The sequence below is a fragment of the Chrysemys picta genome, chromosome 1 (genome assembly GCF_011386835.1).
Source record: "Chrysemys picta bellii isolate R12L10 chromosome 1, ASM1138683v2, whole genome shotgun sequence".
Lineage (NCBI taxonomy): Eukaryota > Metazoa > Chordata > Testudines > Emydidae > Chrysemys > Chrysemys picta.
Window position 1 is genome coordinate 59,598,136 of NC_088791.1, and position 144,179 is coordinate 59,742,314.

Consider the following 144,179-nt stretch of genomic DNA (forward strand, 5'->3'; position numbering starts at 1 on the left):
TTTCCTAGTTGGTACAGTGAGTGAATGCTCTAAAATTTCACCTCAGATCCTACACTGTATAAACAGGGACAGAGGAACTGTGTGTGAGTGGGGGAATAGTGTAGGGGTATACAGCTGTGGGATGGAGCACAGTATGAATCTATTTCAGAGTGGTAGCCGTGTTACTCTGTATCAGCAAAAACAATGAGGAGTCCTTGTGGCACCTTAGGGACTAACAAATTTATTTGGGCATAAGCTTTCGTGGGCTATAACCCGATGAAGTGGGTTATAGCCCACGAAAGCTTATGCCTAAATAAATTTGTTAGTCTCTAAGCTGTCACAAGGACTCCTCGTTGTTTTTAGTATGAATCTACTGGCGCAATCCACACATTAGGATGGAGCACTGGGTCACATCTATTATTTATCCCCATAGCTTGCAGTAGCAACCATGTAACAGCTCTGTGCCACCCACTGCTGAGGTTTGCATTTCTCGGTGCCACATGCATTCCCCTGGGTGCACAATGCATTTATTCAGGCTGTCATATTAAATTTCTGTATAGAAGTCTGACTGAGAGTTATATTACCTGCCCCAATTCTGCTCTATGACTGTATGCTTTGCTCCAGAAACTGGCCAAAGCTGTGGTGATCTAAAGGTGAGCGGTTTCCCCCTTGTTGATATGCCTGAATAATTCCAGGTCAAAATATTATTAGACCTACATGAAAGTCAGGAGAAAGGCTCTCCCACTCACCACATTCATTTAAAATAAAAAGAAGACTAAACTAAGGGGTGATAGCTGGACCTAGTTGGGAAAACTGATTGGGATATAGACATAATGTAGACTTTCAGAAATAAGTGCTTGATCCTGCCACTGGTGCAAGGGTTACAGCTACCACCTGGATGGAATCTTCAACAGTTCTGAGCACAGCCTGTAATGCAGATCCCCAGTTGCTCCCGGCTGCCTCATAGTCCAGCACTGCAGGAGCCTGCAGAGGACAAAAAGGACATATCCATTGACTAAGTCAGGGCATAGGGTCACAAGCCCTGTGCACACATGACATAGGGAGCAGTGGACGATACCCAAACCCTTCAATATTCCCCTATACCTACTGGTTGCAAGAGCAGAAGCCACCCAGGTATATCGGGACCAGATAGGGACCTGCAGAGACCTGATACCAGCATGATCACCATGTTCTTGAACACAGGCAGCCCTGCTGGAGAAAGGGATGTGTGAGGACTGTCTGGCCTCTCTTGTCCTCACTTGAGCCAGCTGGAGAGGTGACTCCAAATAGAGTCCCCCTCCCTGCACTGTTGTGGAGCCATGTGTTCCCCTGCTGCAAGGATGGGCTTTGGATCATGCTCTACTCCAAAGGTTGCTCAGCACACTGCTGCCTGGCTCAACACACTCAGCAGCACCCTGAGATCCATGCAGTGGTAGGATCTCCCAGCACAGCTGACCCATTTTGCTATCTAGTGTGAAGGCAGACAGCAGGTCCTTGACCTTTCCTCCTCCCCATCCGTCACTGGATGCATAGGGAGAGCATTTTGTGTGCTCCCTCCAATCCAGAGGTGGGGATTCTCCCAGCCCTTGTGCAGGGTAGCCGGAATGAGGGGGGGGCAGGCCCACCCACTTCTTAACATGAGCATAGTTTGCGAAGCAGGGGGCCCTGTGGCCCCCCCAAACTGCAAGCCTCGGGTAGGCACAGAGCAGCACAGGGAAGGGCTGTGCTTCACAGCCCCTGCCTCTGGAGCCAGACTCTTCCTGGTGCTGGCCCCTCTCAGTGGCCCCACGTCTGCTCCTCCTCTTCCCCCCGAGGCCCCGTCACCTGGCCAAGGCAGAAGCCAGAGCCAGCTGCCACCCAGGGAGCCCAGTTCACTGTGGGGAGCCCCAGATCCTCTACATGCCCTAGGTGGCACACCCTGGGGGGGTGGGGACATGGACCAGGGGCTGCTCTTGGGCCCCTCAGTCCCCAGCCCAGGGCAGGTGGAGGGTCTGGGGCTCCCCACAGCAGCCCGGGCTCTCTGGGTGGCTCTTACCACTGCCCGGCTCTGGCTTCCAGTCTGGCCAGTGGTCAGGGTCTCGGGGGAAAGAGGAGGAGTGGGGTGAGGCCAAGGAGGAGGAGGGGCCACAGGGGCAGGGCTTCATATCCCCACCCCAATTCTACTGAGGTTCCGGCGCTCCTGGTGCAGTAGAGTTGGGATAGCTCCTTGCACCCTACCCTCCATTCCCAGTGCACCTATTTTGCCCTTAAATAGTACTTTAGGGCAATGATATCTTCATAATGAGAATAACTAGACAGTGAATCTGAACAAAATAATCTAAGCAGAGCACGGTCGAAACACAGATTTGCAGTAGAGCACAAATTTCACTCTGACATTGAATTGTTCTGTTTAAGATAAGCCTAACACACCGCAAGCAACAGAAGGGCAGAATACAAAGTATTTAAGCATCCTCTTGTGAATCTCTAATTGATGGCTAATGATGGGATATATCCTATGCAGCATGATAGTACTTTCTAAGGGCTACAGTGGAAGCAGATACCTGGTAATGTACATGTATTAGTGGTATGGAGTCATAAAGCTCTGTTTTTTATGGATGCCTGTTCCAGTATATGATTGCATTTTAATTTAATTTGATTAACAAAATCAGTCAAGCTTACACTACTTCTGTGAAAATATGATATATACGGGTAGATTCTCATATCCACTAACACTGCTTCATGTTAGCATTGTAAATGGGCTTTAAAGTAAACTGCATTTGCACCCAATTTAGCGCCCCTTTACATTGCCAGATTGGTATAAGGGGGCCTTCGTCTACCTGAAAATCTAGCACATAAAATGTATGAACATTAATTTGACAGCTCAAACCAGCAGATTTAAGTCTTTCATCAGTTTATCAAAAGCAGCTATTAAAGGGCTACATGTAATCTTAGCTGAGTTACAGGGTGGCAATTTAAATTAATTTTTAGGGAGCTAATGTAGAGGTGACTTGATACCCTAGCTCTGCAGTAATACCCACAAGAACTACACTCATAAGGTTATTACAGTATGTATTTCGGTTAATTGGGGGGGGGTTACTTTTCTATTAAATCAGGCTAACTGTTTAAGTGGAAATGGAGTTAAGATAAGTAGGACTGAAAAACTGTGAAGAAAATTCAATTGGCAACTTCCAAGTTAACTTCGTATTCACTTCGATTTTCATAAAATATAAAGCCCAGAATTTAAGAACTCACCTTTGTTTCTTCTACATTCCCCAGCTCTAATCTTCTTGAATTAAAGGAATAGCAAACACACCTGAAACATAAATCAGAACAGAGGTGGCCTGGAATCAAAACATTACCTCACTGGTTGCCAAGAATGACACTCCAAACACCCATGGAAGTGAGTTTGCTGCACTTCACGTATTGTGTCATTTTTTGAATGACAGCCTCCAAAATTCAGAATTTATAAGACTGACATTGTATCATGTATCGGGTTTTAGATGCTGCAAAGATATGGCCAAATAATTAGGGACAGTACTCCTACATGTATGGCTGCAGGCATTTCACCTATGCGTGAGCTCATCAGATCTCACAATGAAAGAGTTTCTAGTGACTCGAGACAGAATTATTTCCTTTGAATAGAACTAGTTGCAAAGTGAACATTTATTATGAAAACTTTAAAAAAAGATGCATTTTCCCAGGGAAAATTTTCTTTAAAAAGAATACATTGACTAAAATGTTTTCATTTTTTTGAAGACTAAAAACTTTTTGGTTTTCACGTGAGGTTTTTGAAAAGCAAAAAAAAAAAAATGTTTTTTGTTGTAAGAAACTGGCACATTTTAAATTAAACAATCTTTTTTTGAAAATTTTTATCTTCAAAAAAGGACATTTTTGTTTAAAAAAATCTGAAACTTTTCAACCAGCTGAGATGTAAAACTGAAATCCCAGCTATTTGTGGTAATTAAAAAATTTATAATTAGTTCTGCAGGAGCAGGGATATGTCCTGGCCAAATTCCAGCTTTGATAATTACATCCTGCCTACCTAAAATGTTCCTCAGCTTTCAAATGGACATGACATTCTTCAGTTTCTCTCCTAAACTGGTGTGTGGTGTTTCTGTTCACTATTAAACAGCTGCTGTTGTACATCCCACCGCATTTCAGCAAAGTATGAAGTGATTGCTCCTTAGTACATATTGAAAGGATTGCAAAATAACTTTCAAATATTTACAATTTGCTGTAAGTGTAGGTTAATAATATTTGTTATACAAATATGGAAGCACTCTTTAGCATTAACAGATTGTGGAACAAAAATTTCCCTGTTAGAGTCATTTAAATCTACCTGTACCACCTGTACAGCTAACAATACTGTTTTTGAAGTATCTGCATTTTTTAAACCTCTTCAACTTATTTCCAGTGGAACTTCCCATTATTTTGTGGTCAATCCTATGCAATGATAACAAAAAGCCTGATTCTGAAGTACTAAACCCCTTCATTTCCAAGTCATGTTTGGTCATGCCATAAGGTTAAGTGAAACATGACAGAAAACGTATTTTAATGTACCACACTGGCTAGTTTAAATTAGCAGAGGTGAGTTTGTTTGTTTGCGATGTATGTATGTTATAATGATTTGATCTTGAAATATCCCTGTTACTTATGGGGGTAATCCTTGTGAAGTGTTGAGCACCACCTATAATGGGAGTTCAAATAAATCAATTGGAATTGAGAGCACATTGTAGAACATGGTCCATAAATACTAAGGAGAGTTCAAGTTCAACTCTTATTTTTTAATAAAACACACAAAAGAATAAAGATATTTAACATATTTTTTCTTATGCTAAAATTAGTGAAAGTAGCTAAACCGAGGATCAGATGAAAAGAAATGTCTCCTCTTGTGTTTCTGTATACTACTGACATGACCCAACATGTTGAAAGATAATAAATGCAGTTACCTTCTGTAAATCATTTTGCAAGAGCACAAATCTGGATTTTCAGATGCTCACTGTGTGTTTTACTTGGCTCAGCCAGCAGTACTTTAAAGTCCTGTATCATGATGGAATGATAATTGGGTGTTGATGAAAAACATCAGTCATCATTGCATTGTGATTTGAGTTATAGTTTCTTTAACTTTAAGCTGTGAGATGTTGTGAAATAAACCATTTGAGTATGGTGATTGCATTTTAAGCATCATCCCTTCATTTATAGGCCAAGTGTGAGTCATTCCCTAAATCAATAGAGCTTATTAAAAACTCCAGGATTACCTGAAAAGGGTTTGAAGGGTTTGGCGGTAAAAGAAAAAAAAACTGACTCCCTTCTAATATATATGTTCTTCTGTTTCATGTCCTGCCTAATGCTACTGAATCCCTACAATAATCATTCCTTCACCATACCTGCTGGGACAGGCCAACCTGATTTTGAAGTATGTTGTAGCAAAATAGATCAATGCATGTGTTCTGTTATCAGCAATTTAAATGTTTCATCTATGATGAATAAAAGGCAAGATAAACATGCCCAAAGCAGTGATCTCTTTGATGGAAAGAGATTAATCTTTACCAATAGCTGAAACTAGTATTCAGTTACATAAAAATAGCAATGTAAAACTGAAGCTACTATTGTTGTTTTGAAGATTACAGTAGTAATAATCAGAGGTAGCTGGTCATTTGAGAATAATGGGGCTAAGGCTCATTAATGTCAGTAATGTGTGGGGTGGTTTGTATACTGTAGGTTGCAGAACCACATTCGGGACTCCTGGTCTGGTGAAGCTGCTCTGGTCCTGGAAGATGGAGTACAAAGGGCTGTCACTAGGGAACTTCTGACCCTGCAGTAGCAGAACCACAGGCATTACAGAGCAGGGAGTGCAGGCTTCTGTGAGCTTATTTCAATTCAACTCCACAGAGATAGAATATAGGACTAACCGCTCATGCTCCCTCTGTTCCTGCTTTTCCAGTTCCAATAAGAAGTAGGTGAAGTCATGGGACAGAGTGCATAACCGAAGGGCTGGTTCTCCTAAACTGTGGAGAAGTTAAATCTGAAGAGGAAGGATCCTCAGACTAGGGGACAGATTTTTGGGGGAGCTTGGGGGAAGGGGTGTTTTTAAGCTGGTGGGGGCTGAGTTGGAAACCTGAAGGAAGTCAACAGGGTTTGGAGCTGGGACATGCCCCCTGCATGTTGGACTGGCAGGATTGAGTGCAGGGGAAATGGAGTCAATTGATGAACCAAGCTGTAGGTATAGCTTTATGAATAATGGATTTTTCAGTTCTCTGGTTATTCTGAAAAAAATTAAAAAGAACCCCACTTTGGGTCAAACCAAACTTTTTGGCAAATAAAGTGGAAAAAATTATTTCAGGTCAAACAAAACATTTAATATGATCCAAAATATTTCAGTTTGATTTTCAGCATTTTTAAATGCTTTTGATTTAAAAAATAAATTAACAGAAAATTTGAAATGAAAAGTTGCTTTGAACCAAAAATCAGTTCATAAAAGTCAAAACAAAATGTTTGGCAAAGCCCTTAGTGGAGACACCATGTATACTGGAAAAACTTATCTTATTGGTGTGGTTAAATCACTTCCCTGAATGACAAAAGTTGCACCAGTTAAAAGACCCTTGACAGTTTGAGCAGCATGTACACAGGGGACCCTCCTAACTGATGCAGCTATGCCAGAAAAACTTTGTAGTGCAGACTGGGCCCTAGATTTTAGGGCAAGAGGAGAGCACAGTAAAGGGGGATAGAAGGATAAATACTGTTTCCTCTCAATTTGTCCTTTTACTGTCAAGTGTCCCAGTTCTTCTTTTTATAAGAGGTATGGGACAGGAGAGAGAAGGCTCCCCATTTTCTTTCCACGTCTCTTCCAATTTCCTTATCCTCATAAAATGCTTCTCTGTGACACCTCTGACTATGGTGTCCCTCTTTTTCCCTTTGAAAATATGATCAAGCTGTAGTGTGGCCAGCAGGTAGACTGCTGGCTGCAGCTCCATCAGTTATTATGGGCACAAGTTGCCACTGATTATAATTTCTTGCATTTCTTTGTTATCTTTCATCTGAGGACCTAAAAGCATTTAATTAAATTAATTAATAGAGCCTCACAAAACTCCTACCAATTGTGCACTGTTGCAGCAGGAGCTGATTTCAGTTTGGGCAGGACTGAGGAAGCGTGAGGCTGCCTGTAAATCAATACACAGACAAGCCTATTCAACCTCTTTTGTTTGCTACCGTTGGCCAACAGCCATAACACATTCCCACTCCACTGACTTTCAGTGGGTCCAGGATTTTACCTCTGCTGTTTGTTTCTTTGTTGGTTTTGTGATGTGTAGGCAAAGGTTAGGGGTTTTGTTGGTGTTATAATAGCTAATACATAACACTGAGAAATGTAAACCAGTTTTTATTGTGATCAGTGTCATTCAATTACCACACATTTTGTCTGAACATATTTTGAGACTATTCATTAAGCCAAATTCCCCTCCTCCCTTTTAACAGGAAAGCATACACTATTGTCAATCCAGTCTTTAAAAAAAAATCATGAGTCAGGCACCAAAACATCATGAGATTGGCTTAAAAACATGAAATTTCATGATAAAAGTTGGGTTCTTTTGTCTTCTTTTTTTTTTTAATGTTTAGGGTTCAGATTTTACAGATTTTCTCCCAACCCTCAGAGCTACAAATGTACTTGGGGGTGGGGGGAGAGATCTCAAATTCATGATTCTAGGAGCTGGGGCTTTAAGAAATATATCATGAGATTTGCCATACAGTCATGAGCATTGGTCACATTGTGCCTATAATACCATCACAAATGCATAGGGATACGAGATTCAGTTCTTATTCATATTGAGCCAGATTTTCAGAAGTGCCCATTGAGACACCCTTGGCCAATTTGCAAAAAAGAGCTCTGAAATCAATATGTTGGGAACTTTTAAAAATCAGTCCACTTATTTGGGTACCTAAATCTGGCCACAACTGTAGGTGCTGTATTCTTTTTTGAAAAATTGGTCCCTAGTCTTGCTCATGCATGAATAGGAAACTAGTTTGTAAAAACAACTCCTGCCTTCAGACCTCAGACCTCTGCCAGTTCCACAGAATGAAACTGAAACTTTAACTTCATAATCTCTTGGGAAGTAAAGATATAAATGGATGGCTTCTACGCCTAGACATGCTACATCTTTGCAATTTCTGGGTTGTTTTTTTAAATGTATTTGTACTGAAATTCACTGTTTTAAATTAGATTGCATTATCCTGCCAAATAGATTGTACCTAGATTTTTTTGTATACAATACATACTTTGTTTTGTCAAGTGGTACAGTAAGCCAGGCTACCATAGAAATGCTTACTATTATCTCTTTCATATCAAAGAAAAACATATGTAGACCTAACCAAACTCTCCCCAGTGGTAGTTTATTGCAGTGATATTACAGAGCATAATGACCTCAAGGAGACCTTATTGTAGATTCTCAAAAGTTCATTATATACTTAGTACTTATAGCATAAAAATAGGTAAGCATAATAAGTGGCTTAGTCATCCTTACTAGCTATAAAGGCTAACTATAAAAGGATTTCAGAACAAATTCAGTCAAGGAGCTGCTTCTAAAAATATGATTAAGGTGTTCAGAAAATGTACTACATTTAGCTGATATTAACTAACAAATTTGCAAAAGACCTACAATACAATACAACATAATAGCATATGCATAAATTTCTTGCCATTATCTTTTTAGACAAATTTTGCTTTCACCCTGGGATTCTATTTTCTACAACTTCCAAAGCTGAGCCAAACCAGACAAGAGCAAAAAATGTGTTATGTCAAAGAAACATTCCTTCTGAGTATTCAGAGAGGGCATTGAATGAAGTGCCTCACCTGTCTGGCTATCTGTAAGCACAGCCAAAATACCCCTGGGTATTAAAATCCAACTTGTCAGCAAATAGCAGGAGACAGGTGTTTAGTGCTCTAGGTGTGTGGACACCTGTGGTTTTTCCAGACACCACTGAACAGCTTGTATCCAAGAACAATTTATAATGTGACAAAATATACTGAAAAAGGACACAGATGGAAATAACAGACCAAACAGGCTTTCTCACAGTTGGGCTTTGACCCTGATGCAATTCCTATTGCCTACGGCATCAAGCTGAGTTCAAAGGGTAGGTTGTCACTTAAAAAAAGTGAGTTTTTCACTGAGGTTAGCTAACTTGAGTTACTATAGTAGTGACGATGTGACAACTCTGCTTTTAACTTGGGTTAGCAATTTGAGGTCAACCCCAGGATCCCCTATAGGCTTTAACTTGAGCTGCTAACCCAAGAAGTTGACATGTTGTCAGTGCTTCTTTAACCCAAGCTATCTAACCCAGGAACACATTTTTATTTTTTTGCAGTGAAGACATACCTAAAGATGTGCCTCTCGCCTATGATTCAGAGAGAGAATTAAAATACAACATGGTTTGACAAAAGGTAGATCGTGCCAGACCAACTTGATTTTCTTTGAGAAGATAACTGACTTTCTATACAAAGAAAATGCAATAGATCTTAGATACTTGGATTTCAGTGAAACATTTAATACCATTTCACAAGGGACATTATTAGTTAAATTGGAGACAATGGGGATTAATATAAGAATCAAAAGGTGGATAAAGAACTGGTTAAAAGGGGGTCATATTGAAAGGTGAACTGTCAGGCTGAAGGGAGGTTATTAGTGGAGTTCCTCAAGGATTGGCCTTGCGATCAATCTTATTTCATATTTTCATCAATGACTATAGCACAAAAAGTGGAAGTGTGCTAATAAAATTTGCTGATGACACAAAGTTGGGAGGTATTGCCAATACAAAAGAGGACCAGAGTACTATACAAGAAGATTTGGATGACCTTGATAACTGGAGTAATAGAAATGGGATAAAATATAATAGTGCAAAGTGCAAGGTCATGCACTTAAGGACTAACAACAGAAGTTTTTTCTATAAGCTGGGAACTTATCAGTTGGAAATGACAGAGGAGGAGAAAATCCTGGATGTATTGGTCGATCGCAGGATGGAATATGAGCCACCAATGTGATGTGGCCAGGAAAAAAGCTAATGCAATCCTAGGTTGCATTAGGTGAGGTATTTCCAGTAGAGATATGGAAATGTTAGTATCATTATACAAGGCATTGGTGAGACCTCATCTGGAATACTGTGTGCAATTCTGGTCTCCCATGTTTAAGAAAGATGAATTCAAACTGGAACAGGTGCAAAAAAGGGCTACCAGAATGATCAGAGGAATGGAGAGCCTGTCTTATGAGAGGAGGCATAAGGAGCTTGGCTTGTGTAACCTATCAAAATGAAGGCCCAGGGGGGATATGATTGTACTCTTTCTATAAATACATCAGATGAGGGAGAGGAGTTAAATTAAGGTCCCGTGTTGGCACAAGAACAAATGGATATAAACTGGCCATCAACAAGTTTAGGCTTGAAATTAGACAAAGATTTGTAATCATCAGAGGAGTAAAGTTCTGGAGCAGCCTTCCAAAGGGAGACATGTGGGCATAAAAACCTAACTTGTTTCAAAATTGAGCTTGATAAATTTATGGAGGCGATGGTATGATGAGGTTGTCTACAATGGTATATGGCCCATCCATTTTCTGCTGTTTAGTAAATATCTCCAATGGCCAGAGATGGGACATGACATGGGGAGGGCTCTGAGTAACTGCAGAGAATTCTTCCCGAGGTGTCTGGGTAGTGAGTCGCACCCACATCTAACTGATTGCCATATTTGGGGTCAGGAAGGAATTCCCCCCTCCCCCAGGTCAGATTGGCAGAGACCCTGGGGGGTTTTCACCTTCCTTTGCAGAATGGGGTATGGGTCACTTGCGGGTTTGAACTAGAGGGAATGGTAGATTCTCTGTAACTTGAAGTCTATAAATCAAGATCTGAGGACTTCAGTAACTCAGCCAGAGATTATGGGCCTTTGGCAGGAGTGGATTGGTAATGTTTTGTGGCCTGCATTGTGGAGGAGATCAGACCAGATGATCATGATGGTCCCTTCTGGCCTTAAAGTCTGAGTCTATTTGTTTTGTGCCAAATTCTGATATCATATACTTCTCACTGAAGTCAATGGAATTACTCCAGATTTATACTAGTGTAACTGAGAACAGATTGTAACCAGGGCTGGCGCTTCCACTAGGCGACCCTAGGCGGTCGCCTAAGGCGGCAGGATGTGGGGGGTGGAATTTCGCCGCCTTCGGCGGAATTTCGGCGGCAATTCCTCTGGGTGGGAAGAAAAGCGGCCCCGGAAACGTCACTGAGAACCAGGGCCACCCAGAAGGGCTTCTTCCGCTCCGGGTCTTCAGCGGAAATTTGGCGGTGGGTCCTTCACTCGCTCCGGGACCCGCCACCGAAGTGCCCCGAAGACCCAGAGCAGAAGGACCCCCGCCGCCGAGAACGCAGCTTCAGAGGACGAGCTGCCACCGATTACTGCGGAGGAGCACTGCCTCCTAAAGTGTGAGAGATATTTTCTTTTGAGGATTTGAACTGGGAATTTTAAAGGTAGAATCATTTGCAGAATTCTGATCAGACTCTAAATTTTGTTAATCACAGAATAAGGAATTATTTAAATCCAGGCTTTGGCGTGGGCCTCTGGCCTTGATTCAACAAAGTACTTAAGCACATGCCTAACATTTAAAAATGTTGGTAGCTCGATTGAATTTAAACAGACTACTCACATGCTTAAAGTTAGACGCATCCTTAATTACCTTGATAACTCTCTTAGGAATTTCTTTATCTTGTGATTTTCTTGGTGATGGCTCTTTAAACTTTTGGTACAAGGAAGGACAAATGTTTAATATATTGCACCTGGTAATAAAGATAGTTACTATTATAAAAAGTTTCTGAGGACTTGTTTTGATGATTGTCTAGGACCAGGCATAAAATTATCAGCAGTTTAACAGACATTTTGTTTTCTCATTATAACATTCTGTACAACACATGCATAACATGATTTCTGTTATATAGTACTAGAATGTAATATTTATACAATTTATTATCCTCATTGAATATTTAGTTTTATAGTCTCCTGTTATTTATCAATTGCTTGTTCCTGAATTTCCAAATACTGCTTCATTACTAGAATGGACCAACAATAATACATCATTTAGAAATTAAGACAGAGATACAGAAAAGAAGAGAGGTTTACATTGAAGATTCACAGCCTTTCTGAAAGTTAGTACTCTTCCAAAATAAGAGCACTTAAAGATATATTTGTATACATGTGATTGTGTTTGCCCTTATTTTATTACATATTTTCCTCCGGTACAATAAATTTTTGTATAAATAAAGCCAGAAAGCATAAAAATTCCATAGCTGCTATATAATTTAAAATGCTTGGGTAAAGTTGTATGCCAATGAAAGCAAAAATGAAAGTGGCTGTTTAGGTACCCACAGTATGTACATTGTTCCTATATGCATTACAGCACATATTGCCTGGTTCTCAGCTAGAGGACACACAGAACACTGGTCAAAAGTACATCACCTGAATGGGCCTTTCCAAATAAAATGCCAAATGGTGCAGACTTTTAGTTCATACTCAGGCAAAACTTCCATTTTACTTCAATGGGAGATTTGGCTGCAAAAGGTGTGAGTTGCTATATTTTATCCATAGTCAGTATTTCATGCACAGAATATTCCTACCTATTCACATATATAATCCATATTTATAAATGTTTTCCTAAAGGGTTTACAACTTCTTCCAGTGCTGTAGGAGCCTCTCACAGAGAACCAAATATGCTGTATCTGCCCATGGGCACAAAGAATCATAGTTAAAATGCCTCGTAGACTAATTATTTCAATTTAAACCTTTTCTTAAGCAAGAACTTGGCAAAGAGAAAACATGCAAACAAATCCAGATTATTTTTGTGCCACTTTTTAACTCAATGACAGTAGCTCATAATTTATTTAAATCATTTTCTTTTTTCTAGGAAAAAAATCCATTGCATAATAGTATAAAACTATGTCTATTCTCAGTTACAGCCTGATGCATGTTGATAGGCCAATATATTAAACTCTAAATATCTTGGTTTACAATGGATGTGGCACCCCTATTTAGCATTACTAGCTGGGCTAAAACAACAAGTACAGTAGTTTTAACATTCATCTTTATTTTAAACTCTGCCCAGTCCAGCAAGAAGTAGGAAGAATCAGCATGAGATGCTTGCATGGCATTTAATACTGGCAATATTTTGCTGACTCAAATCTTTGAAGCTACTGTATCTGCTGCCAATGTTATTTTTAGGAACTTTGTTAAACCTACATTGTTTCTTCCCTGCTAGAAAATAAAACTGCCCCATTAATGAAGGAATTTTATTTTATTTTTTGAAGCAACAGTGCAGGTCTGTAATAACATTACCCTTTCTCTTTGCACTGATTTGGGTGTAAGTATAATTTACACTTTACACTGCCAGAGCACTGCAAAGGAGTCTTGGTGTAAGTTTGAATAAGTAGGGTGACCAGACAGTAAGTGTGAAAAATCGGGACAGGTGGTGGAGGGCAATAGGCACCTATATAAGACACAGCCCCAAATATCGGGACTGCCCCTATAAAATCGGGACATCTGGTCACCCTACTCCCCCAGAAGGTCACTGTCCCGCTAGCCAGGGACCAGGCTGTTCCTGAGACCCCTTCTCCCTCCCACCTTGTCTCACAGCTGGGGCTGGGCCTAGCGGGTGATGGTTTTGCATTAGCCAGACGTGTTACAAGTAGCTCCAAAGTCTCCCACACCCTCCACAAAGTCAATTGCAGCTACCGACCCCTCTCCCCAAAAGTCAATGAGTGTCCCCTACATCTGTGCATCCTGGTGCTGCCGCCACTGTGTCTGCTGCTCTCCTGGGGGCAAGGTTGGGTGACCAGACAGCAAGTATGAAAAATCGGGACAGGGGGTTGGGGATAATAGGTGCCTATCTAAGATAAAGTCCCAAATATCAGGACTGTCCCTATAAAATCGGGACATCTGGTCACCCTAGTGAATAAGATCTGTTTTGCTAAACACAGAGGTAATGTGTAAGAATCAGTGGTGCTGGAATGGGGGGGCCAGGGACCCTCCCACCTGCCCAGCTCTCCACAGTTGCCTGAGCAGCTCTCCCTGACCTAGCTCCGGCTGGGGGAGGGCCTCAGAACTGCAGCCCAGCCATGGTAAGAGCCGTGTGGACAACTGCAGGGAGCCACGGTGCAGACCTGCCACCTGCCCTGGGCGGGGTGGGGGGGACATGAGCAGAGGGCTGCTTTTGGCCCACCGCCACCCCGGGCAGGAAAAGGGGCGGGCTCCCCGGCCCTGTTCCGGCTTCCAGCCTGGCCGGGGAGGGGGGGGGGGCCTTCGGAGGAGGAGGGGAAGAGGCTCCCCCTCCCACACACACACTTTTGGGAAGGCTCCAACACCCTTGTTAAGAATGTGGTAAAATATGCAACCACGTACATTCACTTATTTTACATGTACCTTATACATGGTGTAAATGAGCCTAAGAGAATCTAACCCGATGTGAGTTACAAGCTGGGGTAGTAGAAGAATGTGAAGGAGGTGAAAATTAATGTTAATTTACACCTTTCTACCCCTCCTGTTAGTTGTTTTTCCAGTTCCTATATTCTCTTCCAACCCCTTGACATATAAATTACACTCAGTTACACGGGGCTGACATAAATTTTACATTGTATTATACATTTGCCTCTAACTTTAGACCACTCTGTCTCTTAAGATAAGCCTTTGAGCCAGACTACACTACAAGTACCACTGTGCCACAGGACTTGTCCACCACACAAAGTCCTCCCCAACAAAATAAAAGCCCAAAGACTACAAAATGGAACTGTGCTTTAACTGTGTTGGGGACAATTCTGTTCTGGCAGGGTCCCCTGACACAGTTGTGCAGGACATGACATTTGTTTTTGCTTTCTGAAGAATTGAGAAGCACTAAATACTTTTAGTGGGACTATGGCAAGGATACATGAGGGGGAGGTGAGGGGTGGATTCTAAATGTACTTTTTAGCTTGTATTTGACTGAAGCTCTGAATAGTCACACACAGAATTCTTCTGAATTAGCTTGCTCTTTGAAATTTACAAATTATAAAAGTGACAGGGAACTCTAAAGAGAAAATAAAATGGTGTCTAACTGTAATAATGTAGTGCACATAGCACAAAACTGCTATATTATTGATTGCATGATGTATTACGCCTTTCATTGTGAACCACAGAACAGGTAGAGGCATAGTAGACTAATTTGGTTTATATATTCAGCTGTAAGGCTAGACACTGCATCATTCTTTTCAGAAAGCAGTGACTCCAGGCATGTGGAACTCGTAGTCATGACAACAATACCCCACTCTGAATCTGAGCTTTAACTAAGAAACTCTGCCTTGTCTCCATCACTTCCTGCTCATGACCTGACTTTACTTGCTCTCTGGGGGTGGGAGTTGTGTTTTCATGAATGATCTATTGAACAGAGTTACAGTACACAGGGCCTTGTCCACACTGAGCTTTTTCTTAAAATTTCCCACCAGTGCACTAATGTTTGTGTAGCTCCAATGGTGGCAGTAATGATGTGAGTGCTAGTGTAAAAATCCTGCTGTCATCTGCAGCACTTTTATCACTTGTCTAGATTTTCTCTGAGTGGGGTTAGGTGACACAGTGGTAAAAACACCAACATCTTGTCTATGTTAGGACTACCATTGTTGCTACCACTAGTGCAGCTGCAACACTGTTAGAGCAGTGGTGGAAATTTTAAGGTTAAAAAATCAATAGAGATCTGAATTTTAGAGGTGATGAGCCCCTATGACTGCAACTGAAGTTAATGGAATTGCAAGTACTCAGCACCTCTGAAAATCAAACCCACAATTACTAGGTTGAAAACTTTATCATCAAACATGATAAAAAGCAAAGGCTGCAATATTTGTAAATCTTACACGATATGGCCCCAAGTAATAAGAGACAATCAATTTCAGCTCATGTGGCTAGTCTCAAACTGTGGCCTGTGGACTCGGGTGAGCTGCAGAACACCTGTTGGTGGCCCACATGGCTGATCACACGGTGTTAACACTCCGTCCTATTTCCACTTGCTAAATCACATTAAAAGACCGCTAAATACCTTACACTTGTTGCCACAGAGATGGTATGTGATAATAAATGAGAGGGGACATGAGCTCCATCTAGTATAATCAACAATGTACAGTGTTCCATGGTTGTGTAAGCCAGGCCATGATTTACACAGACCCTGTGTGGTATCACTGTAGCACATCCTGTGTTCTTCAGTTTGTGAGATAGAGAAACAGGGACAGATCTGTGTCAAGAATCTCCAACGTGTATATTAAACCTGATTTCTGTCTTCTCCATCACAAAGGACATTAAAGCTTGCAGGAGAAATAATTTTATAGGATCTTATTTGTTTGTGTTGTGTGTGTGTCGCTTATTAAGGGGTACCTAAGTCGAAGAAATGAAGTTGTGTTTAGTGAAGAATGTAGTGATGCATGTGGTTAATTCTAATTATTGCAGGATTGAGTTCCAGAGATTAGGTGCAGCCCGTGAGGGAATATCTACATGGGGATAAAAAAATCTGCCGCTAGCCCAGGTCAGTTGACAGGCTCACAGGGTTTGGGCTGCGGGGCTGAAAAATTACTGTGTAGATGTTCTGGCTTGGGCTGGAGCCTGAGCTCTGAGACTCTCCACCCTCTCAGCATCCCAGAGCAAGGGTTCCAGGCTGAGCCCAAACATCTACACAGCAATCTTTAGTCCCACAGCCTGAGCCCCATGAGCCCAACTCAGACAGCCATGGCTGTGCTGTGGGGTTGTCATCTCTGTATAGATGTACCCTGATTGTTCTCTCTCCCACACTCATGAACTTCCCGTGTACAGTTCACTGACTGTTTCAAAAATATCTAAAAGTCATGGGAAGTAAGGGAAAAGCAGTCCTGCAGATATCTAGGGCCAAATCCATGCAGGGCTTTAAAATTCAGGACAGAGACCTTGAACTGGATTCTATATCCTGTGAGGAGAACTGCAAGGAGTGGAGTATCAGGGTGGTGCATTCACCGTAACTAAAGTTTCTAAGCAAGCGAGAAATAATGCATGTTGCATTTTGTACCGGTGGTAGCTTCTTCAGGGCATGACGCTTGTATACCGAGACACAATGAGTTACACAAATCAACTCTGGAGTTAATAAAGGCTTGATTCACTGTGGTCACTTTGGTATTCAGTAAGGCATGCTCTTCTGACCAGTTGCAGGTGGACCTGGGTCATTATCTGATCATCCACTAGATTGGAGTCCAATGAAGCTGTGGCCTGCCTCCTCACTAGAACTCAGATGACCTCACTAATAAGGAATATAATAGAGGAGGCACATTCCCCTAAATAAATGTAGGGTTACCATCTTTAAAAATTAAAAAAAGAGGACACTCCACGGGGCCATGGCCCCGCCCCTGGCCCTACCCCTTCCCTGCCCCAACTCCACCCCCTCCCCTGAGCGCCTCACATTCCCCCTCCTCCCTCCCAGCCACGCGAAACAGCTGCCCGAGCACTACTGGCTTCATGGTTTGCCGGGCAGCCCCCAGACCTCCATACCCTGTGCCCCCAGCCGGGCGCTTCCCCAGCACAGCCGGAGCCCAGGAGGGGAAGCGCCCGGCCGGGGGCGCAGGGTCTGGAGGTCTGGGGGCTGCCCGGCAAACCGTGAAGCCGGTAGCGCTCGGGCAGCTCGGCTCTTCAGCTACACAAAGCTGAGGTGTCTGCAGGGAGCAGCAGCCGCCGCTGCCGCGGGGGAATCCACCTGCAGCTTGCAGCCTGATGGAGCCGCTCTAAGGTAAGCAGGGGACGAGTATTTTCCCGGACATGTTCGGCTTTTTCGCAATTCCTCCCGGACGGGGATTTGAGGACCAAAAAGCCGGATGTGTCCGGGAAAATCCGGACATATGGAAACCCTAATAAATGACAAAGCTGCATGCCATTATAAAGTGTCATTTAATTATTGCTGTGTTATTATTACTGTGATATTTTGGATCAACGGGGGTTTTCAACAGGTACTGAAATGAGCTTTGTTGGGTTCGATCCTGCCCCTATTGCAGTCAATGGAAGTTTTACCGTTGACTGTAATGGAAGCAGGACCAGGCCTCAAGTCCTCTTCTTTATTCATTGCTTTTCTAGTTGGTCCTAGTTTGTGCTTCTCTCATCATTTCCACAAGAATGTCAAGATCGCAGCTATATCAAATTTCATACAGTTGGTCAAAGCATGAAAATAAATGGAATAAGTGTCTTTCATTTTCTCATGCTAATTGCATGCAGTGTAAGCTTAGTAAATACACACTTAAACCTGTAAGATGCTAGGCTGGCTAACTATTCTAATATACAACCCACTTCTCTGTATACATAAGTTTCACTAAAAGGTCAAAAAATAAAAAATGCATAATTTTCTTTGGAACAATGCACTTGTTTCTGAGGACAAACAGCTCTGCAATCCCTATCATCATTTTATTATTGTTACCCAGCAATACCATTTTGATTAGCTAATATACTCTTTCTGATGTTTAATGGTCCTTATACCCTGGTAAGAAACAAATGTATTGTTTTTATAATTGAAACAGAGAACGAGGTTGTGTTTGGCTTCCAAACCAGCAGTTACTTTGGAAATATTGAAGCTGTAAACAGAAATGTATACAGTACCAAGTTTGTACTTGCTCAACAACAAATGTTGATTTCCAATTTCTAAAAATCTACCTATACAGCTCAGTGTCAGCAGATCCCATCACAAATACTTAATCCTTCACAAAATAAGCAAAGGATAAAGATTGCATAAGGTACTGAGTAATTTCGGATATAACAGCACTTCTGGAAGGTGATCTTTCTGCAAGCGAGAGTAAAAGTGTTCTGAGCTGCTTTAAGAACTATAACTAGGTCTCTTTTATAGCTTGCTTTTATAGCCTGGAAGAGGTACAGTTTTGGGCAATCTGACATTTTTATCTTTCTGCCCAGGTCAGCAGACTGGCACAGAGGTGGGCAAACTATGGCCCGCGGGACCGTCCTGCCTGGCCCCCGAGCTCCTGGCTCAGGAAGCTAGCCCCCGGCCTCTCCCCTGTCCCCCCGCCCCTGCAGCCTCAGCTTGCTCGTTCCGCCGCCGGCACAATGCTCTGGGCGGCGGGGCTGTGAACTCCTGGGGCAGCACAGCTGCAGAGCCCAGCCTGATCCGATTTCTGTGCTGCGTGGTGGCGGCGGTGAGGGGGCGGGGCCCGGCTCCAGCCAGGCAGCGCAGCTGTACCGCTGCCAGCCACCGGTGCTCCAGGCAGCATGATAAGGGGGCAGGGAGCAGGGGGGGTTGGATAGAGGGCAGGGGAGTTTGGGGTGGTGGTCAGGGGACAGGGGTGTGGATAGGGGTCGGGGCGGTCAAGGGGGGAACAGGGGGTTGAATGGGGGCAGGGGTCCCGGGGGAGGCAGTCAGGAAGGAGGGGGGGTTGGATGGGGCAGCAGGGGGAAGTCAGGGGCAGGGGTTCTGGGGGCAGTCAGGGGACAGGGAGAAGGGGTGTGTGGATGGGGCAGAGGTCCTGGGGGGGAGGCAGATAGGAGATGGGGGCCAGGCCATGACCCCCTCCCATAACCGGCCCTTCATACAATTCATGAAACCCGATGCGGCCCTCAGGCCAAGAAGTTTGCCCGCCCCTGGACTTGCATATGGCAGCTAGTGGGGATAGCCAGATGTAGTATGTGTTTAACATCTGTCATGTTGTTGCCTTACTTGACAAAATGTGCACACGTCATTTTCTTCTTGGGGTTTAAGTATTCACTGGGGTAGATTTTCAAAGCTACAAATGGCAGTTATACATCAAACTCCCATTGAAAGTCAATAGGAATTAATCACCTAACTACCAAAAGTGCCTTTGAAAATCTGACTGAGTTTCTTAACTGTCATTGCAAATCATGTATGTAGTGTTGTAGCCATGTTGGTCCAAGGATATTAGAGAGACAAAGTGGGTGAGGTAATATCTTTTATTGGACCAACTTCTATTGATGAGAGAGACAAGCTTTTGTGCTATACAGACCTGAGGACGAGCTCTGTGTAGCTTGAAAGCTTGTCTCTCTCATCAGCTGAAGTTGGTCCAATAAAGATATTATCTCACCCATCTTGTCTTTCTAATTGCATAATCATTTAGTTTTAAGTAGTGCATCAAATGTGACATTTCTGGTGCCTTCCTGAGTGCAGTAGCATGGCTAGCTGTCTGAGAAACTTCCTTAATATCTGATGCTATAAAAGTTTTTCCAAATGCTTAATCTATTTTTTCCATCTGGATCTGAGCATTGCAGGTTTAGCATCTATGTTAAAGCTGGGGAAAGACAGGAGACCTGCTGCTGCCATAATTGCTTTTTTGTGTCTTTTTTATGTATTTTATTTTTTATGTTGTTACAGTTATTTGTTATTCAAATCATACCACTTATTTTATTTATTCAGGTTTTATCTACTACAATATTCACTGTTAGAGGTACGGACCCTCTAATGTAGGATTATCTTTAAATATTTTTAAAGCCACACTCAGCGCGACCATAGTGTCCTTCCTAGCTTGTTTGCAATGTTTTGTGCCTGTATTCACAAAGATGGCTGACTTTCCACGCAGTTTCAGAATCCTATGCCCCTCACAATGATGAAGTCTGAGCAGACACTGAGCCTGCTTTTAGTTGCAAATGGGTGAAACTGTGGCAATTATGCCTTCATGGGGCTCAGAGTGCTCTCTGTGTAAGGTGATCAAACTGCCAGAGACACTTCTGCACTAAGATATTTTCCCAACAGTTTCTGTTTTGAACCAAACTTTTCCTTGGGTGGATTTAAGTCTTCTTATTCCCTTTCAGTTTACTGATGTTTATTAAGCCTTTGTAAAGCTTGATTTTATATATCCCTGTTGATCCCCCCAACTGTTTTTCCCCCTTTGCGCTGCTTTAAGCACTGTAAGTGGGCCCCACCTTCCTAAGGCCCTGCCCCTGTCCCTCCTCTTCCCCCGAAGGCCCTGCCCCCAGCAAGGCCGAAAGCCTGAGTGGGGCCAAGGACCCCACCCTCCCACCAGGGGGGCCAAAAGCAGTTCCCCGTCTGTGTCTCTGCCTCCCTGGGCCTCCTGCCCAGAGCAGGTGGAGGGACCAGGCTCCTCACAGCTGTCCAGGCTGCTCTTACCCAGACCCACCTCTGGCTTGGGGGTGGGGCCTCAGAGCCACAGCCCGGCCATGGTAAGAGCTGCGCAGGTAGCTGAGGGGAGCCGCAGCTGACCCTGCTCACAGTGCAGCAGGCTCGAACAGCCCCCCAGCCTGTGTCCCTGCCCCCTAGGCCCTGTGCCCAGGGCAAGTGGAGGGTCTGCGCCATGGCTCCCCACAGCTGCCTGTGCAGCTCTTACTAGGGCCAGGCTGTGGCTCTGAGGTCCCCTCCCTGGCTGGAGCAAGATTGGGGTAAGAGCCACGCAGGCAGCTGTGGAGAGCTGGCGCAGACCCTCCACCTCCATCTGCCCTGGGCGGGGAGCCCAGGGGGTGGGGACATGGGGAGAATAGGAGGGGAAGGGGGCAGGGTCCGCCATGGCAAAAAGTCCGGTATCACTGCTTGTATTCTCATCACCAATATAAAGCAACAGATAGTCCTGTGGCACCTTTAAGACTAACAGATGTATTGGAGCATAAGCTTTCGTGGGTGAATACCCACTTCGTCAGACATGGCCATTACATGCGCCTGACAAAGTGGGTATTCACCCATGAAAGCTTATGCTCCAATACATCTGTTAGTCTTAAAGGTGCCACAGGACTCTCTGTTGCTTTTTACAGATCCAGACTAACACGGCTACCCCTCTGATACTTATCACCAATATAGTGTTCCTTGTAGTAGTCAACAGACAGGATTTAGCTGGAATGAATATGAAGGAGATTCTTTATTGATGCCACTGGGCACAGGTGGACCCTGTCATTCTGACTAGCTCCCAGAATAACTTTTAACACAACTTTTTCTGCCTTAGTGACATGACATAGGGGCTCCTTAAATCCAGGCAGTCGTGGGAGAGATGACTCACTACACTACAGAAGTACTCCCTATGATCTCCCATTAGGTGTTGGAATTTCTGGGGGCCATTACCAATTTGGGAGTTCAGAATCTCTGATGGCCAGTGGAATGATCTGCGTTGGATCTCCTCTGGCCTTAGTAGAGATAGGGCTATGTCTGCACAAATGAACAATGGCACTTCAGTGGCCTGTCTGCAAGATTAATGGGATCAGGTGAGAGTGGGAAGCTGTCTAACTGACTGCAGAAGGGCAGGAAGAAGAATCTTGCATGGGATGAGGTTATCAAGTGGTCTCCTCTTCTTGAAAGAGATCACAAGCTGCTGCCCCTCTCTTTCCTTACACTGTACCTCCTTTCTTCAAAGATCCACTGAAGACCAAGACTCCATTGTGGATGAAGAAGAGCAGACTTGCAATACTTGGACTTACAGGGCCTGAGCATCTCCGGAAAAGCCATGCTGCACTATGGGAATGAAGACCATAGGTTGTTGAGGCTTCATGTGGCAGATGTAAACCAGTGGGTGGCGAAAAATCCTCCTGGGCCTCAGTGGCCTATTCCTTGCCTTCCCTCACAAAGGCATCCCACCTTCTAAAGTCCAAAGCAATTAAGTCTCCAAGTCAGAAAGCTGTACATGTTGCATGAGGAGGGGGGAGAAAAGGGGATGTTAAGTAATCAAAAGTCTTAGTGTGTCTGCAATACAGGAGCTATAGCTAAGCATCTGCGCTGGTGCAGAGCAATGAAAAGAAAAATATATTTAAATCAATAACAATTAAAAGAACAGGGCTCTTAAATGAATCAATGTTTTCTATGTAAAAAACAGTAGAAAATAAAATATAATTATTTGGTTTGGAAAAGGAATGAGATTATTAAATGAATAACTTTTGTACACCAACTCTTTTTATTGAAAAATATATTAAAACTCAAACTTCTAAAAGAACAACATGATAGAAACAATATATTGTTTCTATACCTCAATGGCATCCATTGTCAGTTTCCCACTATATTTAATTAAATTCAGATTAAAGTGTTAGTAAGACTAGGAAAGGAGGATGGTGGATTTTATATCACTTTATAAAAGCAGGACCTCATAGTTTAATAAATATTGATCCTAATGTTTATAGATTTCATTAGAAAATGTTATAAGTGCAGGTCACTTTTTACCAAGCTAAAATATTTTTTTTTTCAGTACCATTTCCCTTCTGAAGGTTTAAAAAAGAAAAGTCTTTAAACATAACCCATGAGGAAACAATTTTTTCTGTAGAACTGTGTGCCTAGAATGTTACAATTTTTGTAAAATATTTGTGTATTTTTGGTATTGTTCAAAACTGTTGCTGATAAAGGCAACTCAAACAAGATAAATCAAACACTGGAATAATAAATGCAATTCTTAAGGAGTAAAATAGGTCTGCATTTTTCATCAGCTGTTGCACAACATTAATATTTAACATAAGCTTTTTGCAATTCAGCACAAACATATTTTAAATACAATAATAATGAATACTTTGCACTTCTATAGTACCGTCCACCCAAGGGTCTCAACGTGCTTTATAAACAGTAATTAAGTCTCCTGGTAACTTTGAGGTAGGCATTTATGTATAAACTGAGGATCAAAGTGGTTAAGTGACATGGTGGTTAAGTGGTCAAACCTTGTGGATAGGGAGGAAGTGGTAGATGTGGTATATCTTGACTTTAGTTAGGCTTTTGATACTATCTCACATGACCTTCTCATAAACAAACTAGGGAAATTCAACCTAGATGAAGCTACTATAAGATGGATGAATAATTGGTTGGAAAACTGTTCCCAGAGAGTACTGGTAGTTTTCAGAGGTTCACAGTCGAGCTGGAAGGGCATAATGAGTGAGATTCCACAGGGATCAATTCTGGGTCTGATTCTGTCCAATATCTTTATCAATGATTTCGATAATGGCATAGAGAGTACATTTATAAATTTTGCAGATGATACCAAGCTGGGAGGGGCTGCAAGTGCTTTGGAGGATAGGATTAAAATTCAAAATGATCTGGACAATCCGGAGAAATGGTCTGAAGTAAATAGGATGCAATTCAATAAGTACAAATGCAAAGTACTCCATGTAGGAAGGAACAATCAGTTTCACAAATACAAAATGGGAAATGACTGCTTAGGAAAGAGTACCGCAGAAAGGGATCTGGGGGTCTTAGTGGATCACAAGCTAAATATGAGTGAACAGTATAACACTGTTGCAAAAAAAGCAAACATTCTGGAATGTATTAGCAGGAGTGTTGTAAGCAAGACACAAGAAGTAATCCTTTCACTTTATTCCATGCTGATACGGCCTCAACTGGAGTATTGTGACCAGTTCTGGGTGCCACATTTCAGGAACAATCGTGGACAAATTGGAGAAAGTCCAGAGAAGAGCAACAAAAACATGACCTATGAGGGAAGATTGAAAAAAATTGCGTTTGTTTAATCCGGAGAAGAGAAGACGAGAGGGGACATGATAACAATTTCCAAGTACATAAAAGGTTGTTACAAGGAGGAGGGAGAAAAGTTGTTCTCTTTTTAAGCTCTGAGGGTAGGACAAGAAGCAATGGGCTTAAATTGCAGCAAGGGCAGTTTAGGTTGGACATTAAGAAAAACTTTCTGTCAGGTTGGTTAAGCACGGGAATAAATTGCTTAGGGAGGTTTTGAAATCTCCATTACTGAACAGGTTGGACAAACACCTGTCAGGAATGGCCTCATAATACTTAGTCCTGCCATGAGTGCAGGGGACTGGACTAGAAGACCTCTTGAGATCCCTTCCAGTCATATGATTCTATGTCAGAGGTCACAGAGCCCAATCTTGCACATCTTAGGGTATATCTTCAATTACAAAATAAAGATGTGGTCTTACCATGGGATAAGTAACCAGTATTAGCTATCCCACTGGAAAAGCCATAGTGGAGACAAGGCATTGTAATTTTACAGTAAAGGAAACTAGGAGAGGTCAACCACAGCAGGGCCGGCTCCAGGCACCAGCTTCTCAAGCAGGTGCTTGGGGTGGCCGCTTGGGAGAGGGGCGGCAGGTCCAGGTATTCGGCGGCAATTCGGCGGACGGTCCTTCACTCCGGCTTGGAGTGAAGGACCTCCCGCCGAATTGCCGCCGCAGATCGCGATCGCGGCCGCGGCTTTTTTTTTTTTTTTTTTTGGTTTTGGCTGCTTGGGGCGGCCAAAACCCTGGAGCCGGCCCTGAACCACAGTCAGAGATATAGTGCTAACCTTACCTTGAAACCTTGTGATAGAAATTGCAAGTGCCTTGTCTCCATGTTTGACTGCAAGATAACTATCATTAGAAAATGATTAGTTATCTCAATGTAAAAGGTACCTGTTAGGTGAAGACAAAGCCTTAGACAAACTTCCTACTTAAGTCTATGAGAGCTAGTCCCTGAATAAAATCCGTGGCAGAACAAGGAGTAGAATTCAGCAGTCTCCACTCATAGTGCATTGCTCTAAGCCCCGGGCCACATTATTTCCTTTTATATGTGAATATAGAAGTTAATGATCTTTTGTACAAATATAGGTCAATTTGTTCTCAGGGCCTAAAATTGTGCAGAGCTACACAATGAATTTTTTAAAATGTGCAATGACCTTTCTGGAATATATCCACTTAAAAGAAATCAATAGACCTATTGTATATTAAACAACTAAATTTCATGGTGATGCTGGTTACAGCCAGAACTCCATTGTCTGTCATGTGCAGTGACTTTTTTTTAAAGACCTGCTTGCAAAAAACTAATCATAATGCAGTACAGATTGCATTCTGTAATTCACACCATCCTATACAGATATGTACACAAGATATGTGATTTGCTTGTGAATATTTATTCTCAGTTACTTTTAAAATGCTCTACAATGTATTAATTGCTTTCCTTTATGTACACTTACAGGTTTCATTTTACCTGCCATCTCTCCAGTTCCCTTTTATTTCTCTTCTGTGTTCCTATTATTACAGATGTTGTAGAGTACTGTGGCTTTTTCCATAGACTTTATCTTTATGCACATTCTTATTTAGTCTTGATCTAGTAGCTGAGGGATAGATGCAAAAGTGATGAGAGTTTGGTTTAGCCTTGGCCTTTATTATCGGATACCCACAAGGAAATAAAGCTTTGATCTACTTCCTCAGAAAGCTAATCCCAGTGATTATGTGGAGATGTGTGCAGTGGTAGCTCCAGGGATATACATCTATAATCTCTTGGTGTTGAATACTTAATCCAGTAAAGATTCTTGGCAAGGAGATTTAAGGAAGAACAAAATAATTAAACTGTTCACCGGCATTGTTTTCAGGAATGCAGACTTGGTAGCTATACAGTTGCTGGATCTCACATTTATTGCATTTGTAAAGGGATACTTTTTAAAAATAATAAACGTCTATCTTTCCAAAGTGAGGTAATGCAAAAAGGATTATTTTCACTGATGCTAATTCTTCAACATATACCATGTCCAGCTTCCATAGTGTGGAAGTCTACAGGATTTTTTTTTTCTTTTGGTAAGACTAGTATGAGCTTCTGTAGTGCAGAAGTCAGGCAGAGCTTTCATTGAATCCAACGTTAGACCAAAATTTCTCTTCTCAGAGTCATGCTGGGGAAAATATTGGGGAAAACTCGCACTGGAGTAAATATCAGCAACTTCATTAAAGTTAATGCCACTGGGCCCCCTTATCACAGACCTAAATCTGTCCCAATAACCCTGAGCCTTCTCTCCCTATATGGGCAGTTCTGTTAACATCTGTGAGAGATGAGAGTATATTGGGAAAACAGAAGAAGACTTTGAAGAATTTTGCTTTTTCACTATCTGAACCTTGTCTCACATGCCGCGTGGTATGTTTCATAGTATACAGACAAACAAATTAGATACAAACATAAAATACTCTTGCTGGAAGGTTGCAACATAACACTATAATTCTTAGGATTAAGAACACACAAGAACCCCAAACAGAAAGAGGACACATGCTGTTCCCTAAAACAGAGAGGCACAACACCTGACCTTTCTTTAGCTAGTTGTCTGTAAAACTGATTCCTGATCACATGCTTCCCTACAGAGTCCTACTCTTAAAGAGCTAGCTTGCAATTCCAAAATAGTCCTCAATACACAACACCTTTCGCACAGAAAGCTTCCATCAATTTAACTAGCATTTTTAGGCGCACAAGGAATGGATGATTAGGCCCACTCAGTAAATACAGACGCTCCCTGACTTATGCAAGCATTCCATTCTGGAACGCCTTGCGTAACTCGAATTTTGCGTAAGTCGGAAACATATATCCGACCATTGTGCAAAAACCCCCCAACTATTCCTAGCTTACAGAACTTTTTCCGTAAGTGCAGATTTGCGTATGTCGGGTTTGCATAACCCGGGGGACATCTGTATCAGTTGTTGTGCACACTTTACTTTCTCTTTGAGGATGAAATTCTCCTGTGGACAGAGGGTCAGGGCAAGGAGGTCCCCACTTACGGTGAACAGATGTTCCGATTTTATAGGGACAGTCCCGATATTTGAGGCTTTTTCTTATATAGAAGCCTATTACCCTCCCACCCCCGTCCCGATTTTTCACACTTGCTGTCTTGTCACCCTAGCCCCACTTCAGCTTTGATTTGAGTGGAAATTTTTTTAAGTGATTCTTAGACCTAGTTCTGATGAGTAGCACAAATTCTTCTCTCAATTACACCAGTCACTGGAGCTCCTTCAGATTCACTCTGCTGTGAGATCAGAAGCAGACCTATACTTCCAAGTTATTCTTCTCTAGTGCTTTTATTAGAATAATTTTTACAACTATAAATAAATATACATAAAATGATTGATATTTTGATGCTAAAAAGCCTTATTATGGAAGGAAGGATATTTACATGAACCACTGACATGAACCACTGAAAGTTAAATATATATTCCCCAAGAAAATCTTAATAGCTTTCAGTGTATCTACTAAGATTCAGTAAGTTTAATATTTCAATGGGTTAAAATTAATCACAAATGGTAACTGGTTTGATGAAGTATTTATCTGTTCATGTTGGCATTAGAGGAATGTTCTTCCTTCTCTAAAAGCAGAATTGGTTTCCTGCATAATTAAGCTTCATTACTGTACTTCAGTGATGCAAAGAATTACTCAGGACAGATATTCTGAGATGTTTAGGAAAACCTGATTTAACTTTAAGCAATGAGACAAGGCTCTGAACTTACCCATACTCTGGTCTTCACCATCCAGGCAGTCAACAGCTCAGGTCCCACTGAGGGAGACTCAGCCCTCCGTCTGTGTCTGCAGAAGTCCATCCTCCTCTGGGGTTGTCAAAGTTCTAAAGGACAATTAAACACAAAAGAACTCACACAAGGTTGTGGTAAGATTCAGGAAGTCTCTAATGGGCTGTAGCCTCATTTGGTATGCACAGATAAGTCTCTATCACTAGTCTCTAAGCATTGGTTCGGTCTCTGGCTCTCCTTTCCCTCAGGAGAGGGGCTGACAAACAGTGGTCACCCATGTAGTTCCTGCCTTCCACCAGGCCCTCCCCCAGTGCCAAGGACTGAAAATCTGCCCTTTCCCCAGTCTACCACCAACTAAGCTGGGCTTTTCCCTTTTACATCCTCCCTTCAGGCCTGACATGCCTTGCAGGGGCAGGGCTGCTCTAACCCAGAGCAGTTCTTTAACCCATGCCTGACTGATGTAGGGTTTTTACACCTCATGATACATAGACACAGAATTTTTATTTTTTATTTAAAAAAAACTAATTTAGGGATTATTTTGATCCAAACAAATTTTCAGACAGAAGAATTGTAACACTGCATTCATTATTTAGACCACAATCCTGCAAGGAGAGCCATGTGAAAAGGCCTTGTGCCCATACAGTGCCCCAAGACATTGCAGGACTGGAGGTTCGTGTGAAATACACATAGCATTCTCTTTCTGAAAGTTTGAAAGAAGCTATTACAGAAAGTTTAGTGCTGCACCACTGGCAGATTTCAGTCACTAGGCAATGACCTGGGACTGGAGTTTAAATGCTGTTAAATTCTATAATATAGTAACATAAAATAGAACATAAAACCATCACAGAAAATGCACAAATATTTATGCTGATTTAAGTCAGTAAGTTTTTCTTCTGCATGTTCTCTTTCCCCACTGTCCTCAGCAGTTAACACCAGGGATTCAGGGGGCTCTAAAACTATTTCACTCCTTTAACCACTGTACCATTCCTCCAACCTAACACAAATCCATTACATGTTTCTCCAAATGTTTTAACTTTCCCCATGCCTTACTGTCAGAAACATTCCTCAAAATCATCATAGTGGTATTAGTAAATAAAAGACTAATTGTTTTAGATGATAGACTACATTAATTATTTTATTTATTATCATTACATTCATTAGTATCTGTGTTCAAGGGAATGGGAGGTGCAGGTTCACCACGCCTCTGAAAAATAGGCTATAGGTGTCTACATTTAGGCAGGAGATTAAAGACCCCAAATTTGTAGCCCCTCTTAAATATGTTGGCCTTACAGTCTTACAGAGGTAGAATGACATTTATGAGACCAAAATTGACAGAAGGAGCTGCAAGTCAAGAGCCTGAAGTCAATGGAAAAGCTCCTTTGACTTCAGCGGGTTTTCAGTTGGGCCCTTAAAAAAGAAAAAGAAAAAAACATGCTGTTGAGTGCTATTATTATTTATTATGAGCACCAGTCACAGACCAGGACCCCATTGTGCTTGGTGCTGTACAAACCCAGAACAAAAAGATGGTCCCTGCCCTATAATTGCTTACACTCTAAATACAAGGGTTCATCTACACAGAGAAATTGACTGACACAGATGTAGCTGAATGAGGCTATGTCTACAGTATGGACCTCACAGCGACCACTCCCAAAGAGCAGCGGTAGCTATGTCAGCGGGAGGTGCTTTCATGCTGACATAGCACTGTTCACACCAGCAGTTTTGTCCGTGAAATTTATGTCAGTTGGGGTGTGGTTTTTTTCACACCCCGAGAGACAAAAGTGTTAGTGTTAGTGTAGACATAGCCTAAGCTATTCTGGTCAATTTCTCCACGTAGACAAGCCCTGACATCAGACAGAACAAGTGGCGACAGACTGATAGGGAACAATAAGTCAATATTGTCAACATGATAGGTGGTAGTCTGAACTCACCAGCTGCCTAACAGGTAAGATTTTTGTAGGCATCATGACAAAGGAAAGTTTTAAGGAGAGTTCTGAAGAAGGAGAAGGAGATTACTTTGTGGATGTTTATGAAGACCACCTTCTAAGCATGAGGGGCAGCATGGGAGCAAGTTTAAAGGTGCTTGTTTGAAAGTTTAACAAATGAGTGTGGAAGGCTAGCATCCTTGGCAGATTGGAGACAGGGATCAACATCTCAACAGTGCATGAAAGGTGATAGGTAGTATGGGGATAGACCAAGAAGAGCCTTAAAAATGAAGACAAGCAGCTTATGTTTGATCAATGGAGAAAGAGGGGCTAGTGTAGCAATGTATTAGCTGAGATATTTCTGTAATAAATATGCTATAGATACTACTTGTAGTCTTCAATCGGTGTAGATGGCTAGGTAGAACTTGGAATGCTTCTTTTGTGCCTGCCCATCTCCTTTTTTGGTCTAAGTACCTTGCAGTTTTGCAGGTTTCTGTGGATGCTGTGATTCAATGTAAAATCTACTATCTATATCTTAAATTTAGAAATGAGTCAGATTTAAGTGCCTGTTTCTGTAAACAATATGCACACACAGCCCCTGAAGTGAATGTGCTTTCTGTGTGCAAAGCACACAGGACTGGGCCTACAAAAAGCAAGTTTCTTATTTTTCACTAGGAAGGAAGTATGTGAGTATGTTGTAATTCAGGACTAATCTATTATTTACCAATGTATTTTATCATACTTTCTGCAATATATAAAGAAGTCACACTTGAAACTTTCACATTCTGTGCAAATGATTTACAAATAAAACCCTTGAAATAGTTCTGATATGCCACTTTAAAAAAACATGGGCAGAATGTACAGCCTTTGGTATGCCCCAACAAAAGCAGTGCTGGATGGTATTTTCAGACGTGCCTAACTGATTAGGAGTACAGGTCCCATTGACTTCCCACGGGACTTGTGCTCCTAAGTAGGGCTGGCTGGAAAACAAATTCCATTTTGCAAAAAAAAAAACCAAAAAACTTTTGAGGATTTGATATTTGATTACTGAGCCCTTTCCATGTTTTTTGTGAAAAAAAAAAATCCAGAATAATTCAGGCCCCGCTTTCTCTCTTTCTCATTCAAAATTCCATCCTGGACCCGAGAAACCTTCTCAATGAAAAACTCATTGAAACAGATATATTTCCACAAAAAGGTTTTGTTTTGCAAGCATTTCAGTTTGTCTAATCAACATTTTCTGGGGAGGAAAAAAAAAAGTGTTGTTGAAAAATTCTTGACCAGCTCTACTCCTAAGTCACCTAGGCACTTTTGAAAATCCCATCCACTGTCTATTGCTAACCAAACCCATTGACTTCACGACTAAAACATTTTTCCCCCTAAAGGTCCAGAAATATTTGAGAATATATATTCTTAGCAAAAACACTTAAGAAATGGACTTATGCTGTGTTATGTGAACATTTAATGTGAAGTTAGAGTAGCATGTAGTGATTCAAAATAGATTCAAATAAATATGAATGGTTTTAACACAACAAGATTACCCTCAAATACTTCTTAAGTGCAAATATATTGTAAGAAATCTGTGGCTATCTAGGAATTTCATAGTTGTAATTATGAGGTGCATCATAGCCACTCAAATTTACAGCTACTGCAGTGATAAAACTATTATCCTTCTGGTCTAAGAACAAACTCCTACCACTAGACCTAAATGATAGTCTTTTCTATGCATTAGCAGAATACCATCTGACACAGAGCTCAGCAGTTCTCAATTCCATCTACTATAGGTTATGGTTACAGAGTAGACAGTTTGTTAAAATATTCACAATTTAGGAAAGAAAGGTAGAGTTATATTCCTGTTTCCTACTAAACTGGCATATAGCAAAAAAGTTTTGTACGATTCTGAATCAAAACCATTGAGTTTCACCCAGCCCTAGTTATGGTTCATTGAACTTTCATGTCTAAGAATACAGTGGCTAACAGTGAGAAAAGTCCTCTATTATTTTGATTTGTAAATCATATAGAAAATAATTTGGAGCAATAAAAGGACAGGTACGTAGAAAATTCAAAACTCAGATCAAGACATGCTTTTTCACACAATGCAAAGTTATCCTGTGGAACTCATAGCCACGACGTGTCATTGAGGCCAAGGGAATTTAAAAAGGGATTAGATGTTTATTTGGATAACAATAATATGGAGAGTTGATATGCTAAAAAAAAAGCTTTGGAAAGGCTACAAACCCTCATGCCTCAGGGTGTAAACCAATCTCTAACTACTGGGGACTAAGAAAACTTCTCTGCAGGGCAGGTTATCCCATAACTGCCTACTGCAGTATTTCTTACATCTTCATTTGAAACATCTATTAGTCTCTACTGTTGGTGACAGGATTCTGGATTAGAAGGACCACTGGTCTGATCCACTATGACAATGCCTATGTTAGGATAGAGTTAATCTTAGCTGATTGAGTTATGTGAACCCAAAAGTGACTAGTGACCTTCCTGTTTCTCTCAGCTCTATGAAATCCTCTGGGAGGAAGCTGTCTGCAGGATGCTGACTGTATTCTGTCTACAAGTTCCTCAAGAAAGTTCAGACACTGTTCCTTTTAACACTGGTCTCTACAGCTTATAAATCATAAATCAGCTCAAATTCATGCGACGCTGGGACCCATGTTCACAAACTTTTTGATGATTCTGGACTGAATTTCACCTGAGTTTTGTATCTGATGTGATTACAGCTTGCAAAATATTCAAACAGAGAGTCAGGCTTGCTCTCCAAAACATGCCTCACCATTGGTCTTGAAATATTAGCTACAAGTCTTGGTTATATGATTGCTAACTTTTCCAAGCTATGGATCACTGCACACTGCTTACTGGAACAGATCATATTTTAATTCTGTGTTCTGGAATCAGTACTTTCCAGCAGCCATTTGAATATTGCCAGGGGAACATTCTCTCAGTGACTGAAATTAACTCTTGTGCATGGGGCGGATATAGGCCTACTTTCAGGGTTTAAGATTATAAGAATATAACAGGCCTCAGGACATACAGAATTAAGTTCACATTCTATGACTTGGCTTTTCCTTAATTAAGTACCAAAACACATGTAGTCACTCTCACATTCACACATCCATTCTTACACACACACAAACTGATAAAGTTATTTCTTCTACAGGCTGGGAAGGAAATGAGAAGATGTTCAAATATCATTGTGATAGGAATCATATAAGCACAGAGACAGCAAGACAGAACCTTAGAAAAGGTGAACAATTTTCATCCTTTAGTTCTCCTACATTAACTAGATATCTTTTAAAGATCATTTAAGGAATCAGCAGGACTCTTAAATTATTGTAGTTGTGTTTTTCCACTATGATGTCACATTATCTTTAATTGGAGCGTGAGTTAACACTGAAATTGAGAAGGTTTCCATGATATCTTATCACAGGAGTTGATTTTATTAAATGGAAATTGTATGCAATCCATCTGACCAGAAAGGGCAGCAAACATCCTTAACCTGGCCTGATAAAGGTGATAAGGAAACACCTTTCTCTGTTCAGGCTTGATCCTGCACCATTCAAATCAGTTGTAGTTGTTCTATTGACTCGAATGGGAGCAGGATCAAAGCCTTAGATAAACAGGAAAGACCCCACAAATTTTTATGAGAACAAGGGCTGGTCTATACTACAAAGTTAGGTTGGTTTAACTATATTGCTCAGGGCTATGAAAAATTTCATGCTTGAAGAATTCTTCTTGCTACCATCTCTCGGAGAGGTAGATTTACTATAGCAATGGAAGAACTCCTTCCGTCGTTATAGTAAGTATCTACACTACAGTGCTAGAGCAGCACAGCTGCAGTGTTTCTAGTGTAGACATACCTGAAGTGCCAGCAGCCCCACAAATTTAACTGCTGAAGCCCAAAAAGAAGCACTGGAGACTTCTGCTGGTAGGGTGGATTGGAGCATATGTGGTACGAAAGCTGACTTCTGGAGAAGACAGAGAAGCTCCTCCCTGCCTCTCCACATTCAACAAAAGGATTCACATAGCACCAAAGAAGGGGAAGGTAAGTCAAATATAGAGCAGGTTGGGAAACAGTAATTATTTTCCATGATTATTTTTCCCCAAAGAACCATCAGCTACAGGATATGCAATAGGACAGATGAGTCAGAGTCCTTTGTTATCAAGTGTATTGCAGTAGTGCTGGGGGCACATCGTAAATGAGGCCCCATTGTGCTAGGCACTGTACATAAACACAAAGTAGCAGTATGAAGAAGAGCTTCTGTAAGACCTACTGTTCCTGTGTACTATATTCTATGACATTTTAAGGCTTGATCTACTTGTAAGAAGGGTCTGAATGAGCTCTTCCCTGACATCTGGTGATGGGCTGGGGTAAAAGACTTCAGGAGCAGACCGTGTTTGCACAGACACGCCTGCTCTGCCTAGGTGTGCTGCAGATGGAGCTGCTTTGCCAAAATGATCAATTTTGTCTGGCTTTGGGTTACAAATCACTTTCGTATTTGAATGCATAATGAAATATTATCTTTATTGTACGAGTAAAGGGCAGCAGAACTGTGCTTAGCATGCCCTGGTTGGGGGATCATCCTAAACTGAACCTCACTCGCTAAGCAGGGGGTGGATATGCCAAATGCTAGAGGAGAGTGGGTGGGGACAAGGGTTTAATGTCAGGGCTGATTGGACTCAATTGAGAGTCTTTGTTTCTGGTTGGCAATACCTAGACCTGACATCGCTACTGAGCAGGTCTAGGCGCTGAGCCTTAGACCTTGTATAGGGTCAGTGAAAGACAACACCGAGACTGCACTGGCTGTGAGATTCCCCTCTACCTGATGGAATCACTGAGAGCTGGGTTAAGTGGTGGAACCTCAGAACATGATGTCATGGGAGCAGCAAGCAGCAGTGGCGCCAGTGGTGGTGGCAGAGTGGTGGCAGCTGTGAGCCAGTTGCAGAGGCAGTGAACCCTGTGAACACATTTATGAACTCTGGCGCTTCGCTAACCAAGGACAGCCAACTGTGAGTGGGGTGCAGCAGAGGGAGAGAGGAATGATGTAATAAAGGAACATTTGTTGGTCACACTTTCACACCACAAGGTGCACTGTGGGGTCGGGTTTGCTTATGGTCACATGCTTTTGAATGTGGTTGTGGTGTTTTCCCAAATTAATGCTGGATTCCCTTTCCCTTCTAATAAAAGTTCTCTTTTCGTCATACATAGACTCAGTGTTTGCGAGCTGTCATAACTATAAAGGGAAGGGTAACAGCTGTCCTGTGTACAGTACTATAAAATCCCTCCTGGCCAGAGACTCCAAAATCCTTTTACCTATAAAGGGTTAAGAAGCTCAGGTAACCTGGCTGACACCTGACCCAAAGGACCAATAAAGGGACAAGATACTTTCAAATCTGGGGGGGGGAGGCTTTTGTTTGTGCTCTTTGTTTGGGAGGTTGCTCGCTCTTGGGATTGAGAGGGACCAGACATCAATCCAGGTTCTCCCCATCTTTCTGAACAAGTCTCTCATATTTCAAACTTGTAAGTAAACAGCCAGGCAAGGCATGTTAGTTTACCTTTGTTTTCTCAACTTGTAAATGTACCTTTTACTAGAGTGTTTATCTCTGTTTGCTGTACTTTGAACCTAAGGCTAGAGGGGGGTCCTCTGAGCTCTTTAAGTTTGATTACCCTGTAAAGTTATTTTCCATCCTGATTTTACAGAGATGATGTTTACCTTTTTCTTTAATTAAAAGCCTTCTTTTTAAGAACCTGATTGATTTTTCCTTGTTTTTAGATCCAAAGGGTTTGGATCTGTATTCACCAGGGAATTGGTAAAGAGTCTCTCAAGGCTACCCAGGGAAGGGAATTAGCTTTGGGATGGTGGCAGCGGACCAGATCTAAGCTAGTAGTTAAGCTTAGAAGTTTTCATGCAGGCCCCCACATTTGTACCCTAAAGTTCAGAGTGGGGAAGCAGCCTTGACATGAGCGGGGAAATATTGCCTCTTCGTGGTGCCCAGAGTGGTGTTACATTTTACCAGATTACTGGGTTGGAGCTGGAGTCGGTTCTGCTTTGTATTGTTAAGAGAAATCCCCTAGACCAGCGTTTCCCAAACTGAGGTCTGCGGACCCCTAGGGGTCCCAGAGGACAACAGGGGGTGCCCCCTCGCTCCCTCAACTCCTCCCCTTCCCTCCCAGCGCCTCCTTCATGCCAAAACACAGCTGTTCCCCAGCAAGAAGGCGGCGTTGGGAGGGAGGGGAAGGAGCGGGGATGGTCCGCGCTGCTGCTAGAAGCGGCCAGCAATCCCTGCAGGCCCAGGGGAGGGGAGGAGGTGGTCTGCCTCCAGCCCACTGCCCAAGCGCACTGGGAACTGCAGCCAATGGGAGCTGTGTGGGCATTGCCTACAGGCCGGAGCAGTGCACGAAGACCCCATGACCCCCCACCTAGGAGCCACTGTGAGAGGGATGTGCCGGTCACATTTGGGAGCCACCCGCCCTCACTTCCTCCTACACCCCAACCCCCTGCCCCAGCCCAGAGCCTGCACCCAAACACCCTCCCAGAGCCCACACCCCCGTCCGCACCCAAACTCCCTCCCTCACCGTTCACACCCTTGCTCATCCCACCCCTTGCCTCAGCCCTGATTCCTCTCCAGCACCCAAACTCCCTCCTGACCCAAACTCCCTCCCTCACTCCATGCCCCTGCTCCAGCTGTGAGCCCTCTCCAGCACCCAAACTCCCTTCCAGAGCCTGCACCCCCTCCTGCACCTCAAACCACTGCCCCAGCCTGGTGATAATGAGTGAGGATGGGGAGAGCCAGTGACCTAGGGAGGGGGGATGGAGTGAATGGGGGCATGGCCTTGGGGAAGGGGGCAGGGCAAGGGCTGAGTGGGGAGGGGGTTGGGAGTCCCCAAAAATTTTTAAATCAAAATGGGGCTCCTTGAGTTGCTAAAGTTTGAGAACCGCTGCCCTAGACAATTAATCCAGCCCTTGTTGCTCTCGGCTCCACCTGGCAAAAGGTTTCATGCTTATTATTGAATCAATACAGTAATTAAAAAGATATAATTACACTGACTCCAAGTGTGAATGAGGAAATTCTCTTCATTTGAGTTATCATATGTCCTACACTGGATTTCTGACATTAAAATAATAATAAAAAGGGTTGATTCAGAATGCTTCCTATTTTAATTCATAAAAGTTGGATCATTTTTAACTTAGGCCTTGTCTACACAGAAAAGTTTTTTTTTCAGTATAACCTCAGCTGTGAATTTAACCTCATATAGTTTCTATAACCCCCTCTCTCTCCAGGTGGGTAACTTATTCTGGTATAAGGTGGTGGAGGCGGTGGGGGAGGGAGTTTTGCCTATGTTACTTTGCAAAGGAGTTAAGTTAAAGCAAAAAATGTTACAAAAATAACAGTGTTCATATGTTGAGTTATACCAGTATAACTATGGCCACGTCTACACTTACCAGGGATCAATGCTGCTGAGATCAATGCAGCAGGGATTGTTCTAGTGAAGACCCAGTAAATTGAGCACAGAGTGCTCTCCGGTCGACTTCCGGTACTCCACTAGAATGAGAGGCGTAAGGTAAGTCGACAGGAGAGCATTTCCTGTAGATGCAGCGTGGTGTAGACACCACAGTAAGTCAACCTAATCTATGTCGGCTCAGCTGCGTTATTCACATAGATGGAGTAGCGTAACTTAGGTCGACTTATCCCAGTAGTGTAGACAAGGCCTATGTCTGTATAACTTGTTAAACTTCCCCTGTATACAAGCCCTTGATTTGTTTTCCATCCTGCAAATTTATTTTACTCCTATTTCTATACCAAGAAATCCAAACGGAGACTTTGCTGTAGGCGAACAGAGGCAGGGCAGGGAAACAAAAGTTAAAAACACACAATAGTGAAGATGCGAGATTATTTCTCGTAGACCGGCAGAAGAATGCTGCCTATTATAAGAAATCTGCTTGCTGGCAAAGCCCCAGCATTACAATGATTTGCAGCTGGTTTAATAACGAGTTTAACTCAGTGTAAATGGGATAATTGCTATTAATTTTTAATGGTTCATGAATAGAAAGAATGAATATATAAAGTGGGTAATAACTACTGATTCCTTTCCCTGGATCCTGCCATTATAGTCTAACTCCTAAAGTTACCTCTACAAAAGCAGTAATATGAAATAGCACAGACACAGAGAAACAAATAAAAAAAAAAGAGAGAGAGAGAAAAAAAGCCCATACAGGTTCTCTATTCAAAGCCTATGCATCATTCAGAATGTTTCCCTACATTGTTCTCCTAAGAGCTGTATCTAATCTTTCCCGAATACTGCAGTTTTACTCACAGTGGCTTGACTACCTCCTGTGGTAGGTCTCCAGTGCCAAATTGCTCTTACTGTTAAGGAATTTGTCCTTGTATCTAACCTAAAAGCTTTTAGTTTTACCATATTTAGCTATTGGGCCTTCCTTAGGGTGACCAGACAGCAAGTGTGAAAAATCGGGACAGGGGGTGGCGGGTAATAAGAAAAAGACCCAAAAATCGGGACATCTGGTCACCCTAGCCTTCCTTCTGTCCCTGCACACCACTCAAGAAATAGATGATCTGTGCACAGGGGAGTTCTGGACCTTGGGCTGGATGGAATAGTCTCCCACTGACAGCAGCACAGTTGTGTAGCCTGGACTGCATTGCCACCAGTGCAAACTCAGCACAGTAACAGCCTCTGTTATTCCTCTCTGAACAGGGGTAGGTTATTCGATTTATGTTTTGATTCATAAACTGTACCTTAATGCCAGAACATATGACATTTTTCTACATCACAATATTTCTAAGAAAAGGAGAAACCCCAGAGCAAACTTCCACCACCCACCCACGAAGACCCAGGCTTTGCCTACTGCCTAATGCCACAAATATGGGCTCTCTTGGACCAGCTAAGGAAGTAAATCTTTGAGTAACACCCTGCCATCCTGCACAGAGAACATTCTGCCACCAGTTCCCCCAGATGATTAAATATACATATAGGCTATCCTTCAGCTGCCTCAATTTGCAGGCTGAATGGCCATCTCTCAGATAACCAGATCCCAAAGCCCTTAGGGCCTTTTAGATCATAGTTAGCACTTTGTATTGCATATGGATGTGTCCAGGCAGCTAGTAAAGGAGTAAAGGTGTCAAAGAACTGGTGGCATATATTTCATTTTGTTAATAGCAATGTATCTAAAGGCAGGGAAACCAATATTCTGCTGTGTAGTTTCTGAGTTCTCTTCCTGGACCTTCACAAAGGTCAAGTTTCAGAGTAACAGCCGTGTTAGTCTGTATCCGCAAAAAGAAGAACAGGAGTACTTGTGGCACCTTAGAGACTAACAAATTTATTAGAGCATAAGCTTTCGTGGGCTACAGCCCACTTATGCATCCGAAGAAGTGGGCTGTAGCCCACGAAAGCTTATGCTCTAATAAATTTGTTAGTCTCTAAGGTGCCACAAGTACACCTGTTCTTCTCTTCACAAAGGTGTGGATCACCCAGGCAAGGTCCAGAGCTGAGAGGATAGCTTGCACATGTCTAATCCAATGAAGATGGGGGACAACGATTCTTTTCGCTTACAATGTCACTCAAGATGCAAAGAGCTGCAGAGGTTCCAAACTCCCAAACTACAAACCTCTCAGACAGTGGCAGACACCCTCATCAGAGACTTATCAAGGAGGTGATTAAATAAACCAGGAAGGGATGTGGCCTCATTCTTCACAGGTAGGAATCTGCAGCATACACTGGGCTTGGTTTCCACTTTTTAAAGTTAGATCAACCTAGCTAGTAGGTCACGGGTGTGAAAAACCACACACTCCTGACTTTTGTTGCTGTGCCGACTAACCCCCTGTGTAGCTGCAGCTATGTCAACAGAAGAATGCTTCCTTCAATGTAGCTACCGTTGTTTGGGGTGCTGGTGTTCCTACACCAATGGAAAAACCCCTTTCATAAGTATAGGTTGCATCTACACTAGGGTGTTGTGCCGGCATAGTTACGAAAACATAGCTGTGCTGGTATAATCTCCATAGTGTAAACATATCCTCACTTTGTGTCAGTGACTGCAGAAATGTAGAGTAGTATATTCAATGTGTTCATTATATTTGATGTGAGATGAAATGCTGGCTGCTTATCAAAGTAGCAGGACCGTGTTCCAAAAACCCCTTGCCAGAGCTCAGGATCTGACTACACCCTTCAGAATTAAGACCACACATGAACATGCAGTTAAGGAGTATGAATGTGACAAGACAAAATTACATTAAACTCATCACCCAGCCAATATATCTTACCATAAACTAAGTTTTACAGGCATTACCTCTTGGGAAGTTGCATTGAAACTGACAACCCTAGCTTTATTTTTAAAAGATTTTTTTATACTCAATACTTCTTATAACTGAGACACGTTAGATTTTATCTGAATTGGAGATTTCAGCCATCAGTGGTCAGCCACAAGTGTAGCTGCACCTAGTATAGACAGAGTAAACTGGGTAGAAATATACAAACCTTCTTGAACTGGGATAAACTGCACTGCTGCAAATCATGGCTTATAGCAGGTTGACCTGTCTATATTAGGGGTTTGCACTGGCGCAGCTGTGCCAGTTGCTGGTGGCTAAAATCAAGGGAAATTCCCAGTGTAAACAGGTCCTTACTTGTGACACTGCAAGAGACAAGCACTTTGCAAAGGATAATATAGTGAACAGATTTCTAATGGTTTTCCTTTATTTTTCACACATAGAAGCTTTTCATGAGATGGAGAAAACTGGGCTTTCAAATTAACACGTTTTTGTAAGACTTTTTTCTTTTTGTTTTATAAGAACATTTCTTGAAAGAATTCCCCCCGCCCCCATTTCTCAACTATGATCACTTGAGAAGAAAGGGAAACATCTCTGTATATCTCAGAATAAACATTCCCTGCTGGGTTCTTGGCACGCACTGAGCCCACCCCTTCAGAAAGAAATCAGATCCCAAGGCAAACAAGGTTTAAAAAAAAAAAAAGCAGCTGTTAAAACATTTGGGCTCTTCCCCCACCCCAGTACTACACATGTGTTCATTTCAGTCGTTTGCCTGTTGTACTGGAAGCCTCAGACCCTCTGCAATAAGCAAGGACATAAATGAGGCTAACATGGAGCATTCCCTTCCCATTCTTCCTCATTGCCATCCTCCTCATCACCACCACCCTCCTCTCCACATTCCTGGAGAACAGTCAGAAGATTTATTGTATAATTTATTTGGCGGCTGTTAACTGAGTGTGCAGCAACAGCTTGGTTTAATTAGGAAATCAGAGCATTTCTTTTATGTAGGTCACATCAGTTTTTGATTCTGAATCTCATAAAACTCTAACCTTTCTGAAAAGTCAGCAATGTATGTATGGCTTAAAAGAAAAAGAAAGAATGACTTTAATGCTTCTGAGTGTCATTTATGCCAACGAATGCCGTCTCCCCTCTACTATACAAATTGTTAGAGACATTTGTCTGAATGTCTGGATGGGGCATTTGGTGAAACTATCTCCTTTCACTAGGGAAAAGCTTCCAAACAGCATTATAATTACAGTCTGAGCTCCCAACTGCATGAAGCTTGGCCATGTTGGAAAATGAACAACTGATTGTCTGGGTTTTATTTCTCTCTCTCTCTCTCCGCCATTCACGTCAACAGGAATTATACTAAATTCAAATAATCTCAGCCAATCAGACAGCATGGAGGTACTGTCACACAACTGTACAATTATTATTTAATTACCCAAATTGCTGAACTCATACTAACGAGGGTCTAATTTGCATGTTTGTATAGTTATTTCTTGGGAACCATACAGTATGAGCATGGACTTGGGCTACTGCTTTCACAATTCCACAGCCACGTGCTGACAACAAACATGGTCACCTCAGCTTCTCATCCCCTCATTACATTACACAACAAATCTCCACTCCACTCTCCATTCATCCTGATTCCCTTCCTCCCACAAGTAACATTTTGAATCAAATGAAATGTATTTTATGAGCTTCCTCTCCTTCCTTTCTCAAATTCAGTAACAGTTGAGTTAATGGAGAGCTTAAACTATGTCCCTCATAACCCAATTTAGATATTGAATGGAGGGGGAAAAAAAGTCATTCCTGAGGTGAGGGAAAAGGGGAGAGGAAAAGGGCATAAGAGTGAAGAGCTCAGGGGGAATGGGGAGAGAAGGATGGAAGGAAAAACAAAAGGGGAAAACAGTATGGATATTCTGGGTTTACTAAGGCTACGTCTACACTACCGGATTGGCGGGTAGCGATCGATCTATCCGGGATTGATTTATTGTGTGTAGTGTAGATGTGATAAATCGATCCCCGATCGCTCTCCCATCAACTGCTGTACTCCAGCTCGGCGAGAGGCAGAAACAAAGTCAACGGGGGAGCCGCGGCAATCGACCCTGCGCTGTGAGGACGCAAGGTAAGTTGAACTAAGATACATCGACTTCAGCTACGCTATTCTCGTAGCTGAAGTTGTGTATCTTAGGTCGATCCCCCTCCCTAGTGTAGACCAGGCCTCAGGAACTAAGGCCTTGTCTTGACTGATTAAAAAGATGCAATTTTCAGTTCTGGGTAACATAAGGTAAAAACACAGTAAAATCCAGACAAAATAAGTAGCACTAGACCCCCTCTAGGGGTTGACCTTGGCATGTTTACCTTGTGTAAACTGAAGAGTCTGGTCTTCACTATGTTTTTACCTCAGGATACCTCTCACATATTAGCTGTTGTGATGTTTAAAAAAAAAAAAAAAAAAAGCAGAATTTGAACGTGGGTATTTTAACAGCACATAGCAAACAGCATAAAACACCACAGTAGAGATTGTGTGTCTGCATTGTCTAGTAGGTATGGTGTTAACTCAGCATGCCGTTACTCATCAAAGGGACAAGGGGGTGAGGTAATATTTTTTTATTGGACCAACTTCTGTGGGTGAGTGAGACAAGCTTTCGAGCTTACACAGAGATCTCCTTCAGGTCACTCATCAAGACCTGTGGAAAGACAGTTGGAAGGAATGCTGAAAGTAAAGTAGATATCTGTATCCACCCAACCATTGAAGACATAGATCACAGGAGAGGAAGTTATCTTAAATAAAGAGCTAAGGCTATATGTGCATTGTCCTTTTTTTCCCCTAGATCAATGAAGAAAAACATATTTTTATTTATACTTCTCTTCTTTTATCTCTGCTCCTTCTCACATGCCAATGGATTTTCCCCCTCTTGTGTTGGCTGATGTGCTGAATGCTGATGAGACTGTATTTGCAGTAAGCACCGGGCCTTATCTTCAAGGATTTCTTTCAAAATTTGACACCTATATTATTTAGGTATGGGCTAAGACATATTACCTAATTATCATATACAGGGTTAAGGGTGCTGATACCTGCAGTTACAATTTCTCACAATTTTAGTGGGTCAGATCACAAGCAGGGTGTGACCAGTTCAATGCTTGGATGGAATCCAGTGCTTTTAGGTAAAGCAGGGTTGGAAATGTTAGTGATTCACTAGGTGACACTGACCTCTCAAGTGATACTGAACTGATGCCCCAATGTGGTGATATGGAAGACTGTATTGTTAGAAACTTTCTGGTGAGACATGTAAAAGTGAAGTCCCCACTTCCTATTTTAACTGAAGAATCTATTGTACTTTTCACAAGTGGATAGTATTGCCCATGATCTGGTAGCTACATTCCAGTTTAGAGAATTACATTCTGCCAACCTTCATTTCTCTACAGTTTCTACTGGGCAGAATGCTTGTCTTTATTTTGTATCTGATTGTGTTTTTGTGCTCTGTTAAAGAGTTGCTGTATTCCATCCAAACGCAGCTGCAGAAATGTCCATTGTTTGTAAAATACTATTATTCCATAGGATGAAAGAGTGCTCAAATATATTATTGTTACAATACTTATTGTGTGAAGCAGAATTCTGTGAATTAGTTATTTTGCAATGAAATGTGAAAATTCATGTTTTTGAAAGAAAAGAACGCCACCCAAGTTATCTCCTTGATTTTCTTTGTGGATTTGGTGAAAACAAAAGATAGTTTCTACAGGAATAAAATTAGTTTATTTTTCTGGTAAATTTTCACTTTGGGACCAACCTATAATTTTATTTCAAGATGGAATTTTTTCCAATTTTGCCACAAAAATCTGTATTTGCTGGCAGCAATATCAAGACTTCACTCTGGAAAATTTTACAAATATTTACACAAATATATTTTTTCACAATCACATACTCCTGAAGCAAAAACTGGGCAGCTTCACACAGCACTAGAAAACTGCTGCAGACAGTCAGGCTGTGTTGCGGATTGTGCACTAGGCTGAGATCCAGGAATGCTTGAGTCTTAATCCTAGCTCAAACTATTGAACCTCATATTTAGTGATTTCCCTTTTGTTTGCTATTCCTTGTGTTCTGTGCACTCAAAATCTATGGAAAAGTTACATTTAGTTAAGCTAGGATGATGTTATGGCCTATGTAATTTATCTAAGATAAAATTACCAGTCAAGGACTCCACTGAGTTCTCGTTATACTGGCTTCTGATAACATAACTGAGGGCACTCGGTAGTGTAAAATCTTTCCAGAAGTACAAAGTACCCCCAATCCTGCTGAAGAACCTGCAGCTGACCAACCCAGCCACAGAAGTTGATGAGAGCAGCTGGGGAAGCGTTTTGGACAGCCATCTCAATGAATGCATTGATTCAGTACATATACCTCATGTAACTTGTGCGGCTGTGTTTCCCATGGAGCCTCAGCTACAACTGCCCTCCCCTAGTGGAATCCCAGGGAAGAGCTGCTGTGCTGTTTCTTCTATGAGAATTAATGCCACCTCAGTCACAACTGCGCCCACTGGCACACACTATACCACCTGGGGTGAGCAGAGACTCAAATATGTAGAAAGCATCACTTTCTAATGATGTTCCCATTCTTGGATAATATAGATTATTGGAAGCAAAAGCAAAAGCATGTAATTCCCTCCTTTGCATCTAGTGAAGAAACTCCTCATTTTGAGTAAGGCCTTGGTCTTTAATGTTGAACTCCTGCTGTTCTGAGATTATTGATCAATCAGCCATATCTCCAGCTGGCTACAGGATGCTGAGAAAAGACATTTGTTCCTGTCAAATTTTCCTCTGGGGTCTTCCAGCAGTATTCACACAGAAACAAAGAATTTGCTATAGCAACTGGTGTCAGAACCCTTCAAGACAGTGTAGTAGCTGAATTTTTGAGCAAGAAGTTTTGACCTTTCATGACCAGTAAAGAGACTGAACAAGAACACATAGTGTAGCTAGAACATTCTGATGAATATTTAAATATCCAGCTGCCTCTCAGTAAAACTGTTTTCCACTGTGAAAAATCGCTTATTCTTTTAAAAAACATCTCTGCTGCAAAACAACAACTAAAAAGTCAATTTTTGTTCCCTGTCCCCAGATACTCCATTTCCTGGTTATTAGTTCCAGATCAGTTGTATGTTATTGGCTCTGCAGGTATTAAGGGACCACCACAGAACTGACATTTTTAGGTGACAGGAATGAAAGCATAGGCACCATTAAGTATGTCCCTAGTGGCCATTCATAAAAAAGGCACTGAAGTATGGGAACTGCTGTACAAGAAAGGATAGAAGCTAGGTGTGGTTGACATTTAGATATGACAGACAGATTAGATAGACAGATAATTGTTTGAGCACAATGGGGAAGAGGTAGAAATATTTTTCTAGCTATCGCCCAGGTATATGACTCTGGCAAACAGTGGCTTACCACTTTTACCAACTTCCCTAATTTTATATTTGGCTTCACATAAATACCTCACATTTTTACAAGAGGAATCTTATTTATTTTACTGAAAGCTGAGTTATCATGTGCCATTGGATGGTATAATATCCCTGGACTACATACACTCCTCCTCGTTCTGTAATTCCCCTGGTTAGGGGAATTCTCTTAGTGTTATTGCCAAGAGTCATCAAAGTTAAAGATGAGGTGCGGGGGAAAGGTACTTGTAGATCATCTAGTTTTTTTCTCTGCCAGTGCAGTTCTTTCCTACACTACTTTTTTCAAGTATTTTGACTTTTCTTGTTTTAAATGTCCCATTTCCCTTGGAAAAGCATTGCACAGTCTATTCAATCTATAAGGGAAAATGTCCGTACTTTTAGTTAGCCTACATTTTCCATTTCTTAATTTTATTTAATTATACTCTCCCTGTTTATACTCTAAACAATTCATCTCCCTCTTGGGGTTCATAACCTTCAAATATTTGTAGACTGCTATCCAGTTCTTAAATTGGATCGGGTGGGGAATAGAGTTAGATTATTGTATCTCCAAGTTCCCCACCCAGAAAACATAATAGCATGCACCAATTTCTGCTCATCCTGCAGCAATGAGCAGTGGGGTATGACATAACCATATATAACCTCCCATAACTGAAGTCCTGCTATTATCAGAACTCCATTAGGGGATGATCTTGCAAGTAATTAAACCCCCACAAGTTCTCTTGTGTCATCAGACTGAGCCATGGTATATTACTCCCTAATAAAGACCTATGCTTATTACACAGTCATTCTGTAATTCTCCCAACTAGTAAAGAGCTGTCTAAGTATTCTAATCACTGAGGCCCTAACTCAGCAAATGTGTTGAAATTTAAATATGTGAGTAGTCCTACTGAAGTCTTAAAGTTAGGCATATGTTTATTTGGAGCCCTAATATTTTTCCTGATATAATTACTTTCCAGATAGAAAAGGATTGTCCCTTCTTCTAGATGTTCTCTTTTGCCTCTTAACTGAGAAGCAGTGTATTTTTCTTGGACAGAAGGCGAGATGATGTATGAGTGTGTCAGTGCATGTTACATTTTACCAGCTACAATGCTAGCTGCTATACCATACTAGGTCTGTCTGTCTGCCTCTTTGTCTTTCATTACTTTTTATTTTTATGTAGATGAATAACAGTTGTATTCATTGTTCCTTTATACTTAAAAAAATCTTTGCAGAGGAGTGGTCCCATTTTTCCTTTTGGTTCCAATTAATGTCATTCTACCTACCACTATTGCATGTATCATCTGCCACTGAAACTCTCTTTAATCTCTGAAGAACCCTACTAAAATAAACGGCCTCTCTGCTGTTTAGTCAGGCAGTTAATTTGCTGCTGCTTGACTTTATTATTTATAAAACTTTTATTTGCCCATTTCCACCAGTTCTGTGACTGTCTTCTGTGTGCAGCACAGAGGTCTGAGTGAGTGATACTCCAACTACACAACAACACTGAGAGCCTTCACATTTGCAGGAATGGCAGTGAGTTTGCAACAAGAGGTGAAAAAGGGAGTTCACCTATAATTAAGGTGATAGAGGAGGAACAGCTCCTGATGAAATGTCATTAAAAAAGTCAAGTCATTTTTAAGTTAATCATGAAAGTCTCAAGGATGACTAACAACTTCCTTCTACTAATCTGAGAAATACTGAATTCTTACCAAAATAAATGTCTGTTTTCAGATGATGTGAAAGTATACTCCTAAACAGAAGTAAGCCAATAGTGAGGGGAAAGTACAAATGGACATTTTTGTGATTTCCTGAACACTTGGATTCAGACATGTTTTCAACTTTTAGGTTTATGTTTGGTACCCCTAGGTACCACTGTCCATCATTTACCCTCTCTTCTACACCAGTTTGCAACACTTGAGGAACAAGGGCCAGTCTCTCAGACAGTCCCTGGATGTTTGTCGTTATTGGCTTAGTCTCTCAAAGCCTATTGCCCCTTCTGGTTTACCTCCTAACCCTCTTTCTGGGACGTAGTGCTTTGCTGACAGCCAGGGTAGCTCTGGGAGCTGTGCGTCCTGCGGCTGTCCCCTCCTTGGCTGGACTTCCTCTGTTACCACCAGTCTCTGAGTGGAGCAGCCTACTCACTGCCTCTTCCTGTGGTAAATTTCCTCTTTTAAGCTCCTCTTCCTCCAGGCTGAACAAGCCTTGCAGGTGCACCTTGTTAGTGCAGCATAGGCCCAGAAGAGCTTGTTAGCCTACTCTCGCCCAGTGTGAGGGCGTGTCCCTTCACAATGAAATTTAAATTTGTTTTGTAGCTAAATGAAATTTGTTTGGGGCCAAAGTGGAAGTCATTTATAAAGGTCATGTTATCCAATCCAAGCAGAGAAACAATACCTTGTAACCAACCATGTAGCCAGAATAACAAATGCTGAATAATGAATAAGGAAATGAATACCTGCTAGGAAGTGTTTACTAATAAATCATAGGTTGGGATTTGCTTACATAAATTGTCAGACAATTTCTAATAGCAAACAAATTCACAACAATAATGATCTGTTTGAATAACTCATGAATTGAAAATAGAAATAAATTCACTGCAGAGTTTGTCCACTGAAATTATTCTACCAGTTCAGTCCCTAGATCATAAAGATACAAAATATTAAAATTAACATAATGCCTTTTTTCAGTTCCAAAATATTTTAAAGGTGCTGGAATTGATATTTTAGTTTACTTTTCTAATAATAATGGGGAAGCTGATGCTTAAATCCTATTCATTGCATCAAAATTTCACTGGGGAACTCATAAATAGCAGCAAATCTAGACAGGGCCGGCTCTAGGATTTTTGCTGCCCCAAGCAAAAACAATTTTGGTTGCTCCCCCCCGCTGTTCTTTTCTTACCCCACCCCCAGCCCCGCCTCAACTCCGCCCCTTCCCCAAATCCCCAGCCCTGCCTCCTTCCCACCCCAGGCTCTCAAGCTTAGGAGGGAGGGAGGGAGGGAGGGGGAGAAGCGGCGCATGCGCCGCAGCCACTTGGAGTCTCCCCCTCACTCCCAGGCTCTCAAACCTGGGAGGGAGGGTGAGCAGCGGCGCGCGAATCAGCTGTTTCGCGTGCCGCGGCCGCTTGGGATCTCCCCCTCCCTCCCAGTTTGAGAGCCTGGGAGGGAGGGCGAGCAGCGGCGCGTGAGCAGCAGCAGCGGAGGTGAGCTAGGGCGGCCGGGGCACATTTTTAGGGGCAGCAGGGGCAGCATTCTGGCGTCGGCCATGCCGCCCCTAAAAATGTGCCGCCCCAAGCACCAGCTTGTATTGCTGGTGCCTAGAGCCGGCCCTGAACCTAGAGAACAGAGGACAGTGAAAGACCTTCTATTCCAGGATGCAAACAATAATCACTCTTCCTCAACCAAGTTTCTTCCTTGCTCCAGAATCCCTCTGGAGATGAATCAGACCCAGTATCAGGGCTGAGAGGACTGGTACTCTCCGTGCATCACCTAATCCCCTCAGTCCCATGGGGATTATTCGCAAAAGCAAGTACCAATTCAGCCACTATTATCTTTCAAGAGCATCCTATTGTGTTGATGAATTCCTATGGCATAGTAGTTAGTCAGTAGCCAAGCAGATTAGACCCTGGCAGCTTCTGAAGGGGACAAGGAGACCCAGGAGAGAGAAGGGATTCAAGGTCTCTGTATGTATGGTCTTGGCCTCAAGTGAGTTCCGTAAAAACTAGGGGGGGATTTTAGAGGATATGCATATTTCTGAAGTTAAACCTACTCCTTATGCCTCAAGGGAACAATATCAAGGAAACTCTGAGGAGAATATTGTAGTACACCTCTACCCCGATATAACGCTGTCCTCGGGAGCCAAAAAATCTTACCGCGTTATAGGTGAAACCGTGTTATATCGAACTTGCTTTGATCCGCTGGAGTGCGCAGCCCCCCCCACCCCGGAGCACTGCTTTACCGTGTTATATCTGAATTCGTGTTATATTGGGTTGCGTTATATCAGGGTAGAGGTGTATTTCTAGATTCCAGGATGATTTGGGCAATAATATAAAAACTTATTAGAATACTAGAATTCTTTCAAAGTACAGATGTTTCATTCCAGATAGCAGTTATTTTTTCCTGGTACAGTGGAGCTTTACATAGAGAGCTTAGTTCTAGTGAAACCCTGGCTATAATGAAGGGCAATGAAAGGCTTCCATTTTCAGCACATTACACTGTGCACATTGGAACTCTGCTAATACTAAACTTCTGCTTATAAAACCCAAGCCAATAGCCACTGAAGACAATGGAAAGGCTCCCACTGATATTAATGGGTACTGTGGAGGCCCATAGTGAAATAGTTTCGTTGGAGCAAAGGTGGGATTTTCAGAAGTGCCCAGCATTGGCCTAACTTTGCCTCCATTGAAGTCAGTGTCAATAGAGGCAGGTAGGCCAGTGCTAAGTGACTTTGAAAATCTAACCCAGAATATCTGCCACAGAGCCCCATTGTTCCCCCTTGTCCAGCCAGGGAAGTCCTTCATTATTACTTTGAAACAGAAAACCACTGGTTTTAAATGTAATAGTTTCACTATTTTAAAGGCTTTTAGATTGTATATCTATCAAAAATATTTTGCATTGTTATTTGCAATGTTGTTGTAGTAGTGTTGGTCCCAGGATATTAGAGAGACAAGGTGGGTGAGGTAATAGCTTTTATTGGACCAATTTACCCACCTTGTCTCTCTAAAAATAATGTAAACACATTTCTTATTAAAGATGCTGCTTTGCTCTCCCATTTTATTTCTTTCTGTGGAAACAAATGTCTTTAATTTCTTTGATGGCTAAGTGCCTTAAACACCTTTCTGCCTTAACTAATGTGGCAGTTCACTTTAGAGAGCTGTTTAATTTTTGAACAATTTTTGTTCAGCCTGTTCTGCTATTTGAAAAAATAACCCTATATTTTTAACTTTATGAGCATAATTTTTAAGGGAAAAAAAGAGGTTTCTGCATTTATTTTATTTGATTGTTTGTTTTTTTGAAGAAAAAAAACTCTCACTAGTTCAGGTTTTCTAAATAAAGAGGATTTAACTAGGTATAAAAGAATAATATGAACAAAAGTAGATCTAAGCAGAAAAATCATGAGGACTGTCTTCGACAAGATGTCTCTAAGAACGTGCTATAGTCTTCCAAGAAAAGTGGTGGGGACCCCATTGCTACAGTTATTTAAAATTAGACTTGGCAAAGAACTGAAGCATAACACATAGAAGAAACCACTCAATAATCCTATATCAGCAATGAAATAACAAGCTGACTTAATAGGTCTTTTCTATCTCTAATTGCTATGATTTTGTGATAAGGAACCTTTTCTCCCATGTGTCTGAGACATTAATACAGGTATCTCCTCTGCCAGCTGATGGGAGAATAAATGGCAAAGAAAATAAATATGAAAAGAAAGATCTTCTTGTGGAAGTCCTGAAGCAATTGGACAAGATCAGTGGCAATATATTCACACTGAATGCACACGATCTTTACTGGGATAGCAAGTTTCAGGGCAGTTTTATTTCTCATTTCTGATGCATTATCTTATTTTCTCCCATGCTGTGTCACAGCATGTCATCTTGTTTTGCAACAAGACACCATGTGAAGCCTCGAGACAAAACCTCTAAAGCATAAGAAGAAATGTGTGTGCTCTTTTTCATTTGGGAGGCAACCCAATCCACATTATGCAGTTGACATTTTGCAGGAGGATCATCCTCTAAAAACATAGAATTTACATAATTTCTAATTACAAGATTATATTTACAGGCACCTCAGTGCCTGCCTGCACAACTGTAAATGGAAATGAAACTCTTTTAAACTGTCCATAATTGTTAGTTATTTTTACATACCTAACAGGCTTCAAGGGGCTTTAAAATATAGGGAACAAGATGTAATACTTGCCTAAGAGATTTTACAATCTAATTCTAGATATGATACAATATCAGGGTGGGGATGAGGTAAGGAAGGACAATTGTTTTAGTAATAAGAACGTCACATGGTTACACAGCTTGGCTGTTGAACAATTTGGTGGTTCAGCTTGATTTGGTGGCCTCAGCAACAATCACATTTTTATATTAGCCTCTAACTCACAAACTGGGCACTGAGAGTAGAATATTGGTCCTTCTGCTTCAAACCCTCTACTGCTTGAAGAACACCAGTGGCTCGTGGTAGTACCAAGTTCCTTATTCTCTTTGTGAGTCAGCCACTAAAGGACAACATATATAACACCCTCATACACACCAAGTCAGTACATTACTATAGTAGTCATTTCCAAAAGCAAGCTATACAACATGAGCTCCTCCCAATGTCCTCAGGATAGGAGTTAGAAGTCTTTGACAGAGAGCACCTGACTCACACAAAAGGTTAGTGACTGTCAGAGGAAAACACTCCCTTCCCATACCTCAAATTGACAACAAAACCAAGCAACAGCATTTCAGCAATAATGTATTGATGGTTTTGAAGACTAAGAGGTGTTGTATTTGGTACAGAGTCGTATGCTTGGAAGGAAGCACTGGAAATTTAAATGTTAGGCCAAATTATGCTCTTATGTATGGAAGAGGTTTTAATGATGCTTTCTGTAACTATGATGAAGATGGCTTGTCCCTAGCTACAGTTGCAGTTCAACAGTGTTCAATTGCACCCTTTACTGACACCCATTGCCAGCAACAGGCAATTTTGGAAGTGTGGGAAGGCCAGTAAGGGAAGGATGTCAATGGTAAAATACACATCTACCTTTAATCTTTCTTTTCCCCATTTCTCCACTCTAAATAATTCTAGTTCAATTAGCTAGTGATACCACAACTACTGCCTCTACAGAGACAGCATTGGCGCTGTGTGAAATTTACAACCCTAACAACCAAAAGTTTTTTTTTTTAATCAATTGGATATATATTATCAAACATTTGTCATCCCCAAAATTTGACTCTGATATATATTGCACCTTTATTGCAGCTTTGTTATTTTTCTGAAAGCTGTAAAAGTTTTGATCCTCCCCAAAATTGTCAGAGTTCTTCTAAGATAATACATGATAGGTCACATACATTTCATTTTGTTTATTATCATTAGGTTGAAAATAAAAAGGAGAAAAATTGTAAAATGGATAAACATGGCAATATTTTTGGAACATATACACTAGGCTGATTACCTAAAATAGAAGTTTAACCAATAAATGTTTATAAAGGATAAAAAACAGCAAAGGCTGTGAAGTTATCTGCATGGGATGTATTGTTTTTCTATTCCTGCACTTGTAATTGTTTTCAGAACTAAGATGGTTTTATTCTAAATAAATCTTAACCTGCTAGGAAAAATAAGAGGAAAAAATAGGAGCCTACTTACACTGTATACTAGAGTATTTGTGGCTAACCCTGGAGTTGTTGTTGATTGACATTGGCTGCAGGGGAGTTCACAGCTACTGCAGTCGTAACCCCTCTCAGAATATTTGCTGTCAGCAACAGTGTAGAAGCAGCACCTAATTTGAGATCTCTCAGGAGTGGAAAGCATAAGAGAACAAAATTACAGTCATTTATGCTTTAAATTGAAGCAAAAATGTCTGTAACTGGTAAGGTTTTGAGAAAGATTTAGTGTGAAAGTATAAAGAATCAAAGGAAGACTATAATAGTTTTTCTTTAAAGTGATCTTTCAGTGGTAAAACACCTGTCAACTTTTTCAATATCCTAGGCTAACTGTTACTGACCTCAAAACTGCACCTAAATTCTGCAGCTTTTAAAATCAAACACAATTTATAGCTCCTTCTTGGTTAAACTAAAGACCAGTTGGGATAGGTTTCAGTGGGATAAACTAGAATTTCACATGATGATGCTTAATAAGGTTAAATGAAGTTTCATAGCTTTAATTCTTTCATGTACTTCTAAAAGTGTATCCCTCCCTTGTTCATTTTTAATATAAAATTGCATCTAAGATCTAACATTCAAGGGGATCAAATTTAATCAACTGATTTGAGTTGATAAAGAAAGAATATGGATCAGATAATTAAAGTGCAATAACAGACTTCTTATCCTCTGATCTTTTAAGTTTTATTAAGGGAGAATCAGAGCAGCTGGGCTGTCAGCAAGCAGGGCTATAAGCAAGAGCCACAGTTTTTGCAAGATGAATTAAAAATACAGAAACACTGCATGGAAAGTATTTAATACAGATAAGCTAAAACCAAACAGATTTCCAAGTGACAAGAGGAGATTTCTGTGAGAAGACAAGAAGTAAGCCTTATGGTCAGAAGCTCAAGAAAGAAAAGATCTCTCTTCTCCCTCTGTTGGTGAGAAAGTTCTGCCAGAGTGCTTCATTTGCAGTGACTACCTACCCACAATTCCCCTAGTGACACTTCATGACAATACATGATTCTGGGGGATAGAGGGTTCCTTGGGAGGTCCAGGGAGAGGGTAAGAGCTCTCACCTTATGGCAAAGAGCTCATTTCCAAGTAGCCAGGACTCTGTTCCAGGGTTCAAAATATACTTGACTCCCCCTGTCTCCTCTCTGTGAGGGGCAATGCAGTCTGAGGACTTCACAATGAAAGATGGTACAAACTGAGGACTTTGATGTGAGAGCCATTGCAGAGCTGAGTGGATTCTACTGAGGCTCTATCTGCCCAGCACGTTAATAATGCTTCTGAATTGGATTAGGTGGTGCCAACTTCAGGCGGGACCAGGAAAGCAGCTTTCTTGAGACTGGAGACAGACCTGGAAAGGGACACTTGAACTACTGCTACCCACCGATCCTAACCAAGAATGGGGATTTAGTGGATGGGTGAGATGGTGAAGTCCAGGGACTTTTTCCTGTAGGACATTCTCAGCAGCGGGTTGGAAGAGAGTTGGATAGGCTTCTGCCAAAGTTATTGGAAAGTGGTCAGAGGGGCCATAATTTACTCTATATTTGCATATCTATTTTGTTGCTGTGTTTTCCCAAATTTATGACTATGTTCTCTTTCCCCATAATAAAGATTCCTTTGTCTTAGAGTGCTGGTGAGTGGGAGAAGTTCTGCCGGGTAAGGTCACTCAAGAAGGGTGTTTAGTTTTTTTATGTGGGGGACTAAACCAGTTCATTTTTTTTTTGTCAAGAAGAAGCCTAGCTATATTGAACTCCTTTTTGCTCCCATTAATCGCTTGACCAAAGGTTTACATAAATACATAACACCTCTGTAGGCATACCTATAAAAGAACAAAAGAAGAGTAGGTAAACTGACGTTAGAGGTTGATAGTTAAGATGCAATAAGACGCAAGTTAAAGTCCTTGTTCTGCCTGATTCTATAGAGTCAGTCTTCCTCAAATCAGGCAGAGCAGGGATTTGGACCTAGGTCTCCCAATCTCTTCTCTTGGAGCACTTATACTTTATACAAATAACTAAATATTTACTGAGCCAGAGAGCCTGAATCTATAGCCTGGTGGTGAGGGCACTCATCTAGGACATTGGCAACCAAGGTGAAAGTTAATGCTCTGAATCAGACAGAGCAGCAACTTGAACCTAGTTCTCCTACATCCCAGATGAGTGCTATTGGCAGGGTCTTGAAGCTCCTCCTTGGACTGAGAAACCTTCCCAATGAACATTTTGTTGAAGCTGGTATCTTTCCATGAAAAGTTTTGGTTTCAACTACCAGAATTTTTGAACAAAAAAAAGTTTAGTTGAAAGATTCCGGATGAGCTCTATCTGTAGCAACATTTCTAAAAGTATGACTTTCAAAGAAAAGGATGATGCACTATGTTGTAAAGAGCATATTACAGAGTACAATTTGCAAGGCAAATAGCTATCCAATCTATCTCTACCCAAGGGATGGTCAACAAAAGGAAATTGCAATCATTTAAGTAAAAATGGTTTCTAATTTGATTTAGTTTAATCTTACACCACCCTCTTGGGTTGGCAATCTTGGTTTAAGAGTGACTAATACTGATTTTGTTTAATTCAGTTTGTTATCAAAGTAAGCTAAATGGACATAAGGCATTTGGATTTAAGAGTGTCTACACAAAGGGGTAGTGTCAATTTAATTAAATCAATTTAGAAACAGATCAAGTTAAATTGTGAAGCTTCTATAAATACAGATTGGACCTAACTTTTTATGTGTGACCTTGTGACTTTTCTGGTTAGAAAGCTATTCCCATTTGCATTCTGAGGGGAAACATTATATTTCAGTACAAATATATGCAGTATCTGAGATCTTTAAATTACTGAACTAAATGCATTGCACTTTCCTTTTAAATCTCCCTGTTATATACAATCCACCAAGTCAAAGGTGTAGTATTTTGGAAGCTGTGTTGATCGTCACTACAAGTGCTGCATTAAAATACTGCTACATTCCTCTCAGAGGCGTAGCGAGCGCCCTCCATAACCTCCAACCGGAGGGGGCCCCGCAAGGAAGGGGGCCCCTAAAAGTGGCAAAAAAAATGTAAGGTATAACTAGGTAAGTGACATTTATTGACGCTATTGCACAATCCATGTCGGTTTTACTGACAAAACCGTGAAGTCATTATGATACATCATAATGCTATTGGCTACATCAGTTGTCTGTCGGTCAGTTTCGAATTTTAGTTGGACCCATTCAAAGAATGTGTATTTGCGTTCATAATGGCGGTCGGTGGATAAATGTTATTAATTTAGTTGTTTAATTTTTTATCGTTTGAAACTATTAGTTTCCAATGCAGAAGCGTGCTTTGTGATGTCTAAGAGAACGTATAAGAGCGGAGCTAGTAAACGAAAGGCAGCAAAAGATGCCGAGAAGGAACTTGAGAAAATTCCAAAGTTGTCAACGTATTTTGTGCTGCAAACCAACGTACAGGTACAGGCACATGAAACGGACAGCGCTAGCAGCGACGAATCGTATCCAGAAGTATCCAGAAGTGCTTCAAGTGAGGTCGAAGGTGAAGCCAATTGTTCTACCAAACAAACTGACAGATATTCCGGCTGCTGCCGGGAAAGAAGTATCTGAATCTGAACCACTGACTGATGATCCAGGAGATTGGCCGTCTATAATATCGGACAGGCAAGTGTGTGACATTGTTGCACGTGGCCCACCGCAGCAGAATAAAAGTTACGAATTTCCATTTAACAAGGAAAGATGGAGGTTCACAAGTACTCATTTCTATCGAACCATGGCAAATGGCAAGAAAATAAGACGTTCATGGTTAATGTACTCAGTTCAGAAAGATGCCATTTTTTGTTTTAGTTGTAAATTATTTGGCACTGACGACATACCGCTACGTCGTGGAACATCTGCTTGGAAAGCACTGTCAAAAAGACTTCAGCAGCATGAAACAGGCAAAGGTCATCAAGACTGTATGGTGAAATGGTTTGACCTTCGGTCAGGCATAGTAAACCATACATCTATTGACCAACTCGAATTGCAGGCTTTTCTGAAAGAAAGAGATTTCTGGAGAAATGTTGTCAAACGCATGGTTGATGTCATTATTTTCTTGTCCAAAAGAAACTTGGCATTTCGAGGAAGTAATGAAAATCTCGGCGATCCTTCAAATGGCAACTTTTTGGGACTGTTTGAATTGCTTGCAAAGTATGATACTGTCCTCAGTGAACTTTTACAGAGGATTAAGAAGGCAGAGACACATGTTCAGTACCTCAGTCCACAGATCCAAAACGAGCTGATTCAACTTGTTGCCAGTAACATTCAAGAGACCAACATAGCGCAGCTTAAAAAAGCAAAATATTATATTATTCAGTTATTTTGGACTGTACTCCCGACGTGTCACATGAAGAACAGATGTCTGGGGTGTTACGCTTTGTTGAATGCAACGGTGAAGATGGTGTCAATATTCGTGAAGCATTTGTTGGTTTTTTTTAATGTTCATGATACAACTGGCGAGGGCTTATTGGAAGCGTTCCTTGAAAAGGCAAACAACTTAGGAATAGACATTGCTGACATGAGAGGCCAAGCTTATGATAACGGTGCAAATATGAGAGGAAAGAATAAAGGAGTTCAAGCCCGCATGCTAGAAATAAATGACCGTGCCTTGTATGTACCATGTGGAGCTCACACTTGGACTCTTGTGATCTCAGACGCAGCAAAGTCATCGAAATATGCCGTTGACTTTTTCGGTCTGATTAACAGAATATACGTTATCTTTTCTTCTTCACCTTCATGTTGGGATATACTTCAAGAACATATGCCAATACCTGTTAAAGGGTTATCGGACACTCGTTGAGAGTCGAGAATTGATGCTGTGAAGCCATTGCGTTATCACCTTGAAGAATTGTGCAATGCTTTGTCATCTTTGCGAGAATATGCGCTCGAAAAGAAAGATGGCAATACAGCAACAGAAGTCGGTGCGCTTTTAGACCATGTTACTACGTGGCCTTTTGTTCTGACTGTGTACACGTGGTACAATATACTATTTCACGTCAATAAAACCAGCAAATTAATTCAGTCACCAGATGTGTCAATTGATGTACTGCAGGCAGAAGTCGGTGCTACAAAGAAGTTTTTGGAAGACTATCGAAATACAGGATATATCTCTGTGGTCACAAATGCACGTGAAATAGCAGAGCATATGGGTATTGAGCAGGTGTTTCCAGAAACCAGGGTGCGATGTAAGAAGAGAATGTTTGATTACGAATGTGCTGATGATTCGAGTCATCTTTCTGCCGAAGAAAAATTCAGATCGCAGTTCTTTCTTGTTCTCACTGATCAGGCCATATCTTCTGTTTCGTCGCGATTTGACCAACTCGTGGAGTGGTATAAGTTGTTTGGATTTCTGTACAACGCTAACAGCCTGAAGCAGTGTCACAGAGAAAATTTACTGGAGAATCACAGCAAAAATTTTGAAAGAAAAATGGGAGACATTGATGCCAACAAACTCATAATGGAATTGAATCATTTTATTTATGTCATCGAGAAAGAGAGAGGACTTGTCATGGCAAACAATTTTTTAACGTACATATACAAGAACAGCCTTCAGTAGATATATCCGAATCTTTGCATTTACATCAGAATTCTTCTGACCACACCAGTTACTGTCGCTGGTGCTGAAAGGAGCTTCAGCAGAATGAAACTGATCAAGAATATCCTGCGCTCAACCATGACAGATGACAGGCTTTCTGCGCTTGCAGTTATCTTAATCGAAAACAAGATTGCCAGATCTCTGGACTATGACACATTGATTAACCAATTTGCGGAGAACAAGGCTCGAAAGAAGCGCTTTGCGTAAATACGGAATACATGTACACTGTAGGCCTATGTATACATAATATGAACCCTGTATATTGTATAAAATAAATACCGCATTCCAGTTTCTGCATTGTAAGGGGCCCCGCCCGGACATATGTTCGGAGGGGGCCGCGTTCTTTGTTGCTACAGCCCTGATTCCTCTATATTCTTTCTATAATGTACAATACAAAAGCTTTGAAAAAAACCTCTTTTACTTGGATGCAAAGGTGACATATTTAAATTAAAAAAAAAAAGAATTTAAAAAAATGAAAGCTGTGCTTGCTTCTACTCTGTAGTTGCACACTCCACTCCCAGATGTGCCCTGTTTATACCACATGTATGTTTGCGCAAGTTCAATACCTTTGTTCTGACTGACTATGCATTAAGTAAAGAACAGGGCTTTGTTGAACGACAGTTTATGAGCACATGCTGTTATGACTTTAAATTATGGACTCAAGCTGAATGTATACTCCAGGGCAGTTTTAAAAAGAGATTTTTAAAACAATTAAAGCCGATTTTCTTCTATTTTGTCAATTATTTAAAAGATCTTTTTTGTAGTGTATATGGAATCTAAATTACTACATGAGGCAATCTTTTATATATGTTCTCATTTTGGAGGGAGGGATGTTGCTCCAAACCTGACAAGGATCAGCTTTATGGAATCTACTACATGCATACCTGTGCATTAAATTACCTGATGTGATCACAATTAAAACAAAACAAAGCAGTTGCTACCCTTATATGCAATATACTGTATATATTCATTTATGGGTAATGTCTTCATTCCCTACCACTCTAAATTAAAGAGTGGAGAGTGTGGAGAAACGCACAAGGCACAAACAGATATTGTTCTATTGGGCTGTAACCCATAGCCTGCTATGTCAAGTGCTGATGCTATGCATCATTGCCTCTGGGAGACTGCCTGAGGCTGACAGAAAGCCTTGTGGACTGCAGGGTGTGCACAGTCACTTACACCATCCTTTGGCAGAGTGCAGCATGTGTTCCCACATGCGGCCAACTCTGCTGGCTAGTTCGGACTCGCTTCCTGTTAAGGGCAAGAGTTCTGAGATTCGAGCACCCCAGAGGAGCTAAGCCTGGGAATGCAAGTTCTGTGATTATAATAGCCCATGTACCACAGGCACTAATGTAGAGAAGAGGAAGGGCTCCTTTCACCTGCTTTACCTCTTTTTTTCAGCTGCATGGGATGGGGCACAATCAAGCCCAAAAGAAACAAACAAATTTAGCACTGGGAAGGCTCATTCATGCCCAGTACAGCGCAGGTGCACAGAATGGGAGGGAGGTACATGGCTGTTGGCTGTGGACAGTGAAGGAGGGCCAAAAAGGTGAAAGATACATAATAATGGGTTATCTAAGAAGTGGGGCACTTGCTCTGCCAGGAGGCTATGCACCTTTAGGATTTGCTTTGATGATGAAGTTGCGTAAATAATACAGTACTTATACCTATTGGAATACATACATCTTGTTTTAGTCATCAACTTGCCTGTCACACTGATTTATCCTTTCCACAAATACCACCTTCAGAAAAATTGATGTACTATTTCCAGTGAGTCAACATTTCTCTTGCTACATTGGCATTCTGGGGCTCCAAAGCAGAAGTGTTTCTAGCAATACAGATCAGTGCAGAGAGGTATTATCTGCAGGGACAAGTAGAGGTGATAAATATATCAGCTGGGTCATATATAGAGTGCCCTACTATTTGGATGTAACTGAGTTTTCTTGGTAGTATAAATTCTATTCCTTCCTGTTGTAACCACAATGCAAATGTTTGTTCTGAATTTGGTGCATGGTTAAAAATGAAGTGCAAAGATACATGCATGAGAGTAGGTTAGATGGGGATGAGATTTTACTATATACATCTATAAATCAATAGATGGCCACCTTCCTAAGAGATATTTGTGATGTTTACCTGGGGCTTTTCTGAGCTATGTCTTCCCCTATTCAGTGTGAGTTCATTAATGACAATGATAGAAGAGTGTACTCCAGACCAGTATTAGACAAACTGCTTATCACATTTGGGGCATGGATTAGGGATCAAACAAAAGATATATAACAAGGAGAACTCTCTTTCCCTTGTATAATCACTCAATAAATGCAGGGTTCCTCTTCCATTTGAAATATGCCACAGAGCAGGCTAGAAAATAGAAAACTTTTTTTGACAAAAATGTTTGTGAATCACACCCCCATTTTTTGTCAAAGTTTTCTGAGCAGCTTTTATTCCACAGATGAATTAGAAGAGGGTGGGGTAAAGTTGATCTCAGTCACAAAGAAGACAAATATTTCAAGTTATCCTGTACTTACACAATGTCCTATTTATTTCTAAAGTGTTACATAAAGTTTGATGGAAGTGAAGTCAACAGTTTGCCAGGAATTCAAAATTCAAACTCTGTCAGACAAACCCTCCAGGCTCACTTGGAAAAGACCAGCAGCTAACTACCTTTTGGCTTAAGATAAGAAAAACAAGTATGAAAGCTGCCAATATTCATATATTTTATTCAGTTGTTTAATATGACAGTTAGATTAGGCAGAGTGGAGAAGAAAGAGATTTTTCAGCCCACAAAAAGAATATGTTTAAGTGCCTAACTTTTATTGTTTAGGGGATTTCTCCATTGACCCGAATTAAGCTCTTACTAGTTTCACAGGTGTGGAAAGCTTCTTGTCAGATAGGGTTTGTTAATCTACCATTCCAAACTACCGTCTGAGCAATGTGACCTGTGCATACTAACCTAACTTCATTGTCTCAGGGCATGGCTATACTTGCAGATGTAGAGCACTTTGAGTTAAACCAGCCTTCGGAGAGCACAGTAGGGAAAGCGCTGCAGTCTGTCCACACTGACAGCTTCAAGCGCACTGGCATGGACACATTTGTGGCACTTGCAGCAGCATTGGGAGCTGTGCATTATGGGCAGCTATCCCAGCATGCAAGTGGTGCATTATGGGCAGCTATCCCAGCATGACTGCAACATGCTTTTCAAATGGGGGGCAGGGGGTGGAGCATGACAGGGAGTGTGTTTTGCTTATGTGAGGGGAGAGAGTGGATTTTTGGGGGGCTGAGAGCTGTCAGCATGCTGTCTTGTAAGTTCAGACAGCAGCAGACCGCCCCCCCCCGCCTTTCTCTCTCACTCACTCACAGCATTCCACACTAATGTTGCTTTGTCTCGGGGGAGATAAGCAGCCAGCTGTCAGAAACGGAGCTTTCAAAGGGCATATCCGCATTCCTGCTGCGATTCAAAACAAAGACAAGAGTGGCCACTTGACTTAAGGGGATTATGGGACGTTTCCGGAGGCCGATCAGAGCGCAGTAATGCAACACCTCATTCACACTGGCGCCACGGCGCTCCAGTGGGGGCGCAGCAAACATTGTTCCACTCACCGAGGTGGAGTACCAGCAGCACTCTACGTGCCTTGCCACTGTGGACGGGTAGTGACCTAGTGTGCCCGGGGCTCCTTTATTGGACTGTAACTCGCAAGTGTAGCCAAGCCCTCAGTGGAACCGTTCTAACAGGGCACACCTATTCATTGTTTCCCTCAGAAAGAATAGGGCCAGCTTTTGCCTTCTGTGATCCTGCACTGTTAAGGCACCACTTTAGAAGTAGTGTTACAGTGCATCAGGCAAATGGCTATAATACAGTGGCAGGACAATAGGTATTATTATGATGGAGGTTGGGTGAAGTTGGTGGGTCTGACAGTATCTTTCATTTAGAATATATATTAGAAACAGTGCAATGAGGCATTATCTTCAGGAATAGTAGAGAGGGTCTGGAAGTAAATAGATCAGTCATAGATGGATCATATATAGAGTTCCCTCCTTTTGGAACAAAATAGCTGAAACAATTGGAGCCACTGCCCAAAACACAGGCCAAATGCATGGCTAGTCAGAACCTGAGCTATGTGGGAGTTTTGCTGGGGACTAAATGGAAACACAGGTGGATAGGTAATGTTTGGTGAAGGTGTGTTTATGGCAGAAGCACCCAGAGAATTGGCAGAGAGAAGCTGCCAAATAAACCAAGGAGAGAGCCAGAAAAGTACTGGGAGCATGACAGAGAGAAAGCTTGTTGGACAGAGTGCTGACTGGAAAGAGGCTTGGAACTGTGAGCAAAGAAACTGCCTCCTTTTTTTTAATTCGGTGTTCAAGGAAACAGATGTTGTGAATAAGCAGGATTGCATCGAAGAAATATCTACTATATCTCCTTGTAATGGAAACAATTCACAACATCCCAAATATTGCTTACTCAGGTCAAAAGGAGTAACAATATGCAATGATAAAGCCAAGTAAGCAATTCAGAAAGTCACATCAGAAGCTGTACAGCATAAGGGAGGCAGAAATTTCACACCATTTCTCAGAGCTCTGCAAACATCTGCAAAACCAGAATTCCAGTCACAATAGGAACAGTAGCCTAAACAGCCTGGGGCATTTGTGTAAGCAAGGGCAGAATTTGGCCCCATATCTTAAGCTGAAATTAATTCACTGTGTTCCCTTCCAGAGGGAGATTTACTGTAGGCTTTCAAGAGCTCCTCCTTAGGAGGAACGATTTGGAGGTCACTTCATGTTCCATTGCCACCAGCACCAAATCCCTCAGCTGAAGTTCCCCTGCATCCACTTGTTCTGCAAAATACCTTTTCAGTAAAGCTATACAAAGTTTTTGTAATGAAACCTGAAGCTGATGAAACTCACCTAGTAGTTGTATTACAAGCCTGAAATGTGGGGCAGGTTTGCAAACAGCTAAGCAAGCTCGAGTCAAAGTACTGAGATTTAGCTGTCAAGGAGAGACTTATGTTTATGAATAGTAACCAGGTAAAATTTCATTATTTTGCATAGTTTTAGACGAAACTCAGGGAAAATAACCAATTCTGGCTAAGTTTCACTTCTGCTCAAATCAACATTCAGGAAATGTGAACCAATTGGAACTGAACTGAAAAAATTGTGTTAAATCCCTACAAACTGAAACTTTTTTCTCATAGTCAACCATATATTTTGAGGATATATAATAATTGTATAGAGGGCATCTGCTTGATGGTAAATAATATTCATTACAAGAATGAGATTTATAAAAGAGTGTCCTATGCAACCACACATGTTGTTTTGTAGGGCTAAGACTGACTATATCATATCTTCCAGCTTGATGAGCAGTAACATGGAATCCTTGGTAGCTTGTATTCCAGTACAAGTTAATTGATCCAAAACGTAAATTTTTTTTAAGCATATCACATATAAACTACAGAATTCAGTTGTTGTGAGACTAATTAAAATGCAGATTTCTTTTCTTGTTTTAAAACACCTATAACCAGGCCCACATACATTTCTATGCTAAAAGGGAAACCACAGTTTGCTGTGCAAGCTGCAGTAAATAGCTATAGGATAGATAATTATAAATGATACGTTTGTCAGGAAGGTTTTTTTTTTTTTTACACGTTTACAGGATGGGTTGAAAGAGGAGTGAATTAGTAGTTGAAATCTCTTCTATAACCATTGCGAGGATTTATTGGTGCAAGGATCCTTCAATCCTTTTGGAATTTTCCCTCGAAACTCTCTCTTATGACAAGAATTTCCCACCTGCCATTCATAGTTTAGTTTTAAAACAGCTTCCCAGATGTTGTAGGTGGACCTTTGGAATTTTAAACTAAAAGTGCCTTCCCTTTGTAGCCTCAAGCTCAGTTTGCTGTCTGTTGTTGTTGTTCTCCATTATTTGATAAGAACCAACAACATGCTTGATGCTGCACAGATCACAAGTGTATAGACAGTCCATGTCCAGGACATTACAATGTAAATGAAATGATTCTGAGAGGTGCTGATTATTAGAAATGAAGTCAATGAGGCCTAATTTACATTACAAAATTCAACTATTACTGAGCACATTTGTCAGCAGTCGGTTTAGCTACATCAGCATAGAGCAAAATTAACCCAGGTAAAGAAAAGAACAAACCATTTTCAGCATTGTTTCAGTTAACCTTGATCTGATCAGGGTTTAAGCAAGTGCCAAACACTGTTTGTCCTTGTTTCCACTTGCAGCCTAATCATACTCACTACTGAACTGGTATGTCTACTCTAGAAACACTTCAGTGGCACAGTCATTAACCCTGTGCTGGAGTGTAGACATATACTACAGCGATGGAAGGGATTCTTCTGTCACTGTAGTAAATCCTCCTAGCTGAGTGGTGGAAGCTAGGTCAACAGAATTCTCCCACCAATCCTGCAGTATCCACACTGGGGCTTACTCAGATTAACTCCATCTTTCATGGGTGTGAATTTTTCACACCCCTGAGTGATGAGGTTATGTCAACCTAACTTTCTAGTGTAGACCAACCTTCAGAATGCTAAAAACTACACACCGTATCAGTTTAGTTTTGCAGTGTAAACAAGGCCCGAGCATTGGGCGAACTCTGCACTTCGGATCCCAAAATGGGTTGGTTTAAGATTTGGGTAGATACTGAACTCAATTCTTATTTTACCCAAACAAGTTCATCCATCCTTCATTCCTAATTTTTATCCACAATGATTAAAAAACTATAAAATTTAAGATGATTTTCTTCAACAATGTCTGTGGTAGTTCACTGATAAATACAACTGATTTTTTAAATGTAATTTAAATAAAATCATAGAAAAAGTACCATAAAGCCAGATGCCGCTACTCCTCTTCCAAATATAAACAACTTAATTTCAACATTTAAAGCAGTTTGCTTCCCCCCCCCCCCCAAGAGTGTATGGATTAAAGTAAAGTAAATTAAAATATTGGCTGCAGATTCTGAACATACATCAGACATGATTTAAAAATTAATGTGTGACTTCTGGGTCATCATCTATATAATGTGAAGTACTTTCTGAATAGGGAAATCCCAGCGTTGGACAGGATTTCGCTACAATTGGTCACATAGTTTCCTCAATAGTTCTGGTGATGCCTGAGGGTGGGATTTTCAGAAGTGCCTAAGAGTATGTCTTCACGAGGTCTAAGCATTGGGTTAGCCTACCTTAGGTGTGGGCATCCCTCACAGCAAATCCATACCTGTGTTATGATGCGCTCACTAAGCCTGCTCTTCCCCTGTGTGTGGGACAGCATATCCATGGTACTTAAGTGCTGAAACACTCCGGTACTTTCCCAGTCAATTGTAGTATGCAATGTAGTTGTATCCATGTCAGTCCCAGATATTAGAGAGATAAGGTGGGTGAAGTAATATTTTTTTTATTTTTATTTTTTAGGTTGGTTCAATAAAAGATATTATAATCAGTTTTGTCAGTTGCGGGAGAACTTGTCTATCCTTCAAAAGGAATTGTGGAAAGTCATTGGAGGACTATCAGCCCTCGAGCAATTGCACCAGCAAACTCACAGTAAAGCTGGTGGGTTCCAGCCCAAGTGAAAACAGAGCCCAGGTTCTATTCTAAACTCCCAGCTGCGTAAACTTGCTCAGGCTTAAATCCAAATCCAGACTGGAGGTTTTTCTGTGTAGAGAGGTTTGGGCTAAAAACTAGGTAAGAGCCCTTGTGAACCTAAATGTTTGTCTACGCTACAAAACTGTACAGTTTTAACAATATCATTATAATTAAAGTATTACAGCCTACCTAGCATGGACACCATTATATCATTATCAACATGCTTTACACAGGTATAGTTATGCCTCTATGGGAAGGGGAATAATTATATCGATATGTCACCTTCACACCAGTATAACTGCATCTACACTAGACTTTTCACTGGTATAAATAACTCAACTGGGAAAAATCATCTCCTTAACCAGTAGAGTTATACCAGTATAATGTTTAAGTGTAGACCAGGCCTAAATCATTTAGCCACGTTAGAAAGTCCCACCCTAGACCACCTCATCCCATCAAATCCTAGCTGAGCAAAAGACAAACTGCTTATAGAATGTTCATTTTTATTTAAAAATGTCTTTTCCTGGTTTAGCATTTATATGCAATGCACTAAAATATCCCTCCAAAGGAAGCCTTGCCCCCAGGGTCTTCCTGAGGCTAACCTGGTTTGTAAAGAATAATTGCCATTTCCCTCCTCACTCCCCTCTGCCCTTTTTATTTGCAGCAGAACTCACAGATCCTGCAGCAGCAGCTGCTGCCTCCCATTCAAGGTTTATATTCCACCTCTTTGTGTTAGCCCTAGGAGAAATGAGCAGGAAAGGAAATGGTCATGTGAAAACAACACTGCCCATCCCCCGCCAAATCCTCTTTACAAACTTTTCTCATTCCCTTGCAGCTTGGTGGGGGGGGGGGGGGGGGGGGGAGTGGAAGAAGAAGAGAGCCTCATTTCACAGTCAACACCTGTGAAAACACCAACAGAGTCGAGATTTTCATCCCCTTAACAAACCTTCACCAGGCCTTTGTTTGGCTGCCTCCAGACACAGGCTTTGTTTATCTGTCCTCTCAGGCCACCTCAGCTGTGACAGTTTGAAATTAGGCCATTATTTGCTATTCATATAGAGTGCAAAGAATACATAGAGTAGAGCTCACACAAAAAAGGTGGGGGCAGGGAAAAGCCTAGAATGGGGAAGAAAGAAGCAGCTTCCCTGGAGGACCTGTGAACTGTTTTTATCCCTTTACTGAATATTCCCCTGAGGCTTTCTTTGACTCACCAATGGGGAGAGATTAAAGGAAGCCCTGAGAGTCCCCTGTGTTCTCTATTGATGCTCTAGATGTTGCTCCTCATGAGACCTTTCACTTACATTGATGCAACACAGCTGAACTTCTGAACCACTTAAGTGTTCATTAACACTTAGCAAACCTGCCTTCCTGCACCAAAGTTTTGCATAACTTGTGAGCCAAAGAGACCTTGTCACATAGTTCCTGTTCCCTATGGCTGACACTGCCACAGAGTTCTGTAATTATTGAGTTTCAAGTTTGACCCTTAAGGTTTTATAGTCTGGCCTTTGTTAATTTAGTCTGGAATTGTGAGCTTTCCTGGAATCTTTGTTCAGGTATCACCTACGTCTTTGAACCACATAGTGCTATCATTTTTATACAGAATTTTTCATTGATTTCAATGGAGATTTCTGCTCAAAAACTGATGTGTGATATGGCTCTTTGGGATATTAACCATCACTAAACGTAAGCTCCAGTCAAACAAGTTATTGAAGACTTGTCTAAAAAGTAAATTGAATTCACCAAGTAATTCTTTTTGTACAAATAATAACTCTTCCTATTTCTGAATCATTTGCAGCTTGAATTCTAGGCTTGCAACTTATTTGGGAAAATAAGTGACCGACAAAATCCCTATATTGTATCTCTTCACACATTACCACATCATTCAGATTTTTTAGAATAATAGAATAAAAAGCAGTAAGAAACCAACTTCAGAAACTTTGAGTGTTTGGTTTAAATAAGAGGAAGGATGGTCCAGTGATTAAGGAACTTGTCTAGGACTTTGGAGAGCTTGATATAAGTTCCTGCTCCACAGTAGATTTCCCAAATGCCTATTGGGAAATGACTTAATCTCTCGGGGCTTCAGTTCCCAATTTATAAAATAGGGATAATAGTACTTCCCTGCCTTACAAGCAGAGCTGGATTAAGGTTTCCTGGGGCCCAGGGTCCCACCGAACCCCTTCCACCTGTGGTCTTGCCCCCATTTCACCCCCTCCACGTGTGACTCTGCCCACGGCTCCACCCCTGTTTCACCCAGGGTCCCCCTCATTTTGCCCCCCCACACACACTGCAGCCCCAAGACTGGAGAAGCTCTGTCCAATTCTGGGGCTGCAGCAGGGAGTCAGGGCTTCCCCAGCCCAGAGGGTACAGCAGGTAGCGAGAGCTCCTCCAGTCCCAGGTCCGCAGTAGATACTGGGGCTTCCCCTGCTGCCCCCCAGCTTTTGCCAGGGTTGGGTTTGGGGGCACTAGGGGCTTCCCCTGCTGCCCCTCTGCTTCTGCCAGGGTCAGAGTCAGTGAGGCGCTGGAGGCTTCTCCTGGGGATGGGGGGACACTGGGGGCTTCCTTTGCTGTCCCCCTGGCTTCTGCCAGGGACAGGGTTGGAGGGGCACTGGGGGCTTTCCCTGCCACCTCCAGCTGCTGCCTGGGATAGGATCCGGGGGTGCTGGGGACTTCCTCTGCCTCCCCATGGCTGGTTCCGGGGACAGGGTCCGGGGGCACTGGGGGCTTACCCCACCACCATGCCTGGCTGCTGCTGGGGTCATGGGGGCACTGAGGGCTGCTGCCCAGGAGCAGGGTCAGGGCATGGGGGCTTTCCCCACCCACCCAGGGCTCTGGGGCCCCCCAGTTGACCAGTGCCCCTGGGCATGGGCCCCGTAGGCCCAGTGGCTAATCTGGCACTGCTTACAAGGAATTGAAGACTGTGAGGTGATCAAATACTACAATAATGGGGTGATGGGGGGTTGTATAAATATCTTAGATAGATAAATAAGCACCCAGAAGTTTGAATGTTTATCCTAATGATAGAAACCTCTTATAGTGGGTCTGCAAAACTGAACTGGAAATCTCACAAGAACAGGCCCTTGTGAGAAGTCTGATACCCTCAGCTTCCTGTCAGGCTGGAAATACCACAACCTCTCTCAGGCACACATTTTAATACTCCCGTGTGTGGTCCCAACTGGAGCCCAGAGTTTAGTCATGAAAAATGAAAAATAATTGGGGGGAAAAAAGTGATGTAGTTTAATACTGTGAGAGTTAAAATGGTTTTAGCTATGACTGTCAAAGATGCCTAAGAGAGATGGGTGGCTAATTCCCATTGAAATTCAATGGGATTTTGACTTTTAATTTTCTAATCTTTACCTGAACTCTGCTCTGTGTAACTCAAAAGCTTGTCTCATCAACTGAAGATGGTCCAGTAAAAGATCTGGCTTGACTGATGGGAGTAATGTTAATATGTTATGCAATTCTGCTATGGAAAAACAAACAGCTAAAGCTGGGCAAGTAATTCATAATGAATATCTTGATTAATTTTGCCTATTTTTCTGGTCATGAACTCTGCTAATTTTCTTAGAATTATTTATAAATTGAAATTATTCTCTGATGGATGGATTCTAGCACCTTTCACTCATTAACTCTGTAAATAATCCCATTGAAGTCAGGTACTATTCAAAGTGAGTCAGACTGGCTAAAACTGCCCCTCAAGGATTCTTATGAATAATTTTTGGTCCATTGATTGTTTGAGAGCAATTTTTTCTCAGTGTTTAATTTATATTCATTCTGTTTTGGTTAGAAACACAGATTACATGGATATTTCTGATCCTTGACAGGATGAGCATAATGGTTGGAAATCAGTTTCCCAGTAATAATGCCTGCAATTTTAAGTCCAAAATTAATAAAACTATTTATTCAGTTCAGTCAAGAATAAAAGAGTCACATGAATCCCTGTCACTCAAGCCCACCAAGTTTCACATGGGTCCATTTCATAAAATCTTTTGCATTATTCTTGCTCTGTGCTGATCTAATTAACTCCCTCCTGCTGCAGATTCTAATCCTGATCTCTTTTCTTCCCCATGTTCACACAAAGAATATATCAGGTCAGATCCCTGAGATTGATACCATCTGCCCTCCAGTTGTCAAGATGGGCTGAAGTCCTGGCTTTCATGGATGCCCAGATAGTAACCCCCAGACATGCCTTATTCAACCAGTGGGGGAATCTAGCTGCAGTAACACAGGCTTTGAACACCTTTAGGCTTGATTACAGAAACTTGACATAGCTTTGCTTGGGCCAGAGGCACAGCTGGTCCAAAAAAACAAAAAAAACAAAGTTTTTTTTTAAAACATTTAATACAAGTTTTCTGAACAGCCCTGCCCAGAAGCCCATCTGCATTGGTAGTGGATAACATTGCTAAGCTCTGAGTGACCAGTCCACCTCCATGATAGCAGACCTATATTTCAGTAATGGTAGTGACTAGAGCTAGGCACATTGTTTTGGACCAATAGCTCATTTGATGAAAAATGCAGTTTCAGTCAACCTGAATGGATATGCTAATCTGACACAAATAATTTCAGATATTCACAAATTGGCTAGAAGAAGTGGAGGCAATGGTGATGCTATCTTTCCCTGTGTGGTTAGGACACTTTTCTGGGATGTAGGAGACCCAGGTTTGAATCTTTGCTTTAAACCACACACAAAGTGCCCCTTTTCAGTTAATCAAATTCTGAAAAAATTTAGATTGAGTTCAAACCGAAGTTTTTCTTTTCCAATATTTTGGAACTGCCACCCAACTGAAAAATTGGTCATTTACCCAACTCTAGTGGTGGCAGACAGAAAGGGTCTATTTCACTACCTTGTATAATCTGCACACCTCCTGGGTGTGGTGTTCTGTCCAGGAGAAAGAAAGACTCATGTGTTTAGTTCCAGAGATTCCCAGGTTCAATCCTGCCTGCTGACCACTTAGGTCTGTCAGTGTTACAACTGGAGGCTTGTCTGGGATTTCAACGGGGAAGTCTTTGAAGCTTGGGAGGTGCTTCCTCAGCTAGGGGAAGTATGTAACCCACATACCTTCTGGGTGTGGTGTTCTGCCCCATCTAGTGTCACTGAGACTACTTAGAGAAAGATTATAATCTCATAATTATGAGTCTGCTCTACAGTCTTAGCTAACAGGCAGTTGGCTTTTAGCTAATGCACTAAGTTCCTGAGGCCCCAGATTCGATCTCGCTCGCCGATGACAACCACTGTCTATCGGTGTTACACTTGCACTTTGTATAGTCATATGTCTATGCAATTTGAGTACAAAATGGGTGTAAAATGCTACCAGATCAAAATAATAGCACTTTATAATCACTTTGCATGTGTGTAAATGACCACCAAAGTGCCAGACAGTGGAGAATTAGGCCAAGGCTATTCTCTGCTTGAGTTTCAGTAATTGGCACTGGAAGTGCTTGGGGAGTGCTGTCTTTTACTATGATTTGCAAATCACACTCAGGTCTTTCTTGCATGGTGATGTACAACTGGGTGGTACTTTATTCAAGGGGAGAATTTCAATGACTTCCTTTGGGAAGTCAGGATGTCAGTTTAGTTTAAAGAGGTGTTTGTTCAAACTAAGAGAAGGTGCTGGACAATCTCAGATCCCCTTTTGGGGTAAGTTTATCAAGAGGTTTGCAGTATTGTGGCAATATCTGGAGTCCATCTGGTCTTAGGCCTGGTCATAGCAGAGAAATTAAATGGTTGTGTTAGTAGAGGTTCTTTTTTTTTGGTAGTGGATGAACAGACCAGGTGACCCTACTGATCCTTTATGTCTGATAGCCATCTTTAATACCATTACCCAGGATATGTTGTTGACACACATGCAGACACTCAACAGAGTAGAGTTTTGTGTGTTTCCATTCCTTCTTTTCTAAAAGGTGATTGTTCTAGGTGATTGTTCATCTGCCTAAGTGCTGTCACAAGCAAAGTTCTATTCTGTCACCTGCTGGAAAAGACACAAGGTATCAAAACAAGGACCCAGTCCAACAGCCAATAATGATGTGGACCCATCAATCTATAATACCACTGAGGTGATTAAATCCTCCACATTTGGGCCCTAGATGATATAGAATTATTCAAACTATTGCAGTGAGGCAAACACTCACAGGTGAAAACAAGATACAAACACAAAGACAATTTCTACAACTCCTTCTCCCTTCTGCTCCTTTTTTAATGAAACAGTGGGAAAACAACATTTCTGACCCTCTCAGTTTCCCTTATTCTTTGTATGAGGATAAAATCAAAGCACATAAATAAATAAGAAATGTGACACACTTGTTATGTCTGCATCGTATAGAAAGTTCTATAGAAACATAACACCCCCTTTGATAATTCCCATGAGAAGGAATGAAAGGACTGAGGGGTTGGATCAGTATGAATCATTCCTCTTTTCCTTTGACCTCTCAGAAGCCTCTGTGCATGAAGATTATGCAACCAGTCTTCCGTAGGCTTTCAAAATGTATGTTGGGGGTAGGTCCCAGAGCAAGACACTACATGGCAAATCTCATTGGAAACCTGTAGGGAACTTTCCCTTATAAATTAATACTAATAATGTACCCAAATTCCTGCTCCATGTCTTCAGAATCCCACTAAAGGAAGCCAGGAGTGGGGAGGCCATTATGGCACTGTTATTGAGAAACTTGGGACTCAGGGACTTGGGAAATACCACTGAGAATCTGGACCTCCTTGCAGATGTCTCGCAGTCCATAGTATATTCCGGATTTCCCCACTAGTGTTAGCAATAGCCACAGGTTATGGGGGTAACATACCCTGGCTGCTTCACAGGTGGGCAAACCCTGTTACCCCAACAGCAAAAGGCAGTGAAAATTCCATGGTCTTAAGGCAGTTAATGTTTCTGCCTAATGCTGCCTCTCCTATGGGTTATTCAGCAAAACTGCATGTAAGAGTGCAACTTAATTGGCACAGGTAGTGGAAAATAACTCATCAGATACTTTCTTTGTGTGTGTGTGTGATTAGTTTGATTAGGCTCAGGTTACTTTTTCAGTTTTCTTTTTGTTACAGTTGAACTTGATTTATCTAGCCACTATCAGAACTACAAAACTACTTTGTTACATTTTTGCCATTTCAGAGAAAGCTATGCTTCACATGATACCAAAACAAAACATATAAAGATATTTCCATAAATGTTACTGAGCTTAATTTTAGTTGATTAAAATCTTACAACTTTGAGTAGCCCCAAAGTAGATTAAAAAAAAAAACAACCTACATATTTTCCAAAACATGGTTATGGGAATAGTGAAACACTATATTTTGTTGGCAAACAGTTACAAGGATTTAAACCTTTAATCAAGCCTGGCTAAATGCTTCAGTTTATAAATTGTTTATGAGTTAACCAGGACTTTCCACACAAATTTGTTTTACTTTAATAATAGTCTGGAACTTTTCTATAGAGTATTCTGTACAGTACAATCTTCTACTGTTCAGATTTGGCTACTGTTATGGTCTGATCAGAGTGAGTCTCACATGCAGAAAACCTTAAATATTATTAGAGTGAAGTCAGTGCTATTAATATTCAGTTTGCTCTAGAGTCCAGAAATGTTTTAAAATGTATTTTATCTTCCTCCTTGTTTCCCCCCTCCTTCCATACCTCTTGCATAACATCTAGATGCCTCTAGGAGGATAGGAAGGCACAGAGCTTGGATTCAAAGCCAATTTCCCATCATTATTCTACTGTAAGAGTGCCACTTTTATGCAGCTATTTATCTTTACAAGCCCAGGAGTGAATATCCTGAATTTGCTTCCAGTGGTCGACACACCAGTTCAAAGGGCTACTTCTTCTTCAGCCCTACCATCAAGGTAGATTAGTCTGCTGTAGAAATTAAAACTAAGTCTGTCTGGTGATGGGATATTGCCATGTTGCTAATCATGCCACTATGTGATGTTACAGACTTACTAACACATGGTAATATCATTAGTAGGGAGTTAGCTTCTGATAAAGCCAAGATGAAGCATTCAGTGGGTAAGCTTGTTTTATAAGTATTACTGCCCTCTAGTAGTAAAACAGCCAAGCACATCACAAATTCAGAAATGAACAAACATATGTTTAGGTCAAAGTTTTGAAATTAATGGGAACTGTGGAGTTGCCATAATTCTGAAAATAAGGACACTTATGTACCTACTTTTAGGCAGTCTAGGTACCTGACTTCATCATCAATTTCTCCTCCTGACTGGGACAATCTACAGGATCCTAAATGTTTGGCTGATTGGGGCAAAAGGGGTAACACTTAAGAAGGAGAAAAATATTTCTTCATAATAGTCCAAAGATACCTGAATAGGGATGAAAGGCTACTTCATATAAATGGAACTTTTGATCACTAGGTGGCCTTTGGCTTGATTCATGCACTTGTTGAGCTTCTTAATAGTGCTGCTAAGAGTGAAATAAAATATTTATAGTGTTCTTGCTCCCAGACATTCCAGAAGTTCTATAATAATTTCATAATTAACAACAAAATCATTATAAAACACGAACACACACAAAATAACACTGAACTCAACATACAAACAAGAAAAAAAAGTCTGCAATTTTTTTAACATTGTCTGCAGCCTGCCGGCAGCCTTTCCTGTTGGATTCAGGAAACCATGTTCGTTTTCAGCTATCTCTTTGAATTGGTTCTGATATGTTTTGGCTTGTAAACATCTGAAAAACATGTGACTTCAAAGTTATTGGGGCCACATTCTGCTTAGGAGAGGGTGTGAGAGGAGGCACAGGCTGAGAAAGGGGAGAGAAAAATTCAACTATGAAGATAAATGCAGTGCATATTCCATATGAAGAACTCACACTTCTGCCAAATTAGTTGTTGGGGGATATTCTTATATCTGTAACACATAGCGCTGGCTTTCCTTCCACGCCTTCCAATCAGGCCATTTTAAGCTGTCAAGGGGGGAGGGATAGCTCAGTGGTTTGAGCATTGGCCTGCTAAACCCAGGGTTGTGCATTCAATCCTTGAGGGGGCCACTTAGGCAACAAATGGGGCAACAATCAGTACTTGGTCCTGCTAGTAAAGGCAGGGGGCTGGACTCTATGACCTGTTGAGGTCCCTTCCAGTTCTATGAGATAGGTATATCTCCATATATTATTATTATATTATATTATATTAAGTTCAGAACCCAGAAATTAAGGCACCCAAAATCATTAGTTGCTTTTCAAAATCGTGGTCCATACATTCAGATGATAGAAGAGAGATGTTTGAGAAGTCATACTAGCTTTACAAGCCCTATTAGCCCCAAAAATGCTTGTAAGGTTTGTCAAACTTTTAACTCCATGATGTTCCCCCATCCCTGGTTTATAATCATTATTAAAATGCAGATTTGGTTTATCCTTTAATGTTTTATTTGCTTTGATTAGTTACTTTAAATCATGAATTTGCATTCCATTTTAGATTCACTAGGCCTTCCTTTTTACTACGCAACACTATTTTTTGGTAATTAGTTTTAATAGAAAAACACACTTAAAAATTGTCATTAACACATTCTTTTTGTTTAGAATCACTAAGGGTACATGTTCTTTTTCATTTGCTTTATTCTAATGAGCCTCATAACCTCATATTGTGTACATCAAATGAGTTTGTTATTTAAAAATAGGAGATCAGACAAAATGCTTGCTGAGTGAATCTTCCTCAGAACAGGAAATGCTAACCATTGTAACATATTGGCATATGTATGATTATCTCCTGCTGGGCAGAATCAGAATTCAGACTATTGTCTAATAATGGAGAGAATTCATAATATTAGCCCTGTATACTATTGCCCTCTGCTGGATAAAAAAATCAGACCCAGATCTGATACTCTTGTCCTCTATTGGCAAGATTCACATGTTTGCAATTATCTTGCCTTCAAATGGATGGCACAGAGGATAAAAAAATACAAGCCCTAATACTTCTGGTAGCTCATGAACTGAAATTCTCTCATAGCTCAAAAGTAGAGCTTTGGGGGAGTTTGGAGAGTCATTGAGAGTTCTTTGCTCTATAATGTGTGTATGCGAATCAGGGTGTCTATGTATTCCTGTACTTATAATAGCTGACTGTTGTTTTGGATCTCTGAGAATGGGCTCTTGAGACTAGAGTGACTGAACTGGAGGAGCCAGCAGAGATAAGACTTTCAGGAACACAGTAAAGATGGCTGCCTGACAGTGACCGGGGTGGGGGGCGAGGGTGGAAAGGAGCCCACAGCCGCTGTTGCTCCTCTGGGTCACCATGATGGATGGTCCACTGCTTCGGCAGCAGACTGTCACCGGCGGCTCAGACTGCCGAATGGACCTGCCGCGGCTGGGTGAGAGGTGCCTACCCTGCGGCCCCAGCCCCTGAGCTGCTGTAGGACCATTGGGAGAGGAACCTCTTCCCCCCAGCCCAGGTGCTGCTGTGGGAAGAGAGAGCTGAGGGGAGCCTCTCTCCCAGGGCAGCCTGCACCCCAACTCCCTTATTCCTGGCCCCACCCCAGAGCCCACACCCCGAGCCAGAGCCCTCACCCCCTCCTACACTCCAACCCTCTGCCCCAGCCCTGAGCCCCTCATTCCCAGCCCCACCCCAGAGCCCACACCCACAGCAGAGCCCTCACCCCCTCCCGCACCCCAACCCTCTTCCCCAGCCCTGTGCCCCTCATCCCCGGCTCCACCCCAGAACCTGCACCCAGAAAGCCCTCACCCCCTCCTGCTCTCCAACCCTCTGCCCCAGCCCTGAGCCCCTCAGTCCTGGTCCCACTCCAGAGCCCGCACCCCCAGCCAGAGCCCTCACCCCTCTGCATCCCAACCCTCTGCCCCAGCCCTGAGCCCCCTCCTACACTCCAAACCACTTGCCCCCCCATCACATAAATTTTGTTATGTGCACCAATATGGAGGTGATGTGTAACACATGACACATCACCTCCATATTGGTGCACATAACAAAATTCATTCTGCACATGGGTGGGAAAAATTAGAGGGAACACTGTTCCGAACTATATAATAATTTGAATAATACTGGGCCTAATCTTGAGGCTAGAACTTGCCAATCCTCAAAGTCATAACTGGGGATTCTTAAGCAATCAATATAATTAATACATAATCTAAAGATCAGGCAACAAGGTCATAGAGGAGGTTTTAAACTAAGGCCTGGAGTAAAGCTAACAGGTTCTGAGAAGCACTCGGCTCAGAGACATCCCTTGTGGGAGGATTTATCAAAGGGGATGCTCTATTGTCTAGAAATGTAAGGGACCGGGGCATAGGTGATCTGACCTATGGGTCACAACTGGGCTGAGATCTGCTTACTAGATTCAGTAGTTGCCAGACAGGAGTAGGAGGAATCTCAACAGCCAGGTTTTCTGAGCAACAGTCAGGCCCACAATCAGGCCAGGGTAGGAGATCAGCAATAGTACCAGGCTGGAATCAGAGACAGGGGATCAAGAAAAGTCTGGCATTACAGCAGACCAAAGTCTGTTTAGATGCTCAGACAGCTTCCTGGGCCAATCCATGGGGTTAAATAGAGCACTTGGTCAATCTAAGGGCTGTAGGATACCATCACTCCGGATCTTTTGGGTGATGCATCCTTCAGTGCCTAATCTCCATACTGCTCCATGGGTAGGCCTTTGTATAGTCTCCTATTGGCCCTGTAGGAATCTAAGGTGTCCCAAACTCTGCAGACCTGGGTTCTAGTCCCCAGGTTCTTCATAAGTAAAAGATAGACATTGATACAGTACATGTAGAGAGAAACAGTCAAATGAAAGAAGGCCCCATTCAGTTGCATCTTATGAAGGCAGACACCTAAATATTGACAAATTTTATATGTGCTTGTATACAAATGTTAGACATCTAAATACTAAAATGGGTGAACTTGAGTGCCTGGTATTAAATGAGGGTATTGAGATGATAGGCATCACAGAAACTTGGTGGAACGATGCTAATCAACAGGACACAGTAATACCAGGGAACACTGTGGAATGATAATAGTAGGTCACGGTGGTGGGGGAGTGGCACTACACATGAAAGAAAGCATAAAAATCTTAAATGAATCAAATTGTGCCACAGAATCTCTGTGGATAGAAATTCCATGCTTGATAATAGGAGAATAGCAGTAGAAATATACTACCAACCATCTGACAAGGATGGTGACAGTGACTGAGAAATGCTCAAGGAGATTAGAGACCCTACAAAAACAGAAAACCCCGTACTAATGGGGAATCTCAACTATCCCCATAGTGACTGGGTACATGTCACCTCAGGACAGGATGCAGAGAAAAAATTTCTAGACACCATTAATGACTGATTCTTGGAGCAGTTAGTCCTGGAACCCACAAGGCGAGAGGCAATTCTTGATTTAGTCATAACTGCAGCATAAGATATAGTCCAAAAGCTGAATATGGCTGAAACATTCAGTAATAGCAACCATAATGTAGTTGAATGTAACATCCTTGTGCCAAGGTGTTCTACAGTGGCTCAAGAGTTTAAGCACCCACCTTAGGGCAAGCAGTTCAGAAACAAGGCACAAAGCCCAAATTGTTTGTGAGTTCTATACTTAGGTTTCACCAACAAATTATCAAGTGTAAACTTCTCCTTACTATGGAGTCACAGACAATCCACTTGGGTATTCCAATCTATCTTATCACCCAGGTAAGCTTACCTTTGTGACAGATGGTCTCTTATACCAAAGATCATAGCAGTATTCAGGTTACTACCAGTCACTTACCCAGGCCACTTGCACCTTAGATCTCACATCAAAGACGCCGCTAATAGCCAATCCTATAATAATCTATCTGAAGACTTATTAACTAGGAAAGAAAATAAGGGTTATTTACAAGGCTAAAGCAGGTAAACGTATACACAAATGAGATACAATCTTAATTTTCAAAAAGTAATAGAAGCTTCTATGATAAGCAAGCTCCATATTTTATTTAGGGCTAACCAAGACCAAGCACTGGGGATCTTTTGTTTATGGTTAGTAGTCCTTTCCCCTCAGAGTCCGAGCAACATACAAGATACAGTTCCTCCTTGTTAGACTTTTTATTCCTTCCCCGCTTCTGCTTTGAGTTGCAAATTCAACTGTTGGGAGCAATTTACTTGCACATCTCCTCTTCATGGGATGGGGGGAGCAATCAACAAAGTCTGTTGTCCTCTGATGTTCCACAATAGTTTGTCAGGTGCTGATGGTCCTCCTTTGTTGGGCAGAAGAGTACATCTCCTGTTGGAAATTAGTATTTCACACTTATTATCATTCTTATAATTCTAATACGTATTTGAACAATGTTAACAATCAGAAGAGCCTGACTGGTTCAACTATGTATTTGTCAGTGTTCAATTGAGACCTAGGGGCACTGGCATGAGTTGGCACTTGGTCTGCCAGCATCACACCTGGTAGGAAAATACCAAAGAAACCCACCACAGTAGCATTTAGTTTCAAAAAGGGGAACTATACGAAAATAAGGAAAATTAAAAAGGAAGAGTCACAAGAAATGGCTGCAAACTGCATGGAAACTATTTAAAAACACTATGATCGAGGTTAAAATTAAATTTATACCCCAAATAAAAAAACAGTAAGAGGAGCAAAAAATGCCACCATGGCTAACCAACAGATTAAAAGAGGTAGATAGAATCAAAAAGACATCCTCTACTAACTTTAAGTCAAATCCTACTGAGGAAAATAGAAAGGAGCATAGAATATGGAAAGCAAAGTGTAAAAAATATAATTTGGCAGGCCAAGAATGAGCTTGAAGAGTAACTACCAAAAAAACCCCAAAGCTAACAGCAAAATTGTTTTGAGTACATCAGAAGTAGGAAACCTGCTAAATAATCAGTGAGCCACTGTATGATCAAGGTGCTAAAGGAGCACTCAAGGAAGACAAGGCCATTTCGGAGAAGCTAAATGAATTCTTTGCATCAGTCTTCATCGCAGAGGATGTGAGGGAGACTCCCATACCTGAATCATTCTTTTTAGGTGACTAATCTGAGGAACTGCCCCAGAGAGAGGTGGTTTTGGAATAAATTGATAAATTAAACAGTAATAAGTTACAGTAACAGATGTAACTCACCCAGGAGTTCTGAATGAAGTCAAATATGAAATTGCAGAACTATTAACTGGGGTAAGTAACCTATCCCTTAAATCACCCTCTGTACTAGATGACTGGGGGATAGCTAATGTAATGCCAATTTTTAAAAGGTCTCCAGAGGCAATTCTGGCAATTACAGGCCAGTAATCCTAACTTCAATGAAAGACAAATTGGTGAGGCATGATTTCCCTTTATAAAAGCCATACTGAGTCTTTCCCAACATATGGTGTTCATCTTTGTGTCTGCTATTTCTGTTCTTTACTATAATTTCAACCAATCTATTAAAATTATTTGAGGGAGTCAACAAGCATGTCGACAAGGGTGATCTAGTGGATATAGTGTACTTGGACTTTCAGAAAACCTTTGACAAGATCCCACACCAAAGGCTCTTAAGCAAAGTTAACAGTCATGAGCTAAGACGGAAGGTTATCTCATGGATCAGTAACTCGTTAAAAGATAGGAAACAAATGGTAGGAATAAATGGTCAGTTTTCACAATGGAGAGAAGTAAATAATGGAGTCCTCCAAGGATTTGTACTGGGATGTGTGCTGTTCAACATATTCATTGTCATAACTATAAAGGGAAGGGTAACAGCTGTCCTGTGTACAGTACTATAAAATCCCTCCTGGCCAGAGACTCCAAAATCCTTTTCCCTGTAAAGGGTTAAGAAGCTCAGGTAACCTGGCTGGCATCTGACCTAAAGGACCAATAAGGGGACAAGATACTTTCAAATCTTGGGGGGGGAAGGCTTTTGTTTGTGTTCTTTATTTGTGAGTGTGTTCGTTCTCGGGACTGAGAGGGACCAGACATCAATCCAGGTTCTCCACATCTTTCTAAACAAGTCTCTCCTATTTCAAACTTGTAAGTAAATAGCCAGGCAAGGCGTGTTAGTTTTCCTTTGTTTTCTCAACTTGTAAATGTACCTTTTACTAGAGTGTTTATCTTTGTTTGCTGTACTTTAAACCTAAGACTAGAGGGGAGTCCTCTGAGCTCTTTAAGTTTGATTACCCTGTAAGGTTAATTTCCATACTGATTTTACAGAGATGATTTTTACCTTTTTCTTTAATTAAAAGCCTTCTTTTTAAGAACCTGATTGATTTTTCCTTGTTTAAGATCCAAGGGGTTTGGATCTTGATTCAACAGGAGTTGGTGGGAGGAAGGAGGGGAATGGTTAATTTCTCCTTGTTTTAGATCCAAGGGGATTGGATCTGTGTTCACCAGGAGTTGGTGGGAGGAAGGAGGGGGGATGGTTAATTTCTCCTTGTTTTAAGATCCAAGGGGTTTGGATCTGTATTCACCAGGGAATTGGTGAAGGTCTCTCAAGGCTATCCAGGGAAGGAAATTAGCCTTGGGATGGTGGCAGCGGACCAGAGCTAAGCTGGTAGTTAAGCTTAGAAGTTTTCATGCAGGGCCCTACATTTGTACCCTAAAGTTCAAAGTGGGGATACAGCCTTGACAGGAGTCCTCCAAGGATTTGTACTGGGATGTGTGCTGTTCAACATATTCATAAATGATCTGGAAAAGGGAATGAACAATGAAGTGGCAAAATTTGCAAAACACAAAATTACTCAAAAATAATTAAGTCAGAAGCTGCTTGCAAACAGTTACAAGGGGATCTCACAAAACTGGGGGCTGGGCAACAAAATAGCCGATTAAATTCAATGTTGATAAATGCGAAGTAATACACATTGGAAAACATAATACCTAATATACATATAAAATGATGGGGTCTAAATCAGCTGTTACCACTCAAGAGAGGTCTTGGAGTCATTGTGGATTGTCCTCTGAAAACATTTGCTCAATATGCAGGGGCAGTCAAAAAAGCTAACAGAATATTAGGAACCATTAGGAAAGGGATAGATAAGATGACAGAAAATATAGTGTCACTATATAAATCAATGGTATGCTTACACCTTGAATACTGCATACAGTTTTGGTCATCCCATCCCCAAAAAGATGTATTAGAATTGGAAAAGGTACAGAGAAGGGCACCAAAAATGATTAAGGGTATGGAACAGCTGCCATATGAGGAGAGATTAAAAAGGCTGGAACTATTCAATTTAGAAAAGAGATGGCTAAAGGGGGTACGATAGAGGTCTATAAAATCATGAATGTTATGGAGAAAAAGAGATTAGGGCAGTGGCTCTCAACCTTTCCAGACTACTGTATCGCTTTCAGGAGTCTGATTTGTCTTGCGTACCCCCAAGTTTCACCTCATTTAAAAACTACTTGCTTACAAAATCTGACATAAAAATACAAAAAAGTGTCACAGCACACTATTACTGAAAAATTGCTTATTTTCTCATTTTGCCATATGTAGCCTGTTGTAAAACTAGACAAATATCTAGATGAGTTGATGTACCCTCTGGAAGATCTCTGCATATCCCTGGTTGAGAACCACTGGATTAGGGAAGTTTTATTTACACCTTCACATAACACAAGAATCAGGGGTTAGCCAATGAAATTAATAGGTATCTGAGGACTAGTCTACACTGGCAACGCTAAAGTGCTGCCATGGTAGCGCTGCCGCAGCAGTGCTTTAACGTTGCTTGTGTGGTCGTAGTGCAGTGCTGGGAGAGAGCTCTCCCAGCGCTCTAAAAAACCCACCTCCATGAGGGGCATAGCCACAAGCACTGTCTATACTGGCACTTTACAGCACTGAAACTTGCTGCACTCAGGGGGGTGTTTTTTCACACCACCGAGTGAGAAAAGTTGCAGCGCTGTAAATTGCCAGTGTAGACAAGCCCTAATTTAGAAACAAATATATGGACTATCTTGACACAACACACAGTTAACCTGTGGGACTCATCGCTATGGGATGCTGTGGAGGCCAAAAGTGTAACTGGGTTCAAAAAAGAATAAGATACATTTATGGAGGATAGGGCCATCAATGGCTATTAGCCAAGATGGTGAGGGATACAACTCCATGCTTCAGGTTTCCCCAAACCTCTGACTGCCAGAAGCTGGGACTGGATGACAGGGGATAGATCACTCAGTAGTTGCCCTGTTCTGTCCATTCCCTCTGAACCACCTGACACTTGCTAGGTTAGAAGACAGGATACTGGGCTAGATGGACCATTGGTCTGACCCATTATAGCAATTCATTTGTTGGCTGTTCTTACGTTATTATTATTTATTTACAAAACATCACAAAATCCTGTTATCCCTCTGCTGAGCAGAAATTTCAGGATCTTTTAGGTATGTTTCCTGTTGGAGGAGAAATAACTAAAGTGAAATCTGAGTATTTTCTCAGTGTAACTTATTATATTTATACTCTAGTCACCTGTCCTTGAACAGTGATGGACAGTCAGCATTCAGGTAGTCCCATTGTTTGGGAATCTCAGCCAAAACACCAATGCTCAGGAAGCCACTCTGCCCGAAGAACAGAGTCTAGCTAGAGAGATTAATACAGAGCAAAAATTCTCTTGCTGTTTGCAACTGCTCTCCCAGGGGGTAACAATAATATAGCATTTCTCCAAAGACTGAATCATTTATAAAACTGTGTAACAGTGCCACCTGGTGGCTCCTGCCATAACAATACACAAAATAAAATGGATCTCTGCTTCTAAGGATTTACAAATTAAGGATTAATTTGCAGTTTTTGAAGCAATGCACACAGTCCCACACCAGAAAAAGCCAAGGAAGCAGACTGTGACTCGGAGTCAATATACCTTCAGCTTCCCCCTTACCCCATAAGGGAAGTATTCTGTAACAGGCCTACACCTGGCACAGTATACTTCCTCCAGCAACTCTGCTAGCCTTCTGGTCCTGGAATGTCAGTGGAGACTTCCAGTTTAGCTTTTCCTCCAATATAGCTGTTGAGCAGTAGGTTGGAATTTTGGCTTATTCCTGATGACAGGAGAAAGACTTGATTTAAAAATTTTATTAAAGTTAATGTTTAAAATGAACTATACACAAGTTAAGAGGCAAGGTACTGTACATCTGGGGTCAGGCTGGGGTTATGGAGGGTTACAGGTATCGTTTGCAAGGATGAAAATATACATACATATCGCATAACCTGCATAGACCCAGATTGGGGTGCAAGGGTTTTTAAAGTGTCAGTGGATAAGTGGTCTCGGGTACACCACCCATGGAACGAATAAGGAGTCCAAGTCAGTATCGGTGTAGCGGATAAGTACATGGGTGGGGCACGTCCCTTGGTCCTTCAGGGAAGGAAGTGGGTTAATTCCCTGGTCGGCGGTCTCGGTTACTCAATGCGGTATTGACGGTGTCCTGTGATGTGTTCCATATAAATGTCTCTGGACCACCTGATGGTGTCGGACACCATGAGCTGTCTCATGAGCCGGGCGTAGCGTCGACCGACTCCGCACGCTCTCAGAACTGGCTCGTTGTGGGGGTCCCACGAGCCCAGGGCTCCCACGATCAGAGTGTGTATCTGGACCTCGTAACCCTGGGCTCTCAAGGTCTCGGCCAGCGGGGTGTACTTCGATGCCTTCCGTACTTGGGCCTCGTGGAGGGCCAGTGACCGGTTTTCAAAAGGCATCGTGGGGCCTACGATGAGGACCTTCTTCTTTTCTGCATCTGTCACGATGATGTCGGGTCGCAGTCTGCTGTCTGTCCCGGGGATGGCGGAGTTGAGGGTGATCTTCCCCAGGGACGGCGGGATGGCTTTCATCAGCCTGTTCTGGATGGCATTGTGGCAGTGCCGCCAGGCTCCAGAGTGCTGTTTGCATCCACACGGGATGTGGGGCAGGGTCTCGTTTGCATAGCCGCACTTCCTGCAGCGCTTGTCTTGGTTGCTGTGGTGGATGGCTCCGTTGAGGGGAACGCAGTTGAGTCGGGTTCTGTGGACAAACTGCCAGTCGGCGAACCTGGTGAAGCTGCCCCAAGGGAGGAAGTGGTTGCTGGCATCCCACTTGCTGGACACCTTGAACACCTTGCCCTGGTCCAGCTTCCACTTGAGGTTCTCGGCATAGTGGCAGCGGATGGTGTCCTTCAGGGTCTTTTCCAGCATAGCTCTGGAGGTCGGGGTGACGATGGTGTGGTCCGGGGTCTTTAAGCGTGGTACCAGTATTCCCAGCTCCCAGTGCTCCTCGCACCACTTCCAGCAGCAGCTGATCCTCTTACCCAGGCATCTCAAGGCGTTGTGGGCATGGGACCAGAGAGAGGATAGGTCTCCCCACTCTCTCCCAAACTCAGCCTCCAGGGAGCCGCTGAGGTAAGTGGCGATGTCCTGCTCGGAGGGGGCCCTGGCGATGCGTTTCCTGTCCACGGCCCATATGGCTTCCTGTGCGATGCTCCTCACCGTCGGGTCCGGGCATATCAGGAGGTGGAAGGCGTGGGTCATCACCGCCATGTCGCACAGGTCACCCATCTGAGGTACATTGGTGCTGCCCTGCCTGTGGGAAATGTAGATGATGTCGATGCTGGCCCTCTGGGGAAGATAGAGCCACTTCTTCACCAGCTGCCTGATGGTGTTGTCGGCCTTGTTCAGGGGCACCTTGGCTACGGCCGATCCCCTGAGGACAAAGGAGATGCGGGGGATCAGGAAGGTATTGAGGGCGTTGATCTTTTGCCAGGGGGCGAGCAGGGAGGAGTCGATTTGGGTCGCGTCTTGCAGGATCTCCGCGATGGTGTCTTCAGGGGTCTGTCGGACGTGGACTCCTGTGGGTGTGCCGAGGTGTTGGTATACCTCTCCCTCTTCGAGGGAGGCCATGGGCTCGCCCTGGACCAGGAATCATGATGGCCGGACCAGAGCCCTGGCGCTACCGTCGACATGGAGGGAGGCACACTTTTTGGGGTTGAAACGGAGGCCCATCCACTCAGTGGCTCGGCTGGTGACGTCAAGCATTTGCTGGAGGCTTTCCAAGCTGTTGGCAACCAGGGCCAGGTCGTCCACGTAGGCCATAATGCTGATTTTCTTGCCATGCAGGTTGAAGCCGGTCGGGCTGCTGGAGATGGCTCGGATGAGCGGTTCCATGGCCAGGTTGAAGATGCTGAGGGGGCATCCTTGTTTCACGCCGCGGCGGATGAGCATGGCATCCGTCTCTCTGTCCGTGGTGCGGATGGTGGTGGTGCAGTCCTTGTAGAGGTCCTGGAGGATCTGGAGGAAGGTTTCTGGCATCCCGAACTCTACCAGGGTGGCAAAGATGTGATGGTGGGGTATGGACCCGAAGACGTTGGTCAGGTCAAGCCATGCTATGGCACACTGCCTCTTGGACCTCCTGGCTTCCTGGATGGCCATCTGAAGGAGGAAGTTGTGCTCGTAGCATCCCTCGCAGGACATGAAACCCTTCTGTACTGAGCTGATGGGCAGCTCTCGGTGTCTCCGAGGCAGTGCTGGATCTTCCGGGAGGGAGTGGGGTTCTGGAAGCACCAGTGTTGGGCTTTGTGGGGGCACGGTCATGTTTGGAAGCGCTGGGGATGGTTCTGGTTCTGCTGTGGGCAGTATCCAGCTGGGGGGTCCTCGGTGGGGCATGGGGTTTTTGGCTGTCGGAGGCTCATTGGGTAACCTTAGAGGAGGTGTTGGGTCTCCTGGGGGTGGGGTCCAGCCGTGGGATCTGGGGGCTACGGGAGGCTCCTCTGTTGGCTGGGTCTCGCCGTGCAGCCTGGGGGGCGGTGCTAATTGCTCCTACGGCAGGGTGGCATGAGGTGACCTGTGGGGGAGCGCTGCACCGTCTCATATCCGTGCCGGATGGTTTTTATGAGGTCGCTGAGGCGTCTGGTGAGGTTGTTGACCTGGGAGGTGGCGATGGTCCCCCTCACAGCGGGGTCCAGCGTGGGGATTCTGGAGACAGGACTGGTCCTTTTGGTGGCATCGTCAGTCCTCGAGGCGGGGGTTGCGCTTCCTTCGGTTGGTGGTTGGTCCCCCCTTACTTGCTGTGACTCTGAGGATGCTGGCTGGGGTGCTGAAGCCGGACCATCGATGCGGGTCGGGGTTGGAACCCGCAGGATGTCAGTGGGATTCACCTTCGTGGTTGTGAGGGGTCCCTTGCATGTGGCGTGATGGGACTTGCATTTCTTTTGAGTCTCGAATGGTTCATTGCAGCGGCTACACCAGAAAGCAATCCGTTTGTTGTAGGTTTTACGAATGTGTTTGCTGAGGGCCCCGAGGGTCTGGACTCCATGGACGGGGAGGCAGAAGGGGCAGAGGAGGAGACCTGTACGGAGCGGGTACTGGAGGTAGATGCAGTTGCCTTCCCCTGCCTCACCCTCTGTGGGGTGGACCTCTGTTGTGCCTGCAGACTCACCAGGTGATTCCTCTGGGTCTGGTAGAGAAGCTTGAGGAGGTGAAGTCACTCCTGGGGAAGTGCTGGACTCACTGGCCACGATGTCTCTTTGCCCGGAAGGACCGCGTGCGGCATCGAGATCCAGGGCTCTGGAGCACATTCCCCTTCGAGCGGCCCTCCTCCGGACAGGTGGGTGGTAAGCGGTTTTGGGGCCTGGGGTTGAGGAGATGGTTCCTTCTGGAGTATCCTTCTCTGGAGCAGCAGAGGGGTGGTCAGCAACCTGGTCCCTGGTCATCAGGGGGGGCTTCCCCGGCACCATCCTTCCCAGCAGGGCAGCGATCAGCATCCTGGTCCTGGGTCATCGGGGGGGCTCCCCCGGCAGCATCCTTCCCAGCGGCACAGCGGTCAGCATCCTGGTCCTGGTTCGTCGCGGGGGCTCCTCTGGTAGCATCTTTCCCAGCAGGGCAGCAATCAGCATCCTGGGTCATCGGGGGTCTCCTCCCGTGGTATCCTTCCCAGCGGGGCAGCGATCAGCATTCTGGTCCTGGATCATCGGGGGGGCTCCTCCAGTGACATCCTTCCCAGCGAGGCAGCGATCAGCATCCTGGTCGTGGATCATCGGGGCGGCTCCTCTGGTAACAGCCTTCTCAGGAGCAGCAGGGCAGTGTTCAGCATCCTGGTCCTCGGAAGTGGGCGAGATTCTCCGGGGGTCCTCCTCCTGAAGAGCTGTTGAGGTATTCTTGCTCCTGGATGGGAGGTCCTGAGGAACTGTCCTTCTGGTGCTAGTTCTCCCTGCAGAGATATCCACGGGGGTTTTCTTCGGCCAGCTCCTGATTTTTCCATCCTTGCTGGTGGTCCGGGTCTTCCATGAGGCGGCAAGGGTGGTCTTTGGGATAGGCTTCCGCTGAGCTTTCCAGGAAGTAGAGAACGCAGGAGCATCAGCAGTCGAAGAGAGAGTATCTGAAGGCAAGAAACAGAGAGAATTTTCCTCCAATGTAGCAGCAGTGGAGTGCATATGCAAATCAGCAGCAGTGGAGTATATATGTAAAGCAGCATCAATTTTTTTCAAAAATGGCTGCAGGAGATTCCATCTTCAGGATGGGTGTTTGCAGATGTCCATCAGAAGAAATTAAACTGATAAGAACAGATACTACACTTGACCAGAGCACAACCATGAAACAGAGGTCAGCATTTTGTTTTCCTCTATACGCACAGATGTGAGGATTGGTCCATGGCCCCAGCCTCTGTGTACGAGCAAGCAGAGCTGGACAAGTGCATTGTGCCTTGTAAAAAATGTGTATCCTGGGGGAGAATGCTTATGTGAGCGACCACTAGGGGATTGCACATCTGCACCTCCCTACCTGGCTGTAATAATTACAAATTGCTAATTTAATTTCCATTACACAGATAACTGTATGTATTTTGCTATTGATTCCAATGGGAGCAATGGGGCTCCAATTTTTTTAAGCCATTATAATAAGTCATTCCTCAATACTGTTAGGAGCTGGATGAAACCTTGTTATGGGTTGAGTTAAAACCCTGTTGAGCTTGATAGGTGTGAACTCACCCTTCAGTTAAAATAGCTGTAATCATAAGCTCCACCTAAGACAAAAGGACTGTGTGAACCCTCCTCTTTGGGGGTGTGGGTGAGTGAGTGTCTGTGTATGAGAGAGACTGAAAAAAAAGAAAAGAGCAGAGGCAAAAAGCAAGAAAACCAAACATTAGCCTGTGACCAGTGTGACCCTGGAAAAAGCTAGAACGAGAGCTTTTTGGGTCTGTTGGCTTAGGAGGCTTGGGGCTATAAGCTCTTCCCCAAGGAACTGCTGCCTTTGATCCTGGTTCCTCCTGTTTTTGGAGAAGCAGGACTTTGTACATCCTTGTAAATAAACAAGATTGCAACAAAGAAAATACCAGCGTACATCAATTTCTACTTGCATCTGGAACATCCCCAGGGCCCTGAAATTTGACTAGCCACATGGGTCCAATTAATCTATTAAAGGATTGGACAAAAAAGTGCAATCCAGTGGGATGGAGAAGGCAGAGGCTTATTCTGTATGGTGAGGAATGTGATCAGTTATGCACTGCCAATGCACTTTGTCACATTTGCTGCAATGTAACTATTATTCTATAACACTTGTTGCTATTACACTTTACTTATGCCCTTCTAACACACATTATCATATGCATTTGTGTATGTTTTATAAAGCCAATACAATCAACAAATAAAGCCACTAATCATTGCTCATTTAAAAAAACATACTTTTGCACTGCAAATGCACTTTATCATAAGGACCGCAGTATATATTGCAGTATAATTTGTGCATGGCAATGTACTTTGTTATGTGCAACTAGGTAAGACATCTATCAAAAATAAAGTGAGCAATGGAAACTTAATATTGTTCATTTTTGTCTGTCCTTTATCAGAATCTGTTAGTCCCCTTCTCATGGTGTATCTTATCAGCTATGTTTAAGCAGTGGAACCTTACTGAATACTTTCAGTACCATAGGCAGCCAAGCTGGTACAATATATGGCAGTAAACAAGTTTCCTGGGTGAGGAAATCTCATGAGGACTGAGATTTTTCTGGTCATTAACGTGGGAGTTCACAGCAAATGGATGACTTTAAGTACAGGTTTCACTGTCTATTTATACTATCTGAATTTATTATAGCTGGTCAGAAAATTGGCTCCCCCACCGCCCCCCAATGGAAAATTCTCACTGTCTAGTGAAATTTTTCAGCTCAACCATGATTTTTTAAAAAAAAATTTGGAAATGCTGCCATGGTTTCTCATGGAAATTGTAGTTTGGGAGCAAGAGGCACCGGGTTTTCTCTCTAAGCCAGGCTGCCTAACTGGATTACATTTGCCTTGTTGCACCATTGTCTCCGCTCATGATGAGGGCACATAGTAGCATCATGGGAGTCAGGCTGTGGTGCATCATGGGAGATGTAGTCTGGCTGGAGAGCCCAGCCCATAAAGAAGAATGTGCACATGAGGAAACTGAACAGCAGTTACTGTGAAGCATCATGGCAGGATAGCCATATCCAAATATTTTGGGTTCAGGCATTTGTGTTTTCTGACAAAAAAAAGAATCCATGGAAAGCTGATACATTCTGTAAAATAATTTTTGTCTTGTCAAAACCCAATTTTCTGTCATGACACTTTTTGGTGACAAATTTTGAATCAGCCCTAAATGTTATTTATAGTTATGGGCAATAAATAAATAGAATGAAACATTTTTATTGATATTTGCTAAACTGAAATGGAATGGCTGCCAGAATGTTAATGAGATTTTTTGCAATACACTGAGTTACTTGTCTTGTTTTGATGCAGGGAACACAGAGAGGTAAGGTGCTTTATCAGTAATGGCCCTGAAGTAACATGGATGAATCAGTCCTACTTCCAGGTGTAGTGGGGCCAACATCATTAACCTGAAAGTATTCTCAAGCAGAGTACTGATAGAAGACACCAGGGCAGGGCCTAGATCACACTTTTAAAATATCAATTAGCTAAATAGACATGGGATCTCCAATTTTATTAATATCAGAGGAAAATCATTGTGGGATGTTTCAAATATCGCCTTTGTTGTTATTAACTTTAACACTGTAAATGCATTGCCACTATTATATTTAACTATATAAGTCTCCAGGATAATAGATGGGAACTGGAGTAGTAATTGTACCTTATTAACTCATCATAACTATTGATACCTGTGTGTATGTAAGTGGGGAATGTTGGAAAACGCACAGCTAGAGAAATAGGGCAGGAGATAAGGTAGAGAGAAAGATGCATCTGTTGAAATGACTGATATTGATATGTTAAATACAATTCCTCTTTATTGCAATACACTGTGTGTATTAACATCCTTATGTATTATCAATATGATGAACTAACTACATAATAGCAAAAACTGTAATACACATTTTTAAATATATACATACAGAGAGAGTATACTTTCTCATGTCAATAATTCTTGTTTGTGATGAAAACTCAATATATTCCCATTTCTACTTACTTAATTTAAGTCTGTAACAGACAAAAATAACAGAACAGATGCAAGAACTTTAATGTGCATTCAGATTCCTTATATTTTACTCTGTTATGAATTCTGATTCTTTTGTATTTGTAATTAGAAGGTAAAACAGATGGTGAAGGCTTAGTGCAGAGTGGCATAATCTGTGCTGCCAAGAGATGGTTTGCTGTGGGCCAAATCCTGCCTGCTCCCGTCTGCAGTTTCAGATGGCCCTTAGTGCACTAGATCTGGGCATTTCCACTGTGTAGGGAATGGGATTCCAGGACCCCACACAGAGCGGTCCTCCTGTTTCCTCCTGCATTCTGAAAATTTTTGTTCAGTGGGATGATCACAGATCCCCAACATACCAGCTTGGTTTTTGTTTAAAAGGTGGGTCAGCGGAAAAAGGGGTTAGGTCTGTGGATCTTCAACAACAACAACAACAAACATGACTCTTGCTCTTGTAAAAATTGGCATGGTTTTTAACAGATCCTGAGGAGACTTTGCGGTCTCACAGCAGAGTGTTCAGTTAAAGCAGACAAGAAGTGTTTCTGGAGTGCTCATTGTTCAAGGCACCTCTGGATGAGGTGCACTAGGTAGACTTCCTCCCTCAATAACAATTCTGTTCTATAGTCACTCCTTCAGCATAACTATTATCAATCATTTGTTAAGCTCTAACAAATCTGTGCAAGGCAAAAATGAAGACATGCCCCCCCCCCCCCACCTTACAGACAATAGGCTGGAATCTCAGCTGGTGTAAATTGGTGTACTTCATTGATGTCACTGGAGCAACATCAATTTACACCCACAGAAGAACTAGCCCTATGAGTTCAGTACTAACACTTCCATATGTGCTTAACTTTATGAATCTAAGATCCATTAACATTAATAAGACTACTCACGAGCAAAAGTTAAGAGTGTGTGTAAGTATTTTAAGGACAGTGGCATCGAAAATAATAATTTTCTCCAGTGCAGCAGATGGAATGAGTCAGCATTTGGAGCCTAAGGCTTTTGGACAAATTTTCAAGTTACAATGAGCTGTTCAATAAAATTAGCATAATAAAATGTTTAGTAGGGTCTATGCACTATATAAAATCAAACCCAGAAATAAATTGAAGTCTGTGATTACTTCTTTGGATTACTGTAGTCTCATAAACCACTTATACTTCACTCTACAGGTTTATCATAATGTCAAAAGACCTTCCTGACATTATTACATCTTTATAATGCACAATTCCAAACCTTTCAGAGGATTCTGAGCCTACTCAGATTTCTATCAAGATCTCTCCTAGATAAAAACATTTCAACATGATGTGATCAGACATACCAAACCCCTCAAAAAACCCAAAACAAACCAAACAAACAAAACAATGCAGAAATTGGGCTTGTTTTTGTCTTTATTGGTTTGTGAGTTGCTTGTTGGCTAGTTTTTGGCTTGTTGCTTGTTTGGCTTGTAGCTTGTTGCTTCTTTTTTTTATCGCCTCCTGGCAAGCAGAGGCAAGCGGGGGCAAGCAGGGGCAAGGAACAAGCAGGGGAAAGAGGGGGGAGAGAGTCAGGGGTGTACAGCAGGCCCATCACAGTCCCAGATTGCACACCGGGGGATCTAGTCACATAGAGTATTGGGGTTCGTAGGGATTGGCTTGTTCTGGCCTTGTTTTGAAATGGGATTAGCTTGATTTTTGGCTTATTGTGAAAGTCAGGGTGCTTATTTAGCGCGTGAAAGTTGGCAACTGTGGATGTGATGCTTTCTCAGCATGTCCAGAACTATAAATTGTTATCCCTCTGCCTCAGTGAAAGAGATTTGCAGATACTAAACTGTGTCAGCTCCCTGACGCTCCAGCCTGTTAGCTAGCCCAACAAACCCCTCAGGATTCTGCCAGCTCTTACTTTGCCTTGCAGGTAATACTTGGTGCACCTCTGTTCCTTGACCGCTATTGAAGAGCATTGTCCTGCAGCATCCAGCCTCTGTCAGTGAACACTCACAAAAATTACCAAGTCTGCTGTACCAAAGCGAGAGGGTACACCCCAGCCTGTTAGGTGGTGATGCTGCAGTTACACCACAGTTACAATTACAATTTTCTACATCTATATTCATACATTACATTCGTAACCATAACCTGTACACATATCTCACAATGACCATCAAGTTCAGAACATAACAAGCTTTCATGAAAGATCTTACATGACATATTTTATACAAAATAACATTATATACAACCAGTTGATTCAATTGTTTATTCTTTGGGGGCTCAGACCCCTTCTTCTCCATTTGGGTGTCTGGACCCTGATTGTCACACACCCCTTGTGAGTTTGATGCTGGAGTTTTGACCACTGGCCATGACATAAACTTCACCTCTGCCCCCTCTTTTTAGCATCAGCTACCTTCTCCAACCCCTGAATATGTTTAATTTTCTTGGAAATGGCTGCCTTAAACACATAGATTGAGGTGTGCCTTTCCCCCTCCTTTATATCCACATTTCCCCCAGCAATTGCTTTATGACCCTGTTGGCTTTTCCCATCCTTTGCCGGGTCTCCCCTGCTCCCAGCAGAGTTCTCCCCCACAGCTATTCTTAGCTGTGCCAGTCTCTCACCACACACACCAGTTTTTCCCTGCTCCCAGTAGAGTCCTGGCCCACAGCTATTTCCTAGCTGTACCAGTGACTCACTGTTCCTAGCAGATCCTGGGATACAGTACCTTTTAGTTGTGCCACAGACACACTCAGCATCGACTCAGTTTCCACAGTGAGGGTTTTCCCCCATGACCACTGAATCTGCCAGATCCTCAGGCTCAGACCTATTACATCATTACAAAAAAATCCACAGCAAGAACAATAATTTCCCACATTCCCAGTCAGAATCCCAGAACAACCTTTAGTGTCCATAATGACTCAGGCTACAGGCAGTGTGTTGGGGTCCATCAATTGACATCTGTTTATCTGCTAACCCTAATCAGGCACCCCCTTATGTCCTTCCTCCTGGGCTTCAAGGGTGTGACTTGACCTTCTTCTATTCAAGCTGTCTGTGTTTGTCCTGGTCAGCAAGCTTCTGTTGCATCAGCTTTGTCTCCTCCTTCTGGCACCTGGCTTCCAGCTCCATCTATCTCTTCTCTAAGAGCAGCCTTTTCTGCGACAACCTTCACACAGCCCTGGACCTCTCACCATCATGGTTGCCTCTCCTGCATCATCTGGGGGGGACCCTCTCTTGGTTTCCTGCATGTCCTGCAGGAGAACAAGGGACCCTTCTGATACATGGTTTGGAGCAGGTGCCCCATCCTGCCTCAGGGCATATGAATGCAGCATGGCCACCAGCTCCAATATCTTCTGATCAGCCATTGATAGACCTCACTGCATGCATAGCTCTTCTAACTGCTTCTTGCTGAGTTTAGCATATGTTTCTTTGCTCACTCTGCCTTTTGGTGCTTTATTCATCTTAGGGCATGTCTACACTATGAAATTAGGTCAATTTTATAGAACTCGATCTTTAGTAACCGATTTTATACAGTCGATTGTGCATATCCCCACTAAGTGCATTAGTTTGCCAGAGTGCGTCCTCAATACCGTGGCTAGCATCGACTCACGGAGTGGTGCACTGTGGGTAGCTATCCCACAGTCCCCGCTGCCCACTGGAATTCTGGGTTAAGCTCCCAATGCCTGATGGGGGAAAAACATTGTCGTGGGTGGTTTTGGGTACATGTCGTCAGTCTCTTCTCCCTCCCTCTCTGAAAGCAACGGCAAACAATCGTTTTGCGCCTTTTTTCCTGGGTTATCCATTCACACGCCATATCATGGCAAGCATGCAGCCCGCTCAGCTGCCCACTGCTTTTATGAGCATTTTAAACACCTCGTGCATTATCCTGCAGTATGTGCAGAGTCTGGCTAGGAGCCGCCAGCACGAGGACGATTGTGAGGAGGACATGGATACAGACGTTCCTGAAAGCACGGGATGTGACAATTGGGATAGCATGGCGGCATTGGGGCATGTTGATACAGTAGAACTCCGATTCTGGGCCCGGCAAACAAGCACAGACTGTGGGACCGCATAGTGTTGCAGGTATGGGATGATTCCCAGTGGCTGCGAAACTTTCGCATGCGTAAGGCCACTTTCATGGAACTTTGTGAGTTGCTTTCCCTGCCCGGAAGTGCAGGAATACCAAGATGAGAGCAGCCCTCACAGCTGAGAAGCGAGTGGCGATAGCCCTGTGGAAGCTTGCAATGCCTGACTGCTACCGGTCAGTCGGGAATCAATTCGGAGTGGGCAAATCTACCGTGGGAGCTGCTGTGATCCAAGTAGCCAAGGCAATCAATAACCTTCTGCTAACAAGGGTAGTGACTCTGGGAAATGTGCAGGTCATAGTGGATGGCTTTGCTGCAATGGGGTTCCCTAACTGTGGTGGGGCGATAGATGGAATGCATATCCCTATCTTGGCACTGGACCACCTTGCCAAACAGTACATAAACCGCAAGGGGTACTTCTCAATGGTGGATCACAAGGGCCGTTTCACCGACATCAACATAGGATGGTCGGGAAAGGTGCATGATGCTCACATCTTTCAGAACTCTGGCCTGTTCGAAAAGCTGCAAGAAGGGACTTTCTTCCCAGACCAGAAAATTACCATTGGGGATGTTGAAATGTCAATAGTTATCCTTGGGGACCCAGCCTACCCCTTGCTCCCATGCTCCTTCCCTTACCCCTTGCTCCCATGGCTCATGAAGTCTGAACAGCTGTAAGGAGCAGTTCAACTATAGGCTGAGCAAATGCAGATGGTGGTAGAATGTGCCTTTGGATGTTTAAAAGGGTGCTGGCACTGTTTGCTGAGTAGGTTAGACCTCAGCACAACCAATTTTCCCATTGTTATTGCTGCTTGCTGTGTGCTCCATAATATCTGTGAGAGTAAGGGGGAGATGTTTATGGCAGGGTGGGAGGTTAAGGCAAATCGTCTGGCAGCCAATTTTGAACAGCCAGACACCAGGGCAATTACAAGAGCACAGCTAGGCGGGCTGCACATCAGAGAGGCTTTGAAAAACAGTTTCATGACTGACCAGGCTATGGTGTGACAGTTATGTGTGTTTGTCCTTGATGCAAAGCTGCCCCCTTTGGTGAATGTACTTCCCTGTAAGCCAATCTCCCTCCTCCTTCGACCACAGCTGGCAAAGTAAATAAAGTCCATATTGTTTTGAATCCATGCATTCATTCTTTATTTATTAAAAAAAATTGAGATCACTGACAAAGCTGACTAGTAAAAGGAAGCCCGGGTGGGGTGGGGGAGGAGGGCAGGACAAGGCCACATTGCTTATTGTAGCCACAATACAAATCAAAGCTGTTTGAATGACAGCCTTCTGTTGCTTGGGCCATCCTCTGGAGTTGAGTGGCTGGGTGCCCGGAGCCTCCCCCCTCACATTCTTGGGCATCTGGGTGAGGAGGATATGGAACTTGGTGAGGAGGGTAGGCGGTTACAGAATGGATGCAGCGGGAGTCTGTACTCTAGTTGCCTTTCCTGAAGCTCCACCAGATGCCTCATCATGTCTGTTTGCTCCCCCGTTAGCCTCAGTATGTCCTCCTGCATGTTCTGATCACGCACACTGTATGCTTTCCTGGCCCCTGCCACCGAATGCCTCCATGCATTCAGCTGTGCCCTATCAGTGCGGGAAGACTGCATGAGCTCTGAAAAGATGTCATCGCGAGTGAGTTTTTTCCACCTTCTAATCTGCGATAACCTCAGGGACAGAGTTGATATGGGGAGCATAGAAACATTTGCAGCTGCAGGGGGTGGGGAAAGGGAGAGTAAAATTTAAGAAGATACATTTCTGAGAACAAAAGGGAGACTCTTTCATAGTGAATCAAGCAATTCATAGCCGACAGCAGATGTGTTTTAGGTACAAGGTCGCATTTTGCCTTTTATATTGAGCGCCTGCCTGTATGGTGACACATCACACACGGCTGGGCAACAGAATTCCGTTTCCAGGCAGCCATGGTAAGCCAAAGGATACACAGGGTTGGCTTCTTCCATGTTCATAACATGTGGGAATGGTTTCAAACTGCAGCGCCCTCCTTTCCCATAGCAACCAATGCTGGTTGGATTTGCCGTTTAAAAGGAGGGCCTGCGGTTGCCGTTTAAAAGGAGGAGCTACGGGTTTTGGGGTGGATATGCAGCACACCCTTCCCACTCCCCCACATGGCTAGTCTCCCAGATGATCCCTTTTAGCCAAGCGCAAACAGCCCAGCACGACCAGGGCCTTATGCGCCGGGGATCACCAAACAGAGGGGATTACTGTTCCCTTACAAAAATTCCCCTATTTCAACCAGGTGATCATGAATGATATCACTCTCCTGAGGCTGACACAGAAAGATAAAGACCGAATGTTGCATGAATGCAACCAAAACCCAGGACCAATCGCTGCCATGCTTTGTGCTGCAATGATTCCAGACTACCTGCTATTGGCTTGGCATGGTAAAGTGTCCTACTGTGGAGGACAAAATAAGGCAGCCCTCCCGAGAAACCTTCTGCAAAGGCTTTCAGAGTACCTCCAGGAGAGCTTCATGGAGATGTCCCTGGAGGATTCCTGCTCCATCCCCAGACACGTTAACAGACTTTTCTAGTAGCTGTACTGGCCGCGAATGCATCCGAATTGCACAGATTCTTCTCCCCATACAGCAATCAGATCCAGTGTCTCCCGTTCACTCCATGCTGGAGCTCGCTTGCAATTCTGGGACTGCATGGTCACCTGTTCTGCTGAGCTCGCCATACTGACCAAACAGGAAATGAAATTCAAGTTCCCGGGGCTTTTCCTGTGTACCTGGCTAGTGCATCAGAGTTGAAAGTGCTGTCCAGAGCAGTCACATTGGAGCACTCTGGGATAGCTCCCAGAGGCCAGTACCATCGATTTGCACAGTGCTGCATCTGTACTACCCCAAATTCGACTCAGGAAAGTCGATTTTAGTGCTACTCCCCTCGTCGGGGAGGAGTACAGCAGTCAATTTTAAGAGCCCTTTAGGTCGGCGGAATGGGGTTGGTTGTGTAGCCACATTGCTTATAAAGTCGACCTAACTGGCTAAACTTGACCTAACCTCGTAGTGTAGACCAGGCCTTATACTTTGCTTTGTTCCATTTCCTTTATCCAAAATAAACAAAATAATAAACCATAACTTTTACATTGCTCCCGCACATTTGGATCTGTTAGAGTCTGTTTAACAAGTGTTGGAGCGTGAACCTTAATTTGTTGATATCTGTAATGATGTCCAGAACTCCAAGTTACGTTATAACTCCTCTGCCACAGTGAGAGAGATTTGTGGGTGCTAAACTCTGTCAGCTCTCCAATCTGTTAGCTAGCCCAACAAACTCATCAGGACTCTGCGAGCCCTTACTTCACCTTGCAAGTAACACTTGGTACATGTGAGTTCCCAAACCCTCTTGAAGGGCATTGCCCTGCAGTATCCAGTCCCATCACTGGCCTCTCACAGAAATTCCCAAATCCACTCTCTCCAAAGAGACAGTGTACACACAAGCCTGTTGTGAGGTGATGCTGCAGATGCACCCCAGTTACAATTACAATTTTACAACTATATATACATGCATATATTCATAACCATCACCTGTATACATATCTCATAATGGCCATCAAGTTCAGAACTTTACAAGCTTTTCATGAAAGACCTGACGTGACGTGTTTATACACAATAAAATTGTATACAACCAGTTGATTCAATTGCTTATTCTTCAGGGTTTAGACACTCTGTTCTCCCGTTGGGGTGTCTGGACCCCCATGTGTCTGGACACATGGGCTGCTGCCAACTCATTTGCTTTCTATGAGAAAAGACTTCACATTCTCAAGAGTTTTTCTTTCTTGGGGTGAACTCTGATAATTCTTCAATGTAAAGAGTAAAGTCAGAGGTGATTTTAAACTACAGATGGGCATACTGGTTCAAATGGAAAAAGAGCCAACCCAAATCTTCCATCAAAGTTCAAACCAAATTTAAAAGCAAAATATTTTCAAGTTAGATTAACTTTTTCTTTTACTGACTAACAGTTATTTTCTGATATCATGACAGATCTAACAATAGCCTCAAAACTTTCCCCAGTGGGAAAAGTGGGTAAGCACCACATAAGCTGTAAAAGGAATTCCCTCTCCACAAGGGAGTTCAGAAGCCAAGCACAAAAATAGAAGAATAGGAAGAATCAAATGAACTGCAATAACAGAATCTTGATAATATCAAGAGAAAGGTGTAAGGAAGTATCTGAATAGAACAACTCTCAAGATCTGTTCAAAGCAAGGCCCTTTATAAATGATCTGTGTGTATTTTTTCTTAGATTCAGATATAAAAAAGGCAGAAAAGTTTCTTTATTTTTTGTCCAAGGTTGTAAAGTGCTCATCTGTAACAATTTATCTTGCTGATCTCTGACTCGACTCTACCATGTAAGAAGGAAGCCTGTTGTGATTGCAGAAGCATTCACACAAAAGGTCTTAACAAGTGGTTCTATTCTGAAAAGCGACTAAGTAAAAACAGCCCCTTATTATTCACCAAACTTGCTCCCACTGCGCATCCAGTCATATCTGCTTGCTCAAGTGATATAAATAAGTTTTTACTCCTGCAGAGCCAAAACAGCTAGGAAAGACTAAGCTGCAGGTCCCTGTTCCATAAGCAGAACTGTTTAATGACTTCCAGCCAGATACACCTGTGTGAACCTATAAAGGCAATGGGGTTGCAGAGTCATCACTGAGGACCTAATCTGGCAATGCGGTATCGCACAGGAGTCTAGGAGGGCCTAATTTGGATTGCAGAACCTTAAGTACTGGCAATGATGAGTGAAATGAAAAAAACTCAGCTTGACGCTACGAGCTCAGGCTGACTTTGCAGTTAGAAAGAAAACTACTTTTTATTTGTAAACTGAGCACATTTGACACAGAAATCATTCAGAGCTAATAGCATGGAACCCCACAGTCTTATTATTACAGCAACTTTCCAAAATACAGCTGCACTTTCAGAGAAAATAAAGAACTACAGATTAAACTGGACTATACAAAATGTCATTCCTCCCTGTAGCTGAATAGCAGGAAATTTCAGCCTGGAAATAAGGTGTACGTTTTTAACAGAGAGAGTAATTAACCATTGGAACAATTCACCAAGGGTCATGGTGGATTCTCCATCACTGACCATTTTTAATCAAGGTTGGATGTATTTCTAAAAGATATGCTCTAGGAATTATGTCGGGAAAGTTCATGGCCCATGTAACACAGGAAGTCTCTGAATCTACACAGATGGGGCCATTTCAAGGATAACTTTAGCCTCCAGTGCCCCATCCAGACTATGTTACTCACATAAGACTAAAATAATTAGATTTAGAAATTTTGTCTACATTTCACCATCATTTTATGATGATTTTTTTGTTGTTTGCATTGATCACTTTCATGAACCCCCAGAATCCAAACACTCATGTAAGGGGGAGTCATGTCTGAAATGAAAGACTAACTTCATGTCAGCTATTGTGGGTGAACCCTACTGGAACTATAGGTTCTACCACAACCAGCTGACTTCATGTTAAAAATAACTTTTTCCAATGATTGCAAAGTCAGGTTTAACATCATGTTAGTTAACCTGACTTCTCAATGTCATGTTCTAACACAATCTTATTTTCCAGTGAAGACAAGCCCTCAACAGGCAAACAGTTATATGTGGTAAAAGGCAGTGATTTGTCCTCATTTTATACCACATATGAATTTAGCCCACTGTGTTCACTGCATCTGAATGGGAAGTAGCAGGGACCTTTAAAGACTGCATTGTAACTAACTGTCAGATTTATTCTACAAGGCCAAATATTTGGTTTAGATGTATTAATTAATGCATTCACGTATATTATTTATATCGTGGCTCCTTCTAATCATTTTCCTCTTCGTATATGTAGGAGAGAAGGCTTTTGTGCCAGACACTTTTATTTATTCTGTCTTTATTTCAGGGGATTTTTGTGTGTGTGAAAATATTCTTTCAAGCAGATGGAACAAAAGAAAGAGAATACTTTGGTACTTGTAGAGTTCTCTGGGTAATAACAGGTCTGTACTATATATAGTATGTTGTCTATGTCATTAAGCCTTTTTGCACTAAATAAGAGGTCCCCCATGACTCTTTTACATACCTAAGCTCACTGTGGCTCTTACATATTATTTACTTATATAATGCAGTGAGATTTGCCTTGCAGATTGTCTGAGGTTTCCGAAGTGAGCATTGGCCTGCTAAACCTAAGGTTGTGAGTTCAATCCTTGAGGGGGCCACTTGGGGATCTGGGGCAAAATCAGTACTTGGTCCTGCTAGTGAAGGCAGGGGGCTGGACTCGATGACCTTTCAAGGTCCCTTCCAGTTCTAGGAGATGGGATATCTTCATTACTTCAAACATGAAACCTTCAGCTACTTTGGTTAAGGGCATGGTTTAAGACCCTCAGTGGAAAGATAATCCCTCATTTGCAAGGTATTATTATTATTTTTTATATTTATATTAGGGCTGTCGATTAATCCCAGTTAACTCACGCGATTAACTCAAAAAAAGTAATAGTGATTAAAAACATTAATCACGATTAATTGCAATTTTAATTGCACTGTTAAACAACAGAATACCAATTGAAATTTATTAAATATTTTGGATGTTTTTCTACATTTTCATATATATTGTATTCTGTGTTGTAATTGAAATCAAAGTATACATTATTTTTTATTACAAATATTTGCACTGTAAAAATGACAAATAGTATTTTTCAGTTCACCTCATACAAGTACTGTAGTACAATCTCTTTGTCGTGAAAGTACAACTTACAAATGTAGATTTTTTTTGTTACATAACTGCACTCAAAAACAAAACAATGTAAATCTTCAGAGCCTACAAGTCCACTCAGTCCTACTTCTTGTTCAGCCAATTGCTAAGACAAACAAGTTTGTTTATATTTACAGGAGATAATGCTACCCTCTTCTTATTTACAATGTCACCAGAAAGTGAGAACAGGCATTTTCATGGAACTTTTGTAGCTGGCATTGCAAGATATTTACATGCCAGATATGTAAACAATTGTATGGCCCTTCATGCTTTGGCCATCATTCCAGAGGACATGTTTCCATGCTGATGACGCTCATTAAAAAAATAATGCGTTAATTAAATTTGTGATTGAACTCCTTGGGGGAGAATTGTATGTCCCCTGCTCTGTTTTACCTGCATTCTGCCATATATGTCATGTTATAGCAGTCTCGGATGATGACCCAGCACATGTTGTTCATTTTAAGAACACTTTCGCTGTAGATTTCACAAAATGCAAAGAAGGAATCAATCAGTGTGAGATTTCTAACTGAACCAAGGTTTAAGAATCTGAAGTGCCTTCCAAAATCTGTGAGGGACAGGGTGCGGAGCATGTTTTCAGAAGTCTTAAAAGAGCAATACTCCAATGCAGAAACTACAGAACCCGAACCACCAAAAAAGATAATCAACCTTCTGCTGGTGGGATATGACTCAGATGATGAAAATTAACATGCATCGGTCCACACTGCTTTGGATTGTTATTGAGTAGAACCAATCATCAGCATGGGCACATGTCCTCTGGAATGGTGGTTGAAGCATGAAGGGACATATGAATCTTTAGCGCATCTGGCACATAAATATCTTGCGATACCGGCTACAACAGTGCCATGTGAACACCTGTTCTCACTTTCAGGTGACCTTGTAAACAAGAAGCAGGCAGCATTATCTCCTGCAAATGTAAACAAACTTGTTTGTCTTAAAGATTGGCTGAATAAGAAGTAGGACTGAGTGGACTTGCAGGCTCTATAATTTTACACTGTTTTATTTTTGAATGCAGTTTTTTTGTAATTCTACATTTGTAAGTTCAACTTGCATGATAAAGAGATTGCACTACAGTACTTGTATTAGGCAAATTGAAAAATACTATTTCTTTTGTTTTTTACAGTGTAAATATTTGTGATAAAAATAAATATCAAGTGAGCATTGTACACTTTTTATTCTGTGTTGTAACTGAAATCAATATATTTGAAAATATAGAAAACATCCACAAATATTTAAATAAATGGTATTCTATTATTGTTTAACAGTGTGATTAATTGTGCTAAATTTTTTTAATCGCCTGATTAATCGCGATTAACTTTTTTAAACGCTTGACAGCCCTAATTTATAATTGTGGGCTTTTCTTTTGACAGAAAGTATGAAGTCATTGCCTTTGGGTTAAAAAGTTGTTCAAGAGAAAGAACCCATCTGCCCCCATCAAGACAAATAAATAAATAAAATAAAAATCACTCTTCAGAGGTCTCTCTTCACTTTATTTCACTTGTAATATGATTATTACAATTGTTAATTAATTAATACAAAATTGTTATTTTCTGACCTTTTAGTAAGATTTATTTCCACGTACATGGCCAATTGCTACCATTGCTACGTATTGTACTAGTATTTATCTTACATCCAGTAAAAGCAGAATTCTTTTCCCCATATTGCATGGACAGATTCCATTCTTTGCTTTAAATTTCAGCAATATTAGTTTTATGTTTAACCTACAGAAACAGCATGTGTGGTTAGGACAGCAGCAGCAGAAAGGACTCCGGTAACAGTTCTCTTAAAAAAAAATTGTTTTAAGGGTGAAATTCACAGTGTTGCCAACCCTAAAGGCTACCAGAAGATAACTTTTAAGGGTATGTTTATTTCCAAAAATCTCATGATTTTAAAGCTAGTCTTATGATTTTGGTGGGCTTGATTCATGATTTTTGAACATTTATTATTTGTATTTGGGGTTGGCAATACTGATCTACACAAGACCTTCACACCATGTAGTGAATTAGGGGTAATTCCTTATCACACTGTGATAAGGATTGGAACCTTTGACTGCTAAATAAACATTTACTGTATAAAGTTTTGATCCTGGAAATACATATGATGGGGCACCCAGAGCAACATGATGGTAGAAATTCTAGCCCTGGGTCATGATGTGGGAACAGATGGTGAATTGCATTTCCTATCCTTGAAAGTGATCTAGGATAAAAATTAAAATAATTCTTCTTTGGATATTTTTGAGGGTTTTTTAAATTAAATTAATCTAACTAATTATTTGACTAATATATCAGTGAATTGCTCACCCTTGTTTATAATATGGATAAATAAAACCAACAAAATTAGTGGAATAATTTATTCTATAAAGTCACAACATTAATGGAATAAATTTGTCAATTAATGTTCTCCAACCAACTCTAAGGCTACGTCCTCACTACGGGGGGGAGGGATCGATTTAAGATACGCAAATTCAGCTACGCGAATAGCGTAGCTGAATTCGACGTATCCGAGCAAACTTACCCCGCTGTGAGGATGGCGGCAAATCAACCTCTGCAGCTCCCCTGTCGACGGTGCTTACTCCTACCTGCGCTGGTGGAGTACAAGTGTCGATTCGGGGATCGATTGTCGCATCCCGACGAGACGCGATAATTCGATCCCCGAGAGATCGATTTCTACCCGCCAATTCAGGCAGATAGTGAAGACGTAGCCTAACCTGACTGTACTCTGCTGCCTAGCAAGAAATCCCATCTAATGAAGTATCAGCAAAATGCAAGTCTTTACAAAAAACACTAGCATTATGCTAAGTGATGAATATATTTGAAAGAATGATTTATTTAAAAAAATTGGAAGAGTGATTCTTAACATACACATTATTCAATCCCAATTCTTCAGCTAACTATATGTGCGAGTCCCCCCGCATTGAACTCCATGGATTTACTTATGAGTAAAGTCACTTATGTGCATGTTTCCAGGATCCTGGCCTTATATAGTAAATATTTATTTAGCAAGTGAAGCTCCCAATCCTTCAAACACCTTTTAATAGGAATAGTATTTATGACTATGAATTGTCCCATTATAGCAGTGGTCTAAAAATTATATCGGGTAACAGCAATTTGTAGTAATGAATCTAAACATGGCAGTAAGCACTATGGTCCAAATATAGGAAAGCACGAAAGCACATGCTTAGATCCATCCCTTAAGGAAAATACTTAAGCATATGCTTAATTTTTAGGAAGTGCTTAAATCCCATTGTTTAAGGGGTTTCTCAAATAGGAATGTTTTCCTGAATCAGGATCTGTGCCTAAGAGTGTTTGCTGGATCAGACCCTAAGGTTTTCTAATGAATCATTGAATTTTTCCTTTAACTTCTCCAATTCTTCTCCAATTTCCTTTTCTCAAATCAAGTTTGTGGGCCACAAGTACTGTGAAGAGGATCACTAAAAATTGACCATGTTCTATCTTTTCACTTCATATTGAACTGCTGATAAAGTATAGTAATTTGCTGCAGTTTGATATATAACTCAAAATAGTAATTTGGGAGCAACATACAGTATATTACCTTGTGGTTTAAGATATCAATAGACAGTCTGTGGTTTCCTAGAATGGATTTTTACTAGTAATCCTTGTATTATGATTTTTTTTCTTGGATTCTTCCTTTCTGGGCCTAAATATAGTTTATTCTGTTTGCTATTTTCACAGCATATTAGACTGAAATATCCAGTTGAAATAAAAAAATATTACATGTCCATATCATCAGTGTGGTTTTGGTTCATATCGGCACTATGGGGTGTCAGTTTGATCCTCACTTCAGTCTAAGTGCAAGTATTTTTATAAACACATTTAGAAATAATATTATTAAGAACTAGAGAAAGGGAATATTGCAACTACAGAATTTTCTTGCACTTTGGATTCGGTCATGTTACTTTTATCAAATACTGTAGCACAGAATCTCTTTTGGATCTTTTATGTTGCCCTGAAATAAGACACATCAAGTCTTCCTTGATGTAGCTTTGTTCTTAAAGCATCAAGGTAACTGAAATTTGGTACAAAGATTAAAAGTTACTTGCTCGTTTAAAAACAAACAAACAAAAAATCCCCAATGCAATTATGTAACAGAAATGTTTCAGGACACAGGACAGATCAGTGCTTAAATAGAGGATTGAAGTAATTTTACAATACCAAGGCTTTCTGGTCACGCTTTATCTTTAGGGTCCATAGAAAAAGTTTATAAAGGGTTAATAAATGGTTAATTATTATAAAGTCTTATGGGGTCCAACTCGTCAATATATTGCTTAGAACCATGGTGTATAATTATATATAACATCTTCAGCATGGTTTGTAAGCATCAACACATGCCACTCATGTCTGTACCACGATTATCACATCTGTTAATCATTTGTTAACTCCATATAAACCATATCTTATAAATTGAACTTTAATATAAAATGTGACCAACTTTCTTTTTACTAATTATTGATGAAAGTGTGTGTGTGTGTGTGTGTGGGGGGGTGAATAGAGTTGGAGAATGTTTAATCTGGGGGGGGGGGGGAAGTAGGAGTAATGTGGCTGAATACATACCAAGAAGAGCAAATGCAAAATGTCAGGGTGGTTTGTAGGTATACAAAAGTTGGAATATGAAGCCAGTTAACTGAAGATGATTAATAGATTCATATATTTTTGTCATCAGAAGGGACCATTACAATCATCTAGTCTGACCTCCTGCATAACACAGGCCATAGAATTATAGCACCTGGTTCCTTCATCAAGCTCATCTGATTGAGCTAGAGCATGGTTTTTAAGAGGAGATCCATTGTCTATTTAAAGACTTCAGGGAATGGAAAAATCTACCACAACCCTTGGTAAATTGTTCCAATAGTTAATTACCCTCACTGTAAAATATTTACACCTGATTTCTTGCCCGAATTTGCCTAGCTATAACTTCCAGCTACTGGATCTTGTTATACCGTTCTCTGCTAGATTGAAGAACTCCATACCATCAGAAATAATCTCCTTATGTACTTATAGACTGTGATCAAGTCATCTTTTCACCTTCTGATTGTTAAGGTAAATCGATTGATTAGCTTTAGACTTTCACTGCAAGGTATGTTTTCCAGCCCTCAAACTATCCTTGTAGCTCTTTACTAAACCTTTTCCAAATGGGCTAAAATGAGGAGTTTGCCTGAAGAAGGATTGAGTAAAGACTCCATAGGGTCTCCAATCTCCCCTGTGTAGGAATATCCTGACTACAAGAGAGAAAACTGAGCTTCCAGCTCACAGAGATGCCTATGCAGTCTTCTGTGGGATCATGTCTCTGTCTCTCACTCTCTCTCTCTCTCTCTCTCTCTCACACACACACACACACACACACACACACACACACACACACACGGTGATGAAATCAGGTTCTCTTAATCCACATATATTATAAAATATAGAGGAACTGAAGAATGCAGTTTGGCTTTGATCTACTGCTGAGCCCCTTGCTCAGGTGAGGGTTTCACAGCAGAGAAGAAGAAATGATAAAAGTTAATACACTCACAAGCAACATTACTTGCACTAGTTTCTCATGGATTGGAGAAGGGGAGAACCCAGAGATGCCACCAGGCACCCTCATTCTCTGCCTCCTCCAGCTCTACAGAGCCGAACAACATGGGCCCCCGTTGGAAGAGCATGGAGTCAGCACAGGGTCCTCTTTGTGTGATTATGGACCCTGTGTAAGGAATTCAGGATTTGCCTCCATAATAGATGGAATTGGGAAACTGTTCGCTTTTATATTAACCTCCCAGTCGAAGCAATGGTAAAGCAGAATAGTTAAATATATCAGTTGGAAAAGGGTATGAAGAATACCTCTCCTTCCAAAAGTAATATTTTCTAGGCCACCCAGGAATTCCCCTAAACAGGAAGAATAATCAGGGAGCCAAATCTGCCAGCTTTATGGTTCTTCTGTCCCTCCAGAGCAGTTCAACATAACCTGGGGGTTCAAGATCTGGTCCTATACTGGCTATTTACACTACAGATATGACTCTTTAGGGAGACTGCTGGGTCCCAAAACACAGGGTTTTAACACTTCAGTTAAAGGGGAAGCTCTATTAACTTTCTGTAGTAATAGAACTGTACTTCACTATTCATTTTGCCTTGATTCTTTTTTCCAAAGATATAGATTAAATAATGTATTCCTTATCCTTATAGCCATATACAATGTTTATATTAGTGCCTTATCCTTATATCTATATACAATGCTTACAATAGTGCCTATCGTCATAGTATACGACTGTCTCCTAAGGGATAACCAAAATAACAACAGGGCCAAGCTGTAATTGTTTATTTTTTTAGTGTGATAAAATATTTTGTTTTGTTTCTAAATTCACTCATATGAGGTTTTCTTTTCTTTTTCCACTGTACTTCACTCGAAAGGCAAGGCACCCTTTATTTCATCTTAAGCTACAAGAATATGACTCTGTAGGAGAAACAACCCATCATTTAAAACAAATGGTGAAAATATGGATCACCTATATTTCTGTAATTTAGGATGAAAATTCATATTACACATACAACTCAATATATAAACAAACTCTTTTCCAATTTTTGCAATGATCTCTATGGCTCCATCGTTTCACATGAAGACTCACAATTATTTAATGGGCTTCAGTTAGATAAGATTGTGCCAGATGATTATGCAATACTCAAAGGTCCTATCTGACTTGAGGAAAATTAGGAAGCAATCAAAGAACTCTCATATGGGTAATCACTTCTCCTGACGGATTCCCCTCTTAGTTCTGCAGAATAATACTTGATAGCGTACTGTAAACAATCAGGAATACTATCCCCAAGAGTGAGATGGGCCCTGATTTCTTTTCTGCTGTAGAAAGGAAAGTCTGTGCAGGTATGTTGTTGATACAGCCACTATTGCTGATTAGCCAGCACTGTAAGATCTTGACCAAAGTGTTGGCCATGGAGTTTGAATGCTGTTTCCCTTATCTCATTCATCCCAAGGGAATCAATTGTGTAAAGAACCATTTAGCTGATAGCCTTAGGTAGTTTATTAATTACTTACATAAATCTCAAGACCCTGACATCTCCATTGTTACTTTATTCCCTTTACTGCCCCCTCTCTCTTTAGAACTGTGGGTTGTTCTCTTCAGCTATTCATTATTCCGAGTATGGTTAGTCACTATTAGGCTCCTAATTTCCATTGATTTCAATGGAAGTTAGGACCTAAATACCTTTGTGGATCTGGGCCCTAAAGCCAGATCCACAAAGGGACTTAGCCACTGCAGCACTCCAAGTTTGCATGCCTAGCTTTTATGTATCTAGAAAATCACAGGACCACTGCATTCCAGAAAGCTGGAGTTAGGTGCCTAGGCTCCCTGTACATTGTCTAGGGACACAGAGGTGCTTTAGCATGTGTGCCACAAGGCCAGCCCACTAGGCCAGGAGCTGCCTAAACCAACCAATGGGAGATACCGATAAAAGGGATGTGTCCTAAGCCCTGTCCCCTCTTGGAGTTAGATGCATAGGGAGGCACTTAGCTCTGCTGAGTGATCCATGAATGGGAACATGCTGGCTGGAGTTAGATGGCTTAGGTCAGACGTGGGCAAACTATGACCCGCGGGCCACTTCCGTACCACGGGACAGTCCTGCCCGGCCCCTGAGGTCTGGCTGGGAAGGCTAGGCCCCTCCTGTGCTGTCCCCCCTCCCCTGCAGCCACACCGCCGCGCGGGCCACGCTCTGGCCTGCCGCTCCCACTGGTCAGCGTGGGGAGCACAGCTGACTCTGGCTGGGTGTCACGGCTGCGAGCTTCTGCTGCTGGTAAGGGGGCAGGGAGCGGGGGGGTTGGGTAAGGGAGCAGGGGAACCTGGGGGGGCAGTCAGGGAGGAGAGGGCGGTCAGGGGATGGGGAACAGGGAGGGTTGGAAGTGGGAGTCCCGGGGGGCCTGTCAGAGGGGGTGGATGGGGTCGGGAGGGCAGTCAGGGGACAGGGAGAAGGGGGGTTGGACGGGTTAGGTGTTCTGAGGGGGGCAGGAAGTGGTGGATAGGTGGCTGGGGCCAGGCTGTTTGGGGAGGCACAGCCTTCCCTACCCGGCCCTCCATACAGTTTCCAACATAGACACAGATTCCAACATAGACTCATAGGATTGGAAGGGACCTCAGGAGGTCATCTAGTCCAACCCCCTGCTCAAAGCAGGGCCAATCCCAAGACAGATTTTTGCCTCAGATCCCTCAATAGCCCCCTCAAGGATTGAACTCACAACCCTGGGTTCAGCAGGCCAATGCTCAAACCACTGAGCTATCCCTCCCCCCGCAACCCTGCTGTGGCCCTCGAGCCAAAAAGTTTGCCCACCACTGGCTTAGGTGATATGTGCCTGCCTCACTCACACAAAACAGCCTGAGGAAGTGGTGTCTACCTTGTAACTTTTAGCCTAGTGGGTAGAGCACTCATCTGGGATGTGGGAGACCCAGGTTCAATTCCCCCCTCTCTGCCAAAGAGGGAGAAATAATTTTGAACAAGGAATCTCCTACCTTTCAGGCGTGCCTTAACCACTGGGCTATGTGATATTCTGTTGTGGGGGCTTCCTCAGCTTCTCTTGTTGAAACTATTCCACTATGGATACATAATGAAAGAGTGATGGAGCAGAGGGACAGGACCTGGGTCTCTCACCTCCCAGTGGATGGCCTAAGGACTGGACTATTTATACATAGTTGAACAGCTTCAACAGGCAAGATTGTAGGACCCAACCCCCGCACATCAGAATATCGCATAGCTCAGTGGTTAGAGAACTCCCCTGAAAGGTGGAAGATCTCACTCAAAAATCCTTTCTCCCCCTCCGCAAGAGGAGGGAGAATTGAATCTGGCTCTTCCACTTTCCAGGTGAGTTCTCTAACACTGGGCTAAGAGTTATAAGGTGGACACCACCTCCACCTATGACAGGGACTAGATTTTTGAATGAGACCTGAGCTGATAGACATGGGAGTCATACTTGCAAATCCATACTCATATGAATATGCTTTACTCTCTCAGACAGTGGGTGAGTAAGAATTACTTGTGTGAGTAAATGTTGCAGGATTGTGCCCATGGTCTTCTCACTGCTCTACTCACAACCTATGCCTTTTCAGTTCTGACAACTGAATCCTGTGTGAATCTTTTTTTTTAAACTGAAAGAATGAAAACAATTTTTTCACTGAAATAAAGAGGTAGGATTTATAAAGCCTAACAATAATAAAAAAGTTTTTGTGAATTAAAACAAACACAAAAACCCTAACAATCAATTTTTGTTTTGATTGAAACATTCTCCTACAGTATTCACAAGCTAAACATTGCAGCTGTGTGCTAATGCATGAAGAGCAGAAAGTGAAACTGATAAGAAATCTAAATGAAATTGTCTAATCTATTATCTTTCTGAAGCTGAGTGAAATCCATTAGGTAAGAAGGTGACAAAATCAATTTTAAGTTCTAGTACATAACATAGTAATTAGTAATATAGGCAACTTAGGTAAATAGCATAAGAAAGGTAAGGGCCCTTTTCAAATATATGGAGCCTCATTATTCTCTGCCTTGCTTCTTGTGTAATGATTTACATCTTTATGCCCGACCGGTAGAGTGATAGTGTTTTACACACACATTTTGCATTTACAAGATCAGGCCTATGATTTGTCACTTGACAGCATTCCTTAATCTGAATAAAGTTGTGTTTAAATCTACTTTAACCCTTTTAGTGCTACTGTTGAATGCATCACACTAAATTCCACTAATATAAAATGTACATTACAAATCCTCTATTAATGAATGTTTGCTTTTGTTAGTGGGTAAGTAACATGTCTTCTGAGTATTATACTGTCTACACTATCACTTATATCAGCAAAATTTATGTCACTCAGGGCTGTGAATATTTCACCCTCCTGATTGACATAAGTTACGCCAGCATAAGTGCTCGTGTGCACAGCACTATATTGGTGGGAAAGCTTCTCCCGCCGACATAGCTTCTGCCACTTGCATGGGTGTTTTATTTATGCCAACAGGAAAGCTCTGTCCCGTCAGTATACAGCATCTTTACCACACATTATAAGTATAGACGTGCCCTTAGTTTTGATAAACACACAGTTCGTTTTTATTTGTGATTGTTCTCTGAAAGACAAGGTACTATGTGATCTCTCAATTCCATTTCACAAATGTGATTTTTATACATTTCATTCAAATCCAAAATCCATTTGAATGTCCAGATTATTTACAAGTCTTTTCTGTGATTTCCTACACTCAGTTTACTTCACAAATATGAAGAAAATGAACACATATGAAGATGTCTAAGCCACAGATGCTTCTGATTTGTTCAATATCATTCCTGAGAATCAACTAACCATTATGTAGTAGAAATTAATTTTATGGTCTCTTTTGTCATGCAAACCAGTCAAAGAAAAACAAAAAGAGCACTGCAAAGGGAGCTATGTGAAATGCTTGTAACTAAACCTGAAACTAGGTGGAAAATGGCTGGTTTCCTGTTTCTCTGCAAACTTGAAACACGGCCCAGGTTCACTGAATAGTTCACAAACCCTTTTAGCAAACCTGGGCATGGATTCAAGTGAACCTGAGCCTGTCTGTGGTTTCAGATTGAAGCCATGAGAAACATTTCCATGTCCTTGAAACTGATCCACAACATTCTACATAGCCCTAATTGTGAATCCTTTAAAAAGTATAGAATATTATCATCACTGTGTCTCTAGAAGAATTCCATAGCCATACCCACCATACTCACTCAGCAAGTTAAAGGAATGCACTTAATCATCTAGTTACCTGGCCATGTTCAATTACCTAGTCAAACTGTATCACAGAGGCATGGACTCCCAGCCATTGCGAGCCACATGGAGTCATTAGGGCCTACATCCTCCAACTTATTCAAGCATATCACCGCCACAAGAGTTAGACATCTAAGTATCTTTGAAGAACTGAACCTAGATGCTCACAATCACCCTCACCCAGCCACAATAACTCTGCTCTTAGTGACTGAAAAGGAGCAGTTATGTAGCTATGTGGGACAGGAAGGGAACTGAGAAGGAGCCAGGATCCCGGAACTAGGGTGACCAGATGTCCTGATTTTATAGGGACAGTCCCGATTTTTGGGTCTTTTTCTTATATAGGCTCCTATTACCCCCCACTCCCTGTCCCGATTTTTCACACTTGCTGTCTGGTCACCCTACCCAGAACTGGAGTTACTCCTCTAGCGACAAGGAGAGCTGTAACATAAACTGACCATATTTTCAAACTAAAAAAATGAATGTGTTTGTGGTGACCTATTTTAGGGTTCTGAAATTAAGAATGTACTTTCATTTGACTAAGTGGTACACCTTCCTGTTTTTGACTCCACTGGAGTGGAAGATTTTTTTCAGTAAAAGAGTGCTCTGGATGAGTTTATCACAAAACACCAAAGAATATTCATTTTGGCCAAAAGAACTGCTTTGTTAGTATCTACACTCCTTGGACTTTTTTCTTCACTGTAAGCACTGTTTATTTCATTGAATACTCATTCCACATGTCTCTTTGTTCTTGGTAAACAGAGAGCTAATTCTACTTGGCATAGCAATCCAGTTTGAACATTCATTTTGTAGTTACCAAAACAAATAAACAAACAAAACAAAAAACACCACTACACCCACCAAGTATTTTGATTGATGAAATGAAAAACTAGGACATTTCAGGGGGGTCTCAAAAATGTCATGGGAACACTAGTACATCACATGAAAATCTGGGACAATCCCAGTCAAATAAAAATGATAGTTACTTTACTCCAGTAAGAATAACATTTCTATACTACCAGTATCTCAAATAGAAAGTATCAGTGATGTCTCTGTAAATAAAAGAAGTGAAAAAGAATTGGGGAGTCTTACTTTGTTTAGAGAATTATTATATGCAGAATATTGGAGTGCATATTATCATTTATTTATCTAACTATAGCTTCTAATGGTATCTTAATAGAGAAATTATGAGAGCACACACAGACCAAACTTTTATTTTCTTACATAACAAACTCACCTTTTGTAAATAGTCCTCTTCATAAGACAGATGTATAAATGACCAAAGGAAATTAATGAAGTAGCAGTTGACCTCAAGTTTTCCCCCCTGAAGTTAATGAAGTTAGAATGGTGTAACAGACTCCAAGCCCAGGGAGCAGGAATGATATATACCAACTAGTAAGAGTGGTGGTGGTTTGGATTAACAGCCCAGGTATATGTTTTCACAGAAGGATTTTGATATGTTTGGGGAGGAGTTAAGACACACATTTCTGGAATCCAAATATTTCCTGATTGCCTGGAAGCCAGGACAATATGAATATATAGAAAGAGATGTAGGCTGCTGGCCTGTCTCCCCAGCCCAGGAAGGATTACATACCACATCCAGACCTCTTTCAGGCCCTTTGCTCAGGGCACACTTTATTAATTCTAAAAACAAAACAGACAAAAAACCCCAAACCAGCCAACCAACCAACACCACACACCTTGCAAATGAACACAAAACAAAGCTATTCCCTGAATAACATAGGCCACAGGGCCCAGAAGCCTTTCACTCATCACCTCTCTCTACTCCAGCACCAATCACAGGAGCCAACCTCCTTCCTACTGATCTCTCTCAGCATCTTTATAGGGACCACCTAACCTCTTCCAAGCTCATCTGATAATGGAACAGGGCTAGCTAAAAGGGCCAATTAGACCTGTTACAACAGATGTGTTAATATATAATATCATGATTGATCATTTATTTTTCCAGATTCAGCACCATGAAGGTAGATAAGGATGACTTTTTGCAGATAGAAACTGTAGATGATCTACTGTCCTTCCTTGGCTTACTTGTCAAGGTTACTGAGATTCACAGCAGTTTTGAAAGGCCAGAGTAAGAATTTTGCTTTCACCTATATAACAGAATTACATCAGTTTCTTAACATTTGTAAAATGCTTTCTGGGATCATTTGGATTAGATATTACCTAAGTGACAACAGGATAGAATCTGAAGTTAATGGTACCTTCAGTGGACAATCACTTTTTCACCACTTCAGCTTTAAGTCTTAGATAAGAAAAAGAGTGCATGACCACTATCAATATGGCTCCAATACACTGTTATAGCTTAATGTGCTGCTGTCACATTGCAATATGGATCTGATCCAGAGCCCAGAAGTCTATGGGAATCTTCCCATTGAGTTCATAGATTCAGAGTTTAATTCCAGAATGTCTGACTCCCTGTATATCAGAGGCCACTAAGGATATGTTGAGACTTTGAGCTGGAGTGTATTTCTCAGCTTGAGGAGACATATGCACCCTAGCTCTGATTGAGCAAGTACACTAAAAATCAAGTGTAACCCCAGCAAATCTACTGCTATCAATTTCCCTTTTTTCCATTTGTTATAGTCTTCTTCTCCTCATCCCAATGCATCTTTACAGACACATGGAGAAATACAGCATCAGCATTCATTCCTGTCCATGGCTTTTTGCTTCAGTAAACCCAGCTTGGTCATGTCCTTGTGTACAATGTCCTGCCACCTAGTTGTCCTCCAGGTCTGACTGACCTCAGGTTGTGTCTGCATTATTTTCCATTGGCATCCTATCATTTGTTTGTCTTCTACAGTGTGTCCGCCATAGTTTTTGGTCACTTAATAAATTCTTCTTGAAGATGTTCTCAAAGAACTCCAAATTTTCACATTTTTCTATTTTTTCCCTCTCAATCAATTTCACTCAGTTTTCCTCAGCGTGGGAAATTAGCCTCTTTGAAGCACCAAGTAGTTATATTGGTGGTTGGGGCTTGAATCAGATACTATATAAAGACTAAAAAGGTGTATGCCCTAAGCTCTTGGCCCCCTCCCCCTGCACACTCTTGCTTCTCTCCCACATAAGTATCTTTTGTATTCTAGTTGATATACCTCTACACACACATGCCATAGTTTACAAAGTTTTAAGGATTTGCCAATTAGAACCCCATGCTGTAATTTCTACAGAATTTTGTGATTTTTGGAGGAAAGTCTTTTTTGCTCTGAAATTAGTTGTTATCCCAAAATATTTTTAAATTCCTGGGGAAAGAAATGACTTCAGAACTAAAATGACCTTTCTGAGCCACACTACAATACTGTATGCCTCATTTCTGTATTCTGTGACAGGGATCTGGAAAGATGGAATATTTTTTCTTTGACTTTAATGAGGCAAGTAATAGTAGGACACATGATGAACACATGAATAATATTTTCCCAGTGACCATTTCCCCCTCCCCCATCCCCAATGCACAATGCGTTACTTCCCTCAGCAAGGCAATAAATAGATCTTACAGGGAAAAACCAAAGAACAGAAAACAATAATCAAATATCCATTCAAAAAAATCCAATGGATTTTAAGGGATTTATTTCAACGAGTCCTATTTTTCTGATGGCAAAGGAAGGCCTAATAGTCTTAAAAATAGAAAAGAAAATATCTTTTGAAATCTGATGATGACAGCTAACAAATGTTTATCCCTCTCATCTCTAATAGAACCTTCATGACTATAACCATGAAGACAAAAAAATACCTACCCAAAATAATAGATGTAGGAGAGAGAACAACAAATTTAAAAAGAGGTCTTGAGTTTTTTGAAGATAGGATAATAGGAAAAAGCTATAAAAAGCAAATTAAAATACATTACAATTGAATAAAACAAAGCAGATCATTAAGCACTTACTTTAGGAACAATTTTAAATTCTATGTGTTTTACAAATTATTGATACATACTCTTCTTGAAGGTCACAAATAGCTTGTCTCATTCAGTTGGCTATGATGTATGTGTTTTTCTCCTTAATTCTCCTTGTACTCTGAAATGGCTTATATTACCATTAATAAAGGTAACTAAAAACATAAAACAAAAAGACACAGCAATACTTGATTTTTGTAGTGCTTTCCCACACATTTCAGCAATATTACTGCAGTGGTGAAACCTTACATCACTGACAGAAACACCTGAGCGGATGCAACTGTCTCTTAAACAGACCATGAACCATAGTTGGATCGCTGCTTATTTTCAAAATGACCAAGGAATAAATCTGATAAAGAATTTAAGTTGTTCCATTTGGTAGCAATTGGTATTCAATACCCCATCCTAGCTACCCACAGAGATCTTTGCCTTTTCGGGCAGTATATCTTCATTAAAAATGAACTTTTCCATGTCTCCTTTTGTTTTGTTTCCATGCTTCATTGTAATACTCTTTCCCCCAAACTTCAGCAAGGATAAGTGGGCAAAATCCCCATCATCGTCAAGGGTAGGATGGGATTTACTGCCACATATGGTCAGATGAATTGGTATGAAAAGGATCCAATCCTTACATAGGACATAAAATTGAGGAGAAAGCGGTGTCACATTCTGGGGTGCAATCCAGACCAGTGATGGGTTGTGTCACTGCCTGCCCTGTTACCCAGGGTGCCTTAAATGCTGTGCTGCTGTGGCTCACAGCTTGGGCACAGACAGCCAGCGGACCAGCATACATTGAGTGTCTGACTCAGCAACTCTGATCCCAGCAGCCTGTTTGTTGCACCATAACATCCCCATTCTAGTGTCTATCAGCCAGTTCCCTTATGCATGGGTGAGCTCAATACACTCCCAATCCTGAATTGACCTAAAACCATCTGCCCTGAAGTGTCCAGCCTTCTCCCGGAGCATTCAGAGAAATAATAATGTGTGTTTGCTCCTCTAAAGAGATAGCTCAGTGGTTTGAGCATTGGCCTCCTAAACCCAGGGTTGTGAGTTCAATCCTTGAGGGGGCCACTTGGGGATCTGGGGCAAAATCAGTACTTGGTCCTGCTAGTGAAGAAGGCAGGGGCTGGACTTGATGACCTTTCAAGGTCCCTTCCAGTTCTAGGAGATGGGGTATCTCCATTAATTTATTTATTTTATAATTTAAAATGCCCACTTTATCACTTTACCTAGAGTTAACGATCACTTTAAATCCAACACAGCTTGGCTTAGATTAAAAGCAAAACAAGTTTATTAACAAAAGGAGATAGGATTTTAGGTGAGCTCAAGTATAAAGGACAGAGTTAGAAATGGTTACAAGCAAATAAAATTAAAAATGCTTTCTAGTGGCTAAGACTTAACATAACAAGGTACAGCCTTTGTTCAAGGTAGTTTCAAGGTGGCAGAACCACATTTCTTTGTCTAGGTTGGAATAACTTTAGCCCTGTCTGGCAGAGACATTTTAAGAACATAACTCCCAATATGTTTGTAATTTTGAATTTGTCCTCTGTACATACACCACACACTAATATTAATTATCAGTATGATATTAGCTTTCTATTGATCTCTTACATGTCACCTTTGAGATACAGGTTATGACATTAGTGGGTTGGGGTACACTGAACTCATGAGGATGGCTGACACTACCAGACAGCAGCGAGCCCCTTGCCCAATTGCTTTGGGATGCTGTTATGGTCACAGGTTTCAAAAAATGTTCTCTATACACCATTTTTGTCTGTTTTTTTTTTCCTTCTCATTTGTCAAACACTGACTGCTGACCTCACACTCACATCTCGTTTCTGGCAGAACTTGAAGATAATAGCATTTCTATTTGTATTTACTTCTGTGGGTGTACACCAGAATCATGGTGACATTAGAATACCTCTCAAATAAGACTAAAAGGTCTAAACTCCCTCCACTGACTTTCCAGCAGAACAGCATAAACAATATACATAATGAATAGCTTCTATATATACTCTAATTCTCTTAGTTAGACTTGATTTGAAGAAGTGCTCAGCACCCAAAATTCCAGCTTAAAGCCATGGGACCCGTGGGTTATCAGCACTTCTGGATATCAGTCCCCAAATCTTGTCTAACTTAAAGCAGTAATAATCTAAGGGGAGGGGAGGGAGATGGTGTATCATGAATTCTAATTACATGCTGAAAAACTCCACTGCTGTTACTAAAAGAAAAAAAGAAAAGAAAATTCTCCCTTCCCCATCATTTTATGGGGACAAACCAAACTACAATATGTGAGCTCCTCCTGCTGGTTTGGAACCAACAGTTAATGAACAGACAGCATCCTAAAACTGTACATGTGTCCACAGACATCATTGCTGATAAGCAAAGGAAGTAAAGAAAATGATCTTTAAAAGGTTTTGATACCAGACAGCTCTGTGTTCTTGGGGAACCAGCACGCAGTATCCAGCCTGTCTGACTCATGAAAGACACTCTCCCCCCGCCCCCCGCCGAGCCTCTGCTTGAACCAAAACCGATCAGAGAAAAGACTTGCAGAGAGCAGTGAAGGGTGGTGGGAGACACACCTAGACCCCTCCTGACAAGGGTGACAAGATTAAAGGCAACTCCCCTAGCCTCATCTGCATCAAAGTTGGGACAGGGAGGCATCTCCATTAGCATACAGAATGGAGAACAGAGATTCCAAGGCAAGAACCACACTGAACTCTGGGACCAGAAAAGGAGGGAAGCACTGCATCATGGGGGATCTCTGTTCCATATGTTAATGAACCTACGCTTGTACACACCCAGCTCAGCAGTTATCAGACCAATTCTAGTAATGAATCCTTGATTGATATCCAAAATACTGAAGCAGCCTAATTGCATTGTGAGCTCCCTGGAAGGAACACCACCCATAGCTAGGAGTGATCAGCTCCTATTGTTTAGCCTAAAGAAAACCCTTGAGTCATCAGTTAACCCCCATAAACAAATCTAGTGTTCTCCCTTGAACCATTGTATTTTCCCTACAAAAATCCCTACCCATGGTCCATTAAGTGTTCTGACGCATGGATTCAAACTCTGCATCAGTTCCACTGGGACTTCATCTCCTGACTGATTGTGCTGGGGGCTCTGCCTGTCTCCAGCACTCAGGACCCTGAGCTACCACCATCACCTGGGAACCCCGACCAGTTCAAGCTTCATGGAGTGGTGAGAACCAGCTTGCTCACTCTGTTTTCTTTTCTACCTCAGGTATAACTTTGTAAACCTGACTTATTTGATCAGGTATAGTTTTCTATATATGACTTTTGTAACCTTTAATAATGTAACCCTGACTAACCTAATTGCCTTCTATGATGAGATAACTGGCTCTGTGGATGAGGGGAAAGCAGTGGATGTGTTATTCCTTGACTTTAGCAAAGCTTTTGATACGGTCTCCCACAGTATTCTTGCCGCCAAGTTAAAGAAGTATGGGCTGGATGAATGGACTGTAAGGTGGCTAGAAAGCTGGCTAGATCGTCAGGCTCAACGGGTAGTGATCAATGGCTCCATGTCTAGTTGGCAGCCGGTTTCAAGCGGAGTGCCCCAAGGGTCAGTCTTGGGGCCGGTTTTGTTTAATATTTTTATTAATGATCTGGAAGATGGTGTGGACTGCACTCTCAGCAAGTTTGCAGATGACACTAAACTAGGAGGCGTGGTAGATACACTAGAGGGTAGGGATCGGATACAGAGGGACCTAGACAAATTAGAGGATTGGGCCAAAAAAAACCCTGATGAGGTTCAATAAGGACAAGTGCAGAGTCCTGCACTTAGGACAGAAGAATCCCATGCACTGCTACAGACTAGGGACCGAATGGTTAGGTAGCAGTTCTGCTGAAAAGGACCTAGGGGTCACAGTGGACGAGAAGCTGGATATGAGTCAACAGTGTGCTCTTGTTGCCAAGAAGGCTAACGGCATTTTGGGCTGTATAAGTAGGGGCATTGCCAGCAGATCGAGGAACGTGATCGTTCCCCTTTATTCGACATTGGTGAGGCCTCATCTGGAGTACTGTGTCCAGTTTTGGGCCCCACACTACAAGAAGGATGTGGAAAAATTGGAAAGAGTCCAGCGGAGGGCAACAAAAATGATTAGAGGTCTGGAGCACATGACTTATGAGGAGAGGCTGAGGGAACTGGGATTGTTTAGTCTGCAGAAGAGAAGAATGGGGCGGGATTTGATAGCAGCCTTCAACTACCTGAAGGGGGGTTCCAAAGAGGATGGAGCTCGGCTGTTCTCAGTGGTGGCAGATGACAGAACAAGAGCAATGGTCTCAAGTTGCAGTGGGGGCGGTCTAGGTTGAATATTAGGAAACACTATTTCACTAGGAGGGTGGTGAAGCACTGGAATGCGTTACCTAGGGAGGTGGTGGAGTCTCCTTCCTTGGAGGTTTTTAAGTCCCGGTTTGACAAAGCCCTGGCTGGGATGATTTAGTTGGGAATTGGTCCTGCTTTGAACAGGGGGTTGGACTAGATGACCTCCTGAGGTCCCTTCCAACCCTGATATTCTATGATTCTATGAATGTAACTATTATGTTTGTTTAGGCTCTCCTTGTGTGATTATCACTATTATTCAATAAATAACTTTTATCGTTAAGCTGGTTGTTTCCCTCTCTCTCTGAACTTTACTCTTTTGTGTTTTTAGCTTCCCCATTCACTCTGCAGCAACACTTCTCTTACCTAAGCTAAAGATCCCCGTAGCGCCCAAAAATACTGTGGGGTTTGTTCATCAAGTGTGTTACTACCAGTACAATTGTGAAACGAAATTGGGGATAGGGATGTGCTGAACCTGTGACATACAAGGGTGGCAGCTTGAAAGTGCTGCTTGACCCAGTCCGCTGAATCCAGGGACATATAAAGGGTCAGCTTGAAAGTGCTGATTGACCCGGTCCACTCAGACTTACTCTGTTAATGTGTGTGTGTGTGTGTTTGTTTATCCAGTTCTGGGGCTGGAGAAACCCAGCCCTGGGGAACCTAGGTCCTGCAGGATAGCTCCATTGGGAGGGGACTTACAGAAGGGAGAAGTAGAGCTCCATATGAAAACACAAATGACACAAGCAGTACATTGATAGAATTACAGAATACCCCCCCCAGAAGAGTAACCCTAATAAATGAGCGTACCCCAACATAACAGGCAAATCTAGTAACAGTTTAGTGCACACAGACGTACACACACAAAGGAAAAACAAAAGAGGTGGGGAATATCAAGGTTTACTAACAGAAAAAGGGCAAAAATGGTAGAAAAATGCATTTTAGTTTAAAGCTTCTAAAAAGATATGTCAAGCAATGAAAGATAAGAACAAAACAAAAACTACACATGCCTGCTTGTGAACTGCATAGATCCGTTTTACCACTGCGTCTATAGAAAATGTAACCACATCTATATAAAATGGAAATAAAGTATTCTTGCACCTGCTATTTTTCATACTTGTAGGAGATGCTAGGTAGAGAAGCTGCAGTGCTTTGGAGGTCACACAAGGCCTGATCCTCAAAGCGAGCACAGATTGAGGTTATAGGAAGGTTAAGCAGTAGAAAAGGAGAACTGTAACTTGTAAGGATATCATGCTTGCTGTTACACATTGGAGGTAACTCTGTGTACTCCTATCATAGTAATTTAAAAGTGTACTGAGTGTGAGATGAGGTCACATCTCTTGGGGGGTGAGTAACAATCAACTGATTTAGCAGCTAACTCAGGGTCAGCCAGATTTTACTTACTAATATCTAACACGTGGAATAGTCTGACATAGTACATTTGTTTTGATAATACTCGATCAAATGTATCCCTGAGGTCTTTTTCGTTCCTGTACAATCTCCCGCTACTCCACATCCCCTCCTTTTTTTGGTGCCTCTGCAGCACAGACATTTCTATAATTGGTTTCTTACCCCTTTTGACCCAAGTAGTTAGCCAATATTTGGGTTCTTCTTGTTTACTTTAGGGGGATAAATTGATGATGGAGTCAAGTATTTTTGATGCAATCTTGTTCGTTTTCAAATCTCAGTTCCCCACTCAGAGTAGGAATAAAATAACAGGAGGCAGTTTATTTACTCACAGTTCTAAGCCTCTTTCCCGCCAGCACTTCCCCCCCGAATATCTCTTTATTAGCTTTTTCTCAGGGTCATGCTATAAGAGCTTCTCTGTCTGTCTGTCAGGCTTCCTTGATGCCCTCCCATGTGCATTATTGGTGTTTTCTGCTGCTTCTCACTCCTCCTTCCTATCAAATAATACCCCGCTTGCTATATTTGCATTCAGTTCCTAGTGAAATGCTTCCACCCACCTTGATTAGGTTACTAACTGGCCTTGCATGTGGCCTGTATTTTGGGCAGTGACTTCTGTAATTTAAGCTCACTATTCCAGAAAGGAATTTTTACATTTATTTTGACTGAAGGGCAGCTGTTACATCCACCAGTTCCAATGATATTTCATCCAGCCCCCATCATAAGATATATTTTTATTTCCCCCTCCCCACACACACTCCTTTTTGATGCATCTGCAGCACAGACATTTCTTTAATTTGCAATAATAGATTAAAAGAGAACCGCAAATCTGCGTCTGACTGGTTAATTTTATGCAAAGTAGCAAAACATATCCAGACTACTTTAATTGCTGAAGTTCATACTTCTGTTTTTCATTTAGTACAAACTGTAAGTCATTTTCACAGAACTGTTGTTATATAGGTCTCCTTGGGAAAACATGGGTACGAAGCAAGAAGATTTGAACTATTCCACCATTTGCTTGGTTACTTTCCTTTTTTACTGCATTAGTGCTGCCCACTAGTGGCATCTGAAACACCTCTCATTATGCATCCGAAGAAGTGGGCTGTAGTCCACGAAAGCTTATGCTCTAATAAATTTGTTAGTCTCTAAGGTGCCACAAGTCCTCCTGTACCTCTCATTCCATTATTCCTGAACAGATGTTTACTATGAACCACATTCATTAGGCCAGATGATTTTGAAATAAATATACTACTTACATTTCAAGTTCTTTCATCACTGGAACTAAATTATTTTACCTTTAACTTACTTTGAGGTGGATGAATTTACACAGAACATAACCATAGACTCAAAGGATCATTGCACATTCTTGATTTAGGACAGTGACTCCATGCAAGGGTAAATTCATGCATTGTGTCAACTAGGAGACAATTGGTTTCCTGCAAATGTTTCAGGAAATATTAAGGGCCTATTCTATAATAAACCAGTTCCAGTTCACCATCAAAAGCCTTTGCCTCTTAAGAGCTTATAGTAATTGGAAAAGACATGGTCACATGTTAATCTTAAAATCCTATCACTGAAAAAGAAGCATTGAGGGAAAGACATGTTTGTTCTATATTCCCCCTTCTGCTGTGTGACAGACTAGGGAGCTTTAGTCTATTCACTCAACAGCCATGCAGGTTTCAAATGACTATTACAGGGCTGCTGCTACAATCCAAATTCCTGTTTGTGCTGCTGTTATACTGATTATCAAATATATGGGGTTCTTTACACAGTTACTTCCTCCTGCTGTTTCTGTTTATGCTATCATGGGCCAAATTCCTCTGAAACTAGCCTCAGTCCAGGCCTGAACTGCCTTCTAAATAGAATGCTGTAAGGCCATGGAAGGAAGAGAAATCCATAGGGCTGTGCAAGTAGCCACATTTAATCCAGGGCCGCAGTAGCATGCCCCTTGCATAAACCCATTTCTAGAAAGTGCCAAGGCAGGCTTGGCTCTAAGAACTTGGTCTGGTTATGGAAGTTAACCCGGAAGCCTCACCTACAATGAAATTAAAATTCTCAGTTGTACCAATAATCCTTATGTGGTAAGCTTTGAAGAAAAGAAAAAGTCCAGAATGATTGGGAACTAGAAACAGATGAGATGAAATATGCATGTTCTTTTTGGACCAAATTCAGCAAAGTACTTAAGCTTGGGCCTTACTTTAACTATAAGAACATAAGAACATATTAATGGCCATACTGGGTCAGACCAAAAGTCCATCCATCCCAGTATACTGTCTACCGACAGTGGCCAATGCCAGGTGCCCCAGAGGGAGTGAACCTAACAGGTAATGATCAAGTGATCTCTTTCCTGCCATCCATCTCCACCCTCTGACAAACAGAGTCTAGCGACACCATTCCTTACCTATCCTGGCTAATAGCCATTAATGGACTTAACCTCCATGAATTTATCTAGTTCTCTTTTAAACCTTGTTATAGACCTAGCCTTCACAACCTCCTCAGGCAAGGAATTCCACAGGTTGACTGTGAGCTGTGTGAAGAAGAACTTCCTTTTATTTGTTTTAAACCTGCTGCCCATTAATTTCATTTGGTGGCCCCTAGTTCTTATATTATTTATTATATTTGTTGCCCAATCACTTAGTTTTGTGAGATCTTTTCGAAGTTCTTCACAGTCTGCTTTGGTCTTAACTTGAGCAGCTTAGTATCATCTGCAAACTTTGCCACTTCAATTTTTACCCCTTTCTCCAGATCATTTATGAATAAGTTGAATAGGATTGGTCCTAGAACTAACCCTTGGGGAACAACACTAGTTACCCCTCTCCATTCTGAAATTTTACCATTTAGTCCTACCCTTTGTTCCCTGTCTTTTAACCAGTTCTCAATCCATGAAAGGATTCTTTCTTATCCCATGACAACTTAATTTACATAAGAGCCTTTGGTGAGGGACCTTGTCAAAGGCTTTCTGGAAATCTAAGTACACTATGTCCACTGGATCCCCCTTGTCCACATGTTTGTTGACCCTTCAGAGAACTCTAATAGATTAGTAAAACATGATTTCCCTTTACAGAAACCATGTTGACTTTTGCCCAACAATTTATGTTCTTCTATGTGTTTGACAATTTTATTCTTTACTGTTGTTTCAACTAATTTGCCCGGTACTGACGTTAGACCATCTGTAATTGCTGGGATCACCTCTAGAACCCTTTTTAAATATTGGCATTACATTTGCTATCTTCCAGTCATTGGGTACAGAAGCCAATTTAAAGGACAGGTTACAAACCATAGTTAATAGTTCCGCAATTTCACATTTGAGTTCTTTCAGAACTCTTGGGTGAATGCAATCTGGTCCCGGTGACTTGTTACTGTTAAGTTTATCAATTAATTCCAAAACCTCCTCTAGTGACATTTCAATCTGTGACAATTCCTCAGATTTGTCACCTACAAAGGACAGCTCAGGTTTGGGAATCTCCCTAACATCCTCAGCTGTGAAGACTGAAGCAAAGCATTCATTTAGTTTCTCCGCAATGACTTTATTGTCTTTAAGTGCTCCTTTTGTATCTCGATGGTCCAGGGGCCCCACTGGTTGTTTAGCAGGCTTCCTGCTTCTGACTACTTAAAAAACATTTTGTTATTACCTTTTGAGTTTTTGGCTAGCTGTTCTTCAAACTCCTTTTTGGCTTTTCTTATTACATTTTTACACTTAATTTGGCAGTCTTTATGCTCCTTTCTATTTACCTTGCTAGGATTTGACTTCCACTTTTTAAAAGATGCCTTTTTATCTCTCACTGCTTCTTTTACATGGTTGTTAAGCCACAGTGGCTCTTTTTTAGTTCTTTTATTATGTTTTTTAATTTAGGGTATACTTTTAAGTTGGGCCTCTATTATGGTGTCTTTGAAAAGTGTCCCTGCAGCTTGCAGGGATTTCACTCTAGTCACTGTACCTTTTAATTTCTGTTTAACTAACCTCATCATTTTTGCATTGTTCCATTTTCTGAAATTAAATGCCACAGTGTTGGGTTGTTGAGGTGTTCTTCCCACCACAGGAATGTTAAATGTTATTATATTATGGTCACTATTTCCAAGCAGTCCTGTTATAGTTACCTCTTGGACCAGATCCTGCGCTCCACTCAGGACTATATCAAGAATGGCCTCTCCCCTTGTGGGTTCCTGTACCAGCTGCTCCAAGAAGCAGTCATTTAAAGTATCAAGACATTTTGTCTCTGCATTTCGTCCTGAGGTGACATGTACCCAGTCAATATGGGGATAATTGAAATCCCCCACTATTATTGAGTTCTTAATTTTGATAGCCTCTCTAATCTCCCTTAGCATTTCATCATCACTATCACTGTCCTGGTCAGGTGGTCGATAATAGATCCCTACTGTTATATTCTTATTAGAGCATGGAATTACTATCCATAGAGATTCTATGGAACATGTGGATTCATTTAAGATTTTTACTTCATTTGATTCTACGTATTCTTTCACATATAGTGCCACTCTTCCCTCACCCCCCACACGACCTGGTCTGTCCTTCCGATATATTTTGTACCCCAGAATGATTGTGTCCCATTGATTGTCCTCCTTCCACCAGGTTTCTGTGATGCCTATTGTATCAATATCCTCCTTTAACACGAGGGACTCTAGTTCACTCATCTTATTATTTAGACTTCTAGCACTTGTGTACAAGCACTTTAAAAACTTGTACTGTTTATTTGTCTGCCCTTTTCTGACGTGTCGAATTCTTTTTTATGTGAATGTTTCTCGTTTGATCTGGCCCATACTTTATCCTCTTCTATCCTGTCCTCCTGACTAAAACCTAGAGAAACTCTATCAATAGACTCTCCTCTAAGAGAAGTCTCTGTCCGATCCACATGCTCCTCTGCAGGAATCGGCTTTCCCCCATCTCTTAGTTTAAAAACTGCTCTGCAACCTTTTTAATATTAAGTGCCAGCAGTCTGGATCCACTTTGGTTTAGGTGGAGCCTATCCTTCCTGTATAGGCTCCCCCATCCCAAAAGTTTCCCCAGTTCCTAATAAATCTAAACCCCTCCTCTCTACACCATCGTCTCATCCACCCCTTCAGACTCTGAAGCTCTGCCTGCCTACCTGGCCCTGCACGTGGAACTGGAAGCATTTCTGAGAATGCCACCATAGAGGTCCTGGATTTCAGTCTCTTTCCTAGCAGTCTAAATTTGGCCTCCAGGACGTCTATCCTACCCTGCCCTATGTCATTGGTAGCTACATGTACCACGACCACTGGCTCCTCCCGAGCACTACACATAAGTCTATCTACATGCCTCGAGAGATCTGCAACCTTTGCACCAGGCAGTCAAGTCACCATATGGTTCTCCTGGTCATCACAAACCCAACTATCTATGTTTCTAACGATTGAATCTCCCATTCCTAACACTTGCCTTTTCCTAATGACTGGAGTTCCCTCCCCTGGAGAAGTAACCTCAGTGTGAGAGGATACCCCAACATCATCTGGAAGGAGGGTCCCAACTATGGGAAGGTTTCACTCTGCTCCCATTGACTGCTCTCCTTCCCTGAGCCTTTCCCTAAGCACAGGGGCTGTCTGACTGGAGGTGGGTCAAATCTACAATGTCCCGGAAAGCCTCATCAACATACCTCTCTGCCTCCCTTAGCTCCTTCAGTTCCGCCACCTTGGCCTCCAAAGCCCATACGCGGTCTCTGAGGCCCAGGAGCTCCTTGCACCAAATGAACACATACGCCACCCGCCCACAGGGCAGGTAATCATACATGCTACACTGAGCACAATAAACAGGATAACCCCCACTCTGCTGCTGGGCTTCTGCCTGCATTCTCTCCCACATCTACGTAAGTTAGTGATAGGGGTTTTGTTTAAATCAAGAAGTTTTGATTACAGTTTAGTTTAAAGAGTTTAAAGAATGGCAAGTGTACCTCGCCCCCTTCCCACTTCCCTTCCAAACTCCCTCTCAAAACTCCCTGTTAGTGGCCCCTGTTCACAAACTATGTTGGTAACCTTTGTGTGCTTGAAGATAGGGACATGCTCAAGTGAACTGAGCCTTTGCTCTAAAATGGCCACCTTTTATCTAATAAAGTTCATCTAAAAGTTTGCTTCTTTACCTTTATTTCTGTTTTCTTGGAGTAGAATATGACTTGTTCAGTATTTCTCCCTTTACACACCATAGTAGACGGCATGGCTTGTTGCCACCAACACTCAAACAATGAGTGCACAAAATTATAATTTGAATGAATATTGCAGGGAGGGAGACCATTGATCAGGGTGCTCAAACACAATATATTCCTTTTGTAGCAGTCAGTTTCTACACATTACTTCACTAAAAGTAGAGATCGACTGTACCCGGGACTTTCATTGTACCTCATAGTAAATGTATTTTCTCAACATGACTCCAATCCATGCCTATTGAGAGCACCGGAAGTCCTTCCATTGACATCAGTGCACTTTGGATCAAGCCCAGTATGAGATCATTATGGACCTGTTCCTGTCTGTGATCTGTACATCAAACTCATTTACTTCATTGAGAGTTCCACATATGGCGCTTCTCCAGTGCCCGCAAATGGTTTTTATTGTCAATCTCTGCTTTTCATTGTTTACTGAGAGCCACTACTTGTCAAAAAGGAAGCATGTAGAAATTATTAGCCAACAGGTATCTTGGGGCACATGATGCTAATGGAATAAATACTATACAATTTATTAGAAGCGTCCATTTGGGAATTGTCACAAATAACTTCACAAGCTTGAATAGCATATTTAGCAACCTCTAACAAGTTTCCTGGAGAGAGATTATTTTGTGACTCAAACAGGATCCTTGATATACTGCCTAAATTAGACAGCATATTAAAAAGTAATACCAGGGACACTTTCCTACAATTATACATGTATCTGGGGAACAGTTTGTTCCTTGTTTGCATGATGCTAGTGCTTATTGGCTGTATTCTTATTTACTGCTAACACTGACATCAGTTAGCCAGTGAATTCTTTTCACACATGAGCAGGTAAATAAAACTGATATGTCTGGAATGGTATAGATCAAAAGGTACATCTGATCAATCTTAACTTTAATTTTAACTCCAAGAACCACAGCAGGGCAATTTCCAAAGACAGCTGCCAATGCAGAGATTCTAAAAACTTATGAGGAAACAAGCAGAATTTTGTACAGTAGTTCCTCATCCCTCATTGTTATAAGTTACACCTCTACCCCAATATAACACGAACCGATATAACACGAATTTCGATATAACGTGGTAAAGCAGCGCTGCAGGGGGCGGGGCTGCACACTCCGGTGGATCAAAGCAAGTTTGATATAACGTGGTTTCACCTATAAGTGGTAAGATTTTTTGGCTCCCGAGGACAGCGTTATATCAAGGTAGAGGTGTACTTCATTTATATGGTTGAAGGCTAGATCTGGTCAGAATTTTTTCATTAAATCATTTATTTTGAGGGAAAGTGCCATTTTTTTCAAAATCAAAATGTTCTAAAAATGTGTCTCTTTTGATGAATTTTCATTTAGAAAAAATGAAAAAGTATTTCATTTCAACATTTTTGGAATGGAAATTTTCAATTATTCATTTTGACTTGAGTTTTGGAAAAAATAATAATTGTTTTTTATAGAAAAAGGAATTTAAAAAGTTCAAATCAGACCAAAATGTTTTGACTGACCCAAAACAATATTTCCCCCCCTCCACCCGACTTTTCTTTCACAGGAAATTTTGAAATGTATTGTTTTCATTCCATTTTGGAACAATAAATTTCAAAATCATGGAAACAGAAAATTTCCACCCACATCTACTGAGGGTTACTTTATGTCAAATGTAAGGCTATATGCTATATAAAAGTACAATACTTTGAGAACTAGTTTGGTCAGTGGACACTGAAGAAACTGCGTTGCTCAGTCAGGAGAACTGAGCAGATTGTGCCAACCTTACTTCTGTTGAGTAGTACCTTACTCACCATGCAGTCCTATTGAAATCAGTAGGTACTATTCCACATAAGTAAGGATGCACAATCTGATCCTTAAATTGTTAGCTCTTTGGGAAAGAGATCTTTTCTTATTGCTCCTGGGGTGGCACAGCAAGGTCTTAAGGGAACAAGAGTCTCATCTTCACTGCTAGAATTTCAGCCAGTGATTATCACATCAGCACTGCAGATGTAGAGAGAACTTCATCCCACCCAGTGCATTGGATCCATGCAATTCATGGCTGGTGAAGGCCAGGGGGTAAGTACTAGGTCTCATACTTGTGGAGACTGTCAACTCCTCTCTTAGAGATGGCAGGCTGCCTGTTGCTTTGAAGGCCTCTCTGGGAGCACATGACCCCAGCACTCTGAGATATACACTAGAAGCCATTATCTCCACGTAAAAGTTAAAGAGATTAAGATAGAGCAGGGATTGCCAACCTTTGGCACGTGGCTCGCCAGGGTAAGCACCCTGGCGGGCCGGGCTCGTTTGTTTACCTGCCATGTCCGCAGGTTCGGCCGATCGTGGCTCCCATTGGCCGCGGTTCGCTGCTCCAGGCCAATGGGGGCTGCGGGAAGCGGCGTGGGCCGAGGGATGTGCTGGCCGCCGCAAGACATTCTGGTATATCAACTTTATTTTTTCATAACAGTTCAGGCCGGAAAGTTGAAATATTGAAATGTTTCTTGGAATGAAAAGGTCTGAAAGCTTTGATTCAGATAAGAGCAAATGTTTAATTATTTTCAGTTAAGAGAAAACCTTTGTTTTGGTTTGTTGAACTGCCCAGAATGTTTTGTATTTGGCGGGTTCAATATTAAACTGCATTTCCCTCTAGGCCAGTAGTCATTTGATTCCCAGGATGCACAACTGGCTCAGTCTGATTGGAAACTGCATTGCAACATGAGTGGTATAGTTTGGCCCATAAGAAAGAGTGGGAGCATGAGATTCCTGAACATGAAGCAATGTCACCCACAGGTCCATGCAGTTTTATATTGAACTAATTATAAATTAAACATTTTGGGGCAGTTCAACAAATAAAATATTGATTTTGTTTTCCCATCCAACACTACCTGGCTCCAGCCTGTCTGAGGGATCACCTCTCATTCCAACACTGTTCTATACTTGTAAGAAAAGGTTTCCAGGAATGCCCATATTGAACGAGTGAGGGGAGGAATAATTGATTATGCTTATGTCTCGTGCTGACTGGGTAGTAGATTTTATGCATGTGACCAGATCCCTGATGATAGAAAATAACTCTCAGTGGAAAAAAACCCACCAAAAAACGAAGCCTGAAGTTTGATCACAGGAGCAGTCTTTCACATTATCTTATGTTAAATAGACCCCTATTGGCCCAACTGCTATTTTAGAGAATTTCATTTATAAAAAATATGAAAACACTTTTAGCTATTATTTTGCAGATTTCAGATTTTAAACTTGAGTATTTTTATTTGTTTTTTCTGTCCCTCTAGAATATGAGTTGCATGGGGTATTTGAGGTCAAACCAAACAAATCTTACTGCAAACATTATACTTTGAAAAAATTCTTCACCTGACAGTTATTTTTCATTTGTGGCATTTTATTAGGTTCAAGTTTACTTACTTTGCCTTGAAATGTCCCATCTTAATTAAAATGTCTGGCATCTCCTTGAGTTTTGCATGTTCCGTGAAAATGAAATCTGAAATGACTCAGAGAAATTTAAGGACAGGTTACACAAAATTAGTGAAGCCCAGCTTGCCTGGCAGGGATTCCTAGGGGTGTGTGAGAGTGCTCTTAAAAGAGGAGAGGGGAAAAGGGGGAGGTGTTTCCAGATGCATGTGATGGCTGGTACCTCTCAGCTGGAAGCAATGGCAGTTAAAAAACTACAGTAAAATAAAATGAAGGGAAGATCTGATACCTCAAGGCTATTCCTTGCTCCAGTGTCTGGTTAGCTCCCCTGAGACTGGGGAAAAGTGCTAAACATAGCTTTGAGAGAGGCTAGTGAATAGCAGTTGGGGGGGAGTAAGTTGCTTCCATGCTACAAAAATGCTTTCTAACTGGAGCTGATCTTAAGAGGCAGAAAGTGGTTGGATGGTCCTTGTAAGTAGAACTGATTGAAAATCAGGATTGTCATCCCATGGGCAATTCCAATATTGTCACATTTGTTTCTATTCTGGATAGGGATGAAAAGTTGAAATATCAACATTTTCTGTGGAATGAAAAGTTCTGACAAATTTCAATTTGGAAATATCAAAAAGGTTCATGTCAGATGGGTTTGATATGAAACTGCATCCACCTGCGCTTCCACAGCTCTTCAGCCTCTTCCAATTCCCTTCTGTGGATTGGACTTCCTGGACAGACTACAGCCATTTAGCAGACACCATGTTTTCCATTGAAAAAACATGTTGATGGAAAATTTCCAACCAGATGCTCACTCAGTGTGTCTGTCCTCTGTTCCTGCAGGGTAACACAGGAAACGCAGACACTGGTGTGACCAATTCCCATGTGTCACTTATACAACTAAAAATCAGCGCTAATTCCACTGAAGTCAATGGCGTTAAGCCAGTGTAAATGTAAGCAGTGTGTGTGACAGTGTTGTTATTCTCCTATTAGATGGCCAAATCAGAACTGAGGCCCTATTGCTCCTAAACCCAGTACTAACACATAGCAAGAGACTATCCGAGCCACAGACCTTACAATGTAATTCTCAGACAAAGCATAATAAGCAAGTTCCACAGACAATAGGCAGGAGATTGAGAGAAACATCTCAGGCTCTGTCTATACTGGAATTTTAGCAACCAGTGTATTTGTGCTAGTGCAAACCCCTAGTGTAGATGTATTTTGTGCTGGTGCAGTTTATTCCGGTTTGAAATCGGGAAATTCCTTTATAGCAAGGGGATGGTGTGTTCCACAGCCTAGCTCCAGATTTGGGATGCAAATGTCAGGAAATGTAATGGAAAAAACAATTGTCCTGTATTCACTAGCAGAGCTAAGCAAGAAATAGTGCAATAGGAGTAGGAGTCTCAGCTGATGGAACATCTAGGGAAGAAGACAGGAGCTCAAGTGCTGGCAAGTATGAACTTTGGCATAAGTCTGAAAAATCCTCAGAGGCAAAATAATAAAGTATTGCTCATATACTCAAAATGTATGTCCACTCTTACTTACTGCCCTCCACCCTGTGGTATGGGTGGCTCTGCTTTTATCCCAGAATACCTTCCGTTTGTTAGGACCTGCAATTCCCTGTGGAATCAAAAGTTGAAAACCTATAGGCAAAACTCTCTTTGAAGACAGCGGTATTTCATCTTGTGTAAGGACTGCTAATTCAAGTCCTGTGTTTTGTACATGTTATTAATGACACAAAACCCACTTCAGATATGTAAGAGTAATTGCTAATGTAAGAGAGCAGACTGAAAAAGGCCTGTCTAGCACTGACGTCTTAATGCCTTGTTCTTTACAAGGTGACTCTACTGGTGTTTTTGGCAACCCAGCCAAATTTATTACTTTAGTTTTCTTTTTTCAGCATAAAAATATGGCTGCTGTTGCAATCAGTGTTGAATTTACAAATGGCTGCGTGCGAAGGAACCATGTTATAGTGTTCCGTGGAAATGCCCACTTCCAAAATTAATGGCCAGCTTGACAATATTTTTTCCTCTCTTAATATCCATATGTAGGAAACAATGGGGGCAGAATTGAATATTGGCCTGTCCCTAAAACTCTGTGTGTGTTTTCAAACCGCTCATTTTGGAAATGATGGAACACATGAATATTAAAGCCTTGTCCCATATGATTGTAAAAGCCTGGTTACTAGCCATTTACATCAAAAGGGAGTTTCTGCTGTAGCAAAATGGGATTTATTATTTTTATTGCTGTCTACATACTCATCATTTAAAGTTTCCTTCTAGACTGCCACATTCCCATGCTAAATAATCTTGACTATAGCTTATTAGTGAGTTGCATCAGTATGTAACAACACTAGATGTTCTCTAGTAGACTGAAGTATGGCATTCATTGTCCTGCAGACTGCAGGAAGACAAGACACCAGAAATGTAGTATAACTAGGCTGCAACTTTATTAACTAACAAATCTAGGCACTATCCAACAATAACTCATCCACTGCAGGTCACCGTTCTTTTGTAATTCATTATACCCACAGACGGGCTGCCATCAGCCCCTACTCCTCCATTCCACCTGGTCCTAGCACCATTGCTAGGATCCCCTGTCCTTATGACGGTTAAAAGAGTGGGGAGAAGAAGAGTTTGTCTCTTCAGTGTATCAGACATTAGGGATCCCAACAATCCCATTGCACACCTTCTTTAGGAGACGCTTCTCTTAATCTTCTTCCCATTTTGTTTTATTTGGGAACTGGACCCCTAGGCAGCTGCCCCTAGGAGACACCAGCAATTTGCTTGGTGACCTTCCACTTACCCCTTCCAGATTCCCAGACAGTTAACAATTCCTACAAAGGCTAGCCCAGGGTGGAATTTGTTATTCGTTTGTGGGTTTGCTCTCTGTTTTGTATCAGCTTAATGTTTGTGCAAGCAAGACAGTAAAAACACCTTTTTCTCTTTTCTGTTCCTAATATCAGACAGTCCAAAGGAGAAAATGCCAGGCACTTGCTCTTAGTACTGGGATTACCATGGCGCCAGAGGCGCCATGGCACCGGGCCCACAATCAGAAGGGGCCCCGGCCAGCCCAATCCCCGGCCAGAAAAGCTGCCCCGCCCCTGTTCCACCCTCACCCCGCCTCTTCCCCAAAGGCACCGTCCCTGCTCTGCCTGGCCTCTTCCCACCCCTGCTCCACCCCAGACACCCCCCCACTCCGCCTTTTCCCCCCCAAGCCTCCTCCCCTGAGCTACGCATCCCAGGGGACTGCAGCAGGGGTCGGGCGCACCCTCACCAGGTGGCAGGAAGTGGAGCAACCCAGCCCCAACCTGCTATACTCTGCCAGTGAGTGCTGGGGGGCAGTTTCCCCTTGCCCCCCAAGCCTCAGAAAGAGATGTAGCAGTGGGGAAGGGACATGGGATGAGGAAGAGAAGGGGGCGAGGGAGAAGTGGGGGCTGGGGAAAGAGGCAATGGGGACGAAGGAGATAGGGCAGTGAGGAAGAGGTATGGGATGGGGAACAGAAGGGGGCTGGGGAAGCGGGGGCAGAGGGAAAGAGGCAGTGGGGAAGGAACGGGGTGGGATGAGGAGGAGATGGGGCAGTGGGGAAGGGGCATGGGATGGGGAAGAGAAGGGGACAGGGGAAGCGGGGGCGGAGGGCTGTAAGCAAGACCTGGGGGTAAGAGGCATTGGGGATGAAGGGGTGGGGTGGGATGAGGAGGAGATGGGGCAGAGGGGAAGGGGCATGGGATGGGGAAGAGAAGCGGATGGGAGAAGTGGGGGCAGGTGGGAAGCTGGAGCCCAGCATGCGGCATCCCCTTGGCAGAAGCTGGGGCTCCCCTCTTAAGCAGGCCCATCGAACCCTCACCCTGACAACCCCCACCTCCCCTGCATCTGTACCACCCAGATGAGCCCCCCTAGGCACCCTCCCCACTGAGCCCCAGGCACCTGCACGTGGACCCCCACCCAAATAAACCCCACCATCCTGCCCCCCTGCACCTTGCCCCTTGGGGGCCCACAAATATGTTTGGCGCCAGGCCCACAAAAAGTTAATCTGGCCCTGCTTGCTCTTGACTTTTGCTCCATTGTCTGGATCAGGATCTTTCAAAAACAATAGTTGCCTGTGATGGAGAAAAGCTTCATTGCAGTACAGTGACCACCAGCAGAGTGCCCAGAAAAAAGCACCACAGAAAAGGAGCCTTTTAGCTGCACATATGGTGGATTTGTTCGCATGGGGATGCAATTTCTATGTAAAGGAACAAAGTGGCATGAAATCAGTTTTGTTGCAAAGGGGAAAGAGCGGCAGAATTCTCCAAGCACTTTGTAACTGCTTCCCCAAAAGCCCATGTGGGGGGGAAAAAAAGATGATGAACTCTTAGTTGAACTCGGTCTTTGCCACTATTTGTTAGCGGCAGAGTGAAAAGAATGCAGATCAAGCCAATATTTCTGCAGGTAATGGCACTGAGGTCAGGCTGGATAAGATGATTTATGGAATTGTTAGTAACCCTGTGTGATTAGGATTTGCCCTGCTCCTCCTCTCTCTGCTTTTGTCTATTTTTGCTTCTCAATTTCTCTTTCCTTATATAAAGTTAGACTAAAACAGTGCTAAAGGGACCTGCACTAGAGAAACCCAGGCTGTATACCAAGAAAAGATTGAACAGCTCCTTTTTAATTAATATGATTTATTAGATCTGAAACTAAAACAATCCTGCTCTAGATTTTGTAGTTCTCTCATTATGGGCTTATTTTATTGAATCTCCCTTTCTTATTTTCCTTGTTAACTTTGATAAACCTCTCAAAAAACAGTAAAGCCCTGTGGAGTAGAGAATCTCGGAGTTCTAAACCTATTTATGAGGCTGTTCACTTTTCCACCCTTATTATGACAACATTTTCAGGAGACAACGATATAATAAGAAAGTTTATTATAAGGAGACTGAAGGATAAGGGGGTTATTTTTGTTAGACTTCAAGGTAGCCATTGGCTTCTATCAATGTGTCACTAAACCATATTGTTTTCCTAATTAATGGAAAAAATAAACCAGCTGTTTTGTTTTGAGAAATTAATCATATCCTAAGCTACCTTACAAAGAACGGTTACACCTGATTTGCAACCATGCAACTCCACTAATTTCAATGGAGTTACACTGGGAGAAAACTGAAGTAATGCAGTTGTGAATCAGACCTGAGTCTCTTCACATTCAGCCTGGAAATATGGCATAATTTTAAAAAGTGCAAGTAATTAACCATTGGAACAACTCAGCAAAGGTCATGGTGGATTCTCCATCACTGACAATTTTAAAATCAAGATGGGATGTTTTTCTAGAAGCTATTGTTTGGAAATTATTTTGGGGAAGTTATATGGCATGTGTTATACGCACTGTATCATCAGACTAGATGATCACAATGGTCCCTTTTAGCTTGGAAATGTAGGAAACGTCACTTCCATTCTTCAGCCAGCCTCTAAGAACTGGTAAAGACTAAACAAAGTTATATCTAGAGCTATTTTATTTGGTATGAACACTTAACATAAAGTTGTTGAGGTAAGCTAGGGTACACTTATTTAAAAGTTATGTCTATTCTTGTAGATCAAGAAATATTCTGGGAAAATTACCCATATTCTTTTTAGCTTTCTTTGTAATTTCCTCCTCTGAAAATCAAAGCAAAAAATAAAAAATAAAATAAAGTACACATTTCCCTTTCCCACAAGCCCAATTCCTCGTGCACAGTTAGCTCACGCCTGTCTTTGCCTATCCTACTGTGACTATTCAAACAAAAAGCTGGCCTGAAAGAAATATTTGCTCCTGAAACACGTAAAAAGCATTTGCTCATGCAAAAATATTTTTTTCAAAACCTGGTTTAATGCATTAGTGACACAAACCTATAGCAACATTTACCCAATGATTATTCCTCTAAACTCTTTGTAACTGGAACTCACTGCATTTTAAATAAATCTACCATTGACAGAGAGGTTGATTTGGAAGTTGGTAATGTTGTTCATATAACTGTTTCAGGGAAATACTTTTAATGCAGTTAAAATCTTTTCAGTTTCTTCTTATTCATCATGACATTACCTATTACACTTTCTGTGTAAGCCCCTTTATCTAAGATGCTTATATGGCCCCCATTACTTTAGTCTCAAGCACCTCACAATCTTTAATATATTTATCTTCACACACCCATGTTACAGATGTTACAAGGCTAGGAAGATGCAATTTTCTGCTTTGTCTAGACATGTACATAGTTTTCTGAATGGTTTAAATGATGGACTATAATTTTGTGAGCAACATGCTCACGCTACAAGAAGAGCAACAGCAAGCAGTAGTCAGAAAAGGATTAGTGCTCAGTTGCAACCAACTGTTTTCATTTTCTAGAAGAGCATTCCATAAATGGCTTATTTAAAAACATCCATGAAAAAAATGCTTTTAATGAAATAATGTGGTAGCAGTACTATATTTAATATTAGAGAAAATCAGACATTTTCAATGGGAAGCTAACAAGTTACTATCTTTAGTTCCAATCATGTAAAGAGCTTTCATGAAAGGGCAGACTCTTGTGAAGCTCATTGCCGGATCAGTGTCTTCAATAATCTTCTCCCTCAATGCCCTAGTGTGGTAGTTAAGCTCATAAGGGATGCAGCACCTGGCAGAGTCCTGGGTGAAGCTTTCGGAAGCTTAGAGCAGGGCAGACTTAGTAGAAGGCCCTCAGTCAGAGAATTCCTCATCCCCACAAATAAGGATGAACCCAAACCTGACTATCTTTGAGGCACAGTGAAAGCAAACCTCTCAGCACTAGCAAAGGCAAGAGAATGGTCAATCATTATATTCTCATGGATATTTATAAAAAATAATTCTTCTCTCCCAGGAAATAACAGCCAGTGGGCAACAGTAAGGATATGTCTAGGGGTGTGATTCCCAGCTCGCACCAACATATTCACGCTAGCATTGTGCATTGTCACATGGTCGGCAGCAGCATGGGCTAGCCATCCTGTGTATATACCCATGGGGTCAAGACAGGTTTATACTCATGGAAGCTAGCCTATGCAGCTGCTAGGGTTGTCAACTGTCCAATCGCAAAAAACCCAAACACCCTTGCTCCGCTCCTGCCCTTCCCCTTCTCCGAGGCCCCAGCCCCTGCTCACTACATCCCCCCCTCCCTCCATCGCTCACTCTCCCCCACCCTCACTCACTTTCATCAGGCTGGGGTAGGGGTGAAGGAGGGGGTGCGGGCTCTGCATTGGGGATTGGGGCCGAGAGGGTCAGAGTGTGGGATGGGGCTCCGGGATGAGCCTGGGGCTTGGGGTTGGGGTGCAGGAGGGGTTTGGGGTGCAGACTCCGGGAGGGAGTTTGGATGCAGGAGGTCTCAGGGCTGGGGCAAGGGGTTGTGGTGCAGGAGGGGGTTTGGAGTGCGGGCTCCAGCTGGGCAGCGCTTACCTTGGGTGGCTCCCGGGAAGCAGATGACATGTCTGGCTTCTCAGCTTGGGAGGGGCCAGGTGGCTCCATGCACTGCCCCTGCCTGCAGGCACCAGCCCCGCAGCTCCCATTGGCCAGGAACCAAGCACTGAGGGACAAGGAATAGAGAATAGACAAGTTCCATGAGGTAGCTGGGAGTAAGTCCATGGAGAGTTTTGAGATCAAGGGCTACAGTTCTGCCCCCAAAAGCCCGTTCCCACTAAAGTCAATTTATATGTTGAACCAGGATTTTTTTCTGAACAATTTGTGTCACTAAGATTAGGAAGGCAACTTTACTAGAATTGTGCCCTCTTTCCCCTTGCCTCAGGGATGGATGCAACACTATTCTATCAGTGTTCTAACAGGAGAGGTGCTGTTAATGCTTAATATGTTTTAGTGCTCCTAGTTAGCTTATTCTGTTGCAGATACTCTTCTATTTAACTTTTAGCAATTAATTTCATAATCTAGTTCAAAACTTCCTTCTTTGGGCCAAATTCTACGGTCAGTTATTTCATGTGACTCCCATGGATTTAGGGGGAAGCAGTACGGATAAAATAAGATTCTCCTCATGCAACAACCATAAATGAAAGAATTTCCTCCCTGAACCTTCACTCGCTGAATCTTCACATATGCCCTTATCCCTTCAGATATAGTTCTTCCTGTGCAGATTTATTCTACATGTTCATTTGTGCCATTCAAATGAATAACTGTTAATGAGGAGTTGCTCTAGATGTTAATGGCATTTAATATGGGTTAACATAGGAATAAAGTTAATTGTTTGCTGGCCCACATTCTCTCCCCTGGTGTGTATCGCACTTGGAGGACAGTGGTTCCTCATACAGAAAATAGCTTTATTTACTTATATAACTTCCCATGCAGAAACCAATTAACTGTGCTGTTTCTTCAAAAAGGATTAGGCCCTGTGAAAATGTCTAACGTACCAAACTAAACATAGCTGACACTTCCTTACTTTGATAAACCTTTGCTTATCTTTGTGCAGTGCCTTTGTGTCATCACAGATATTCTCATTATGTCACATCTGCAATGAATTATTTAAACATTTTAATAATGAACTACCATACATCTGAACAAGTAAATAAACACACTACTTCTTCAGACCGAAAGTAATTCAACACATGAAGTTACTTTACTTCTAGAAATAATATGGGGCTGGATCATACTCCCAAGATCTGAACGCATAGGGCTTTGCCTGTGCATGGATTACCCCCGTCCTGTGTGATATCAGCAACCTCCACTGCATTGTTCATTCCTCCTCAGCTCCTCTTCCTCAGGCCCCATGGAGAGCCCTCTGTGGGGTCAGGATACACAGGGGAACAAGCCAGGCAGTGAGTGATGCTGGGATGACATTGTTTTCCTACCAGTCCCGTTCAGATTATTCAGAACGTGATACAGCTGCAAGCTGTGGAGCACCTCAGTGCTGGGGAATCTCCTCATTATGGGAAGCCCTGGTAGCATGGCTCCAGGAGACTCATTCTGCTCTTATTTACACCATTGTAAATAAGGATGATCTCCAATAAATTAAGTAGAGTTATACCAGTGTCAAACTGGTGTCAGATCAGAAGGGGGGCTGTATGCTTTCACATAAATGTACCTAAAGTAATGGAAATAAATGTAAAAAGAACGAGGAGTCCTTGTGGCACCTTAGAGACTAACAAATTTATTTGAGCATAAGCTTTTGTGGGCTAAAACCCACTTCATCGGATGCATGCAGTGGAAAATACAGTAGGAAGATAGATATATCTATATATATATATATCTATATACACACACACACAGAGGACATGAAAAAATGGGTGTTGCCATACTAACTATAATGAGATAAATCAATTAAGCCCACCTTTATATATATATATATATATATATAATCTTCCTACTGTATTTTCCACTGCATGCATCCGATGAAGTGGGTTTTAGCCCACAAAAGCTTATGCTCAAATAAATTTGTTATTTTCTAAGGTCCCACACGTACTCCTCGTTCTTTTTGCTGATACAGACTAACATGGCTACCACTCAGAAATAAATGTGGTTCCTTCTCATTACATTAATTAATATTTGTACAGTGCTTTGCAACTGAAATGTGCTTTAGAAGTGATCAGTATTAATAACAAATAATAGCTTGACACATTGCCCAGTGCTCTGAGATCATGTAATTAATAAGAAGCATTTAATGAAAACATAAGTCAGAGGATATAGACGATACTAATTTAGTGGATTAGTATGAGATAACATGGCAACATTACTATGCAGTTTTCTGTTGTTTACAATACAGTACTGCATACTTATTACAAATTACTACTTTTGTCCCCACAGTAGCAACTCAGAAAATAATTCACATCAGTGCTGGAGGTTACAGACTACTGCAGAGAAATACTGCACAGAGACATCATTCACAGATGGCATAGGCTTCTGGCTCTCTGCAAAAAATGGGCATGCTGCAAACTGTAGAGTAGCCAAACACCAGCTAGTTCAGACATTGCTGTTAGTTTCACGTGTCTCAGCTGGCATCCCTAGCTGGAGACAAATAACTTGGTAAAGACATTCCACTTGTAATTCTGTCCAATTTTTAAGTTTGTCTCGGTTTCTTCGCATTGTTGGCTATTAGGCAGCCCAAATAATAAGAACAAAATATTCTCTTGGTTTTCATTTGCTTAGAACAAAACAACCTAAGAAAGCCAGTGAATTAATGAACAATAATTAGATCTTGGACGTAATTCAAGATTTATATTGTATTTAATTCAGCTCGGTAATCAATTAAGCAAAACCTTAGATATTTAATGATTCAGAAAATCCAAGACAGTAGCCACATTTTTCAAGTAAAAACTGCAAAGAAAGACTAATGCCAAAAAAACCCAACAGAAGCCATGTTTTTGGACTGTAGAACAGCAGAAAAGAGTACTATCAGAGTACTGTACCTTTGATTCAATGTGGCCCAAGTGCTGGTGCTGACAGTGGTTGTGACAGTTTGGTGAATTATATGTAAAACATGAATTCTGGCTGATTTTATGAAATTGCTGTATGATTGAATGCCTCAGTGTATAATGAATCACCCATTTGCTACTGGGGTTGGTGTCACTTATCTCCCAGACCAGGAACAATTGAGAATCATTAACCTGTATGGCTTTCTATTCAAATGGGAGCACCTTAGAACAATGGAATGACTGCAGCATAGGTGAAGACCAGTTGTACCTAGGCTTATTATAGGAGGTTTGGCACACTGTCTTAACTGGTGTTCAATAACCACGACATCAGAACACACACTAGATTTTTAGTTTATAAAGTAGTGGTAATCCCAACTCTCCTCTATTGCTACAAGACTTGGGTGACTACAGAAAAGACCTGAAAAACCTGGAACACCAGCACTTTCTCCGGAAGATCCTCAACATAAAGTGGGAGGCTAGCTGCACTAACATCAGTGTCCTTACAGAGGCCAACACCTTCAGTAATGAGGCCCTGATTATCCAGCACCAGCTGAGGTGGAGCGGGCACTGTGTACACATCTCTGATGCACGCCTACCAAAACAATTGCTGTGTGCCCAACTCACCAAAGGAGAAAGAAAATGGGGAGATCAAAAGAAACCCTTCAAAGACACCCTCCAGACATACGTCAAGAGATGTGGCATCAATATCATGCACTGGGAGACAGTAGCCCAGGACAGGGCTAACTGGCAAAGACTTGCCAGAGAAGGAACAATCACTTTTAAGGAAAATCGCCTTGCCCTTGTCACATAAAAACTCCAGAAAAGCAAGGACAGATGACTGTCATGCAGCAATCATGACCCAACCCTGCCTTCCAACATCACATGCAATGTTTGCCAAAAGTTTGCAGTTGAAGGATCGGACTCCTCAGTCACCGAAAGACCCATAAAAAATAAAAACCTGTGGAAGAGATCATCCTCAACCTCGAGGGATCGCCACCGTCGACAACAGAAGTTGGGGTTGGAACAATGCAAAATCCCATCAAGGAAAGGGAACAAAGAAACCAGGTGTTAGAACTGGCTTTTACAAACAGCGTCTGGGAGGTTCATGGAGCATAGTGGGTTGTGCTCTCTGAGTGAGGGGAACCTTTTGACTACTGCATCTGAACAAGCTCGGTGGAACTTCCTGCAGGAGTCTGAGGAGAGAGTCTGTGAGCTGGAAGAGAAGACTAAGGCAAGAGAGAGGGGACCTGAGACATGTGAAGGTACTGACTAAAACCCAAAGAATGCTCAAGAGTAGTGAGGACTCTGAGGGAGGGAATTACATCCAGGTGTTTTTTACTTTGCCTGGATCTGTGTATCTCTTATGATTTCTCTGAGTAAAGTGCAATTGATTTAGTAATTCCTCTGCAAAGTCTATGCATTACTTGCT

The 144,179-nt window shown here is 42.0% G+C and overlaps 1 long non-coding RNA gene across 1 annotated transcript; it reads right to left on the reverse strand.

The window, feature by feature from the left end:
* Nucleotides 1–306: 306 nt before the first annotated feature.
* Nucleotides 307–67,118, reverse strand: LOC135983789 (uncharacterized). The gene is made up of 4 exons (XR_010601600.1): nucleotides 67,021–67,118; nucleotides 28,136–28,248; nucleotides 3,211–3,271; nucleotides 307–963 (listed from the first exon to the last, which is right to left on the reverse strand). It is a non-coding gene; the product is annotated as an uncharacterized LOC135983789 (long non-coding RNA).
* Between the last annotated feature and the right edge of the window lie 77,061 nt (nucleotides 67,119–144,179).